The sequence below is a fragment of the Epinephelus lanceolatus genome, chromosome 5 (assembly GCF_041903045.1).
Source record: "Epinephelus lanceolatus isolate andai-2023 chromosome 5, ASM4190304v1, whole genome shotgun sequence".
In the NCBI taxonomy this organism is placed as follows: Eukaryota; Metazoa; Chordata; class Actinopteri; order Perciformes; family Serranidae; genus Epinephelus; species Epinephelus lanceolatus.
Window position 1 is genome coordinate 15759476 of NC_135738.1, and position 139385 is coordinate 15898860.

Below are 139385 nucleotides of genomic sequence, written 5' to 3' on the forward strand. Positions count from 1 at the left end.
CCCTGTTCTTTTTTCCTAAACCCAACTACGTGCGTTAGTAGTTGAAGGCAAAAAACGTCAAGTTACAATGTTGTGCTGACGTAGTGTGTTTATTCCAAAAGAGACTGTATGTAAACTGTACATTCATTGTGAAAACTGAAGTGTATTTTGAAAGAAGACAATGCATGTAACAGGTAGAACTTGACATGGTGTCCGTGTGCGTCAAAAACCAACACACCCAGGGCCCTTTCACGTCATATCTGGACATGGCAAGTCCATGACCATATGTGACAAGGTCGGAGTGAAAAAGTGTTGTCTTGTTTGGTCAAAATAAATCCTTAATTCAACAAGTAAGCAGCTGTCCTTCAGATGCAGCTATAGTACTTAATGTCTCAACAAAATAAAATAAGAAGCAACAAAAGAAACAGGGGAACAACAGTTATTGTAATATTTTAAAGTAATGGATGGCGAATTTAAAAACATAATGTTACTACTCTGTCGTTTCGTCATCACTGCAAAACCTTACCTCAGTAAGTTTGTGACCTGCTGCAAGTTAGTGTGTTTACAGATGTTTATACAGAAGTTAGTCCCCTAAAACCAGGCCCCCAGTACGCCAATTTTCATTGTGGCAAAACAATAGAATTACAATTCCCAAGTCCATCACTTGATGTTGCTGGGCCCTGAAAAGTCTTTTTCCCATAGACTTTCATTCAGAAAGAGATGTCTGTAAATAAGTGGATACATTTTTGAGTATCACAACCCCCACGTAATGACTTTCACTATACCTTTAGAAAGTCTAGAAAAGCTGCAATATTAAATCACGTAATCCCCAGTCAAGTTAGTGGAGTGCTTAACCAGAAGTAGCTGGTTTAGCAGACCGTAGTCTTCAGTGCGTCTGCTCTATGGGCCCAATGATGCAGAGGAAGCAGCAATAATCCGGGTAATTTTACACCCAGGCTGTTGAACATTTTTGGCTTCTTGTGCCACTGATTAACTTTTATAGGAATGGACAGGATCCCACCTCCTGTGCTGTAGCAAGGTTTCTTTATACATCCATGACTACATCGGTTGCAAAGGCAACAGTGCACATAAAATTGGCTGCTGCTCTGACCATCCTGCTATGTTGATTTGGATGGGAATGTTCATTCTACTCTTTTTATTTCTATGTTCAGGACTACATGGTCCTAGAGGCAGTAGCTCAAACCTTTCACTTGGTCAACACTGCTGAGACTTTGACATAACCTTACAGAAGGTCAGCTTTTTTCTTGTGGCTGCACAGGGAGTGTTCCTGGCTGAAAAGCGAGCCAGCAACATGATGTTTATCTGAGCCCTCATGCAACCCCTCAACTTGTGTCTGTTCTTTAGATATTATCCCGTCAAGAGCAGATGCTTATTGACAAAGCTGCAGCAGGCTCATATTTATGGGAGAAATATCATGTGGGAAAACCTCCCCTCCAATGACTTATGTTATGTGTGTACTGCGCTGTGTCCATCCAAGTTACAGCCATATAAAACTTGAAATCAATTTATTCTTAATTAAACTTGGTCAGTAAATGGCGTGTTCCACAAGAGCCAGGGACTCGTTCGGAAAGTGTCAGAATGATCTTGTTTCCTCGGCTGAGTTGCTGTTCTTGGCAGTAAACAATCCGTCATGTCCAAGCCAAAGTCTGTGCGGTCGTAATCATTTTCCCCTTCATTCTTAGCTGCCACTTTTGCCTTCGGCTTGTTTTCAACAGTTTGTCCAGCTCAGGGAGCCAAGTGAGTGTTTGACATGTTTTCTTGTTAAAAGGAGACGTAGCTTGTCTTTCTTTGCTTGTTATTGGTATTTTCCTTTTAGCCAGGTCCAAACTTTAACAGAGTTTTTGGATCTTATCCTGGTGTGTGGGAAAATTTCAGCTTTTATGAGTTATGAGTTACATTATGCACTATGTATCTCTCTCTATCTGCTTATATGATGTAATGATGTGAGTCACTGTTGCCTCTGCAAGCAGTCAGCCAGTGGAAATTGAATAAATATGGGTTAAGTTACCCCCACGATAAGGAAAGATAGGATCTGTTTCCGCTGGGTAAGGTATAGGGGAAGTATGATGGCACAGTAGCAACCAGTTCAGGGGATTTCATATGAAAGCCCCTCTTGTTGGCTTTCCTGCTGTCCGAAATCCATGCGACAGAGATCTCTGTTGGGATAGCAGCGCTGCTTCCCATCACAACAAAGCAAGCCGGGGCCTCCTGCTTAAAGGCCAATACTCCAGAAAAAACTATGCTAGCACATATCCGCTGGAAACTGAGCTGTGAATCATATCAAGATCCTGCAAGAAGGGAATGTATTTTAGCTCTCCAAACTGGGCTTCTCAATGGCCTGTGGAGGAGTGACCACATTCAGACATGGGGAGGGAATTGAAGAGTAGAGACAACACTACATATGCTTTGTGACTTTAATGTCTAGCAGAGTCCAGGCCTCGGGTAACCTGCTGCTGCCACAATGGAGACTTGTTCAGCTCATCCACAAATCACACCATCAGCGAGAGGAAACGGAACTGGCAGCGTTGTTTTGAAAGCCTGCCCTGTTCAGGGCTGTCTGTGTGGTGCTAGAATCTCAGCTCCTCGTCAGTACAGCGCATCTCTCTGGTATGAGGTCGTCTGTGTGATCCAGGGTGCCATAGGGGCAACTACCCAACTATGAGACAGACAGTCATCCATGCTCCTGGCTGTGAGATATGCAGAGGCATTTATCCCCTCTATCGCACCAGCGATCGTACAAATCACTCAGTAAATATGCATCTATAACACAAACACATGCTGAGAAACGTATAATTTTTCTCACATTTGTGGTGAGAAGTAAAGATTAAATTCCAACCATTTTACTTAAATCCAGTGAAGTAGATTTAAGTGGACAAATGCTTGTTAAGTAATTTCAAGGTTTTAAAGTAACTCTAGGTTTCAAGTAGAGGAGGTGAAATCATTTTGTGAATCATCAACCCAACTGCCAGAATATGTTTGGATTGTATGTGTCTGCAAACCACAGATAAGTTACGTTAGTACATTATTATGTCGCGGATACACTGAAAGTTTGAACAACATTGTGGTTAACATGTGGTTATGTTTAGGCACAAAAAAACCACTTGGATATGGTGAGGAAAATATCATGTTTTGGCTTAAAACACACAGGTTGGGTGCACACAATCTACCGGAAAATCAGGGATGGGTAACTCAGAAAACACCAGCTTTAGGAGGCACAAACACAGATGGAAACACTGCAATGTGCTGCTAAAAGACATCCACTTTCCATGCCAAAAATGCATGTGGAAACATTAAAACTTAAGTTTCAACAATGCTGTGGTTAACGTGTGGTTATGTTTATTGTTTAGGCACAAAACCAACTTGGATATGGTTACGTAAATATCATGTTTTGGCTTAAAACATCCAGTTTGGTGGTACAAAACCTGCTGGAAAGGCAGGCTAGCTTAAACAACAGCAGCGTTAGGTGGCACAAACACTGATGGAAACATTGCGATGTGCCACTAAAAAACACCCACTTTCCATGCTAGAAATGCAGGTGGAAATGCAGTGATGTGCTGATAAAAGAAAAGAAATTAAAAAAAAAAAGATTTGATGCCACAAATGCCACTGGAAATGCTGCAGTAGGTCGCTAAAAAATTAACCAATATTGTTCATTGGTCTCAATCAGTGGTCTGCAGTTGGGTGGTGGTCTGCAGATTGGCAACTGTCTCATCATCCACCCTCCCTTCCACCTCCCGATGACAAAACTAGCTCATACCACGTCACTTTAAAACATTTATATGATACATATGAAACATACAAATGTAATGTATCCTCATGGTTTGCAGAAACGTACAATGCCTACATTTTCCTCTACCGACTGAGCTGGAATCATTGCTAATGTAACTAATGTAGATTAGAAAATACCTGGCAATGATCTGCAAGCTCACACTAGGACTGAGGGAGATCATAGACTGTTGATGCATCCAGGAGAGTATAAGAAGAGAGTCTACACCCACGCTAGCAGCTCTGAGGCTTATTAAGCAGAGAGGCCTTTTGAGCTATGTCAGCATGCTAACTTGCTTACAATGACAATGCTAGTATACTAATGCATAGCAGATATAACATGTGATCTGATGTGTGCTACATGGAAAGTCAGGGACCACCAGAGTTGTTACAATTCACCCTGAGGGGATGAATCGGAGACCTTATACTTGAAACGACAAACTTCACACTCATGGTGGTGCTAGAGGAAAAGTCAGGGGATCACCAGACTCGGTAGGCTTCAACCTCTGGGGAACATGAATGTCTGTATAAAATTTTAGGGCAGTGCACCCAGTAGTTGGTGAAATAATTTCAGTGGTGCACCTATTGACCAACAGACTGATATTGCCGTGCTACTAGCTACAGATCAGGTTGGATGGGCAGATTTGTGGTACCCAAACTGGCAAAGAGAGTAAAGCTGAGGGCCAAAATGAGCACACACTGCCAAAGGGTAGAGGGGTTAGGGTTATCTAGCTAAACTCAAACTAAACCCAAGATGTTGCACATATTTTTGAATATTAAAAGCCACATAGAAGCAACATGACTCACAACCTGAATTTAGTCTGGATGCAATCCAGCAACATTTTGTATCTGATCTGTGCAAAGACATGTAAATGTGTGATTAACAGTAACATAAACAAAACAAGCAGATACATAACACTAATTTCCTGTGAGCAATGTTTCCTGATTAAATCCAAATTTAGAACCAGGTCTCAAAAAACCCCAAACAGAATGACAAATGTAATTGTAGATTGTTAATATATGGTGGTGCGGTTTGCTGAGGGCAGGAGGTGTTCAGCCAAGTCTGATTCCGGTAAGAGGGCTGTGAGATGACACAACACGTTCAGCTCAAACCATCTGCAGAGCTGCTGGCCAGACTCAGGATGTGCCAGAGCATGCCAACTGCTTCCTGTCTGCTGCCCAGGCCCAGAATGTCAGAGGATGTCATCAGGATCAAAGAAAAAAAGACTCATTAGCGTCAACATGGAATAACAATGTTATGCCAGGCTTGATGAAACCATGATGTGTGTGTTTATAGAGTGGTTGGTCATGTTGTGGTGGTGAGTGTTCTTGTTAGCTTTACACTGAAAGCAGACGTTTAAATCATGACCCCAGGTTGCCTATAAGGAGCAGGAAAACCTAAAACTGCTTCTTGGAAAATCTGTGTAGCTTTATTTGGGGAGGGATCAAACTGAGGGTGAGTTCCCTAATGAAAAGCTAATAAATGAATGTGTACTGGAGGAAGTCTCGTGTGTCTTCCATCTAGGCTGCGCTCTGATCAGGAATGTTAGTTCACTTCCTTACCTTCTGTATCTGACTGTAATTACAGGCCTTTATTTCCTGCTCCAGTTTACAGTGCTAACAGAGTGATAGGGCCCCTCTGTGTGAAAAAAAAATCATGTTCATGCAGCTATTTTCGGCAGCACTAATGGCCAAGATAAATGTAGATTTCTCTGATAAACAAAGGATTAGGAAATATGTGTTTAATCAAGCTTCACCTACAGTTTGTTTGCTTGTCCCGTGTGCCAAAACGGTTCAGCACAGAAGACAAAATGGTGCATATTTTTTGGGGGCTGTGCTGCATAATTGAAAAATGTTGGGTATCAAATGAAAGGCCACAATCCAGGTGTGTGTAAAAGTAAATGCTAGCACTTTTTTTTTTTTTTTTTTTTTTTTTTTTTTGCTGGAATGCGAAGACTTGAGAAAACATTTTTTTGCGCACCTAGTGAAGGTGGGGGAATGAAAACAACATGGAATGAATGCAGGGCCTCAGAGTGCCGTGTCCGGCATGTGCTGACGAGAGCCAGAGACCAGACCTAATCCACACTGCCGGCTCGGACGAACACAAGCAAAAGCATACATGCAGAAAAGTGCCTACTCATGCACAAACACCACAGAAAACTGCTAGTGTTGCTCAAAACCAGTCAGATGGAAGGGGGTCAAAATGTGACGACAGTTTTTCAAACTAATTTGCTAATTGTCAAACTAGACAGTGTCCAGTGGTGGAGTGAACTCAGTATATTTACTCAAGTACTTCAGAGAAAAATACTGTCATTTTTACTCTTACATTTATTTGACAGCTATAGTTACTAGTTATTTTTCAGTTCCAGATTTTATATCCAGAACACACCATGAGTTTAGTAATGATGCATTAGTACAGATTAAAGTACAAAACAATTTTTAACAATTCAACTTTTTTGCAATTTACTTTTGATACTTTAAGTAAATTTTGCTGGTAATACTTCTGCACTTTTATGCTAAGTAAAACTTTGAATGCAAGACTTTTACTTGTAATGGAGTATTTTTTTCCAATATGATATTTATACTTTTACTTCAAGGTTTAGTGTGAAGGATTTAGTGGTATCTAGCGTTCAAGTATCTCAAGGTCTTGTTCAGGAGTGAGGGTAGAATGGAGCGTGAGATGAACTGGCGGTTCGGTGCGGTGTCTGCAGTGATGCGGGTGCTGCACCAGACCATCGTGGTAAAGAGGGAGCTGAGCCGGAAGGCAACGCTTTCGATTTACTGGTCCATCTACATCCCAACCCTCACCTATGGTCATGAGCTTTGAGTAGTGACTGAAAGATTGAGGTTGCGGATACAAGCGGCTGAAATGAGTTTCCTCTGTGGGGTGTCTGGGCTCAGCCTTAGAGACAGAGTAAGGAGCTCAGACATCCGGAGGGAGCTTGAAAGGGGTTGAAGGTGTTCCAGGCACGTCCCACTAGTAGGAGGCCTCGGGGCAGACCCAGAACACGCTAGAGGGATTACATATCTCATCTGGCCTGGGAACGCCTCGGGGTCCCTCAGGAGGAGCTGGAAAGCGTTGCTGGGTAGAGGGACGTCTGAGGTGCTTTGCTTGGCCTGCTGCCCCCGCGACCTGGCCCTGGATAAGTGGATGAAAATGGATGTATGGATAGCGTGCTAAGCATGTTGGGGAACTACGATAACTGAGGCAAAACTGCAGGAGGTCCTATCTAGAGCCAGTGTTGGTTTGTCGATTCTAGGCTACGGTAGAAGCATGACAAACTCCGTGGAAGAGGACCAGCTCCATATGCAGTTATAAATGTCTCATTCTAAAGTAACAAAAACACAGCTATTATTTTCAGGTGATTATACACTACTGAAAACATGGTTACGAATGTCATATTTCATTTCTGCCAATATATCCCTCTAAATCTTACACACTGGACCTTTAAGGAAAACTTTTAATCTTAATACAACTTCCATGACAGACTGTATCCAGTCAGGTAAGGATTCACACCAGCGTTAAGGATTAAGGTATTAGAATTGTCTTCTGATGAACCAAAAGATGGGTTTAAACATTTCCCCAGCATGTTTAACATCTGCTGATGGTTTCGTGGTTTGGAAAGCATTCCAGCAAGGTGATGCCCGAAGGATGACACATTAGGAACTGGAATATCCTCCGTCTCTGCAGGATGAAGTCATGAAGTCACTCCCTTTCCGTATAAAATGCAGGAGAAAAACTCCCACATTTTACACCCTCTGAGGGCTATACAAGAGTACAATCCACCACAGGTTACTTTTAAATGCCCGAGACGCAAATGAAATTGATATGTGGTTTGTAACAAACTCACTCGCAAACCGACTTTTCATTTAATGAGACCGCTTGCTCTCTGCTGTTTGGAATAAACTACGGTGCTGCGGTGCATGACCGGCCAAGACCCGGCAGGACCAGAGGCCATAAAGCATCCTCTTTATTCATCACAGAAAGCTGTCCTGGGGTATGAGTGGGAGCTCTGGCTGGACTGCAAGCACACTGGCTGGCCTTAACTCACGGATCCTCCACCCTCAATCTCCACACGTGCATTTCTTGCACACATGAAAAACGATTCGGTATGCAGCTTATGATAACCTGATGAAGAGTTGTGCGTGTATGGTTCCAATTTTTCCCTGCATGAGGATAATCATGGCTCTGAAACAGACTTTCCTGTGACTTCTCACTATGCATATCATCAGATTCTGGATTAGACATGTTCGAGCAGTTCCCTGAGATTCTTTTTAGAAAAATAAACTTGGCTATGTATCGCTTGTTCCCAAACTGAAGCGGTAACAGTCGTGCCTCCATGAAAAAGTAAGCTGGTTCGCCCCATATCAATCACTGAGCAGTTCATTAAAAACCCTCCCTCACATGGATACACAGGGAATTCCTCTCCTCTGAGTTCTGTTGTGACCTAAATAGAAGACCACACCTACAAAAATGGAAACAGGAGCTTTTCAGAGAGCATGTAGGAAAGTATATTCCTCAAAGTGAAACCATATGACTCAATCCCTCGCTATGTTTCTGGCTGCAACATCGCCAGTCAGGAGAAAAGGTGTCGGGGAACACAGAACTATTCTCAGCATGCAGCCGGCTGAAAGTTTATTATGGTCTTCGCACATTTTAGGCAAGCGGAGTGTGCTGCTTTGCTTCTTTGCAGTTATTAATACAGTATCCCCAGATCCCAGTGTGAGGAGAGATTGGATTCAGACTACATTTTGCCTATTCACAGCCACAGGTTGCTGTGTTTACATAGTTTACAAAGACGTTGAAAGATTACTGTCAAACGCTATAGAGGGGCAAAGCCACCATGTAAGTTTAGCAGTTGCATGACCAGAGGGCGCCTGTACTACATGGTCCTGTGCAAATTCAGAATATCCATAGCTACTATAGCCATAGACGGAAGGCATGTGCATATCCAGTTGTTTGGGAAAAGGCAATGCTGGTAGGAGTAAAAATGTTGAAGGAATAGTTTGACATTTTGGAGAATATGCTCTTTCACTTCCTGATCGAGGGTTAAATGAAAGGATTGATTAACGCTCTCATATCTGTAGCTTAGCTGTTTAATGCTGAGCTGGTTGTGTACAGTGGGATTTTAGAGCTTTTTCCCTAAGTTTCCTGCTGAGGCTGAAAATGACACTATGACAGCACTGAGATAATCAAAACGGTAAAGGTGTGGGCCGGACAGCTAAACAATGAGCTGATGCTCACTGTGAAGCTTTATAAAGCCGAGACAAGCTGCAGATTTCGGTGATAAATCTCTGTAGGTTCATCACTATGAGCGAGCTGTCTTACACTGAAACAGTTTTCATGTTGTCACTTGAAAAATATTAGTTACAGCCACATACACAGTCCGTAACCTAATTGAAGCACATCTCCATCTACAGTTTCGCTTTTTAGTTTTAAAGTTTGTCCAAAAATAAAAAGTCAAAACATATTTGCTACTCTGTGTCAGACACTAACGCACAGAGGCTGTATGAGACGCACCAGGGGGAGGCATGCTTTGACGATCTGGGCAACTACCACAGTATAAAGAGTGGAAAGGTCTGCGGATGGGTCAAACAAACTGCGGACTTTCACCTGGAAGCCTGCTGTCCATGTCCCATGTGAAACCAAAGGTCAGTTGAGTTATTTTAATGACAGCGTAGTGAATGGTAAAATGGTCTGCACTTGTAGAGCACTTTTCTAGTCTTCTGACCACTATGTCACATTCATCCATTTACACACACATTCATACACTGGTGGCCGAGGCTACCATACATGGTGCCACCTTCTACTCAGTTTCTTTGGGGTTCAGTATCTTGCTTAAGGATACTTCGACATGTATCCATCGAACTGCCAATTTTATGATTAGTGGACGAACCACTCTACCTCCTGAGCCACAGCCGTAGTGTGCTAGTTTGTGTAGCACACAATGCTAGTGACATATGTCACAAGGCATTATATTACATTAGTAACAAACATACTTATTTACAGCCGAATCATGATGTTTTTTTCTAAATCTAACCACGTAACCAAAACCTAAGGAAGTCACTGTTCACTGATACTGTGAAACAGACTGTAAGCATTCATCAAGCAGAAACTGCACACTTTCTATAAAAAGTGAAGTTTATCTTGAAAAGACACAATACATGGGGCGTCGGTGGCTTAGTGGTAGAGCAGGCGCCCCATGTACAAGGCTGTTGCCGCAGCGGCCCGGGTTCGACTCCAGCCTGTGGCCCTTTGCTGCATGTCACTCCCTCTCTCTCTCCCCCTTTCACACTTGTCTGTCCTATCAAATAAAGTTAAAAATGCCCCAAAAAGTATCTTAAAAAAGAAAAGACACAATACATGCAATAATCATAAAATGACTCACCATCCCCAAACATCCAAAACTTACACAGGAGGGGTTCCAGCGTCACTGACGAGTTGGGAGTGAAACCTGCAGCATCAAAATTGCAATCCCATTTTTCAAATAAGTAACCTGCAAAGTAGAAATGTTAATCAGTATTTCAGGTACACCCCTTCTCCATTATTGTGCACATGCGCTAATGCATTTGGGAACAATTGAGTCTGCGGTTCCCTGTGACAGTCTCTGTTTTACAAGTCTCTTGCCATTACTCATCGGTGGCATTCAATTTGTCAACGTAGTACTCGTCGTCATCTATTAATGTCTGGCTGCAGATGCTGCACAGCTCCCTGAGCTGGGTCTGCCTGTTCTCCCTGCTCAAAGTAGACATGGTCCCTTATCACAGCTCGCTGAGCTCACATCTATTAAGATACACCATCTGCACTGCAACATCGCTCTTATTTCATCCAGGTTTTTCTTCCAGTCTCTCCCCTGGCTCCTTTTCTGAGGGAGGATCAGCGTGATGTGGAACGAAACTTTTGACGAGCTAGCTTGTCCGCTGAGGATGGTTTGTATTAATGCTCCGCTTTTACTGCTCAGCATGCATAGCTTATTTAACTTAGTAAAGATGCCCAACGAGGGACCATACCCAGAGTTGCATGAATCCTTTTTTCTTTTTTTCTGCTAATTTAGACACTTTTGTTGGTTAGTTGTCAATGCTCCAGTATTTTCGTATAATTATTGTGAGTACTGTGATGTCATTTTCATGCATTTTAGAGAGTTGAAGATTGACTCTTCACCACGAAACCTTGCTGTAAAATCTCAGTTCTACCGCAGCTGAAAGTGTGAAATGCACAATCCCTGCACACCAGTGCACCACAGCACTATGAGGTGTTAACAACAGCAAATATATAAGTGTTTGATTGGCTAGGGATCACTACTGAATCACAGTGCTACATGAACTGACAGAGAGAAAAACAGACATTTCTATAAATGAAAAAAACATCACAGATAATGACTTTAAAGCAGCAAGCCTACACCAAATCTGTCTACCTTCCGCTGCCTGTATGAGCAGCTGAGCTGTCAGGGCGAGGATGGATGAGCCCGGGGCCTCCACATGTCAAAAGCAGAAGTTACTGTAGCGTGGCGAGAGAGAGAGGGAGAGCTTTTGGTACACCCTCAGATGACCCACGCCCTCGCCTCCCTCCCACCACCACCAGTCAGGCTCCCAGACGCAGGCAGAGGGTGTGGGTTGTTTGGACACAGCTGGTGGACAGGCCGTGGGTTCTGACAAAGATCAGATTGAATCAAAGACCACTGGTCCAGCCGCTGGATCCCTCCCTCCATCAAACAAAGCATATAAAACCCCCTCCTTCACTTGTGCCTTGATAGAAGAGTAATTTATTCTGCTTGATTATTATCACATCCTGCAAAGATGACACCATCTTAGCATGTTTTTTCTCTACTCCTTCATACCGTTATAGCACATAAAAAGAGAATGTTCCATATAATTCATGCTACTCACTTGAAGTGGCACTGACTGCTTGAGGGTTTGGACCCATTTGGGTTATTTCAGCTGTGGTTTGTGCTCAGGCAAAAGGGTGTAAATCCTTGGAGCGCGAACCCAACATAAATCTGTACAGACTGTCAGGCCTTCTTGTGCTTCCAGTTTGGCTTTATGATGCTGTACACTTGATACGTGTTTTATTATCGACAACTAGAGATATCTTGGAGGGACTAGTGCAGCAGGGGGGTGATTTAAGATTAATTATAAACTAATATAATAACACTTGTATTAATGAATAGACATACTCTGACTCATCTCCAAAAGCAATCATGCAGCTGCTACTCTTTTGGGTAATTTAGGTGTTAGACTAAACATTTTTTCTTCACAGTATGGTGCTGCTGGGCTCATTTGCAACTGTTTATTTAACAGTCTGCAGTCTCGTCATTAGGAAGATTTAACAGATGACAATGAAAACATTCAGCTCAGACACAATCACCTCTTCTCTCTTTTGTTTTCCTCTCTGTTTCACACACACGCACTCGTCGACACTGCCAGCCCAGAACTATGTTGCTGACTTGGGCAAAGGAGCCAGTCATATGGCTGAGTATGAGAAAGAGCAGTGAGGAAAACAGTCTGCACAGTGACTCATGTCTCTTAAACTATGTCATTCATGACACCGCTTCAATCCTCTCATCATGGCTTGTCTCATTCGCAGTGACATCTGTCTGGCATTGTTCTGTGGTATCGCCATAATAACAGACTGGAACCAGTCTCATTTTCCTCTGATGCCTTATTGTATTGTTCACCAGAGTTTAACTGCCCTGAGGGGAAGTCATGAATAGCCGTTCACATTAGCCCAAACTTTAAGAGTCTCCTTTTATATACAGTTAAGCAGTTGTTACAACATGAGTATCACCACAAAGAGCTAGTGTCAGCAGTGTCGATCCTTTATTTAGGATCTTAGATTGTCATACGCTGAATAAATACTAACCATTCTGTACCAGTCATTGTTTCGCTGCAGCGATTTCTCCTCGTGTCTATATGAAATTGTCTATTGAGTGGGCTAACAATGCCTTAAAGCACTGATCCATTTTTTTGGTCCATATGGAGCCAGAACTCCAAGACAGGCTGGCCTCATAGCTAGCATGTTAGAAAACAGTTGTGTTTTCACATTTAGAAAACATGAAGCAATATAAGAATTCATGTAGGCGTATTCCCGGTGATCTGACAAAGTTAACTCTTATGCTTTTCTTCGAGCTCTGTTTTGGTCTACACCATCCCTGGAGAAGAAAATCTGTCTCTTTAGCAGTTGCATGCTTTGTCTGTGTGCAATTTGCTGCTAGGTGGGTGGTGTACAGTGAATTTATCACAGCTCATTGATGAAATTTTAAGGGCTGTACCCAATTCATAATTATGTCAGTTGAATCTGGCTGTTCAATACGAATATTCAACTATTCATTTCTTTTTTTTCAAAGAGAGATTACGAGTTTGAACAGGGTTTCGACGGGATGTCCAGGGTGACAGCATCGTCATGAATTACAGTAAACAAGCCAAGTTAGCCCTCCAAGCTAATGCATAGTAAATATGCTAACGATGAATCGGAAATGTTCAACTTTTTTGCAGACACTAGTTATCAAATGAAGCCCAGAGACTGTATCATATCAAACTGCTGTGAGCTGAAGGCAGAAAACAACATTATCTTTTCGCCTTACTGGGCAAAGCCTCTCTTCCTTCATGCAGCTGCTTCCGTCTCACTCCGACTCACCCTGGGTCTGGGTCTGCAGCTCTGGGTCTGCAGCTGCCTGCACAGGAGAGCAGCGTGAAAGAGAGGAGCGCACACCCTGCAGCTACATCTGGGGACCAAAACATCCCCAGATGTACACTGCACACTGAATGACAAAAAGATTTTTTTTTAAAAAGTGACTGCTCAACTTGCAGAATATCCGTCGACTGAGGGGTCTCCGAATGATGATTCAAATCTTTGACTTTCAGGGGGCAGGGCCTGGAAATCAAGATCACACAAATCACTTTTATCTATAAAGTAATACTGGGCAAACTTCCAGCTTACCTCTGCACCCTTCTGTGTGTCAGCTCCACCAGTTACCAGCTCACTCCTTCAGGTGGTTGCTCTTTAATGTACCCAGGTTTTAACAGATGTGTGGAAAACTACATCTTCCTACTGTGCACCTTGGACATGGAACAACCTTCAAAAACATCTAAAATTAGAAAAACTTATTATTATTATTATTATTATTATTATTATTATTATTACATATTATTATATCCACTGATGAATTTAAGACATCATAAAGAACGTAGAGACGTGCTTGTTTTTCTTGACAGGCCACTATGTTTGAATAGTTGTTGTTGTTTTATTGTGGATTTTTGTATTATATATTGTATTTGTTGCATTTTAATGTGTTTTGATTGGCTGCTACCTCGGCCAGGTCCCTCTGGTAAAAGAGCTTTCCAACCTCAATGGGACTTCCTGGTTAAATAAAGGTTAAACAAAAAATAAGGTAAATAGGAGCAGTAAGAGTGAACCACAACGATAAAGTTGTGGGCAATAAAACCAAAACAGTGAGCTGAAAGACACTAAAATGCTCTGTAAACTCAAAGAACTGCAGAGTTATAATTTGTCATTTGTCCCATCATTATGAAATTATTGATTACTGCAGCTTTAAAGCTTCCTCCCCCACAGTTTGAGATAGTTCAGTTAGAGCAGAGCTCTGCTTTCCTTTGTAGGACTTCAAAAAGGACCAAATAAGTAAGTTTATTTCGGACTGAGTCTAAAAATACTCCACTTTCAAGCAAGTGAAAAAAATGGGTGATGTTTAAAAGAATAAGAGCTTTTTCAAAGATGGATATTTTTTGCAGCGTGATCCTCTCTTGGCCCACGCTCCCTCTCTGGAATAAACAGTTGCCTAATATAACCCAGAACAATATGTGTGCCCTGACAATGAATTATGCTCCTAGTTCACCCTGTATTTATATCTCCATACTGGCCTGATCGGCCCCATTGTCCAACTCAATTGCTGTTCCAGTGCTGGCTGAAAGAGGATAATTTGTCTTCATCAAAAAGTGCCCGCAGAAACTACAAACACTTAAACAATCCTCCTCTGTCCAGAGCTCTTATTTGTCTCTCTTGCAGGCATATTTTTCAAATCCCATCCCATTATGATGGTGACAGACTATATCCGCAGTGATGGACACAGCTCCGACACTCTAACCGTCACCTTTCTGACCTGAAAGTGTGTAGCTGTAGTTTTGCCTGTGCTGTGTGTCTGTGTGACTGTGTACATGATCCATAGCAGAGTGTCTCAAATGCCTCATGCCTGAAGCAGGAAAAGGAGGGTGATGACACTCTCCGTTGCTCGCGGCTGTTGGTCGCCTGGGCGCTCGGATCACTCCACACCATGCTGATTATGCAGGAGACAGTGAAGGAGTGTTGGGTTAAACTGATGGATGAGCACTTGAACAGGAGAAAGAGAGCAGTTGACAGGGGTGTATACACAGACGTTATGCTACACCATCTGAGTGGCAACACCTTTTGTTCACATGACAGCTCCTCAGACATTTCTTTAACTGATCTCCAAGTGGCTGCTGCCTCTATTGTATGATGAGCTTACAGCAACTCAGGGTCAGTGATTCCTGATGGTGGATTCTACAGTTACGCAGTCTGTAATGTGGTGATGTAGAGCAAAGATTTAGAAAGCATGTATTTCTGTTAACTGTTGGAGGACACATGAGGTCTTGTAGCCTGTCAAATCACAGTCAAATCAGGGTGTTATTGTATGTATGAATGTACCATTCAGGGAAATTATAGTAAGACAGACCTCTCCACACCCTGCTATGCAGATGAGGCCCAATACAGAGTGCATACAATTAAACTGAACAGGCTGCGATATGCACATTTGAGGATACTGAGGACAGAGGATTTTAAGGGTGCTTCTTTTGTTCTTCTCTACACAGCTGGCCATGTGGTTAATAACTCAACTGGCAAGAAGCTCTATAAACAGTCATTTTAACATTAACATTAATCTCTTTTTAAAAGTGATAGATACCCCTAAATGGGTACAGAATCTAAGCTGATTTTTTAAATTGAATATTAAGGTATATTTAAAGAAATATAATTATTTGTCCTGCAGTATGTACAGTCAGTTTTACATTACAATGACTTACTTAAAAACCACAGCCTTCTGCTCGAATTACCAACACAGAGACTGTAGCATATAAATAAAGTGCCCCAGGGATGACACTTTTCTGTAGGCCGACGCAGAGGTTAGCATCGCCTTGGTTCCCTCATCAAAAAGCCTACGTGATTTTTCCATTGGATTTTGGATTATTGATGAAAATAAGATCTGTGGCAAACCAACATTTATGATACTTAGATGTTTTCTTCACCAAGATAATCTTCACAAATTAACACCACTTCCACAATTATTGAAGCCTAAATACAATCGCCAGAAGTAAAAAGCTAACAATAGGCTATAAACAAACTACTCTACAGTCACATGACCTAAAGTCACCACCATAACAAGACTGTAAAGCCAAGTTCAGCGCAGCTTGGCATGATGATGCTCTGTAGTCTCAAGTGTGGTGTTTACTGACTTATTTTATGTCGGAGAACATAACGTTAAAGTCTCTGAAGCTTGTGTTGACCACAGACCTTATTACAGACATCCAAAACCAAAAACACATTAAAAAAAACCCATTGACTTTGAGACGGGGGAGCCAGGAGTGGAAAAATGCAAACTCATTTCCAGGTTTTAGGGCTCATTCCTGGCAGACTCTATGATGGACGTAGCTACTGTGACCTCACCAATTGGTTTATAGACTCCCATTTCAAAGCCTTGTATTTGGTATTTTCCCTGTCGCTATCTTGGATTTTGGAGCCAGAAGTGGCCATATTTGGATGAGAAGATGGAGTTAACCCTCACGTGAGCCACTAGCTTGGTTGGCACAGTGTATTTACAACTATAGTTAGTTGTGATAATGCTAATGTTAAATTTTACTAGTGAAAAAACAAGTTTAAAACCATTAAAGCAAAATGTGCTTACCAACAAAACTGAACATCCAACTTCCTTGAGGATCTTTTAGTACAATTAAATGCTGAAAAATACTTTTTTTTTAGCCTACCAAAATGTTAGAATGAACTTTTATGAACTGAAAACACACTGACATTGCAACAGCTACAGTTACACCTATACTGTGTAAATCTGGAGTTACACCATGGTTACTTTACCTAACCAACACTGTCGCTGAAACAGAGACTTGTCAACAGATGACACCCACCTGACACTTGAAACAGCCACGCCCTTAATTACACATTACTTTAAGCCTTATTAACATTTCAACAGGTGAGTTATAGAAAAAAGAATCACCCCCTGTACAGGTGACATGAAGGAGGAAATTAGCTATAGAGACCAAAACTGTAAACATGTTTATTTCTGCTGTTAATTTGGGCATTTTAACATGGGCGTCTATGGGGATTGACTCGCTTCTGGAGGCAGCCTCAAGTGGCCATTAGAGGAACTGCAGTTTTTGGCACTTCCATGTTGGCCTCATTTTTCAGCCTCGGAGGTTACTGCATGCACATGTGATGGTCTGAATCACAGAACAAGTCGGTGTTAGGAAACATTGTGTTTTCATATCCAAGTTAATGAGTTCAGCTGTGTTGTGCAACGTAATTTGTTTTTCTTCAAACTTTCGTGACTCAACACTTCATTTTATTGACCTTTTATTAATATGCAAATCTAATTTTACACAGTTGCCTAAGAAGAGAGCGTGCAAAAGACTCCATTTCAGCTTATTATGTAAATGCTGACACCTCTTAATTTTGAGGTTTACTGCCAAGGTTGGACCCATACGAAAAAAATTCATTCATCTGCAGTGTAAAACTTCTTTTTATGAAGTAAATTTACAGCAGCTTATCTAAAGCACAGCCTCATTTTGTTCCAGGCTGCAGTTCATGAGTACACAGCATGGAAAACTGAAACTAGCTTTTGATTGATGCATTTCACCATGTAGTCACAATCCATCACTGTTTCCTCAGTCACAATCACCCACATGTCACTTCCCTGGAAAACATTTATCTAATTCTCCCACACATGGCAGCTTTTGTAAATGAGTCATAAATATTATAATAGTGTTTGTCTCTGAACGTCACAGAAGACTGGCTGTTAATGGGCCAGCATGACCCCCAACTCTGTGTGTGAGTGTGTGTGCGTGTCAGTCTCTGCAGAAACCTGTATTACAGCAAGACCTCCCATTTACACATTTAAAAATGGAGTACGCTCACAGGGCCCTTGCCACATACGTAAACACACACACACAGATGCAGGATCAAAGGTAATGATTGTTTCCTCAGATATCCGATTCAGCTAATCCCCTGCTTGGCACAGGTGTTTGATTGTTTTCCAAATTTCAAAAGGTCAAGTGTGTGTTTTTAGAAGCTGATCTCAGGGGAAAATCCTCTTTTTGGCTAATTAGACAGATCCGTCTCTCAAAGGCCTCGAGTTGGCTTATTTCAGGCTAAAGAAGTGAAATCTCTCTGGTGACACTTTTAATGAGCGCAGTGTACAATGGAAATCACACAGTGGAAATGGTAATGATGCACTGACAATAGTCATAGCTGGGTCATTAAGAGTGGCACAGAGGCCACGCACATGGTCCAGCTTTCCTTCATTGTCCCCATCTCATTAAATTCCACATCAGTGAGAGATGCAGATCATTTTGAAAGCAATGAAACCAGATGACATTCACAGATACAGTGTATCTAATTAGGAAAGCGTCGACTGACAAGCAAACTGTCTTTGTGAGGCGACATTCCCAGTCATGCAGTTGACGAGCCATAGAGAAGAAGACTGAAAGATGGTGCAGTGAGATGTGTCACCCGTCTCTATTCTGGGCTCCTTCCTTCAAATCACGCATCTGGTCGTCAGTATGTGGCTGGCAAAAGCACATCTAGGACACTGTGTTCACACATGAGAAAGGCATTGGAGCATTATAAAAGAACCAGACAGCTTAGAAACACATTTTTATTATATTTTATGGCTCTGACATGAAGTCAAGCTGAGGAGGCAACCCTCATCAGAAAAACAACAGCACCAGTTGTTTGTTCAAATGCCAAAGACATGACCAAGTGACCTCCTGTGATGAGTCACTCAAAGGTTAATTGAAGGTCGTAAAAAGCATAACTGTCCTTTAAAGACGTATTTCACTGCTGGAAAAACGGTCTGACTGTCTGTGCACCAGAAATACTTTTGAAAGTGGTGCTACGTGACCACAGGAAACAGAGAAAAGGGGCTGTGGCGTTTGGTCAAGATGTAGAAAACCTACAAGTACCACAATGCACTGTGCTGCCACATAAACACTCCTGCTGGTGGGTGACGTGATACGAGCTTGGCTGTTTTCACATTTTTTTTTAACAAAAAAACAATATTGCTGCCTGGTGGTAACAAACAATCTACTTGTGCAGTTAAACAGTGAGCTTAAAATATGTCTCTGAAAACACTGAGGAGAGAAATAGGGCAACACAGTGACAGGATCTTGTTTTGAATTTGACCAGCATCGCTCAGTTTTACTGTTTATCTCATTTTTAAAATATAGGAAACAGTATGGCGCCAACTTCCTGTTCACAAATTCTCGTATTACAGCCATACTGTGTGTTCCAATCCCCATACTACCGTACTATATAGTATACCAGACAAAGATTCAGTATGTCCCAACTAGTCCATAGCCATTGAGTGCACAGTTGCCCACGTACAGTTTCACATGGTGTGTGTTTGGGATACAGGTCATAGGAAATTGCAGATTAAATAGTCAACTGAACCCATTAAGAAGAGCAATGTATTCAGACAGAGTTTTTGTGAATTTGATAGTACGATGCTTTATTGAAAGTACAGTAGTACCATTGCCAATAGTGGGATAGAACTGTACATTAGTAGGCTAGTTGAGGTAGCACGTAGAAAGGCAGATAGTTAAAGTCGTTGCCTTATAGAAGCTCAGTTTTAGTAAGTTTTCCAACTTTTGCCAAGAGGGAACTTTAGATATTGGTCCCTAGATTATGTTCGAGTTTCATGCAGATCAGTCAAACTTCCTAGGAAGAGATCGATTTCAAAATGGCGGAAAATCTATATAACCGGAAGTTAAGGGTTCTTGAGGCAAATTTGTTCCTCATGAGGAGAGGCATCTCTGTGCAAAGTTTCATGTGTCTACGACATACGGGGCATGAGATATGCCCATTCAAAGTTTGCAATTTCAATCGGTTGCTATAGCACCCCCCTTTGGCCAATTGATGTAATATTGCTTCATTTGCATCCTCCCATGACCCTCTACCACTGTGCTAAATTTCACATGGATTGACCAAGTCAGTGAGGAGAAAAACGTGGAACAGACACAAAGACAGAGTTTTCGTCATTATATAGTAAGATAAATATTATGCCAAATGCAGTATGCCAAAAATACCAGGATGAACTACTACATCCGATCTGATTTTGCAGTTTGCAAGCCACTTCACTGCGCAGAGAAAGATACGTCACATCCACTGTCAGAAGTTGCAATGATTGGTGACAGTGTATTCAGGTGACGGATGACCAGCTGATTAGTAATAATAGGAATATCAATTGTTTAACTGAATAAAATAATCATAAATATAACCAACAACAAAAGAGCAAAAGTATTAAATAACAATGACAGAGAAATGTAATGTTACTATCGTGAATATTAATAATATGTCAGAATCTACAATGTGTGCAGTTATTACTTCTTGCAAAGTAACAACATCAGAGCCATAGGTAGGTCTAGGTCAAAGCTAAGGGCGTACCGTTATGAGGAAGTAGTATGTCCCAGTTGTGTGCATACTGCATGCAACAGTGCGTACTTTTGTACAGGAAGATAAACGACCTGACAGCTCCCCAAAAGAGAAGCCAAAATATCTTAATCTCCCCCTGGTGGCTGGCTGGAGAAGAGCTCACAAAGCCCACCCCCCACCATGTTAGCGGATAGGACACGGGCTAAACTAAAAAATTAAAGTATGCATCAAATAAATTTTTCCCAAAGATGGTTTCTGTCATTTTAGGTACTTCTCATCTTATTTGGTGCTCTAAAATGAGGACATGATGACATCATGATTAAAAGCTGTGTGAGCCAACTGATGTGCTCATGATCAGTGGCAGTGCTCGCAATTGGTTGGACAGGTGCGTGGGCAGGAACTCGCTACTGTGCAGACTCTGGCTCTAAATTACATCCTCAGCACAAGATGGCAGCTGGCGTATCCAAGATAGTTTGGCCTCATTTTTGTAGAGTGGGAGTAATTGGAGGAGCATTGTTCATCTTGATTTACAGACTATGAAAACAGCCTAACAGCGCACTAAAATATGATTTGAAGACATTTTAGGCAAGAAAAAGGCAATACAGTAACAGAATCTCAGTTTATATTTGATCAGCTCTGCCTAGTTTTTCTGTTTGATCTGAGTTTTGTCTGAAAGAGAGGGGCAGGTCTCTCTTTTGATCCACTCTATACTCTTTGTGTCCTTGGTGGGCGGCAGTAAAAAATGGGAAAGTACAATCTGTAGTTTGCTCTAGAGCCTGCAAAAATCCACTGGATGATACATTTTGAGCTGAGAGATGAGCAGGGAGATGTGGGCATTAGTGATGGAGTGATGGATGGTTACTACAGTTCATTTACACATGCTACCAATAATGACTTATTTGAGCCTGTTCTGGTGTTCACATCATGTTAGTTAACAATTTGTGCATAGGGAAAATGAGTGAAGAGATATTAATAAACAGGGAATGATGGGAAATGGAAATCACAAGCAGTTGGCTTCACATATGGTGTCCTGTAGTTGCTGCCAACAGAGAGAGCTGAGATGGATTAACACTTTATATTCTCACTGTCCATTCCAACCCTTAGAAGCCTGGGTGGCCGTGCCTTCTGGGTAACGTAGTGTAGCTTTGGAGTCTGACGAGGCCTGGAGAGGCTGGATGGAATTGGTCCTCTCTGGAGACTCATCCAGCCAGTTTGTCCCCAGCCCAGGGGGGTGAAAGGCGACACCTCCTGCCCACAGCCTTGTGTTTTATATACTGCTAAACATACTTTCCATTCGCCATCACCATATAATCACGCCAACAAGGACAAGCGGGCAGTTTTACATGTCCTCCTCATGTTATCTATATTTAGAATCTTCCTCTTTGTAATGCCTGTTTCCATCTGTCTTTAACTCTCGCTCACTGGCACATTTTTACCCCCTCTCTGTTTCACTTTCTCTGTATTTTGCTTCCTCTCCTTTTACTTGTCCGAGGGTTGTTTTGACATTTCCGCTGTTTATATCCTCCACAGGCACAACCATCTGCGGCTGACCCTGACCACACTGCGTTGTCCCCCAGGCATGGACCCATGTTATTATCATCCCGAGCAACATTCGTAGAGTGGAAAAGGATTGTCACGACCACAAATACACCAGTTTCACATTAGGGCTGCAGAGCTGCAGAGGGAAGCACACACAAATCCCTCATACTGGCTCAGCGCTTGGTCGGTGAAATAAAACAAAGGCATACGGCGAGCCCGAGCAGGGATGGGGCTGCTGATAAAGATCTGTCAATGGCGCATTTCCACGGGACAGAGGGTTGGAAGGAGAGAGGGAGAGAGAAAGGAGAGTTTAAGCGATTGTGGAAAGGGGTGCAAAGCAGAGGCCCTGAGTTTTCCAGTGAAAAAACTCCTGCTGGATGAACGACAAACAAGCATCTCCAACTGAAACATGTTCCTCTAAAGCAGGTTGCCCAGCAAGGAATTTAGAGAATGGGGCAGATTGCTCTGAGGAGCTGCTACCCTCACTCTACCTTTCCAAGACCACCCCTACCCCTCCAAAAAAACATTCCACCATCAGCCTGTCAGTCTTGCAGAGGTGCAGAAAGAGTTGTACTGGCGCAGCCCCAGGTTGACGATCCTCAGGATCTACATGAACACGAAAAAGCCTTGCATGGAAAGACACCTTTCATCAGAGCAAATTCCACGATCACAGGGTCACAGTGAAAATGCAGAACCCTATGCCTGCTAGCGCTGATACTCAAACCAGGGTTGTAAATCTGGTTATCTGGCCTTTCTCAGCTTCTAACAAGTCTGTAAAAAGTAATGTGCGGTATGCAAAGTGTCGCCCAGAAGTGCGGCTGACCTCATTTTGTTAATGTATTTTTTTGTGGCGGAACAAAGCTGTTGATGGTATTTTACTGAAGCAATATGACCCCGCGCTGAATTCCACAGGCACACATTAAATTACAGCCTAGTGCCGCTGAAAGCTGCACAGGATTGCAGTTGAAGATGTACAGCCCCTGTTATGAGGGAAACAGACACTATCCACTGGGTCGGCCCCCTTTTTTGCAAACGGTTCCCACTGCCAAGTAAAGAGGGGATAACACTGAAAAGGGATTAGAAATTATACAAATAGCTTCCAGGCGACATCTCTCAACCACAGCCGTTCTCAAGTTTGTGTTGAGTGTACGAAGGTGTGGATTTCTTCATCAGTTTCTCCCTTGGAGATGCAATCACGCAATCACACTCTGGGTAGTATGCATGAAAAATTGCCTGGAGTGTAATGTCAGTCTTCCAAAGTTCTTTTAACAAGGGGATAACTGCTGGGGAGGAGGTGTTGCAGTCCAAGCAGAGTGTCAAAGAGCCACCAACAGTGATACCGAAACCAAACACCGGAGCCAGAGTGCTAGTTATGATTGGACAAGGTCTGAAAACTCAGACAGGGAGCGAGATGGAGCAAATACAGGAGCATGAGGAATCCTTGGTGAAGACAGGGGGTGAAGAGGAAGGAAGGAAGACATTATAGAGGCAAAGAGAAAGTAGAGGCAGAGAGTAAGCAGAGGTCCTCTTATGTCCCTTGTCTGGGTAACATAAGGAATCTTAATAGTGGTGCAGGTTGTGTGCTCTGTGCTATCTCACAGGCGACAGAAGACCGGCCTGGGGAATGCAGCATGCCTAAAGGAGCTTCAATCCACAGCTGGGGAATTAATAGCAGAAGCATTGCAGTGTCTGGGATAAGAATGAAAGGCTGAGGGAGGACACAAAGATGGAAAAAAACAGCAACGGAAACCGGCTAACATCAGGGTCTGATCCTCTGACAATTTATGTTTGAGGCATAACATTTCAAGGGGCGTGAAAAATTCAGCGAGGAAGCTCGCCCACACGAACAAAGATGCAGACCAAACTCTAAGAAAAGAGAAAATAATGCATTGAACTCAAATCTGTTTGGGCGCATGGCTCGGTCAAACCCTCTTAGTGTTTGTCTTTCACCCAGCTCCCTGGTTTTCCTGCCAGGAGGCCCACAAACCTTCCTCCGTCAGCGTGCCTTGGACTGGGAGAGCATTGTGTGTGTCAACTAGTGCAGTCACTCAGACTCTCCACCTGCATGTGCACATTCCCTGCTGAAAATACACAAACCGAAGCCTTACAAATTGGCCAGAGATCAAAGTTATGCAGATGCAGAAGCACCACCTGTATCCAGCCTTTAATAGAGTTTGGATGGTTGTAAACATCTGTAAAGGTGCCTAGCTTTGCACGCAAACTCTAATTTCTCACTATGTAATTTAATAACCATTATTTCATCATAATTAGGCCACAGCCTCATTTTAAGGTGGAAATATTGTTCGCTTAAACAATATACGCTTCAGGGAACAGGATTATTGCATATGTAAACTTCCTCAGGGATACACCTAAATCAAAGAGTGGAAACTCCATTTGAAAAAATGCCAAGGATGCAGCTCGTTCATAAATTAAAATGAAATGGGAGAACAGCAGAAGTATGATTGCAGATGGTGGATACAATATCAGGAAAATACATTAATTTTGAATAACTGCTGAAAGGAGCCTCTCCCAGCCAATGTGAACTAAAATTTCATGTGTTATTGTGTAACCTCAATAGCTGAAAGGAATAGTTTGACATTTTGGGAAAAACATTTATTCATTTTATATTCAGGAGATAGATGAGACAATTGATTCCACTCTCTATTGTAAACATGAAGCTGGAGCCAGGTGATGGTGAGCTTAGCTTAGCATGAAGAGTGGAAACAGCTAGCCTGGCCCGATATGAAGGTAACAAAATCCAACTAAAGGTCACTAATTGAAGACTAACTAAACACCAGAGTTTTGGCTGCATTGCCTCTGTTATGGGTGTATAAAGAGAACTGGATATAGTATCAGAGGCAAGGCCCCATTCATTCATATGAAAGTTGCTCAGTGGCACATGAAGCCAAAAAAGTTCTACTTCTGTGTCTAAAATTACTCTGATCCTCTGCACCGTTGGACCATAGAGAAAGCACATTAGAGACTTCTGCCATCCAGGCAGCTAACTTCAGCTTAAGCCCTCGGCTATCTTGAATGGGGACGAAATGATTAAATCCTGTGAGTCTTCTGGACTCTTAGACCAAATGGATAAAATCCTGATTGTGAAAGGCGCCCTTTTGCGAGGGGTTGTGATGATCTAAAAAAATTATTTACTAATTTACAGTTGTCTCTTTCACAGCTATGTGGAAAAAGTCTTTTTGGGCCAATGGCATCACGCAACGGACCTGGAAGTTGTAATTATACGGTTTGGCCACTACTGGCTTCAAAGCCCAGTACTGTTTCTGGGGGTTTGGCCTCTACCTTGGAAATTCAAAAAATGCCTGTAGAAGTGAAAAAAGTATAAATATGGGCAGCGTTCTTTTGAGCTCACTCCCTCTTGACTTTAGCCGTTTGTTTACTTTCCTCACTTCTGTTTTTCTTATGTGCTGAGCTGAAGTGCCAATCAGAATGATCTCTGTCACAGACGGGCCTCGCCATCTTAGACGCCAATTCAACATGCTGAATCAGCCAAAAAAAAGCCAACAAAGGCCGACAATGCGGGTTACACCACAAAAACTAGGGCAACAGTGGCTCACCGATGGCCTGACATTGACCAACAGCCGATTGTTGTCCTAATGTGTTAGCGCCCTAAGGCAGAGAATGGATGTGCACTGACAAAATGAAAGTATCTTCCAAAGGGTTGAAGGATTTCCTTGTACTTCCTCCTGCTCTGCATTTAGACCATTAACAAATAATGATAACACGAGCAAACCTTAACAGAGATACAGGGATGAAGGCCAGCAAATTATCATGACATTGCAATGAGCAGTTGGTTGCTTCCTCTTCCCTGTAACAATTCCATAATTAGCATGCTGTCAGCAAACAAGCCATCTCTTGTTTCAGTGGTTGTTTGTAGTTATTTTAGGAGAGCTTGAGCTAGAGCCAATTAGAGACTACAAAAGCTACAGTAAAGCATATCAATTATAATAGCCTGGTATTCACAGAATGCCCAATCAGCCAGTCAGACAGAGTGCCATGAGCCTATTGTTATTGTGGGACCCTTGAGTTTATTACTGCCATTCTTACAGTGGAAATCAATCAGGACCTGACTGACTCGCTGTATCTCCAGCTCATGCATTAACTTGTTTGTTTTAGTAATGTGATCCCATTTGTCAATCTGTGACAAGCTGTCCAACAACAAATCGAGTCAACAGACTGAGCAAAGCTGAGCCTTTTGGGGCTTTGGGATGACCAGTGGTCCCTAATTAGTCACCAGTGTTTGAGTATGGACAGCAGCCAGGTGACTGGTCAAGAGGTCCAGCTGCTCTGTCAACTGGTCCCGCCTTTGCCTTCAGCCATCAGCCTCTGCCCGAGTCACTTGTTTGTTTATTTTCCTGCCTTTGTTTGGACTGGAGATTTCCTGAGTAAACTCGAAGAAACAAGATCTCTTCAGAAAAAGAATCCCCTCCCAAATTGTTTGAATGCGCCTCATTGTGGATTTATTTTCTCTCTTTGTGGGAGTAATGTACCAGCAACAAGCAATTACCGCATATCTCAAATGGAATTACAGGAAAATATGTGTATGGAATATGTTTCAGGGGCAGACACAGTTCCCAGCTGTATCTCTTTACAATCCAATTGCCAGAATAAATGTTGGCATTGTACATTTCTGCAGACAGTGGATATGTTGCATTATACGTTATTATGTCGCAAATACATTGAAACTTTACATTTCTACAACACTGTGTCTAATGTCTGCTTATTGTGGTTATGTTTTGGCATAAAAACACTTGGTTAAGTACCGGAAAAGATCATGTTTTGCTTACAACACCCAATTTTGGTGCCACAATTGCCAATGGAAACACAACAATGGCTCCCTAATAAACAACCGCTGTTGTTGTTTGTTGGTCTCAAGCAGTGGTCTGCACCTCGGCATAAAGCTGTCCAACACCCCCTGCACCACCCGGGGCTCCCCCACCCCTACAAACCCCAGGGTGGGGGAGCCCTTCTGTGCAGAGTTCGAATGTTCCCCCCGTGTCAGTGTCGGTTTTCTCCAGGTACTCCGGCTTCCTCCCACAGTCCAAACACATGCAAGCTACGTTAATTGGTGGCTCTAAATTGTCCATAGGTGTGAATGTGAGCGTGAATGGTTGTCTGCTTGATGTGTCAGCCCTGCGATAGTCTGGCAGCCTGTCCAGGGTGTGCCTCTTGACTGATGTCAGCTGGTACAGACTCCAGCCCTCCAGCAACCCCTAACAGGATATGGGGTGAAGGAAAATGAATGGATGACAAATGAATGTATGAAACATACAAAATGTACAAATGTAATGTATCCGTGTTTTGCAGAAACGTGCAATGCCGACATTTGCTTCTGGTGACTTGGCTGCTCTTTATCTCTGATACTCCAATGAGCAATACCCCAGTCGGTTACATGAAGTCATAACTCATATAATAAAGAATCTAACTATCTCAGCAAAATTAGTTAAGCTTCATATTCACTCAGCCTGGGCCCAAGCAAACATGCAGCTGCACATAAAAACTAGAGCAAACATGGAAGGCAGAGCAAACCACTTGATTAAGACCACACTAGCACTTTGGCAAATATCCTCACTCGACCTGGCAACCAGTGTTATAACTACATTACTGTTGGTGGCTTGAGGTGTTAAATGGAGACTTGTGTCCCTTAGAAAGCCTAATTACTTTAATTTCAGGCCAAATACCAAACAACCCTTGTGGTATGCCACTGTTTACTACTCAGCCAGATGCATTTACACTTCCTGAGTATAGAATATAGATGCAGGGATTCACTACAGCTGAATGCAGAGTTCCCACAAGCTTGTAAAACTGTGTCTCCCAGTCAGTGATCTGACTTTGAGAAATGCTCCATTACCTGAAAGCACACAGGTTCACATTAGGGATTTTCTTTTAATAATTAATCGAAGAGAGCTTCTATTGAAGGGCAAATGTTCTGCAAGACAGAGACAAAAGAGTACAAAGAGAGACAAAGAAAAGTGTGAAGTCATCGCACCTTTACATGGATCTACATGCAAACAGTAAATAGCACTTATAAAGAAGAAAATGTCATCTGTAATTAAAGCAGATTTGCTGGTGAGCTCCTGTTTCAAGGGTTGCAGTGCCATAAGCTCCTAATCTTGTTAAAAGGATCGACAATCCGACCGACACATTCAGCGCTGCTCTGTCACACAGCACGACAAATACAAAACAGCTGTGACGGGAAAAAAACACATCGGTTTGTTGACCAATTGGGGCCCTAATGCTCAGCAATTCACTGGGATTACATTTGATACACAGCAATCAGAATCAAGTTCTATGTTATTAAAATCACGGGGGGAAAGTCGCATGCCACATTAACGAGAGATTCGCTGGAAAGTATGCCGAGCATCTTTATGGTCCAAAGTCATGTAAGTGATGCTGCTCTGGGTTTTTTTTGTTTTTTTTTCCAAGGCGGCCATAAATATCTCATTAGATAAGCTGGAGATAAGATCTGAAAAGAGGCAAGATAAGTGATCGAGAGAGGTTTTAACATTCAGGTCTAGCCGGTCGAACATTCTGGTTTAAGGCAAAATGGCTCCCCAAAATAATCAGTGGTTTGAAATGATATCTGTCTGCTTCAGTGCTGTGTTACAGAAACCTGACACACACTCCTCTTTAGAAATGCCCTCCTTTCAGATGTTGTGCTGTAACTTATGTTTCCTTGCCTCAAGATAATGCTAGCAGGGTTGACTTAATTTCAGTGTAGTTTTGAAATATAAAGCAGGGAAATATAAAATAGAGTTAGGTCAGATATCTCTCAGTAGATCTAAAACTCTTAGCTCTGATGCTAAAATGAGAAACGAGAGAAGAACAGTTCACTCACCAAAGGAAAATGTTGGCATGGCATGTTTCTGCTAACCACAGATATGTTAAAGTTGTGCATAACGTAGCTTATCAACATTTCTAAAGTGACATCGTGTATAATCTGACTTTGTCATCAGGAGGAGGAAGGGATGCTGGATAGCGTGACGAGATGCCCACCAAGCTGTGGATGACTGCAGACCACTATTCGAGACCAACGAACAACAAAACAGGTTGCTTTTTAGCAAGTCATCGCTGCATTTTCAGCAGCTCTTTAGCCACCAAACGTGGTTGTTTTTTAGCGACCTGTGGTTGTGTTTCCACTGGCATGAGAGCAGGCTTTTTTACCAAGACATAGTTTTGTTTCCTGTCGCGATAGTACCAAAAAAAGCAACTGTTTTTAATAGACATCGCTGCATTTCCTTCCAGAATAGTGCCACAAACAGCGGCTGTTTTTACTTAGACATCGCTGCATTTTCAGCAGCTTTTTATCCACCAAATGTGGTCATGTTTTTAGCGGCCCGTTGCTGTCTTTCCACTGGGGATAATGTCACGAAAAGCCATTGTTTTGTACCGAGACATTACTTTGTTTCCTGCCATGATTGTACCACTAAAAGCAGCTATTTTTACTGAGACATCGCTGCATTTTCAGCAGCTTTTTATCCACCAAATGCGGTTGTCTTTTTAGTGAGCTGTTGCTGTGTTTCCACGGGGGATAGTGTCACGAAAAGCCATTCTTTTTTACCGAGACATCACTTTGTTTCCTGTTGCAATAGTACCACAAAAAGCAGTTGTTTTTAACAGAGACATCGCTGCATTTCCTGCCAGGATAGTGCCACAAAAAGCAGCTGTTTTTTATCTTTTCTGTGCCTAAAACATACCACACATTAACCACATTAACATAAAGTTTCAATCCGCTACATTATTTGCACAAATGTAATGTATCCGTGTTTAACATAAGTGTGCAATGCCAACATTTGTTCTGGCAAATGGGTTGAAATATTTTAAGGCTATTTTCATGTAGTTCTTTGTAATTGATTACTTAGCCTACATGAGGTGAAGTAATGGGTTAAATTAGGCACCACTCATATGATACCTCATTTAGATAAGCTTGGATTCTCTTCATATCTGCAGCTCTGATAAGGCAGATACACGGTGACTGTTTGCAGGGAAGTGTGATACCGAATAGTAGCTTATATCCATCTGGTCCATATAAGATCTGGCACTGCAATGCGTTCCATTGCTTAATGCCAGGGCTGTGTAGAGAATGAGTGACAGGTTTGAGCTCGCTAAACCTGTTCTTACTTAAGATGCATTCACACACTCAGATCTACGTGACGGTCACTGGGTCGCAACCGAGGTCAGCCAGAGATGCAGGGTCTGTTCCGGCGAGAGGGAGAGCCATAAAGGCCAAAGGGCAACCAATTAAATGGATGCATTTGTCACATTTATGTTTCATGTTTCAGCTGTCGGGTTTTAGAGACGGCAGAATTCCAAAGACATCTTCAGATCCTGATTTCAAATACAACAAATGAACCAGAGTTGTTTTGGGGCACAGTGTCACTCTTGATGTCATGGAAAGGACTTATCTGGGTCACAGGAGGTCAGGGAGCTTTTAAAAGGTCCAGCAGTCAAAAATCTTATCTCAGTTGTATTTAGATTGTCAGCACATGACAACCTGACAGTGGGCTGATTCTACAAGACAAATGATTCTACAAATGACTTTGAATGCAGCAAAAAATGCACTGTTTTATGGGTGGTGGCCATTCTCTTCAAATCTGTGATCAGCATTTTAGACAGCTAGGCAATGGCCTGTTTTCAGAGTATGCATATAGACTTACCTTTCATGGTGCACTGTAAATAGGAGTAGTGTTACAAGGTCTGTGTGAGAGAACATAAAGCACATTGTGAACCTATCATATTGGTGTAAGAGGGACAAATAGGTTTGAAAAAGATCATATTGCTATGCGGATGGACTGGAGGTGCAAATAAGGACGTGTTTGCACTTCAAGTCTTTGTCATTGAATTAATGGACATTAATTGTGGAGTGATCATATTTGACACAGTGAAACATTAACTTTTAAAGTTCACAAATTATTTAATTAATTCATATTTAGCCTAGACAAAGGCAAAAGTTCATATAAAGGTAAGGGCAGCCTGTAGGTAAAGGCAACAGAGGCAGATTAAGTCACTTAGTAGTTTTCAAGCACTTAAATTACGCAAACACTCCTTAAACTCCCCGCTGCAGCAGCAGGAGTTAAACTCACAGGAGCATTTGTCCACTGTGCTCCACACTGCTCCGTCTCTCCAGGATTGGTGGGGGCTGCTTGTTTAAGCCAATAGGCAGGGAGCAACGCTAATGTCATTTCACTGTGACCGCCGAGTGGAGCACCATAGCGCACCGTGCGCCGCTGTAATGACTGAGATGTGGTGACAGCGGGTGAAGTCAGACAGACCAGACTCTCTCCCTCTCTCTCTCTGCGCTCCCCTCCAATGCAGCCAGTATCTGGAGTTTAAGGTTATCGCTTTGCACAGCTCTCGGTTCAGCTTTGCGGCACAGTGGTGCACCCTCTCTGGACTTTTCATCTTATGCCAATGAGACGCAGCGTGAATCGCTTTTCTTACTTCAGGAATATTGGTTCTGGATACTCGGTTTGCTGCGACTGAACGCTTTGGGGGTGAGTGGACCAAGTCTTTTGGTGTGGTTTTAAGAGGTGTTTGTGACTTTAAGTTCAGTAGTTTGGATAGTTTTTGAGTAATTTCACTACTTAGGATTGCAGCTGTATCTTTATCAGAGTTTTACGCAAAGAAAATGCCCAAAAATATGCTGTGGTGAAGAAAATGGGGAGATTTTGCCTTCAATTGCGTGGTTTTCATCAACAATATAAAGTTTAAGCAACCCAGAAAACCCAATTTGCACTTGTGTCAGCCACTAAAAGTCACCAAACTGGCTTTAATTCCCCATCCTCCGACGCTCCTTTGCGCTTTTACGCAGCAACATTTCCTCTCCCCGAGCAACCTCATTTCTGTGACGCTGAAAAAACTTGGGTCAGAGACGTGGGGTGGGTTGAAGTGTGGAGTCCCCCGGGCCTCCAGATGTATGGACTCAGCTGTCGCCTGTCACTTTGGTGACAACTGGTCGGCGCTTCGTGACCGCTGCTTGTCCGCCACTGCTGGGCTCCATAGCTGTCAAGAGTGCTGTTGAGTGAGGGGGAATGTGGTCACACAGCCCAGCCACATACAGTATGAGAAGTCACTCTCACTTTCTTCAGTTCCAACCATGATGGATAAGGAGGGAACGGCTTCACCAAAAAATGCACAAGTCTTTCAGTCAAAGATTTAGTCCTGAAATGTTTTATGAAAGTAAGTGGATCCATCTGGCAAGTTTTTTTTACACAAGAAGTCAACTTTTAGAGGAACTGCCTTGTTTCTATATAGAAATCAAATCTGAAAACACTAATATCCCACTTCAGTGAGCCTGATCATGAGCCTAAGACCTATTAGGGTGGACATTTTTTGCAGTGCAGTCAGCTCTTTAAACACAACTCTCCCTGTATGCTGTTTGAGTGAATTCATCCCTCCTTGTGGAGCTCGCGCAGAGCTAAACATGCCATAAAGTGTTTCCTTTGCAGAACAAAGACACACCCTCAAGTTTTAAACATTTCCATTCTCAGCTGTGATACAAAGTGCTAAACCTACAAGGCACAGGAGAGCAGTTACTGTTATATTTAACCATGCCTGTCTGAGATAATATTTTGCACTCGTTGGAGCACCAGTAAACATCACCATAAGCCATTAAGTCCCGTGCATGCCCTCTTGGGGACTGACAGAATGACAGACCCACTTGGCTCAAAAGAACGCAGAGTCAGACTGGCCTGAAATCTGTCACCATGGCCACAGCTGATAAAAACAGAGTGCTGCTGATCCCAGGACAGTTCGGCTTAAAGCCTGACAGCTAGGTGAGAGGGCAGAGCCAGGAGGTGCCTCGGCCTTTATTTGGACATGTTGGATAGACTTTGGAAGAGATTTGAGGTATGTGCAGGACAACACAAGTGGAAATGGATTTAAATGAATGGAATTACACACTGGAGCAGTGACAGTATAAAGGAGGAACTGCAGGTTCTGCGCAATGTCAGTTATTCCAATTCAAAGTGGAACGCACCAGGTCAAAAACCTGCTGTAACTGCACCAGAAAGCATTTTGAAACATGATCACTTCCATCCACAATTACAGCATTTTTAACCATCCCATCTTTTTTTTCCTTGGGACAGTGGCCAGTACAGAGAGAGCATAAAGAAACAAATATTCAGAGTGAGTGAGTGTTGTAGACAGAGATGCAGGGAGGACAGAGCACAGAACCAAGGTGGTGGTGTCACCTAGTGGCTAGAATAGAGGTTGACACCTTCACTGCCCTGGAGTTGCAGAAACTCATCAGTAGCAGTGTCTTTTCAACCTGAACTACTAAGATTAGACCACAGGTGAATTATAAGACAGTTGGCCCCTTGGCACAGATATGCAAAAGGCCCCACCACTTCTCCTTCACAGAAGCAAGACACATAGACTTTGTGGTGGTTTTGCCTTTTTTTGTTGTTGTCTTGTGTCTCTTTGTAGTCGTTGTGCATCTTTTTGTGATTATGTGTTTTTATTTTGTGTATTTTTTGGTCATTTTGTGTCTTTGCAGCTCCTTTGCATCAATTTGTGGTCTGTTTGTGTCTCTTTAGAGTCTCTTCCTGGCTGGTACGTGTTAATTTGAGTGGCATTTTGCAGGAGAAGGCCAAAGGGGGGCCCTCAATACTTTAGGCCTGCTGGGCCTGTGCCCGGTAGGCCTGTTTAATGAGGACAGCTATTTAACTCAAGCCCTTTTTTTTCATTTAAATGCTGTCATACTGAGAGATACAAAATGAGGGCATGTTGGTCTCAATCTGATACCCAAAGATGCAGAAATACAAGCTCTGTCTGCCAAATTATTTCACTGTAAATGTTTTTTTCTGCAATATTGTGTCATTTTTAGTCATTTTGTATCTCTTTTGGGTTGTTTTGCCCCATTTTGTCATTATTTTGTGTCTCTTTGGAGTAATTTTGTGGGGTTTTTTGTAATATTGTGTCATTTCTAGTCATTTTATGTCTCTTTGTAATCATTTTGTGTCTCTTTTTGGTTGTTTTGCCCCATTTTATAGGCATTTTGTGTCTATATGAGGCAATTTTGTGCCTCTTAAGTTGTTTTTGCCCCTTTTTGTCATTATTTTGTGTCTCTTTGGAGTAATTTTGTTGGTTTTCTGTAATATTGTGTCTTTTTTCGTTGTTTTCTGTCTCTTTGGAATCATTTTAAGTCTCTTTTTGGTTCTTTTGTCCCATTTTGTAGTGATTTTGTGTCTCTTTGCAGTCCTTTGCATCTCTTGTGAGTCTCTTCCCAGTCGGTGCTTGTTAATTGGAGTGACATTTTGCAGGTAAAGGCAAGGTGTTCCCTAATACTTTGGGCCTGTGGGTCTGTGCCTGGTAGGCCTGTTTAATAAGGACAGCTATTTAACTCAAGCCCTTTTCTTTCGTTTAAAATCTGTGATACTGAGAGATACAAAATAAGGGTATGTTGGCCTCCATCTGATACCCAAAGATGCATAAACACAAGTTCTGTGCTGCCAAATTATTTTACTGTAAATGTTATTTGTGGTGTCAACAAACTGTATATCTGCTAAAATCTGGGTCTCCTGCTTCACAGCTGCAGCTATTTAATGTTTAGATGATGTAGCAGGCGAGGCTCGTGTTAGGGGAAGCGTGAGCTGAGCTTTTACTTTAAATGATCTGCTGCAGGTGAGAATTCGCTGTGAATGTTCAGTTATTTATAGGCTAAATCATTTGCAAGTATGTTTTTGGAGCAGCTCCACGTGTCGCACATGGTTGTTCACGTCTCATTTCCAAAGCCTCAAAGTGAATCAAAGGTGCCATTAATAGAATCAAAAGACTTTGAAAGTGTTTTAGATTTTTGTGTGAACGCAGGAGGGAAATAAAAAGGCCGGTCTTATCGTAACTTTTCTTGGACACAGCAGAAAGAAACAGTTCTGATCCTCCTTCTGCCAGCTTGATGTTTACGAGTGCTCGCCTAATAAATGTGGAATATGTTGATGGTTGGTTTGAGTATCAAAGTGCATATAGGCTGGAGGATTTAGGACTTGGCAGCAGAAAGGCCTGTTTTTTGTATGAGCAGCTCATAATGCACCTTTCAACCGGAGAAGCTAGCTGTAACATTAGCACACTTGTGTGCCATTGCATTAGTGCACAGCAAGAGTGGTGGAGGTGGAGACAAATCGCAGACATGAAGCCAGTCTCAGACATAAACAGTGGGGCATTGCGTGGTGTGTGTGTGTGTGTGTGTGTGTGTGTGTGTGTGTGTCTGAGAGAAGCAGATAGACAGAGACAAAGTGGTCACCTATATGTGTGTACGACACACGCATACAGTCTCCGACACCTACAGACAGACACCCAGCTGAGTGTGAATGAGCAGAATGTAAAGTCCCAGTGCCCGTGTGTATACGTTTCCCACTGTTGATTTAAAAGCCCAGTACCAGTGAAATGTACACAGAGGCCTGTTTGTGCAAAGCTAGAATGAATCACCCTCGCGTCCGTGTAAATCGCCTGCAAGCCAAACACTCTGGCAGCCTTTTATCCCCAGACGTGGTCCAGCTCACCGCAGCGGGGCTAAAAGCAGAGCGGGACAGGGCCGTGTGTTGTGAGGAGCTGTCAGAGGAGGCCAGTCTTTCATGGCTCTGGATGGGGAGATGTGGCACGGAGTCGGGTTGCCATAGACAAACTCCAGAGAGCAGAGCGCATTGACTGTAAACTGTTTGTGGTAGGTTGGCAGGAGGCTGGATGAAATATGGCTTGTTTAAACGCCGGTGGTCCCTGAATCTGCGGTCACCGGGGCCAGGCTGAATGGACGGTGGCCTGGATGGTCAAATTTAGGGCACTGTTACACTGCGGTTGCATAGATTGGGATGTAACCATTGTGGATGCTGCTGCCCGTGCCATGCCGTAAAGTTCTCCCTCCTGTAACTTTTAAACAGCATCATGTATGAGTGAGCGCCTGCAGCAGTGGCACACATTGGATCCACATGCTAAGCATTATTCTAAAGTGATTAAAGGTAGCTAGTGATTTAGCGCTTCCAGGCACAACTGTGTTTATTAGGAGCTGCAGGATGATGTTAGAGGAAAACGGGTTTGGCTCTCACACTGGAGTTTAATGCCCCAGCAGATCTCTGGTAACCACACGGCATAATTGCGGCACTAACCATCAGACCACCACGATGATGAAAGTCATACTTGACACACATGTTTCATTATCACCACCATGTATAGGCATGATGCTCAACTCTGGACGCATAATAACCATGGCGCAGCGCTGCAAAACTGGTTATTATCAGCATGTCTGTGTTTGATAAAAGTGGAATAACAGACGCCGAGATGCCAAATGTCAGATGGAGTTTTCGGAAAGTTCATCCAACCCAGGCTGACACAGACATGGCCGCCTGCAGGAGAGCATGTTTTCCCCTCTGTCCTCCACATCTATAGGGATCCATCCAAGCAATCACAGCATCAAGGGCTAGAAGCAAAAGAAAACATATTACCCTGAGATAGTCATTAAAAAGCCCAGCTCATTTCCCCGGCACACAACAGGGGATTCAGTTAAAGCTTTCCGGACCCACGGCTGGAAATATGCAAAACACACACCACCCCCCTCCCCTTCCTGTGGCTCTTGTTCCTCCTTCCCTGTTGGCATTGTCACAGGGGTGGAGTCAGTGAGCGTGGATGATATGGAAAAAGGTCAACAGGGTTTAAAAGTGGACTCTGCAGGGCAAGGGATTTTTTGGACTGACAACAAAGGTATTTCCTGAGTTTTTTTTCCTGAGAGGTTACATTTACAGACGGTGGGGACAGTCGCTGGATGTCTGCCAGAATATTCCTCTCAGAACATTTCCTCATTAAAACTTCCATCCCGTCATTTTTTACTACGCTGTTAATTAGGTTTGGAAACAAATGTATGCACACAAGAGTTTGGCCACATTCCCAAATCATACAGTGCTGGATTTTTCACATAATAACTCATTTAAAATATCTCCTAAAATACATCATAAGGAGATTAAAGGGAACACAAAGCCATAAATCAATACCTTATCCCCCTCCCGGCCCTCTCGGGAGAAGATTTAAACTGCTGCTTCTTTCTTTTCAATGGGAGACTTTTTTCATGTGGGCTAATTCAGAGATAATTCCTTAACGGGATCTTATATCCAAGAATAGCGAGTGCTCTTTATGCCAGCAGAAATGTACCACAGCTCATGCTTTACATTCATAATGAAACACTAGACCCGTTTCCCATCTCATATGAAGCATTAAATTAGTTTTGCTCCAGGAGTGTTGCACACTGACAGGGGTGGATTTCGAGAACAGGTTCTGAAGGGAAGCTGCCTCAAAATTTAGAACAAATGGCAGGTGTGTTTCGACAAAGAGTCTACCCACAGCAAAAGTAATTTCATGTAAAGACAGAGAGGCCATCTCACATGATGATGTGGTTCTTGATGTCCCCAGTTGTGGCCATATCGCCCTAAAATCAGCTATATTAGCATTTATAACTCAAATAAAAACAAAGGTGAGACAGCAAACATTCAAGTAGCTCCACGCCATTGATACAGTTTTACATTGCAGCCAATGAACAGAAGAACATCTGTCATTGCTTATGTCAAACAACTGTTTACTGCCACTTAAAACAGCTCAAAATAAAGCGTTTTTACCTCCAGCATATTTTCTTAGTCAAAAATATATAGCCCAGATCATTACCAGGGTTCAGCTAGAGCTAGATAAGTGATTAGTTGTCAACAATTAAATTTATTGCCAACTAATTTGATAATAGTTTCATCGATTTGAGTAATTTTTCATATTCTCTGATTCCAGCCTCTTGAATGTGATTATTAATTGGTGTCCTTACTCCTATGTCAGTAAACTAAATATCTTGGGGTTGTGGACAAAGCAAGACATTTGAGAATGTCATCTTGGGCTTTGGGAAACACTGATGGACATTTTTTAGACCAGACAACCAGTCGATTATTGAAAACAATCGACAGATTAATCACCAATGAACATAATCATTATGCAGCCCTACAATAAAACTGAAATAATACTGGGGCGACCTCTCACTCACCTGGTAGAGTGTGTGCCCCATATAGGCTAGGTCCTCTGCAGTGGCCCGTGTTCGGCTCCAACCTGTGGCCCATTGCCTGCGTGTCCCCCCTCTTTCTCCCATCTTTTCTGTCTATGTTAGCTGTCCTATCAATAAAGGCAAAAAAAATATTTAAAAAAAAAAAGACATGATATCCGCTCCTAACCAAGGTGATGTACCTAGTTTTGCACATGAAGAGACAGAGGTACATGCAGTAGGTACATTGAAATAATGTGTACGCTATCACAAACAGTTCAGTCTAAATATGCTCTGATTGTCTGTCTCTCTCAGATTAATTCAGAAAGTCTAATTTTAAATGACTTCTTGTCAGGTGCTTACTAGCAGCATTACTTTTGTAATTCATTGTATTCAAGTGCCATATTAGACTGCATTTACTACTTAAATTGGTTTGTGACATTGAAAGTATATGTTGTGCTGTATTATTGTATGGAATTACTCCATGCTCAGTAGTCCTACACTTACTGTTTTAACTCTAAAGGTCTAACCAGGGACAGGGGTTGCAAATTAGCCGTGTCTAGAAAGCTGTACGTGTTGCATCTGCTTTGTATTTTACATATGAAGCAATGTCATATGCATTTGTCCTTCTCAAATAAACAAGTAAATAAAAAGTCCAGGGACTGTAAAATGCACTTCCACCTCCACTCCTGCTGAACTCTCAAATTTTGACAGCTATGATATCATGTGTTATCGCAGGAGTTACATTTAGCAGTTGCTGCTTTATGACCTCACATATAATTAATCCGTTCACACAGAGTGAATGTATTATATCAGTTGGAAATGCATCACAGAGCAGGTCAATGTTGCAGGATGACATACAGATGGGTCAATATTGACAAAGGCCAGCTGAGGACATGTCTTGCAGAGCAGCAGCCTGAGGCCCACAATGAGCCCAGTGAACTGACACAGAAACAGTTCGTTTGGCCACAACAACCTGACGGCAGCTCCCAGTGAGCGGCCGGTTCAAAGAGCCGGCCTTTTGTTTGCTATGCTCGCACTGTCTTCCTGTTAGGGGCTGGGCTCTCAAAGAAAACAAGAGCAGTGGCTCACCAGATGTGTACATCTGTGTGTGTGTGTGTGTGTGTGTGTGTGTGCGTCCTGTCCAAACACACACACTTGACCATCCAGGGAGATGTTTTATGATGTTGGAAAGGAATAAGAAAAAAAACTTAAAGGAAAAGGCATCTCAGATTTTATGGAAAGGCATGTTATTTTTTGAAACACAGTGTGTGTGCCCACTCTGTCACATGTTCCTTTATGCTGGCCCATGATGCTGAAAATGGTTTGGTGTCATTAGTGACCTCAGTATTAGCAGCTCCAAAAATAACACCCCAATGCTGACAGAAACAGGCGTATTACATGTGAGGTTTCTAAGAATACGCTCTGCCCTGGAGGACTGCTATCCTTAATTGGGGGGTGATAAGGCAGCCAGTTGTCCTTTTTTTCCACTGCACACATACAGTACATTGTGCCAACACACACACACACACACACACACACACACACACACACACACACACACACACACACACACTCACACACACTCACACACACACACACACACTCACACATAGATCCCCGGCACTAATGACCCCATGTCTGGCCTGTGTATCTGCTAAACTGAGTGAGGCCTCCCGAGGGCGTCAGATTGGATCTCACTGGAGCTGGATGCACACACATACAGTACATGACATGCACACTCAGCTCACACACCTATTAACACTACCACAGGATAGCTTTCTATGCTCTTTCCTAACTTACATCTCAAAATTCACCTTAATAAATCTTGAACTTGAAATCATGAAGAGAGTGAGGTGAAGAATCCTAGTTACCACATCTTCATCCTCACGCTGAATCCGCCCTGTAACCTTACATTAAAAAATTAAAAGATAAATGAATAAAAGAATTCCACACAGTAAAGTGTGCATAATTTAAATTTGAGAATTTGGATCAGTTTTTGGTGTCAGCAGATACACTGAATTGAGGTGTTGGAATTGGTATCTGGATTGTTTCTGAAAGTTGGACAAGTGCATCCCTACTTTAAAGTAACTCTAAAATAAAGTTTTATGGTTACTATTATGATCCCTAGCGAGAGTCAAATCAGAGACGTTGTGATTACATGGTCAGCACCATAAACACTTAAGCCACCAGGATGCCCTACAGTGCATACTTTCTTATCATACCTTACCTTACCTTAACTTACTTAATATAACATGTGCCAAAGGGTAACAAGACATAGGTTTCAGTCATCAGACCATTCTCTGTCTTACAATAGTCAATGTGAAAATCAAGTTTTTTACCTAGTTAACATGTCTATATGATGTCTTTCAACGTGCGACAAGACGTATCATGAGTCAACGCTGTGGTTGAGCATTTCTTCCTTGGAAATGCAGTTTACGAATGACAGTCGCAAAAACACAGATTCAGACTTCCAGGGTTTGTTACATCACAGACCTAAGGAACCAATCCCATCAACTTACAAAACAAAAGGTGTCAGAGAAGAAGCAGGTGTAGCTATGTAACATATTTTGCAAGTTAAGTTTCACTTTCTCTTTAACTTGTCAGAGCTGGCCATTGAGAACAAGGTTTATCAAAGGCTAGCATCACATAGCCGTTTGATAATGTAGTCAAGGCAAAGGCTCATGTCTGTGTGTTTGATGAGCAGAGTCGAAGGTGAGCAGCTGACGGGTGGGACTACTTTGCATGTGTAGAGATCCGTGCATACTGAATGAGGCAAAGGTGAAGAGCAGTGATTTTGCATTGTGCAACGCCCTACATTGATGAAACACCCTTGAATACAGTGGTGCTGCTCAAAACTGGTGGAAACACTGCTGGTTCATCAGATAGCACCAAGGTTTCATGAATCATGGATGGAACCAGTTCAAGAACCAGAGTGGTGGTGGAAAACCAGGTGGAAAAGGGTTATGATTAGGGCTTGATTATCAAAAAAAAGTCCCAAACTGAGGCTTAGGCCAAACCTGGCCCTCCTGTCATTTTGCACAAAAGAAAGTTGACTATCCCTGGCGCTGAGTAACAGCTAAGCCATTTTAAAGTAGGATGGGATTTTTTTCACTGAAAAAAAAAACCAAAAAAAAAAAAACCATCTAAATACAGAATTGTGTTGAACAGTGATGAGTTTTCACAAGTTTAATCAATGCCCGGTGAGGAACTTTAAATAGTGGAAGAAGTCAAGTTGTTATCAGGTATTACCACTTAACATACATGCTACCATTCTGGTATCCCACCTCATCACTTATTTACGAATGCAAAAAGATCGTGTCCCAACAATAATCCATAGACAATATATCACAAGTGTCAAAAAATATACATCCAAACCACAAAGAAAACAATGAAAGGCATCTCAATGTGGCAAACAGATGCACACATCATCATATATGAGTTTACCTCCCAAGATGTAGGACCTCCAAACATGTATAACCTTTGTCCTCTTCAGAAATGTGAATATATTAGACACACATATATCGATATATTCTCAGTTGAACAAGACTAAATCTCCAGTCGGACATCACATAATGAGAGCAGGTCTAGATTTTGAATGTGAGTCACGTGAGGAGGTTAAAGGGTCAACGACATCAGAGCAACAGGGAGCCTTACAGCGGAGATCATTGGGCCTCTCCTCTGCTCTTTCTGCTGTTTTTACTACCACCTTAATGACTTAAATTGTGTCCAATTAAGCAGAGCTGGAAAGAAGCATCCCCGCTCTCAGTCGTCAGAGTTCCCTCTGTGCTGTGGCACTGGAGCATGTGTTTAATTAGAACGCTCTAAAAAGACTGTAACGGAGTGTTTCTCCAGGAATGTTAATCATTAGTGGGATCCTGACTGAGCAGCTCTTAACTGTTTCAGAGTATTGTTGGATTCCTTGGTTTGCCTTTTGAAGCCGTGCGGCTCAGGAAAATGCTTCCACGTGTGGGAATTGCCAACTTTCTCTTCCTTAAAAAAAAAAAAAACAAAAAAACCCTGCAGCCTCTCCTGCTACAACCACTTGCTCGTCATGCCCGAGTATTGGCTGTTTTGTTATGGCGGTCTCATTCATGTGTCCGTTTGAGCCCGGGGGCTGGAAACACACAGGAAATAGCTTTCTTGCCATGAATATACTGTTGAACTTCGAGGAAAGGTGAGGAGGAACGCCCAGATGTGTGAAGCTGAGGTGGTGTGTGAGCTTTAAAGTATGAAGTCATAAGCTAAAAATTTGGTGAAGTCTTGGAGGTGAACCTGGACACTGATGGGGCTCTGTTTCAACACGAGTGATCAAACCTTTTCAGAAATAAAAAGTGCTGGTGAAAACATCTTGGTTGAACTCTTTGGTTTAAGGCGCTTATAGGGCTGTTTTGTAATTGTATGTCTATGTTCTCAGTTTGTCCACGGAGACCACACATGACAGGCTTTGCTGATCCAGTGCCTTTGTCAGTGCAAGAGAGTAGTGTAAGAGCAGCCCATTCATCCTCAGCCCACTCTGTGTGTAGACAGCCACAGGCTTTTGTTGAGTTATAGTGTCCTCAAATAAAGGGGCTTCCTCCCTTTAACAGCCCCAGGAGCTCTGTCGCTCCACTTCCAATTGTTCCCAATGAGGTCCAGCTTTTACAACTAGGTGAGAGGGTGTCAAATTGAGGGTGAAATATGAGCTGTCCCAAACGTACATCTCCGCAGTGTTTGGCCAAATCAGTTAAGACAGCGGTGTAGCTTCTGATAAGGTGAAGACACAAGCGGTGCGCTGGCTGACACCGGGCTTTGTTCAGCATAGGTGTGTTACGTGTTACAGGTTGCTCCATGGAAACCGGACAGCATTACATCATGCATGACACAACGGGGTTACAGCAAATTCAATAAAGCAGAATTAAATGGGCAGATAAGTAATATCGTTCATAGATTGCTTCCATGAAATCGGGGCCAAATTGACATCATCTACTTAACAAGTATTATGTTGTTGGTTTTATACAACGGCATTACATACTGTAATTTAATAATCATGCACAGACAGCTCAGGATTTAAACACTGTGACCTCTTTTGTTGCTGTTTGGGAAGTTGGAAAATTAGATTTTCAGTCAGAGTTGAAAAGTTCAGGAGTAATTTAGTCCAATAAATCTTTAAACCTCTCATTTTTTCATTTTGATTTTTCCCACTCAGAAGAAACACACATGATCTTTAGCAAGGTCAAGTGTCAAATGAGTAGATATTTCTCTTTTACTTTTTTTTTTTTTTTTACAAGTGTCTCTTGTCAGAAACTAAGCTTAGATCTAAGCTTTGCCCTCAGCTGCCTCCGACGTGTCAGAGTGAAACAGTAAAAAGGGGTTATGTGAGGGTTATAGGGCTAACAAGCCCACAGTCTGACCTGAGTTTGTAAGCGCCAATCTAGCTAAGTCAATATCAATGCGCTGACTGCTCCACCAGTTGACCTTTTCCTCCCTCTTTCAAGGCGTAAAAAAGGATTGTTGTTACAGTAGAGTGATAGGCTTTTATTGGCCTTTATAACTGAGGCTTTTGTTGGGCCTGTGTCCTGCTAATAACCGTTGGCAAGTCGTTTAAACCTTGAGAATGCCCACTTTTTATACGGTAGCTCACACACCAGTGAGAGCTGCTCCCAACAGCGGTCATCAGTGACGGTGAGTTAGAGACTGACCTTCCCTTTGCCCCCTTTTGCACCCCAATTTATGGCATTTCTCAGGACTCAAATTTGTCTTGTTTAAACTGGTTGCTTTAGTATTTAGGTCACGCTCATATCCATCTCTGTGCTAAGTCTGTAAGATACTGTGTTTAGCTTTGACTGGATGCTTTGTTTTATGGGTCCCCTTCTTCAAGAACGTGTTTGGACCAGAGAAGAATGCAGCTTTATCGTGGGGCGTTGGTTCTGATGACGATCATCTCTGTCCTGTCATTGTCAGGGCATGCTGGTCATGGACTACCACGCCACCAGCACAGGGCGTTTTTTTTTGGTTTGTTTTGTTTTTTACAGCGGGGAGAAGGTGCAGACCAGGTGTGAGGTGCTGTTCAGGTCGTTGTGGCTATGACAGGGCTATGACAAGGGAATGGGTCATAAAGCCCCGGGGCCATAGATTTATGGGTCATCTGGTGCTCTGAGGTCAAAGGTCAGGGATGCATGACTTGTCGAACTTTATATTATTCAACCATCTGAGGTGAACCTTGAACTGTGCAGCCGGCTACCTCTAACTATAGAGTTGTGTGATCTCATAATAAGACTAAACAGTCGTCCTCACCTTGGTTCATTGTCAGAACCACTGATTCTCATTTACAATTTCACTGAAGATGTCCCCACATTTGAACTTCAAAGATATCTGTGATCACTGCTTTGAACTTTTAAACTTGTTTCTCAACTTTGTTCAAAGTCGGCAACTTTGAAATGCACAGAAACAGTTTAACAAAGGACAAGTGTTTCCCCTCTAAATTCATATTGGTGTTGCAGAATAGACTATGCAACTTTTATCCACATTATTTTGTTTGTCTGCAAAACTCCCAGACACTGTCTAACTTGCAAAAAAAAAATAATTTATTGTGCTGTTGCAATGCTAGAGCTTCATCCTTGAAGGAGTTCAAGGGGGTCATTGTTTATTTTTACTATATAATTCATTTTAGAAGTGAGCCCACTGTGAATGAGAGTCATAAGAGTGACTGTTCTGATCAAGGATCAGGATCCTTAACTGTAGCTGACAGCTATAACACACTGGTCTTAGTCATATCCAACACCCAAAAATCTTTTTTAGATGGAGGTCCCTCAGGTGAAATCTATCAAATGAGGGTTTGTTACCTAATGTGTGACAATTTAGGGGTCCTTGACACAAAAATGTTTGGAAACACTAGCCAACGCTATCTCTAGTAACAAAAAGTTGCATTTTATTTCACAAGTTAGACAATGTGGAGTTTGTCTGCAAATTATGTCCAAGTTAGTTAACTATCTTAGCTTTGCATTTCATGAATGTCCCCTCAAAAGGCAGGATGCTGTGTTGTTCCTCCCCTCAAAGAATTGGTAATGGAGCAGGGTGCAGAGTCATTTGGACCAGCACAAAGGCCTGTGGTTTGCTGTGAAAGGCTGCCTCTCTGCTCCCTGGCCTTGGCTGCTACAATGGCTTTGTCTACACAGCCACACACTCACACCTACAGCAGGAACCCAAATATTAGTCTGTAAACTCTCAGAATGTATGTCATCTGTCGTGTTTTAGATAACAGTTTACTTGCTTTCTTTTTACTAAAAGAAGCATTGATGTGTCTGAGTTGCATTAATTTTCATTTAAATGACAGGGAAATGACGGTCACCAGTCACCTCCCACACTGTGATATTTTAGCACATGATGGTGTGAATGTGAGGAGTGTGGGTGAGCAGAGTTTCATGCTGTCAGCCATGCAAAGGTGTGTGAAACATGGAATAAGTGTCAGTCTTCTTTCCTCTCTTTTATGGGTGATATTTTAATTAAACATGACATGCTAACTTTCTCACCAGTTAGCATGTAGACAATGATGTTCTGCCACATTTAGTAAAACGTATCAGCCGTGATCTTTGATCTGATGAAAGGATATTGTGGACTTTGTGGCAAACTAGCTTTGATTATTTTGTGAATGTGGCCTAAATGATCATTGGCAGAATTGTGCATGCAAATCAAATATTATGTGGTGATTGTCATTTCTATGCTATGTTAAGATACACTGCTTCCGCTTTTTAGCAGCACTGAACTTTGTGAACCCTGTTATATAAGCCCCACTTAAAAACCCCACGGTGTAAATTCTTCACGCATGTGTTCGAGTTCACCGAATTACATCCTGACGTCAGCTCCACAAAATTAAACAGCTTCTAAATGTTAATAAAGAAAGCAGTCGTAGCTGTTTAATGGATTCCTTGCTTCCCAGTAAAATGTTCTATTGCTTTGTTTTACAGTCTTAAAGTATGTTAACCCTCTGCTGCAAAACTCTGCGTTGAAAAGGAAGAGCTTTTTAGTTTCCTGTACTCACAATTCTGTTCTCCATAAAACATGTCTGTTTGGGAGAAAGTAACGCTTTGACATTACAACCAAGCAACCGTGAAATGATGCAAAAGGTGCAACTGTCCGCAGTTTGACCTGAACTGGTCACTTTTGTTTTCTGAGGCAACAGGAAGAGAAGCACGCTCTAACATTCCTGCAGAGGTGAAGGAGAGGCGGAGGTCAACTGCGTCCCGGGGAGTTTCACTAGATGGGCGGATATGTACATTTGGCTTTATAGAACACGTTTATAATTTTAGTTCCTGTCCTAGCAGCACATGATGAAGCAAACAGGAGGCTTGGAGGTTAGCCAGCTCTGTAAGAGACATGCAGCGTTGATCACTTTTGGTGTGTTTTCTAAGGTTTGCTTCAATAGACATGTAAAATTGAATTAGCGATATCTGCCTTAAAAATCAGTAAAATGATTAACTGATTATTAGAATTTAGAAGATTTGTGGGGCGTTGGTGGCTTAGTGGGTAGAGCAGGCGCCCCATGTACAAGGCTGTTGCCACAGCGGCCCAGGTTCGAGTCCAGCCTGTGGCCCTTTGCTGCATGTCATCCCCTTTCTCTCTCCCCCCTTCACACTTGGCTTTCCTGTCCATTAAAGGCAAAATGCCCAAAAAATATCTTTACAAAAAAAAAAAAAAAAGAATTTAGAAGATTTGTTTTCTGTCAATCGGCTAATGAAGTAATGGATCAGTTGAACTGGTAAAGCTTTGAACTATTGTATAGTTTCTGTACCAGCCAGGCAGTAATTACAATAAAAATACAAAGTAAAAACAAATTGCAATGCTACAACTCCAACCACACATAGTCGGCTGAAATAATCATTAGCAAATGTAATCTTAATCATCAATAAACTTAACAATTTGCCTTTATTATTGCCACCAGTTCTGCTTTTACGTGTACATTGCCTATATTACTGTCAAAGTGTTTGTAAAATTCTAATTTCACGAATGGTTGCCTTCTTACCATGTTATGCTCAATTGCTGTCACAACGTTAGCTTGCTAGCATACATTCCGTAGCATGGTACCCACGACCCCCCCCAAAATTTGGGCCCAATCCCATTTCATATTTTTAATCCTATCCCTCACTTTAGAGTGCCACCTTGCCAGTTGGAACAAAGTTACAAGGGTCAGTGCTTGAAAACCTTCTCTATAATATCAGACAACCTTTCAAGACCCTGATACCTCATCGGTATGCTGGTGTTCATGTAAACAGATACAGTGAGGGTTGCTAGACATAGCGTATGCCATATTCTTGAAGTGCGTGGACTACAGGGAAGCTTTGCGGTTGTCAGGATGCTTGACAACTTAAGTTTCACGCTATTAATCAATTAAACAAGTCATCAAATAGAAAAAGAATGCTGCTTCATCACAAGGCCACTAGTAGTGCTCTGTAGGCTAATATTAGCATACCATGCTTCTACCCTGCCAGTCTGCACTGATATTAGAGGAGCAGTAACAAGTGCAGCAACTTCGCTGCTGGACTTAAGCTAATTTTCAGGCATCATATGTCATCAAACAGAGGAAAATGTGACATGGAGATATTTCAAAATGCCGGACTGTCATACACAAATCAGCAATAACAATGTAACATTAGCAAGCTTGCTAGCTACCAAGATATCGACGTACTAGCAATTTCTTTTGTTATTCTTCTTATAAAGAAATGGACCTATACTTTGAAATATCATTTAACTAAGATAATACAATGGTTAGCACACTTCTTAAATCTTGATTAACCTCTGTTTGGAGGAGCATGTCACCCTAACACTTAAATTCTTTGCCCAAGAATTGGGACACCCTACCTCTAGAAGTGAATGCGGAAAGGGGTGTATTGAGATTGGGCCTTGGTCCCCTCTAGTGTCGGCTCCATTGCTACGGCCTTGTTTCTGTAGCATTTTGGTAAACTCAACCTCAACTTCAACCTTATATTATAGTATGACAACATTACTATTCCCACAATACAGTTACATTGTGCATTTTGCATGACTTTGCAAAGCTGAGCTGAACAATGTTGGACATTTTCAAACCTCACTCAGACAATTTTAAACATAAAACAGCTTTGTGGTTGAAGTCATTTCTTTGTTAAGACTGCCTGTGAATCACATATTAAAGGCCTGATTGCTGAGCTCATTCAGACTTGCTGACATCATGTTCGGTCAGAGGGACGGGTGATGTGAGGCTGGGCCAGGATGTTGTAGATGCTAGGAAGCAATATTTCATCGCGGGATAAATAAAGCATCTTTTGTTCACCCGACACGACAATCGCTCTGTAATCATAAAGCCGTAGTTAGCAAACAGCTCTCTGTAACTTAGTGACATTTTAGTGCGCAAGAGAGGAGAGACAAACCACCAGATAAACCAAAGGCTGACTCTAATGTTCACCACCTTCCCCACATCTTTGAGCCGTTGATAGGGAAGGAGGATGAAGAATGTCATGTGAAAGCTGTTGTGGAGATGGGGCGGTCAGTGTGGTAAAACGAGCTCTGCCATCACTGATGTGCTACTTGAAAGCGCAGTTCCTGTGTGCTGGAGCTCTACCGGTGGTTCTCATTCGGAGGCATATGTTTGAAGTACAAGGGGAGGGTCAGCGGAGGAGAGACGCCTCAGTCTTCCATACCCTGCCATGACTGGCTGCTCTGAGGTTAAGGGGCCGGGCTGAGGTTGGGAGGGTTGGGTTGGGGGAGTGAGGGAGGGAGGAGGAGGAGGAGGAGGAGGAGGAGGAGGAGGAGGAGGAGTGGTGGTGGGTGAGAGAGACAAGGGTGGGATGACCATCTGGTTGAGCTCCTCCATGTACACGCACACGCACACACCCCTCTCAAACACTCTCTCCCACACACTCACAGACATCTCCCTGACTTTTTACAGTCTGAGCTTTGATATGGGCTGTTACTGTGCTGACAGCTCTGGTACAGAAGGCTGACTGCTTCTGTCCTGGAATCAGAGCTCTGAGGATTTTTTGCATAAAGATATGGAGCCCAGAGGCTGAGGAAGAAACTAGGACTGGATATAGTTGTGATTAGATCCTTTTTCCTGCTCGTCTCAGGAGAGTTGGCCTAAACTGAGGTAAGACCGGCGGGGAAATGACTGAAGATGTAATGTTCTTTTTTAGAGGTATGTGCTTTGTTTGTAGTGAGGCTGTAAGAGAAACTACTTGAATGAGTGGATATTTAGGTATTGCAGCATGTAGAAGCTTTTTGAGTCTGATGCAGATTTGTAAATTTAAGACATGTACATGAAATCTCTTGGATTATTTAGTTTAATGGATGTGTGGTTTAATTATTAATCAGTGTTTTGCATGATTCACAAGACATGCAGCACATCACATGAAGGTGAAGTTCTGTGCATCTTCTCTTCAAGACTTTTCTCCACTGAGATGCTGTGAAAGAGTTGATTTTAGGTCCCCTCTACTGCAAGCTGAATTTACTGGGATATAAATGTGTTTGATGTCTGCTATGTGACAGCAGCACGTGTGTGTGTTGAGTTAAGTCTGGCTAGCGCACGCAGGTGGTCTCCGAAGTGTAGATCTCTGTGGGGATCTCACTCCCATCCATTTGGTCTTGGAAAAACACTCCCTGAAAGGAGGCCTCAATGAGCTGACCAAGCCATGTAGCACCTCAAAGCTGCACACGGAGCTCCTCTTTAGGTCTCTTGTTAGCCAGGCTCAGGCTTTAAGCAACTGATTGGATTCAAATCTTCTGCAGACTGAAATGCCATTAATGAGCATCCTTGATTTAATGATGGTTAGTTGGTTTATTGGATCATTCAATTGCAAGTTTAACCTTAAAAGCTGATTTACTTAGCTACATGTGAGGCTGCTGGTTCACCTAAAGATCAAATTGTTTAACTAATCTGATCTGGCCTGCAGTTTGACGATGTTAGTTTGTTGGATCACTTTTTTTTCCAACAAGGGATACAACAACAGTGCCAACAGTTGACAGGCTGTCATTTGAAGATATTTGTGTATACAGGGATATGCAGCGAGTTCAGACGTATCTCTTCTGACATAAAAAACAGATTTGTTTGAGTTAAAGCTCAAGTAAGCAGAGACTTTGAACAGAAAATCTTGTTTTTCTCTTCAAGTAGAGCCTGTCCTGCATTGCTGAGCTCGCAGGAGCCAAGTTAAACATGTCGGGCCGGTCCAAACTGACAGAGAGCACTGTGTTGGGTTGTGTGCTTGTCCATCATCCACTTCCTAGAGGAATATAGACAGTAATTCAGACCAGAAGCTGCTTATTTTCCCTGTGCACTCTCTCAAGGGTTGTTAATGCAACGCTCCAGTGTCTGGATTTTTGGGGGGACTCTGGTTTAAGTGTTGTTGAATGCTCTTTAAAAATGTCACTGATTTGCTGTATTTATTGGTCAGTCACAGTATGAGGTCCCGTGAGAGGTTTGTTTCCCACAAAGTGATAAATAACATTACACTGTAGGTTTTTAAGCGTGAATACAGTTTTGTTCCGTAATGAATCAAGTTTGTACACACATGTTCTTTGAGCTGCTGTTATACAGAGCTTGTTGGAATGTAAAAATTCAACAAGACTATCAGAGTCATTGTGCCCTTTCTTTCTAGAACACAGGCACCTTCATTCACTCTAAATATCTTGTGGGATGTGTCAAACTTTTCATTCACCAAAAACCATTCAAAGTGTTCCAGCTTGCCTCTTTCACCTGCCATGACTTACATTTCATCTCTTTTGTGGAACAAGACACATTAACATTTTCATACATGTCAGTCACCCTGTTTCAGCCTCAGTCTCAGCACCCCCGCAACCCTCTGGCCCCTCTGTGGGCAGATCAGTCAGATATGCAGGCCTGCAGCTCCCAAAGCCATGTTAACAAGCACCTTTACAAAAGAGCGAGAGGCTGTTAAACATTCAGGACTGCAGGGGTCTGGCAAGTGTGGGAGGAGGGCAGGGAAGGGGAAGTGGAGCAGTGAGGAGGGGGAGATGAAGAAGTGAGCTCACAAACCATACAGCCCTTGTTGGGAGAGAAACTTAAAAAGCCAGCACAAGTGATGAGTCAGTGAGTTAACAACATGAAACATGAATGAAAGGACTACCGGGCACAGGCCCAGGGGCTGATGTGTCAGAGGCCCTCCTGACCCTCACCTGCAAAATGTCACTCAAATTAAAACGTACTGACCAGGAAGAGACTCAAAAAGACCACAAAGAGATGTAAAGGACCTGCAAAGAGACACAAAACAACACAAAATGGGGCAAAACAACCACAAAAAGACAGAAAATGATTACAAAGACACATAAAACAACTAAAAAAGACACAATGTAACAAAAAAAAAACACAAAATGACCTCAAGGAGACACAAAATATCTACAAAATGGAGCAAAACAACCAACATGACACACAAAGTGATTACGAAGACACGGTATTACAAAAAAAACACAAGAATTATGTCAAAGAGACAAAAAATAACTATAAAAAGGCATCAAACAACCAAAAAACGACACAAAATGACCTCAAAGAGACACAAAATAGCTACAAATAGGGCAAACAACCACAGAGAGACACAAAATGATGGCAAAGAGACATAAAATAACTATTAAAACGGGTCAAACAACCACAAAGAGACACAAAATGACCTCAAAGAGACCCAAAGCGGCTACAAAGAGACATAAAATAACTATTAAAAGGAGTCAAACAACCACAAAGAGACACAAAATGACCTCAAAGAGACACAAAATAACTAAAATGGGGCAAAACAACCACAAAGAGACATAAAATGATTACAAAGAGTCATAAAACAGCCAAAAAAGACACAATATTAAAAATAAAAACACAAAATGACCTCAAAGAGACAGGGAAGGCTACAAAGAGACAGAAAATGAACATAAAAAGGGTTAAGAAACCCAACAAAGCACAAAATGAGCTCAAAGAGACACAAAATAACTACAAAATGGGGCAAAACAACCACAATGAGACACAACATGACTGTGCCCAGTGGCTCATGGTCTCATAATCCACCCATGGTTGGTAAGTCAGTATGGTTAAGTTAGTTGGCTCAGTGCTTCTGTCCTTTAAAAAGTTAAGGAAGTGTTCTGGGCAGGGTCGGAGGAAATGAAGTGCATGACACTCAAAATTAGTATGCAGGCAGATGTGGTTATATGAGAAAGGCGCTCACATCGAGCTGTGTACATCCTTTATTCCTCTTTGCGGGCCTGGCTTAAGTTCAACCCTGACATTCCTGTGAGTCAGGTTTGGCTGTGTGAGACATCCTTGTGGAGACTTGGCCAACGTGTGAAAGCAAACATCTTTCTAACAAATGTAGCGCATGAGTGAGTCTGTGCCTGATAAAATGCGAGGCTGTGAAGTCGGAGTCTCTCCGGGCTCCTGACTGAACCTGCCTATAGTTAGCCATCTCCCATGTGAAACCCAAGCTGCTCTCAAACAAGGCCACATTTTTGCAGGTTATTTTGGTCTCATTTGCAAGTCAATAGATGCGAACAGAACAAGAGAGTGTCTTCTTGCTGCCCCCCCCCCCCCCCCCCCCCCCCCTCTCATCTGAAGACAGGTTATCTGGGTTTGAGGGCTTTAACTGTCATGTATAAGGAGATAACACACCACATCTTCAGGAGGAAAAAAAAGACTTGCATCGAGATAAACAGGCTCTTGATGGAACAAGTTTTCAGTGGATTCCTCCACAAAGACACCATTGTTCAGGACATCAGAGGCGTTTTAATGGGACGTGTCATAAGCCAATCCGCCTGACTTGACACTTTGTGGTATAATGCAGGCACAAATTCCAAAAAAAGCCCATGAATCTACTGCCGCCACAATCCATCACACTTAACCCTGATAGCCTTTGGGCAGGCTCGAGGAAGGCGTGCCAGTCGTTGGCAGCGGCGAGGCCACAGGGATGACTTGTCCTTGAGGAAGATGAGTTGATATGAATAGCCAGTAGTCGCCTGGCTTGGCGTGCGGGGTGTGCGGCAGTTAATCATCCTCAGGGGAGTCTGGTGTGCCACTATCTCAGAAAGAGTTGTCACTGAACGAGAAGCAGGGTACATGAGCATACAGCTGACTCTGACAGGGTGTTTATGCTGCTGTGAGTGTGTGTGTGGACCAGTTTAGCCTATAGTAGCCTGTGTCTATATATCTGCACGCCATCGTCAGTGTTAGCTCCAGTATAAATGTGTGCATTCCCTCTTCATGTATGCATAGGAGCCGCGCACTCCCAGGGGCAGCCAGGCATATATATCATTCCAGGAGAGAGCGCAGATTTTCAGGCCCCTTTACTGTCACATTGGCGTTCAAAGGCCGCACTCGAGTGTGTCTGGTTTTCTCAGCTGTCTCTCCGCGGCCCTCGGTGCCCTTGCCGGCCATAGGGGGTAGAGGCTTTTGGGGGGTGGTGGTGGTGTAAGGGCCAGGCTGCTGGATGCTGGCTGGCTGGGCTCCCATTTGATCTCAGCCAGAGCCTTTGGCCTGTGAGAGATGACCACAACTGGACACACATTCATCATCTTCCTCTCTGCTTGGTCCTGCACAGGAAACAAAGTGGGCTTATAGGAGGGATTTGGTTCGTAACTAATGATCATTCAGCTCAACTCAATTTGTCAAAATGCACATTTTTAATCCCTTAAGTGAAACTATGCAACTAGTAAAAGAACAAATAATATGTTCTTCCTCATTCTTGCTCAGTTCAGTAAAGTAAGGGGTTTTGCTGCTACAGCCTTAAGTGGTCTACTATGACCAATAGCATTTTGGCTAATGTTAGCTATTGCTATTCAACAGATGTTACTGAATAAGCTGACTTGACAATAATTACATTATTTATTTGTTTTAGTTTTTCCAGCTATGCACTGCATTTTTTTTAATCTTTGTTGCCACTCAGGGTTCCTGCAGCTTAAGGCAAGTCAGATTTAAGGCCTTTTAAGACTTCATGAATGCCATTCTGAATGAAATTTAAGAGTAATTTAACAATAACCAAAATATAAGACTGAAAACAGGGTGTCTACAGGTCCTTAAAAAGTCTTAAATTGTCTTAAATTCAGATTTGATGACAGACAATGGGACAGACCGAAGAATAATAAGAATAAGAATAAGAATAATGAATAGCATTTATGACAGTGATGAGATTTTGTTTTCTTTTTACATTAAACACATTAAACTTAAACTCACCCAACTGTTATCATTTTTCCTTACTGTCCATTTTGAACTGACACCAGACTACTTACTAGTGTATTTCCTATGTGTATTTCCATTGTAGATTTGGTCTCAAATTTCATATAAAGTGTTATTAAAAAGGTCTTAAAAAGTCTTGAATTTAACGTTGTTATGAACTGAATTGTAACATGGCTGAGACAAGATGTTGTTGGTGAGTTTTCTTGGCGATTTGGTGTTTCTCTGCACATGGGATTCCATTTCCTTGATTCCCATCGTGACCAGTTTGAAAAACTTCTTGCATAAAATGCACCAAACCTTGTTGCCTTGTTGCCCATAAAATTTTGTTTGAATAGTTGAGTACGTCTGTGTGTCATCAAGGGTACCAGGGTACCTAACATTTTTAAGACTTTTACAAGCTTGATTTAAGACATTTTAATACCAGTTAAGGCCTAATTATTGATATCACTGCTTTTTAAGACTTTTTAAGGATCCTTTGGAAACCCTGCTACTGTAGTACAGTCATGTCTGCGAAGGTGCGGCTGCAGAGAAAACCATTAGTGACTCTGGCCACCACCACACACATAGATCAACACTGTACCAGCCTTTGATCTCCTAGCTCTAGTCCTCTCCCTCTGTTGCACTGTCAGTGTCCAACCGAGTATCAGTCGACCCCATCCATCCAAGTGCCCCTCTGTTCATCTCTCTCTGCTCCCTCACCTGTCTGCCATTGTTGTGTCCATCTAAAAGATGAAAGGATGAAGAGACACTCACTGCAGCAGGTTGGAAAACAAACAGTCCAAAGAAAAAAGGGGAGATGAAGGGAGCGACCAGACTTGTGAACATTCCCCATATGGTGGCCCTCTCTTAAGGCCAGGCCTGTGTTTATACAGACCTCAGGCTCAACTGATCAAGCCAGCATCAGATCCCATGTGGTGGCCCCTCTCGGGACAAAGCATGACGTAGCACCTCAGTAGGCTCAATGGTGACTCATTCAGACCTAAGCACCACAGATAAGGTGAAACCTAAAGATTTAGCAGCCAGCGTCTGGTGTTGTTCCTGCTTTTGAATTGTTGGCAAACTGACTTACAGTATAGGAAAGGAATGTGAGGTCTGTGCAGCATGGGCGTACATATAAGCAACTCTGAATTCAGCGTGTATTTATGAATAGCTAGCTGCTTGTTATTGTCACTATAATGAGATCGGACGTCACCTCATGAAGCTTTGGGAATTTCCTAATGGTCTCTATATCCTCAAAACCACATGAGGAGGACACATGTTTAACTGCCACCACAAAAGCAGTGAAAGGGTATAGTTCTGTTTATGAGTGTCTTTATGAAGTAGACTCATCACCAGAAGTGAACCAAGAAAAGCTTGCTCAGATACCATAATGGGCTTTTGAGGGGGGGCTGTGAGCCTCATGAAAGAGACAGTGATGTTGTGATTCAGCCGGTGGTTAACATGCACTGACACGAGAGAAGTGGATTAGATGGCATGAGGATGGCGAGGATTGGTTGATGTAATGGCTTGTTGACCGACATTTTGTTTTGTTGTCTACTTCAATCCTTCCTCCTCTTCTTTCTGTCCCCACCCTCAATTTCTCTTTCTTCCTTCCTCCTCTCCATCCTTCCATCTTTTGCTTTGCCTGTCTAGTAAAAAGAGAGTCTGATGAGCCTGGCGAGTGCAGCAGTGTCGGCGGCTGGCTTCCAGGGCGGAGCACGCCAGCGAGACTTGATGATGGAGCACAAAGTCAGTAAGCTGACTACAGGCTTTCAGCGCAGCTCCACTTCTGATGATGACTCAGGCTGTGCGCTGGAGGAGTATGCCTGGGTACCCCCTGGCCTTAGACCTGAACAGGTGAGCAAAATACCTCTTATAGTGGACTCTTTTTTATGGTCGCCTTGAGGGTCAAAACACAAAAACATTTTAGAAAACAGAACATTTGACAAAACATGTTGAAGAAAATACGACAGCATTTCAGAAAACACATTTTACAAAACACAATAGCATGCCAGAAAACACAACATTTCAGAAAACACGACACTTTATGAAACACAACATTTCTGAAAACTTGAACAGGTGAGAAAAATATCTCTCACAATGGACTATTTTTTCTATGGTGGCCGTGAAGGTCAAAAAACAAAAACATTTTAGAAAACACAACATTAGACAAAGCACGTTTAACAAAACACTGCAACATTTTGTGAAACGCATTTTACAAAACACAACAGCATGTCAGAAAACACCACATTTCAAAAAACACATTTCACAAAACATATTTCAGAAAACAGGCAACATTTCAGAAAACATGACAACTAAAAAAAACACAACATTTCACAAAACACAGCGAAATGTTGTGGTGTTTTATAAAATGCGTTTTCTGAAAAGTCATGTCTTGAGATATTGTTTTCTGAAATGTTGTTGTGTTTTCCGAAATGCTCTGTTTTCTGAAATGTGGTTGTGTTTTCTGAAATGTGGTTGTGTTTTCTGAAATGCTGCTGTGTTTTGACCCTCAGGGTCATTTTTTATTGCTTTTGTTCATTAATTTAATTGAAGAAAATGATATTGTTCTCTTCAGTTCTGGTACCTATTTTATTGTTTCACAAATCCTTACCATGGTGAATAATTGTGAATCCTCCTGACAGAGAGTAAAAACAGCTCTGACCTGATTTCAACTCCCTTCCAGCCCATTTGCCTGGCCCAGATAAAAGCTGCTCAGCACATTACTGAATGACATACCAACTGGATGATGACACCTATGGGACAGACAACATATTTCATAAGACTTTTGCTTTGTCCCCTTTGTCTGAGGCAGACTTGTCAGGCTCTAGCAGGCAGCCACTTACAGGCAGGATGTGTGTAGTTTTATTTACAAACTGCGGTACGGCAGAAGTCTGCTTGTGATTATCAAAGATCTGTTAAGAGGAGGACTTGGTGGGTCGAGCCTACTGCTGCTGGCGGTATCGGGAATCAAGGGAGCCGTCTTTTAACGAGCCTTCTCCTCCACAAACACAAGCAGGGCTGTTAGATGTGTCCGCGGGGCAGCCAGTGTGATGTGGCACTTTTCCCAAATCAGCTGCGTTTTCCCCTCTTTCCTCTCTCCTCATTTCTCTCTGTGTTTCCCTCCTCTCCATCCCGCTTCCCTTGTTAAACAACACACATGGAAGCAATGAGGGGGAGATGGGCAAGGAGAGATGGGTTCACAGCAACAGAGAAGCTTAAGTCCCAAACATGCTGGGCCTTTTGTTTGAGAAATGCATGGGTCAACTGTAATTCCTTTACTGCGGCCATTGCCCTCAATGGGCCGTGTATTATGGGTCATCATTACAGTGAAGACACACATAGGGTCTGGGTGTTAGCTGACTGTTCCCCAGCCCCTAGGGAGCTGGATGAGGGGTAATAGCAGCATGAAAATGTGCATAATTTATGGTGGGGGGCAAACGTTAGGGTGATTGTCAGGGTAAATTGCTGTTTCCCCCCCTTTAGACGGTCAAAGCTGCAGGAAGCCCTCCCCAACACACAAGACAAGCACATCCCAACTCTTTATCTGGCCGGCTGTAATAGCCCCTCCCTCATAAAGTTTAGTTTTCAGTGGTCAGCCCCAAGGGTCAAAGTGCCACAGCGACAGGCTGCTTTGTCCTGTCCCTATAGAGACAAACATATGACTGAAAAACACAACCCTTAAACTGATTTGACCTGTTGACCTGTTCTGACTTGTTTAGCATGGATTTATGAAGAAAATGATTCCTCCAGCGCCGTCATCAAAGAGCATCCACGCTCTGTGTCTGCCTGTAGAAATAAAGCTGATTTGGGAGTTTGCAAAAACTCAAGTAAACACTTTGATTCCACAAAGTCAGTCTTCCATACATTTTACACAGAGCTGTCCCAGAATGTGTCTCATCCCAAATTAATGTGTCAGGTCTCTGGTTCCTTGGGAAAGAGTTTGTGTTCATGAATACGCTCCTCTGTCCAGGATCATAACAATAATATATTGCTGCAATTCCATGTATGAATATTGGGGTTTCAAAAACTTCTCAGGGAAACAATAAACAGCTATATATTCAGATTGATGACCAGGCATTCTTGAAAATATATCATTTGGAATTGGTTTTATTTGTCTTGTGTGGTGATTCATTGAACCACAAAAAAAGTTTTCAGCCTTATAATCAGGAATGTATTTTATTTTTTTAAAATGTTTTTCAGCAGTGTCACAAAGCCTTGAAGCTCTTGAAATTGGCTTTGAGTCAGACTGTGTTCCTGTGCCTGATGTCTTTACTCCATGCTATCATTTCTCCAGGTCCAGTTATATTTCTCCTGTCTGCCCGAGGATAAAATCCCCTACGTGAACAGTCCGGGAGAGAAGTTTAGAATCAAGCAGCTCCTCTACCAGCTTCCACCGCATGATAATGAGGTGAGAATATTTTGTGTGTGCGTAAATGCAAGTATCATAAAACCCGCTCCAGCAAGCTCTCCCATTTAAAGATTTACTCCCCATTTTGTTTGAGTAACCAAATCTGTTGTTGCCCGCTAAACCCACGGTGTTAACAGCCTCACCATCTCCATGCCATCCCGCTAATGTGAGCCCTTGGCATTCACGTTGACATCACACTGGGGGATTTTTGTTCCACAATCTTGTAGACATGCAGTGTGGGCACAATGTGACTTTTGACTTGATGATTTTATGATGTTTGCCGGGAGCCCCCACCAGCAAGATTCCTGTCATAGCAGTGGTTTTTACGAGGACTGCTCAGCAGGAGAGAGGGATGCTGGTTGAAAGAGGCTTTATGTGATGCCACCACCGCAGTGGCACCACAGTTCGACTTGGCTGTCTCTCTTCCTTTGTTGCCCGGCCTCTTGATTTCACTCTAAACACAGGCCTTGTTTGTGTAAACGTCTGCTTTCCCTCTTGTTAAGGCTTCGGGAAACATCAAAAAGGCCTGTTGTAAAAATGATGTTCTCAATCATGGCTGTGGGTGGAGATATGTAGGGGGTGTAGGAAGGGCAAGCTGGGGTCAAGAGTTGCCTTTGTTCAGCATGCTGTGGTATGCACTCTGCCCTCTCTCATACTTACCTAAGTTTATAACCTTTATTAGTGGCCAACAGTCTTGCAATGGGTTCCTTCAAGGGTGTAATATAAAAAGGTAACTTGAAACATTGCAGTTTTTTTCAATAGCAGACCTTTAAAAGCAGGAATGCCATTCACTGATGTAAACCATAGACTGTACAAAGATGGACGACACATCTCCACTTCTGCCCACTTAATTAAAATGAAGCCAAAATATACCAGATATGGCTGATGCCATCTTGTGCTGGTGACGCCATTTGGAGCCAGAGCCTGTACAGTAGTGATCTTGGTGGAGTCAAGTTCCCCCAATACACCCATCGGACCAATCTCGGACAGCACTATTTATCACAAGAACACCAATTGGCATGCATAGCTGTCAATCCTGACATCACACCCCCTTTTTATAGCACCAAATAACTATTAAAACCAAACATGTCAGACAAACGTTTGAACATACGTTAGCGCAATAAGAACTACATAAAAAAAAAAAAAAAAAGACTTTGATATTTTAGTTTGGCCCATGTCCCATTCGCTAACGTGGAGGGGGCAGGGTTGACCTATAACGCAGCCAGCCACTAGGGTCCATCCAGATGTTCTGACTTCACTTTTGTGGAGCTGTCATGTCATCCATCTTTATCATATACTCTATAATGCAAACGTGTGTGACTGTGAAATTTCTCTACTTCGTATCCATAACTTATCACTTTCCTTCCCAGGTGCGTTACTGCCAGTCCCTCAGTGAGGAGGAGAAGAAGGAGCTACTTATGTTCAGTGTTCAGAGGAAGAAGGAAGCACTGGGAAGAGGCACAGTGAAACTGCTGCCACGCAATCTCCTGAACAGCATTTGTGAGCATGTAAGTTCTCCTGTCTTGCATCAGTCATTTCCAACTGTAAACATGGACAGCACTGGGAGATTAGTGGGGGTATGATGTTTTGAAGACAAGATCCAAATCAATATTCTTTCAAAACCCCAAAAGCCTTTTTCACTATTGAAAAAGGATTTGCAGCCGGTTCTTCGTACATCTCATGTATTTGGTATTCGGCTAATCTGAATGCAGTTTTAGCTGGAACCCAAAGAGAAAGCTGAAATAAAGATCTCAGTGTCATGCTATTTAAGAGATCCCTAAACACAAGCTGGATTTGCAGCCATGCAGACCTTACTGCTGAGTGGTTGGAGTGGCTCATGACAGTGTTTCACTTAGTATTTACAGTGATCATTGAGCTGTAAGAAGGTCCCCATAAACCTTGTCAAAACAGTCCCACTGATGCAGCTCCCCACTCGATATCCATGTTTTCTCTTTTTCTTCTTGTTAACTATCCATATTATTCATAGTAGGTGTGTTTCCATGAATGCATTTTTATTAGTATTTCGAAGTATTGCATGAGAAATGGTGTAAAACGTCTTCAGTTGTGCAAAATTGTTTTTAAACTTGTTTGCGGTGGCTTCTGCCTTTGTCGAAAAAGAGCTGATACGCTAAATGGGCCATGGAAAGGCCTTTGCCAGGTTCTGATGTAGCAAACATTTAACTGCCATGACTGAGGAGCTGTTTCTGCTTTCTCAGTCTTCTTGGATGTTCCCAAAACATAACCGAATAGCAGAAACATGGCCAATACTAGCTGACATGAAAGAATATTTAAAACTTGCCCAATGCCCAAGACATCTCTCCATTTTGCTCTCGTAGATGGGTCAGATGTTTCCAATTTTTTAATGTCTCCTTCTTCTAGCTTGTTTACTGGGGATTACAACCATGCATGAAGCATAGCCTATACCGTCAACTGCTGACGAAATTACACTTTACGTATCTTAGTTTTTTGCCCCAAACCAGTTGAAAGAAATGCACCGAATTCAAATTATGCATTAGCAACATGTTAAAAGTTTGCTTAAAATTCGCTTGTAGAGCACTGTAGGTGATTTGAAAATAAGTCCTCATATGATCGTCAGGAAAGAAAAACATATTGGCCACCTGGAACTGTGTTTAGGCCAACCTGATTGACAGGCACACAAAGATTAGACACATAATTACCCCCTCATTACGATGCTTGTTTCTATGGGCTAGGCTTTGTGTTAGGGAGAGCACCTAAGGGCTTGAGGCAAAAGATATGTCCTTGCAGTTGTGTGATAGATGTAACCACCTATGTAGGGTTCAGATTGTTTTATCACAGAATATTTCAGAACTACAGCCATTACAGGATGTTATAATCAACCATGTGGTCATGTCTGCATATTACAGTGTGGTGAAAACATCAACGGCGGAGAAATGGCAGTGTTTTCCTCGAGGGCGGGCCCTGGGCTGTGCTGGCACCCCGCTTGCTTTGCCTGCTCCACATGCAGCGAACTGCTGGTGGATTTGATCTACTTCTACCATGATGGAAAGATCCACTGTGGAAGGCACCATGCTGAGCTACTCAAACCACGCTGCTCAGCCTGCGACGAGGTAAAAACCACAAAAACTGAAATACTGAGAGAAAACAGTGTAGTGAAGGAAAAACATCCAGAGTCTGAAGTTTATGGCCTTTCAGAATAACTCTGGGATAGCAGTAAAATCTAATTTATTTCTACACTGTCTTGAATAAATCCAACATGAATATACAGACTGATGACAGCCAGGAAGGCAAGAGCTGGCAGTTTTATCTTATCCAGTCTACTTCTATGTCTGCAGATTATCTTTGCTGATGAGTGCACAGAGGCAGAGGGGCGCCACTGGCACATGAAGCACTTCGCCTGCTTTGAATGTGAGACAATCCTGGGGGGCCAGCGCTACATCATGAAGGACGGCAGACCATACTGTTGTGGCTGCTTTGAGTCTCTCTATGCAGAGTACTGTGAGGCCTGTGGAGAACACATCGGTAAGAAGATTATTTTCTAGGGTTAGAATAATGCTGTTTTCCCATTTGAACTCCAGACAATGTCCAGAGAATCAGGTCTGGACATTTTCCAGAGTTTCTCTTTCACACATGTTGCACACAACAGGAGGTTGTCTATGCCAGAAGCGTTCTCACCTACTGGGAATGCTCCATTTGGCTTAGGCGTGAGGTGGCGCCTGGATAGATGCAAGAGGCAGGATATGACATGGATTATGCTGCAGTCACATAGCCAGTTCATAATTTGATCATGAAAAAGAGTCTCTTGCCATTACTTTAATTTGTCTGACGATTTTGGCTTTGACCCTTACCAACAAAAGTTCCTGAATCTCTTCGTCTCTCCAGCTCAACATTTTCATTGCCGTCTTCAAACAAATCACCCTCCTTCTTCACCCTCAGGTGTTTTTTCTGTCTGGTTTGCATGAGCTTCATGATAGATATGTCATCAACATGCCCACTTGTTTGCTGCAAATTCTCTGCTCTATTCACACATGGACTTAATCGGACATTACACAGACTTTGTACTAAGGAGCTGGAAGGAAAAATCTGTTTAATGTAGAACTGATTTGGATATTTTCCTTCTCACATACAGTTCCTCTGGGTAATGTTAAGGTAATTTCAGGTTTTCAGTGCATGTGTGAAAGGGGCTTAAAACACCTGTCATGAATCTCTAGCCTTCAGAGTAGTATCGCTAACCACCTTAACATTTCCTGTTTTCCAGGTGTTGATCATGCTCAGATGACCTATGATGGGCTCCACTGGCACGCCACTGAGAGCTGCTTCAGCTGTGCCCAGTGTAAGAGCTCTCTACTGGGCTGCCCCTTCCTGCCACACCAGGGCCGCATTTACTGTTCCAAGGCTTGCAGTGTCGGGGAAGACATGCATGCATCGGACTCCTCCGACTCTGCCTTCCAGTCAGCACGCTCACGTGAATCCCGCCGCAGTGTGCGCATGGGCAAGAGCAGTCGCTCAGCCGACCAGTGCCGACAATCGCTCCTCTTCTCACCTTCTGTCAACTACAAGTTCCCTGGCTTCAGTGGAAACGCAGACGACACCTTGACCAATAAGCTTGCCCACATGAACTTGTCTGATGAGCACTTCTGGAGGGAACGTGGTGATGAGACCGAGGCACCTGAGGACCAGGAGGAGGAGTGGGCTGAGCATGAAGACTACATGACTCAGCTGCTATTAAAGTTTGGGGAACACGGGGTCTTCCAGCAAGCCAATGACTCCAGACCCACGGATTTCTGGATCGCTGAAAAGGATGCAAAGTCAAAGCAGGAGTCATCAAAAGCTGGCAGCAGTGGTGTAGGAGGAAGGGGGAGCCTGGCCAGTAAGAAGTACCAGGCTGACATGTATTGGGCCCAGTCACAGGATGGGCTAGGGGACTCAGCCTATGGTAGCCACCCAGGTCCGGCGAGCAGCAGAAAGATCCAGGAGTTGGAGCTGGATCATGGGGCTGAAGGAGGCTTCCAGGGAGAGGAGCCACAATGGTATAATGACTCTTTGGAGTGCATTACGGACGAGTTCAAGAAGACCGATCAGAGTGTCCGAGACTCTATGGACTCTCTGGCACTCTCCAATATTACTGGTGAGTAGACATGACATGGGGATAGCATAGGGGATAGCAATGATTGTTTTATGAAACTGAGTCTTGAGTCAAATTGCAAACATTTTTATGTTTTTTTTCTTTCCTCTCCAGGGGCTTCAGTAGATGGTGATAGTAAAGATAGACCTTTGGTATATTCCCTGCAAGGCTTCCATGAGCTGGAGACAGAAGACTGTGAGAAAACCAGTAATATGGGAACCCTCAACTCCTCTATGTTACACAGAAGTGCAAATTCCCTTAAGAGCCTTGTATCTGAGCAGGAGGAGGTGGAGGAACATGTTCCAGAAGAAGAGGAGGTGCCTCTTCCAGAGGACATACCCAAACCTCATGTCCCTGCCCTCAGGAGGACACGTTCACAATCTAGGCCACAGCAAGTCAAGTTCTCTGATGACGTGGTGGACAATGGCCATTACTGCGATCTCCCAGTGCGCCAACCACCGATGAGTGAACGGACTCGCCGGAGAGTCTACCACTTTGAGGATCAGGGCCAGGAACTTCACTCTGGGCGCCACCATCACCACCACAGGAGGCACCGCAGTCGCAAGTCTCGCTCTGACAATGCTCTTAACCTTCTGCCCAAGGAGAGGGCCCAAATGTGCTACAAAATGGACCATAGAGGGCACGCCCTTGGCCCAAAGGGGCACCAAGCCTTCCATGGCCACCCCAATCCTGCTGCCATGTCAGACTACAGGCTACAGGGCCAAGCCATGGGGAGGTTCTTGGATATGTATGGGGATGATGATGACTGGTGCTCCACATGTTCCTCTTCCTCCTCTGATTCTGAGGAAGAAGGCTTTTTTCTGGGTCAGCCTATCCCTCAGCCCAGACCCCACAGACACTACTACACTGACGACTTGCCCAGCCCTGTTGCAGGCATGTCCTCTCCTCCTTACGGCCTACGGACTAAGTCCAAAAAGAAGAAAGGGCACAAGGGGAAAAACTGCATAATTTCATAGTATTTAGTTATTCTCTTATCCTCAGCTTTGGGTAATGCTTTGCCGCTCATCTCTGCCTCTCATGTCCACTGTTTAAAATGCAGTCTGCTTGCTATTAAATGCTTCACAGCACTCAGTTTACCAAGGTGTGTGTAAGACACAAGTCCTGAGTCTTCATAGGTGTACGCATAGCATTGCAAACATTGTCAGTAAAGTAACAAAGTATTTTAGAGTAATACATATTTATAAACCACCATCAAAACTGTTTATTTAACAGTGAAAATATTAATGTATATATTGTAGAATTAAGAAAAAAAAAAACAAAATGGCTATTTTTATACCCTTGAGTTCATGACGTGCTTTGTACCAAAACAGCATTAACATTTAACGATTGGCAGTTGGTACTCGGCCATTTTTCCACGAGGGTGTCAGAAACTTGACAAGTTGACTCGGACCCAAGCTCTTCAAGTGTGTTTTCTTCCAGGCTTGTGCAGCGCTAACAAAAGAGAAACACTGTGTGTATTAAAAGGCCTGGTTGAGTGGTGTATTTATGGGTCACTGTATTGTAAGCAAATCATTGTAATCTGTATAAATGTACAAACTGGAATATAAGGCTAAGATAGATGATAATTGTAATAAAATATCTATATATCGTGATCTGTGTTGTTCTTTCCTGCACAGAAGTACTTCATGGGCCATAAGAAACGAGAGGAGACGTCACTTTATTAAAGGCCTCGGCTTTATTTACAAAAGTTCAACTAAAAATCTAAAAAGATAATATTCACAAGCTGAGTACAACTCAAAAGATGGCAAAAAATGCAGAATCTACATATAGAAAATCAGTTTTTTTCTATATAAAACAGTGCTGTACTCCATATAGAGTTGGACCCCTTGATACTGTCTTAAGAATACCACTGTTACAGTTAGCGGAAGTTGCACTCAGCCTCATCTGCAAGAAATACAGACACTGGAAGCACAAAACACTTTAGAGAGACTCACTAACATTGAGTTAAAAGCTGTGATAGGAACGTTTTCATGTTATAAAATTATTTGACTCGTCCTCCTGGTTTATTTGTAGGATTCAACAGTAAGACCAAGAAATATTTTATTTCTATCCAGTTAAAATCTCATCTGTTATCAACTGACCATAATATTTGACAACATGGTTAAGGGTAAAAACATAGCTTAAGCTTTCCAGGCATCGCAGTCCATAATGCTTTTTGATTTTACCCATAATACTATAGGTGTTTTACTGTAAACAAATATCCATTTTAATTTCCACGACCTAATTCAGCAGTGAGTCTTAAAATGGTGTTTATGTTTCAGCAAGTGGAAAAGTGCCACCACCGAATATGCTGTCTTTTGACAATAATACATATGAATCTTAAAATAAAAGGTGGCACAGTAATGCGGTGGTTAGCATCGACACCTCACAAGAACCCAGTCTGCATGCTCTCCCTGTGTCAGCGTGGGTTTTCTCCGGGTACTCCAGCTTCCTCCCACAATCCAAAGACATGCAGGTTAATTAGTGACTCTAAATTGTCCGTAGGTGTGAATGTGAGTGTGAATGGTTGTCTGTCTCTATGTGTCAGCCCTGTGATAGTCTGGTGACCTGTCCAGGGTGTACCTCGCCTCTCACCCAATGTCAGCTGGGATAGGCTCCAGCCCCGCCGTGGCCCCTAACAGGATAAGCAGTTATGGAAAATGAATGAATATTAAAATAAACCACTGTCGCTATTATTTCATTAGAGAACATCATTGAAATAACACAAGTGGAGATTTGAGTGTTCTGTGAGCTGTGGCTTATGCAGAGGTTTCCGGCTGCTTTAACATGTCGTCCAGCTCCTTCACAAAGTGCCTGAGGGAATCCAGGCACCGCTCTTGGATCTCCAGCAGGTTCTTATCCAGTGGACCCTGCAGCAGATTTTCCAAACTGGGCTCCTTGGCCACCAACATCTTCACCACTGTGCGGAATGTCTCACAGTCCTGCCTGTAATGCTGCACATGAAACAATAACGTCAGGAATGTCAATATTCATAATGATACAATGAGACACAGTGTAGGAAAACAAAGTGCTGTTACAGATTGGTCAGTCCTTGAGTCACTCAGAGTGTTTACAGGTCATTTTGGCAATACAAATTTAATGGTTATTTATATATTCAATTAACTTGAAGCTGAAAAAAATAAATTGTGTTCCCCATCTGATCATGATCAAAAATTAGGGTGGGCTCCCTACTCGACTTTATATTCATCACCCTCCTTAAATCATACCATCTCTATGGGGTCTAATCGCCAAAGACTTTTCTCCTTTTTCATTCTTATGTGCACGTTAATAAATATTCTTTAAAATCTATACTATACTTTACTATAAAAACAAGTCTCTCCTGATTGAAATACTGCAGGTTCACTGGTGATGGCATTTTAAATCCGATGCCTTCGATGACCATAGGAGTATCAACTGATGTGCGTCAAATCAGGCATGTGAATTATCACTTTCAATGCATACAGGCCTTAACTGCGCATTTCTTTTAAAGGCTGAACACCAAATCTGGAAGTGTCTCTGGTGTCCTGAGTCTCTTCAAATCTTTGGAAATCTTTGGCCAAATTAAAACACCCATCACCTCGTAATAAGACTGAAGTTGTTGGTATTTTATGCACATAGAACATCAGCATACAAAAGAAACTTTAAACTGACCCCACAAAAAGGTTAGCACCTCTGTCTGACAGCTCGCTGATTTCTACACACGGGCTCTTGTATCAAAGCCCAACTGTGAACTTAATGAACCCAGTTCTGGTAAATTGGTGTGTGCCACGAAACAGGTGTGTGACTGTGTGTATGCGAGCCTATTCAAGCGCATGTCCGCCCATAACAAAAGGGACGCGAGGTGTCAGAGTGTGTTACTGGTGCTGCAGCATTCTTTCACACCACATTGTAACAAGCTCTCACATCCCTCTCAGATTTTACTGCTGACCCAAAACGGCTGTTAAGTCCTTTATTAGAGTCCCAGGTGCAAGCTCACAACATCTTTATCACCTGGAGAGAAAAGGCTAAATGTGGGGCCCCCTCGCGCCAGAGCCACCCTAGATGTTAAGGGCTACAACCAGCCTGTCAAGGAGCAGCGTGGAACATCGGGGTCCTCCAGGGTTGAGTTAATGCAGCCCAGATCACCTCTCCCCTCAAATTAGAGTCACTGAGGCAGACAGAAGGCTTCTGTGGCTTTAAAACAACCACTCTCTTGGCCACTACAAGTAAGACATCAAATCCACTTACTGGCAAAGATTAGATACATGTCTACTAACAAAAACAGGCTAATATATGTGGTAATAGAGGACATATTTAACCCTCTAGATATATTGCCTCCACACAATATCTGTTCTTACAGATAATGCTTTGTATTTAGGTAAATAGCTTCATCAGATGTAAATCTTTGCAACAATTCTGCTCAAGTGTCAGGAGATACGGCCTACTTCTTTAAAATAGTGATTTAAACGGCTGCAGCTTCCTTAGAGGAGCTGTATATCTGTGTCATGTTCAGACCGCATAACCATTTTAGGAATGTGGGCCTTGGTCGTAGCACAAAAATTAGTTGACAGTATCTCATCAAACATTAACTGTCTGTTAAATGTAATAAAACACAAGCCATCAGCTTTGTGAGCTTTGAAAAGAAAAATGCTGCCTGTCAACTTTAATCAGCGTCCAGTCCTGAGCAGAATGTGAGGTTAACCGGTTAAACGGCTGTATTCCAGGCTTCTGTCAGTTATGGGGAAATTTAAAGCCACAACTGCCGTTTCTTTGCCTAGATACACATTACATAATGCGTATCGAGGCTAACACATGATCGTGTATCCATCAATTTGTATAGTGATCACGAGAGCTTGTGTAAATTCTTTATATCACACGTGTCACATGACTTAACTAGACTTGATGAGAATTTCATGAGGGCTGTGAGCGAGAAAAGTCTCTGTTATATATGATTTATTGAAATATGTGGCGGGCAATACTGGGAGAGAAATGAAAAGAAAAACCAATATAGAGCTGTGAGTTTACACTATTTAAAAAAATCTGCCAGACTCAGTATCAAGATGATCTTTTCCATCCAAACCTGGGAGGGAGCTCGTCTGGGTGGCGCTTTGAAACATGCAGAAAAGGTCAAAGAAACAAAAATAATATTACATTCAGCCTGGAACAATAAGGATGGAAACAATGTGCCACATGGGAACAACTCGATGTGTTTTCAAGCAAGAGAACAGTCCCACAGCAAAAGGCTGAGGGCCCTGACACACCAAGCCGACAGTCGGCTGCCAGTCAGCTTTGAACCGGCAGTGAGCATCTGTTCCCCTAGTTTCTGCAGTGTGTCCCAAACCGTTGACACTAGTTGGCCCTTATCGGCCCTTATTGGCTTTTCTTTGGGCGACTGAGCAAGTTGGTGGTCCGGTTTCCCTTTCTGGCTAATAAATACAGACTACTGCCACCTGCTGCTATAGAAAGGTATTTCCTCTCATGCAGGCGTAGAAGATATGCACTAGTTCGGCATTGGCTGTTGTCTTTCAGTGTGTTCAAGTGTAAGTTTTTGGCCGAGATCTAGGCGACATGGGGCGATGCAACAGTCGGCCTTCATCTCCATTAGTTCTTTGATGTCAGTTTGGTATGTCTAGGCCTTAAGAGCCCTGACACACCATGTTGATGGTCAGCTGTCAATGTTAGGCCATCTGTGGGTCTGTCACCCCAGTTTTTGCTGTGTGTCCCACACTGTTGGCACAAGTCGGCCCTTGTTGGCTTTTCTTTGGCCAATTCAGCATGTCAAGTGCAACTTTCTGGCCAAGACCAAAGTTACTTGGGGCATGTTACTTCAGCATGTTAGTGTTCCAGTTTCTCCTTCAGGATGATGAATACAGACTACCCCTGCCTGCTGCTGTGGAGAGTTATTTCTTTTCACGGAGGCACAGAAGGTACCTGCCAGTTGGCCACTGGCTGTGGTCTTTACGGTGTGTTCAAGTGCAACTTTTTGGTCAAGACCCAGGCGACATGCCCAGAGGCGGGGCAAAGCAACATTGGGCCTTCATCAGCACTAATTCTTTGACGTCACTTTGATATGTCTCGGCCTTAAGAGCCCTGACACACCATATCGATGGTCAGCGGTCAGTGTTATGCCATCTGAGCGTCTGTCGCCCTGGTTTTGCAGCGTCCTGCAATGTCAGCCCTTTTTTCCCGGCCGATTTGGCATGTTAACTTGGTGTAGAAGACAGTGGAGCCTGTCGGTGAATGAAATCACTCTGATAAGCAGTTCAACTCAGGGCACAAGAAGAGAAACAGAAGTGAGGGAGGCAGCCAAACGACTCAAGTCTAGAGGGCATGAGATCAAAGCAAACTTTTTATACTAGGTAAGATTATGTTTTTAGCCACTGAGCTCTTTAGCCGTTTGTTTATGTTTGCGTGATTGTTCGCTGGTGCATGTTAACTATCACTTGTTCTCTAAACATCTGGTTGTGTTGTTTAAGTTCTAACTGGCCAACTAGCATCTTGTATCCGTCCTGATGATCTTCCAGTTTCCCTTTTTGAACGACAAACACAGACAACTGCAACATGCTGCTCTGGAGTGTCATTTCCTCTCAGGCAGGCGCAGAATGTACATGTGAGTTGGCCGTTGGCTGACGTCTTTGCAGTGTGTTCAAGTGCAACTTTCTGGCTGAGACACAGGCCTTGGAGGCGACACAACAGTCGGCCTCCGTCGCCATTAGCTCTGTGATGTCGGTTTGGTGTGTCTGCTGGGCCTTAAAAGAGAGGCTATTGAGCATACCTGTTGGGGAGACAAAAAATCCCAGGTGCGCAATTTATTGTGTCAGACGAGGACCCAAGTAGGCTAAATAAGGTTAGGTGAAATTATAAAATTACACATGTAAAAACTTAGTGGGAGAAAATGAATGGTCTCCATTTTCTGCTTTACATGATAATTACAACGATGTCGAAAAACTGCAATGCCTCCAGCCTCCTTTTCACTCCAGTTCTCCTTCATGGCTTTAAAAAAAAATCATCTCTCTTGCTCCCTCCCTGATAATTCCCCTCCAAAACCAGCTACAGCATGTTCAGATAGCTGGTGCACACCTATCTGTTCATTCCCGCATCTCTAACCCACATTCTGTGGTGCAACTACAACTATGTTTGCTCCAGTTACAGGGAAAATGAATTAAATGTCACGGTAGGATGAAATAACTATTATGACTATGAATATTATAGCAATGCAGGTGATTATCACTGTATCACAACAAGCACTGTACACACACAGAGGGAGGCAGGTCGAGTAAACTCCGACAGAAATATCCCAGACTGTGGGAGATGTTTGGACTCATGCTGATGATTTAATGTCTGCAGATCATGTCAAGCGAATTCGCGGCCCCACATAATGATAGTCTTCAGCCCCGACCACAAGGAAGTGAGAGACTCACAACACGTGTGGCCAGCTGAGCTCAGGGTCAACTTCACTCAACATCACAGGTTTCCTTCTGACTACATATGAGCTGTCCATTCCCAGACTACTCTGAATGTTTTTTTACATGATCTTAATTTAACAACAGACAAACATTTCCACACCACTACCTCTTAAAGCTACAGTTAGTACCTTCTATAAAAATAAGTTTTTTTCATATTTGATGAAACTTTCACTACATCCAGAAAGTAGTGCATGAGACAGATAAAAAAAAAAAATCATGTTCCTTCCCCTCGTCATAGTGTCTTCAATGGCATTTGCTAGATCCACCGCACTGCTGGTAAACAACTAATCAGAGCTGAGGAGTCTCTTAAGTTTGCTCCGGCCAGTGGGTAGTACTTTGTTTGGCTTGACTGTTTTCAGCATGGCAGCTGGGTCACAAATTCTCATATTGCAGCTAAACTGTGCACCAAAATATCTTTCTGCAAACATCTGAGGTGAGAAACAGGCAACGCAGTAACCGAATCTTGATTCATATTTGATCAGCGCTGCCTAGTTTGGCAGTTTGACTGCAGTTCAAGAGCTGTGATTGACATGATTGACATGACATGATTGACATGATTGGTTGTTTTCGTTAACATGCAGAAATCCCATCAAAAGCACCAGTATTAATTTCGTTGACGAAAACTATGACGACAATTTTTCGTCAACGTCCTTTTTGCCGTGACGAAAACAAAACGATGATGAGCTAAAAATAGATCTTGATAATAAAAACTAAGACGAAATCTATGATTTATTTTCGTAGACGAGACGAGACATGACGGTAATGTTAGTGGTGGACTATCGGACATTGAAAGCCAAGAGCGGCTGTGCTTGTAATTACCGTCAAATGCCACACAAGCGACAGAACGGCAAAATCAAGTATATAGTCTGCAGCAGGATGTTTCGCTAGCCAGCAAAAACACTCATACCAGAGGAGCGTCAGCTGTTGGTGTGATTTGTGAGCTGTAATTCAGCAGTAAATAAGGAGTCATGTATCTGACTGTGGATGGTGGAGCTATGGTTGTTAGCAGCTGAATGGCAGCGAAGCAAGTAGCCTCCGGTCGCCGGCCTTCAAATCTGTTAATTCCCATTGGACTCCACTCAGTCCAGACAGTTATCAGACAAAGTGTCTAAATGAAAAACTGTCTAAATGAAATTTTTATAGAACCTGTCACCTTGATTCTAATTTCTGATACATGAATTAGCCTCACTGGATTGTTTTAAAGATAAAAAAAAACATGTTAAAAAAAACAGATTATCTGTCTCATGTATTACTGCGTGGATATAGTGACAGTTTCAGTGAACATGACACAAATTGTTTTTTGTTTTTTTAAGGTTACCAACTGTAGCTTTTACTAAGTGAAGATTTCTCCTTTGTTAAACATTCTCACTAAGTGAGCATTATTTCGTAGAGGCACAGATTGGTTCCAGGTTTGAAGATGTGAGAGGAAACAGGGGGCTAAATAAGACACTAACATGTGGTGTGTCTCACAAACCAGTGCCCCTCTAATCACTTAGGGTTGATTATGTTTGCCATCTTTCAAAACAAAACCTTCCTAAGCTTTTCCCGAGCTGCAGCCTTTGTTGACAGTGATTACATTTTCACCTCATTATATCCCGTATACAGTTTTGCACACTTGAAAGCCTCGAGGAAAGGGGCTGGAAAACACGGCCTTATAATGAACTATGAACTCAAATTAAGAGATTTCCCTTGATGGTAATGGAGCTCAGACGACTGTGAGCTATCATGTGCTTACATGCGCGTGACTACGCATATAAATGTGTGTGAGATGAAGAGCATCACTACATATCTTTTTATAGCGCTGAACAATCGCAGAGTGGCTTCAACCAGCCGGCTATTTTTGTCAAAGCTACTCCCATGTTACTTGAACAAACAGGAAGGGTGCTTTTGACCTGAGCGTGCTCTGTGTGTTGTGAGAAAAGGTTGCAGGGAGGTTCTGCCTAAATTTCCCCTCCCCTGGAGTGGGAACCATGAGCTGATCTTTCAGCCTGATACTAAGGGGCCACACAGGACGGACTGGAGCCCCAAGAGAAACAGCAACACTAGGGGCCTTAAGGAGGAGCCTTAAAAAGTGGGCTCCTGCCCAAATCGGATGTTTGTGGAGGTCCAAATTGTGAACATACTGACACAGGAGTGTGTGCTGGGGTACCAGGTGGGGGTTGAGAAGTTGGGGGGTTTGAGTGCGATTATACATAAGGCACTCACATGGACATTTAGTGAGGCTCTGTTCAAATGAGCGCTGATGCAGGCAGGGGTCCTGCATAATAAGGGAAGTAGGGTAATGACTTGAGGGCTGGTACACATTAGGGGATATTAAAAGAGCCATTTTAATCACTCAAGCTGCAAACCGGACCTCTCGATGGAGGGGCTAATAGTTGAAATGGATATGTTTCATTTGCGCTGATTGAGATGATGAATGGACTTCTCTGGAAATCACTGCCAGGCACTTAGCTACGTTTTGACTAGATATTTCCTAAGATGTTGTTGTTGTTGTTTTGCATGCTCAGATTTGTCCTGTGGTCAGTCTCCCAAGAATGAAACAATGTTCTATTGGTCATCTGTTGCATCACAAGGTTTACAAAACAACTGCATGCTGGTGATTATGACTATAGTAACATTTCTGAAACATCTATAACAGGCAGTGTCACAAACAGGGATGTTTACTGTGTCACTGAATTTGTTTGAGGTTTCCAATTTCATTTAGAACCCTGAGACTCCCACAGAAAGAATGCATTACAGAAAGCTCTTGGCCCAAAAACAATGAGCTACGCTGGTATGACAAATCCATTTCCGAATGATCCGGTCCCATGCTAACAGAGATGTATACACAGTATTAAGACCTTGCTGGTCAGAAAAATAACCCATTTAGGAGAGACCAAAAAAAGGGATGTAGTGGTTCATTTCTGAGTATGTGACACACTTGTTTAGAGTAACTGCTGTGGATTCGAGGCGTTCCTTCAAAGCAGGAGGTCCGAGATGCAGCTCTGCACTCTACCTGCTCTGCTCAGTTTGGCAAATCCACAGCAGCGATGGATCGGTGTGTGTTTCACTGAGCCTGGGGCAGATGTTACAGTAAAGACACGGTCGAGGTTTCTGCCTCTCACCACGTCTGTAGAAGCAGTTGGAAATGGCAGGGTAAGCATGTGTGCTAATGCCAAGAGACGTACCACACTGTGGGTGGGCCGCCTGCATCCTGCAGGGCAATTCCTGCCCTGCTTTAACGGGAACAGATAAGTGGTACTGTAGTGCAGAACGACGAAGGGGAGGGAAAAAAGTGCAACTCCAAATAGCACGCCACAAAAGGCATCACAACCTGAGGTGCTAAGGACTTTTTTTGCTGACTTATCCTCCTTCTCTCTCCGCCGAAAAGGTTCCTAAATTTCTTAAATATTACGTGTTGCAAGCCGAGGCACATTTATACACCTTTGACGTCAACGCCTTGAGTCTCAGCCAAATCGTAAAGTCAGTGTGAAAGGGTTGTCTGGATACACGGCCCACCTTCAGATCAGGGCCCTCACACAACGTGGGCAACCACACGGTGAGGTGAGCCCATAAGGAGCCTTAGTTTTGGGACTATGATGCCCCAGCTGCAGTGAACAGATTTCTTCATATAAACCAAATAAACATGTGCTTTTGCATGTGTGTGTGTGTTATTCAAAGGAACAGTTCCAATCTTTGGAAGTGGGGTTGTATGAGGTACTAATTTGAAGAAGCAGGCAGGACTACAGACACTGAAGCTAAGCAATGTAAGTGTGTTATATTAAGAATATTTTCACTGCTGTACTTTGCCATCAGACAACCCTTATCCTTTCCCTCTCTCAAAAGCCAGACTCCATCAAGAAAAACTGTAATTTAAGCTCACTGAACACAGGAGCTTCTGGTCTACTGCTGCCTCAATCAGTCAGTTTGTTTGTGTTACTGTGTGACTTTGGTGTTTAAAAGGGTTAGTTCAGATGCACCAAAGTCACACAAACAAACAAACCAATCAAGGCAGCGGTAGACCAGCAGCATCTGTGTTCAGCAAGCTAAAATTACTGTTTTTGTCAGTGGGGTCTGGTGGCAACTACGAGAGCAAAGATGGGGAGCTGAAGCCAGCTGAGCTGTTTGATGGAAGGTAAAGCATTAAAAATGTTCTTAATATAGCATACACTTAAATTGATATAGATTTTTTAAGTAGCTTTGCGGCCGCCCCCGTCCAAAGCAGTGCATTGCTTAGCTTCCACCTCGCTACTCCTGCCTGGTTTCCCAAACTCGGGGCGCACTGACCCTCATCTACTGTATGTAATAAACTGACTATGGATAAGTACCTCATACAGCCCCACCTCAAAAGATCCGAACTATCCCTTTGATAGTGTAGGGAACCATTTTTCTCTCAACAACTGCCCACTGAAACACTCCCTGTCCTGTGCTCACAAGTCCGCAATCTAACAATCTCACCTCACTGTCTGATTTTTCCACTTGTTTTAAGAAAATAAGATTTTGTAACTCAGTAATATCTAATGCCTGGTTGAGATGGACTTATTGCAGTATATTAGAGACCCCGTGATACAAATGGAGAACGGTTCCGATCTAACAAAGACAGTGGAGACATGTTATACTATGGAGAGTCAAGAGATTTCACAGAAGTCAGGTCGTTTCATGGAGACAATCTTACTACCTTCTCAATTTCCAGAGCCTTTGCGTTAATGGCCTCCGACCGGCGAGCCTTGAAGTCGTCCTCTGGTGTCGGCTTTGGCGCCACGCTGGCAGCCGCCACCTCCTCCTCCTCCGTCTCCGCTACAGATGCTGGAGTTTTTTCCTGCCGGGCCAAAGGTTAAGGGTTAGAAGTGAGGTCAGCAAGTTTAGGAGCTGGTTCTGATTTCAAAGAGTTTTCAAATAGAGACGCAACGCTGCTCTCTTAAGAGTGTTGAGTTCTTGTTTTGGTGCATGTCTCATTATGCATGCCGTGTGTCAACAGTGAACAGTGCAGAGGTACCACATACAGTGCATCTGTCTGATTAAAGGATCCTTACAGTCACAGATCAAAGTAAAGGCCCATTGACACAAATAGATCAGTTATACTTAAAGGAAACTTAACCTAAATGTGCACAGATTAAAGGACGTGTTCTTTTTTTATGTTATTTCAGTCTTTACAGTACCATACTGGTGGTTTTGCCTGTTTTTGTACTGTATTGTATGTGCTGTATATTTGACCTTTGTATTGCAGCACATGCATTAAAGAACAATGTTTAAACTCTTCTTTATTGATGAATTTTAGAACACTCTAAGACCTTAGAGTCTGCTTCAGAAAAAACAATTACTGTCCTTGTTTTATTTCATTTTATAACAGCATTTATAATTTATAGTATTAATTATTATCCTATTCTAAATGATGTGTTCTTGACCAGGTCGGACATGTTTCATCTTCAATATCCTCCTGAGACCCGAGCTTTTGTTTGGTGTGCATTTTTAATTTCTCTGAACTATTTAGGATCAGTAGGATCTGGATTATTTTTAATTGCCACAAATGTGTAATAAAGTATAAAACTGTTTATTTAAATGTCCAAAAACTGTTATGCAAATACAAAATGACAAACAATCCAACACTCTATGGGTTAGAGGTCCCTGTTCAAGTCTAAAACCATTCATAACTGTTCATTTCAATGCCTGAACATGGCTGTGCAAAAACTACTCCAAGCTAGGAATGTCCTTTTTGTCTGTAGGAACAGTCTGTAACACCGAATTGGCCTGTATGAAATGCTGCAACAATCAAGTCCCAATATCCACAGAGGAGATGATAATAAAGTCCTCAAACAAATACTTCCTAATTAACAGTATCTTTGTTAGTGTTGCTAAAATTGGTCACATTTTTATGCAATATCAAACTATAAACATTATAAAAGATAAATGAACAAGTTTCAACCATAACATGTAATCAGGTTTTAACCCTTGTCTGCTTTTGTGTTGGGACTGGCTGCAGACTGACTTGGCAGAGATGGCTGCCATCTTGTTCTTATGTGTATTAGCATATTGTGCTCTTACTGCCACTGGCACAAAAGTGTCCACAGACAAAGACAACAGGTCTAAGTTAACAAGAATGAGCAAAGCCAAATGCCAACAGGGTCTCAGGAGGATATTCAAATATATAAAGAATCTTTTCTTGCTCTATGTCCACATTAAAACACAAAAAGGGGAGAATATAAGACCACAAAGAACTATGCAGCAGACTCAGTCTGTCTTGCTGGGAAGTAAATTCGTTCTGACAAAGATCTGGCTATGTTTAGGAAATGTAAAGATAATTTTGATGATCATTTTGTGTAGTTGCAGTATGTTAGTGCAAATAATATCTAATAATCTAGGGCTGGCATGATTTCAAACACCATTATTGTGGCCAAAAGAGCTCACAATAACAATATTCTCGCAATAATCTATTGAAAAATAAATACTGCTATCAGGCAAATTCATCTTTAGCTTTGTTTATTGTGCCTTTGTCTTTTCTTTGCAAATGAATAACTCTCAAAATACGAGTGTAGAGAGGTGGAGAGAGTCTGTAACCATGACAAAGTGTACAAAAGGAGCAATTACACTTAACCGATGGTGAAAACGCAAGCAGATGACATTGGCTGATTTTTAACACAATATAATATGGATATTATGAACATGATATAAATATCTCATTTTTAAATATCACGTTCATCGTCAGCACTGAAATACTGTGACAACCACACTGCAACATGTTTCTTGAGATCGCCCTCAAATGCTGTTTCTTTTTTTACCTTTGAAGATCCCAAGCTGTGAGGAGCCTCCTCCACAGAGCTGCTGGGAGTGTGGCTCGTCAGCATGCTGGGCTTATCTGTGGAGGAAGCATCATGACAGATGGAGAGGAAAAGTACAGTGAGAGAACATCAGATAATTATGGTAAATAAAGAGTTTTGACTAGAGGAGACAACTATAAAAGTAAGTAGATCTAAAGAATACACGAGGGTCACCACAGCATTATTTATCTAATGTTGCTCTGTATTAAAATAAATCCAGGGGGAGCATCCTGGAGGGTCATTGGTCTGGGATGTAAGCCATGTTAACTGCAGCATCTCTGCTTCAAATCTGGACGGGGACCACACACCCCGTAGCACTCTCCACTGTGCTGTCTAATAACTGCAAAATAATATATATATCTATATTTTAAAAATACCCTGGGGGTCAATTACTTTCTACTGTGAGACATCAAATAATCAGTTGTCATGCTGAACAATTGTGGGGCTGAGGCATTATGAGGCAGCTGAAAAGTATAAATCACTGCTTTCTTTAATACTCCCTTGTTGGATCCTCCCACACAATAGTGGTCGAGGAGTTCAGCTGCGCCTAAATTGAAATATTGTTCTCTGCTGGCTCCAATGTGTCTAGAGAAAAAAACAAATATGAGCAAGTAGTTTGTTTTTACTGAAGGAATGTCCCACAGTGATTAGAGGGAGCCAAGGTACAGCCTCCATCTTAATTTGTGTCCACTCAGCGGATCGTACAGACAGACAACAGTGTTACAGGCAGGGTGTGCTTAAACAAACTAGTTAATTTGACTATTTTGTCTTTAAGTCTGAAGGGGAAAAGTGTTCATAGCTGTTCAGTGTCTCCTCATAGGCAGGAGAGCGCGGAGCAGCTCTCACCTCTGGACACCTGGCCTATATAACGTAGGCGTGTTTTTCAGATTGTCGGTTTTGGAGAGTTACAAAACTTGTTGGACGCAGCCACCTTAATTATGATGTGGGAAAAGTGGGGGATGAGGAGGTGGCTGTGGACACTGTTTGATGATCTGACAAGGACCTCATCTGGAGCATACTGACCACTTTTTTCTCTGCGACATGCGCTACCACAGATCTCACTCCCTTATTCTCTGGGGTAAACTGCAACACAGCAGAGCTAAACTGGGGTCTCAGGAGTATCCCCCACCTGCCTGGCACCTCACATCCTCAGTGCGCTCCAGTAAGCAGAACGAGAAACCTGGTTTGGATAATTGGGGTGGGGGGGTTAGAGAAGCTTAATCTCCCCTGCTAGATTTCTCTGCCATGTATACAGGTATCCAGGTTTCTAATTGGCTTTTCTGTATGTTTATGTATGTGCATAGCAAACGACCGCAGACAGTGAATACGAGGGGATTATATGGAGCGATGCATCCTTGTAGTTAAAATAACTCTATCCAAAGCTTAACTGAAACTGAAACCAACACAAAGTCGCCTTGAGAAGTCGAAAACAAGTTTCCACTGTCGATGCATGTAAATACATTGTCTGATTACTAGGGGTGTAATGAATCTGATACCCAGACCGAAGTTCGCAAATGTCCATGATCTCGTGTCACGAGGCGTAGCTCTCAGGATGGTGTTCATTTCAGTTACAGCAGCATCACCAGGGTGTATTCATTAGCGGAACGAGACAAAAACAGATTGGGAGGCGAGTCCTTCTCCCCGCAGCGCTTAGGCAGCCTCCCAATGCAGATTCGGACTGTGAATGTATAGCGCTTTTCTAGTCTTCTGACCACTCAAAGCGCTTTTACACTACATATCATAGTCACCCATTCACACACACTCACAAACCGGTGACCAAGGCTACCATACATGGTGCAACCTGCTCGTAACCATTCACACGCACCCACACACCGATGGAGCAGCCATCAGGAGCAATTTGGGGTTTAGTATCTTGGCCGAGGATACTTTGACATGCGCCAATAATGGAGCATTTATCACTGCCGATATGTGACCGGATACCAAATTAAAGCATAAGGTCAAAGAATTATAGAATAAATTTTATGTTAGAAACTGTGCAGTTTGTTTACCGTTACAGGCCTTGTGATTACCCACATAACCTGGTTTTTCTGAGTTACCTAGTGCATGTAAACCAAGCGGCAACCTCCAGGGATGACGGGTAAAGCCAATGCGGAAGTGCCAAAAACTGCAGTTCATTGAATGGCCACTTGAGGCAGACTCCAAAAGCGAGTCAATCCCCATAGACCCCCATGTTAAAATGCTCAACTTTACAGCAGAAACATGTTTCCAGCCTGGTACAAAAAATGGTTTTGGTCTCTATAGCTAATTTCCCCTTTCATGACAACTGTATGGGGGGTGAATTTTTTTATAATTCATCAGTTTAAATTTTATTAAGGCTTAAAGTTGTGCATAATTAAGGGTGTGGTCACTTTGAGTGACAGGTGGCGCCATCACGGGTGGCTAACTAGCCGTCATCTCAGCTACTTCGCAAGTCATTGAACCTGACCTCTCAGCCGTGTTTGTGCCCTTTGGATATTTTGTTTCGTGAGGGAGCTGGCACCAAGTGGGAGCGCCCAACACCACAGGGCTAGCTAAAGTAGCATAGCTTGTCAGCCTAGCTTGTTAGCCTTAGCTAATTTAGCAGCTTACAGCGAGGTGGGCGTGTTTAAGCAACCAGGCTTCATTTGGCCCGCCTCTTTGCCCATTTTTGATTGGCCGGGAGTTGGGCGGAGTCAGGCACTGCCAAGATGGCGACGGCCAGAGCCGCCTACTTTGAGCTCCAAACCCGCTCCTCAGAAACCAGTGGGTGACGTCACGGTGACTATGACCATATGTTTATACAGTCTGTGATGTAAACACACTGCCTGGGCAACTAGAGAAAACATGCGAGTCCAGCCTGTATCCATGTGTTGGGTCTCCCGAGGCCAGGCTATGTTCAGTTTGAAACTCTCTCCAGATGACACTCCACATCATAATAGCCATTGAGAGCCTTCAATTGGGGTGTCCAGTGGCTTAGTGGGTAGAGCAGGCGTCCCATATAAAAAGGCAATATCCTCACCACAGCGGCCACAGATTTGGTTCCAGCCTGCGGCCCCTTGCTGCATGTCATCCCTCTCTCTCTTCCCTTTCACACTTAGACTGTCCTAACTCACAAAAAAAGCCCAGAAATAATCTTTAAAACAGAAAAAGAGCCTTCAACTGTTCCACTACAGCCACTTCACAAAAACCTTACAGGTGGTGGGCCCACATGGCAGCAGCCCCTGTGTTACTCACCTTTTAAGAAGACACTGCTCACAGATTCTCTGTGTATGACAGAGCCTACATACCCTCACACCAAAACCCTATTTTTGGTTGCTTTGCTGTGCTGGCCTAATTAGCATCCCAGATGGGAGTGGAGTTGGGAGGTACAACTGTTTTCTCACAGTTTTATTGCATCTTCAAAGGGTGGTGCAACACGGAGCTTAGCTTTCACCACATTAATATGTTTATGTGTCTTCGAAATCAAAGCCCTGAAGACATGACTGCCCACACCTCTTCGCCTCAGACTAATAATATTGCTCATGTCAGATCACTTTATACGAGATTTTGTGAAACATGAATCCATAAATTTCATTAGCTCAGCATTGTTAATTAAAGATCTAAAGCCTGTGAAAGTCACAAAAGAAAGCGTGTAAAATGACGGACGCGGAGTGATTTTGAAGACATCGTTAAGCCCGCGAAAAGGGAAAAGGTCAGGTTCTGAATCTGAAGCCAAACCACCCCAATAAACCGAGAGTATCCTTTTTCCCAGCCTTGAAAAAAGTGTGTGTGGTGTTAGTGTAATTAACATCTTAACGTGTTGCAGCGCACCCTGACCCTTCACTTTACACAGCACCTCTGAAAACAGATGCTTCACCTGGAATGGCTTAATACTTTTAGGCATTGTAATTATACGTATGCGTCTGTGAAATGGGAAAATGACCTCTTCTGTTGTCACTACAGAGGGTATGACAGCTGTGAGGACAAACACTACTACATATGAGTAAACTGACAACTCCGCTGTATTCCATTATCTAAGCTGCTTCAGGTTGTGCACGCTGTGGCCAATCACAGTGTCAGGTAGTTCAGAGTGAGCTGCGTTACTGGAAGTCATACAATCCACTCAGGCAGCAGGTCAGACAGCTACGACCATTACTGCTGGTACCCTGCAAATGATTTAGGAGCAAAGACAGAGCAGGAGAGTGCATAACCAATTTGGAAATGGAGTTTTCTTTCTTTTTATCTGGTTACACTGATGACTGCAACTGAGGCTTTTCAGAATGTGTAAACTTGAGCTGTTCAAGATCCACAGAAGACTTTGTACTTACGTCTTGGCTGGCTCTGCTGGTAGCTGTGTCCTTTCTCCCTGTCGGGTGAGCAGCTCCTGGTGCTGCTGCTCGATCCAGAGCGGATGGGTGCAGGCGGCTGGACTTCCCTTCTCGCAGGAGAGCGGTCCCATTTGATTACTATAGTTGGAGAGCTCCTGTAGTCATCATGGTCTTCTCTATTAAAATAAACAAGAAGTTCAAGAGTCTTGAGTGCTTTAGATCAATTTTGTCTATAAATGTAATTCTTCATTTGTATCTGGACATGACAGCTTGAGGAAGGAACAGGCTCGGCAGGTTAAGTTTCCTGCCCTCTGCCCTTTGAAACCTAAGCAAATTGACAAATGAAAAAGGCAACAAGCAACTAAAGAAGACACTACCCCAAAAATCTTGGGGCTTAAAAATTATAACAACTCTGTCAAATAATTTTAAAATCTAATAATAATTGTCATAAATATAGTTTTTCGCTAGCTTTTTTCTTACCTTTTTTTTGCAATTTTGGGACCTTTTTTTACCAAGTTGCTCAGTGCCTTTTTCCTATGTTCCTATTTTTAAAATACAGTGAAGAAAGAAAAAAGCTAGGGAAAACTATATTTCTGATTATTATTATTATTATTAGATTTTAAAATTATGTTACAGAATTGTTATTATTTTTAAGCACTCTTTCCAGGCTATTGTTTGTTTCTTTTTGACTTTTTTCTTTTTAACTTTATCTATTACTGATTTCTTGCTGATTTTTTTTGAGTAATTTCTTCTTCAGTTCCTTCTTGTCTTCTTCCCATGTTTTCAAAAGAATCACACCAATTAGCTCAGGGTTCAAAAGTTCAAATACTTGCAAAAGGCGTCTGAACGCAGCACAAGAAAAGTGATGTCGCTCCAGGTTTCAAAGGGTTGAAATACGGGATATAATATCAGCAATGGGAATTTACACTTCTTTCTTAAAATCTTGAAATGTAATCATCTGCAGACGTCTTTGGCATTAATTCTTCTGAGGAAGCTTCATCTAGAAAAAAGCCTTAGCTTTCAAAGACTTTCCTAATGAGTGAGGTTTTCAAGAGGAAAAAAAGGACCTTTTGCAATATGACAGGTTTTTGATAAATATAATTTCCTATTGTTTAAAAAAAGCACATTGAGTGGGATATAATTTGTTTGAATGTCAATTATTACAATACCTTCTGTTGTCATTATTAGATTTTATTTCAAACAAGCAAAAAAAAAAAAAAATAAAGCTGAAAAATATACATTTACATAAGAAAACAAAACAAGAATACCCAGAAAAAAGGTTTTCATGTCCAAAAAGTGGACAGTAAGAAGTGAATACTCATCAAGTCCACCCCCTTTTGAATAGTTTATCAATAAACTTAAGGTTAAACTTGAATATTTCAACTTTTTGCCCAAGTGCCCAGTTTTATCAGTTGCGCTTGGACGCCTACGTCTTAAATCAAAAACTAGACACCTAATTTCAAGTCATGGCTGCTGACAAAGTTGTCAGTTTGTTTAATGTGTACTAGAAAACCATATGGAAGTCAGAGCACTGAGGGCACTGAGGGCACTGAGGGCAGGGAGTTGGCTTCTCTGGCACTGACCTTACAGGAGGGCCGGACCCTCGACCTCTGCTGCGGTAATGGGGACCACCTCTTCCACTGTTCCTAAAGAACATTAAAAAAATACAGACAAATCAATAACTGGCAAAGCTGCTCTGCAACCTGGCAACAACTGTTCGGAAAAGAAAGGTCCATGGATATGATAAATAAATCAAGAGTGTTTTAAGTGTGAATTCAAAAAGAGCAATTTTCATCTTTACTGTTTTTTTTTTTTTTTTTTTAGAAAAAAAAAAGTGGTCAGTGGTCGTGAGTGAACGCCCTCAGATGGGTAATGGAAACAATAAACAGAAGACAAAAACCACAAAGACCTAAATTCAGTCTCAGTGGGGCGCTGATCAATTTGTGGAATTGAGGCAATCTTCCACTTTGGCACATGCAACACTTGGCAGACAGTCGCACCAATTTTGGTCGTCTTTCACTACTTCACTCTTCAATTGTCGGCAGAACCATGATTACGCCTAAATATGGAGCTGATGTCACAAGGCACTGTCACCACACTTGTTTTTCAACCATGCAGCGTAATAATGCGTTCATCTTACCAGGCCGAGCATGAGTACTAAAACTTCATCGTGCCTCATTTTTATGATTTTCCAGACTCAAAGCTTGTGCCTGAAAAACAACCTTTAGGTTCAGAGGTATAAATGACCCAAAGGCACCTGGTTGTCGTGACCTCTGCATGAACTCAGGCCGCATCTCAAACAAAGAGCAGGTCTAACAAGACCTCAAACTTTTACGACTCATGGTCTGTTTGAAGTAGCCAGGACTCAGCCTGCCATTTGCCAAACGCTGAACTGCAATCCATGCAGCACACCACTGACATCAAAAGGCTACGCAGAGAAAAAGAAGCTGTGTACTTTATTTTGGAAAAACTAAAGACTCTACAGAGAGTAAATCAAGCACTTATCAGACACAAATTCACCCAGAAATGACTGACACTTAAAGGTTATAGGAGATAGACTGTATGAAGTACACTCTTGCTGCTGACAGTCACTGCACTAAAATATTACCAGAATAATGTGATATTTTGATGAGTCATGAAGCCTTAAAATAACTGTGGGTCCCAGGAGACACAGCAGACTAATAATACCACTGATAATATTTGCATCTTTGTTCCCTTTCCTTTCTTTACACACAGTAAAAACACCAAACCTGGCTTCTTTGAATGTTTGAAGGTAAAAATACCTCAATGGAGTGGATGGATTTAAAATGGCAGTTTACAAAAACAAGACAAAGCTTCATTTAGCATGGGTAGCTTTTGATTGTTCATTCATTTGGAGCTGCATATCAGGCAGTTAACTCATAATCTGTGGTTAAAACCTCAGATTAGGGAGGATGAAAAGGAATTCAAGTGTGTCACCAAGACACCACTGCAGCACTTTATGACATTGATGCACTGTTCATCCTTATCCCACACCCCTTGGGTTTGATTTTATAGTTGTGCAGCAAGAGCTTCCAGTGTAGTTACGAAGTCTACTTGTGTATCCTCTGAGGGTACACCGTTTTCCCCATGAGTGTGAGTCTTGCATGGGCTTACAGAACCTGGAGTGCCTGGAATTCTGTTGCTAGGATTGAGAGAGCTTTTATTTTGAAGGGCTGTCTTCTGCCATAGAGTGAGTGACCAACAGACAGCTACTTGACAGAGACAGCAAACTAGCTTAACAACATGGCCAAACACAAGTGTGACGCTGCATGTATTAAACTGTGGGACCTTGAACTAATGACTAAGGAGAAATCTGAACCCTGAGGCTGGACCAGTTGGGAACCACTGCTCTATACGACCAGCATGGCCACTGTAAGAACCTTATGCACGACAGACATTTCAGGTCACTAAAATATCTCTTCTTAATGTGCTTCCAATGTAAGTGACGTGGACTCAAATTATATTGAATAGTCGATTTTAAGGTAATTTCTAACTGACTCAAATTTTTGCAGAAAGACACTCGCTGCCGACAGTGTCTGAGAAGTGTGTGGGTGTTTGACTGAAGAGGGAGTGGTCCAGCTGTTTTTCCTCTGTGGGGTAACGGGTGGGGGTGGGGTTGTTTGGCTGAGTGAGTAGACACTAGCGCCCTTTGTCCCCCTCTCTAGCCCGGTATGACTCCTGGAAAGGGGAGCCTGGGCCCGTAAACTGTTGGTATGTTAAAGTGGCCGGGGCGAGAGGAGTGTGTGTTGATGTAGGAGTTATAAATGCTGGTATTAGCTGCTGTGAGCGTGGTTAAGCTCTTCAGCTCACCTCAAGAGGAGCGTGGTCGCAGATAATTGACGTAAGCTTCCTAAATGTATTTTCCAAAGCTATATGTTTCTGTCAAGGCATTTGTTAAAGCAACAATTTGTAATGATAGATGTTATCGTCTTTATAATTGGATGGAATGTAGGACTACAAATTCAACAAATAAATCTAAAGAGATATTACACTTATGAGCTTGATTACCCCTTTTTTTTCTCAATGATATTTCATACACAGTCACACACCATGTCCTATCAAGCTGATAACGTTCACCCTTCAATAGACTGAGCTCTGGCTCCACCCTGTGGACAAACTGATGCATTACACAAACAATTCAACTGACAATCTGACATCACTACAATGAGACAAACACAAGTTTATCAACAAATAGAAGAATCAATATTTACTACCTTAACTGATGCCTCAGATCATCTCGGCCATAAGACTGTTGGGAGTATGGGCCCTCCTGGGGGAAAAAAAAAAAAATCACAATTATAGTATCATTAAAGGCTCCCTGTGGAGTTTTTGAAAGCTAGTAGACTATGGAGGTGTTTTCTACAAGTTTATCTTGTGCATTCATGTGTTTAAGGACATACATGCATGTTTTGTGGCTGTGTGCTTAATCTGGAACGTGCAGGCTTTAAGGACTGGAGAGGCGTACAGATGGTGTCAGTGGGCCAGACTGCAGCTTGAGGGCTGCTAACCTTTTCTTGTGGTGAACCACATTTGGTAATTTCACACGTGTGTGAAGAGTGTGTTTATTAGTGCTGTGTGGTGCTATATCCTCTGTTTAAAACACAACCCTGCAGCAGGTAACATAGAGGTGATCAACAAGTGGACGTTGATGTGCAAAGATGTGCTGCAATGCACCAGCATCGACAGCGAAGAAGAAGTTTGGTCATAAACATGGGTGTAAACAATGCAGCATTTTAAAAAAAAACTGCTTTGCCACTGATTAATCAGGAAGGAAACTCAACTGACATGTTTGTTAGTCCAAAAGGCTACACACAATGAGCTAGGGCTAGGCGATATATCAACTATGTATGCTATATCGATATATTTTCAAGCAAGATATAAATTTAGACAACACGCTGGAAACAGTGCCTGGATGCAGGTGATAGATCTGTTTGAAAAATGCAGCGACAGCACAGACGTTTCACATACAAGACGTATATAATGAGGACAAAGTGTCTCTGGCTCCTTCCCTCCCTCAGTTTCTCTGTTGATGCTTTGTGTATAAATATGATTGACAGCCTAAATAGATAAAAATATTTTAATCATTTCTCAGCACTAGATTCATTTGAAAGCCCATGAAAAAAACTTCTGAACTCCCCCACAAAGATTTGTAATTAACTACAGTAGCTTCAGACCTACTTGATACTTTTATACTCATGTTATAGTTTTGTGTCCTGCAACCTTTAAACCTCTGCAGCTTCAGTGCTGTGTGCCAAATCTTTAATGTACAGCCCTGCTATATATTTTATATCATTTTTCATTTACATGTTGTGAAGTTGAATATTTTAAAACGGGGAAAAAATCCCTGTCTTTGCATTTTATTTTGATCACAGTCTGTTTTTATAAAAGTGGTTGTGGCATCTGAAATGTGGCTTTGACTCGCAACTGAAAACATGTTGCCCGTTTCTTAGAAAAATACCGAGATACATATATCATGTATCACCAGTCAGATATGAATTTTTGTCCATATCGCTCAGCCTTACAATAAGCTTTGGTGGCTAATACTCAATGAAAACATAACTTTGATTGTTTTACATTTTAGTTACAAAGCATGCGTGCCAAGCTCATCTCACATTTCGTGGGGGTGAGGAATTCCTTCGAAAATTGCCACCAAAGTTGTCGTCATGGTATCGGCGATCACTGGGTCGGTAGCTGCCTTCGCTGTGAGATTCTCCCGCATCCTGGTAACGATGACCACCATACCACTGGTCATCGTTAAAACCTCTGTCATACTCCAGTAGGGGGCGGGGCATTTGGCTCCTCTTGTCAACAATACTGACTAATCGATGGGCTGTCACCTGGAATGACACAATGTTATATTTTACATGAAATATAGCTGTTCTTTACACAAGATTTAATATGTAGGCACAATGTTTGGTACCTATTTCTGTGGTGACAACTGACAATGCATCGTCCAAAATGAAATTATAATGTGACGAGTAATTTCTCTGTAAGACCTTGATCCTTTAATGCTGCCCTCCTCTGATAAACATGTCCTAAGATACTGTCTCTGTGCTCTAAATGCTCAATGAACAGCTTGGTTCATGAAGTCATGGAATTGTATTTGAACATAATTAAGATAAAGATTACAAAAACACCCGAAAACAGCTTCCACAGCTTTATGATAAGTATTGAGATAAAAAGTGTCATGCAAATTGTATTCAACCTTGATATCCCCATAAAGAGTGGCTTACAACAGAAGATAAAGTGAATGAATACTTAATACTTTCATAAATACCTACCATGGTCATACAACACTAAAGACACATGATATCAAAGACTGTTGACCCAGCAGTTTTCCCACTAATTACATAGTAACTGTGATAGTTGGGCTTTGTTGAACTAATATATTTCGGCCATGCAAATCAGTATCTTCCCTTACCTCTCTTGAATCCACGAAGCGCTCTTCGTATGCCTCTCTGATGGATTTTGGACCACGTCTGTAAGCCACTAAAGAAAAAAGGAGTGTGTTTGTGTATTGGTCAGACCATGAGTTTAAAGTACAGCTATGATATAAGCTTCACTTTCTATTTCTTGAATAAACATGCAGTGAAAAAAGGTTTTGCCTTCACAGTTTTGGCTGGGCGACTTTTGACTTTACATGCAGGCCTGTCACAATAGCTACTTTGGTTCAGCATTATATTGACCCAGATATCACTGTAATAAGCAACATTATTATCATTTTAACACTATTCCATGCCACTGATGAAATGATGATCACTTAATAATGCAAGAACACCTGTTCAAAGTACATGCCTTTACAGTTTTGCCTTCACAGAATCTATAAGCATTAAATAAATATTCATATTTAGTATGCAAATTCAGGTCTTTTTAAAGATATTTTGGGTTTTTTTTGCCTTTCTCTGATATGACAGATAAACTGTGAAAAAGGGAGAGAGAGTTGGGATGACATGCAGCAGAGGGCCATGGGTTGGAATTGAACCCGCAGCTGCTAGGTTCAAAGCATGTATCCTTTGTACACGGGGCGCCTGCTCTACCAGGTGAGCTTGTGGGCAACCCAGCCTTGTCATCAGCAAAAGTCAGCATTATACTAATCGGTGAAGCTTCCAGCTGCCCAGCTCAAGATATTTTCACTGGGTGTTTTCTAGACTAAAAGCGTGATGTGAAATCTCTCAGGAGATTCGGGCAAGCTGATGGTTGTCATCACTGGGAAAAACCGTTATATTGACAGGCTCATATTGACAGCGGAGCATATGCATAGGCCTGTCACAATAATTACATTATCGACTTATCGAAGTCAGCAAAAATGATCCAAGGTTATGTAAGAATGTCACCAACGTTTCAGCCAACATGGTGCTAGAATAAACAGCAGGGTGTTCCCGACTGATAAAAGACTCTGATGAAGCGCCTAGGCATTTTCTCAAAGTGTCTATGCCAGGGGTGTAAAACATACAGCCCAGGGTCCAATCCGGCCACACTGGATGACTCTGGACACCTAATAGTGATGCACTTGTGAAGGCTAAGAGGTGCCAGCTTAAAGGAGCAGGTTTAACAGCGAGTAGCTTTCTTCATGTAAAATGCTGCTTCAGAGGCTTTTCTATCCCGACCATAATACAGTTTTTTTTTTTCCTTTAGTTTGGTGTGGTGATGTCAGGATTGCTTCAGTTCAATGCACTTTGAACAGGTGTTCTTGCATTATTAAGTGATCAGCATTACATCAGTGGTGTGAAATAGTGTTAAAATGATAATAATATTGCTTATCAGAGTCATTTCTGTGGCAATATGTCGTCGAACAAAAGTAGTTACTGTGTGTAGTCAAAGTTTCAGCATGCTGAAAAAAGCCACCCCGCCAAAACGGTCCAGTCAGAGGATGAAGTCTGTGTGGACGATGACTCATTACATTGTCATGCTTGCAATGCATGGTCTTATTTTCACTTACTGTTGAAGGAATGATTTTGGTGCCCGGCCTCGTACGCTCGGTGTGTTTCAGCAGAGACTGATGAACCTAGAAGAGGGAAAACAGACATCTGACTCTCAGTATAAGCATAGTCACCCCAGACCACTCTGAGCATACCTTAACACACACAAAAATAGAGCTGTGTAACACACACTCACACACATGCACATGTTGGCATCAGTTCAATGACATCTACACCTTCCCCACCCATAACTAATAATAATAACAATGCGTTTTTTTTTATAAGCACCTATTAAGACACTCAAGGTCACCACAAGTTTACAGTGACAGAGGTCTGTGTGAATGATTGATGTGCCTGAAGAGGCTATTTTAGGATATGAGTATTAAGGCGGGATTTGATGGGAGTGGGGTGATTTTACGGAGTTCCGGTGGAGCGGAGGCTGACGGCTGTAAATCCCACTCTGCTCAGGGGGCTGGAGTAAAGAGGGACAGTCAGTGGGACAGAGGAGGAAGACCTAAGAGTGCAGGAGGGGGTGTGGATGTGCAAGAGCTCGGAGAGGCACAGAGGAGCTCGGCTGTGGATTACCTTAAAGGTGAGGAGTCAGGTCTTAAGGGTGAAGGTGCTGAAGGACAGGAGGGATGTGACTGATGGAGGATGACAGACAGAAACTCTGCCACAACTTCTTGCCATTCACATAGTCCTGTTTTTTTGACATGCAAAACCACCCAACTGTTTATCTACGCCACTATTTTAAATATCGGATTGATTCAACAGTGATGATAGTTATATATCTCCCACCACAGGCATGCTTGTCCATCGCTTTTCCGAAACGGTGGCTTCTGCAGAAGAAACTCTTTAAATCACTTCTCATTTAAACTGACAATATCCGATGTACATAAAGACCGTCTGGGAGTGTTAAATGTCCGTATGAGAGATTGCAGTGTGATTTCACATTGAATAGACACGACTGTAAATGTCCAAAAGTGAGTTTTTACTGAAATGTTTCATGCTTTTATGGCTATGCTGTTGTTAGCAACCTTAGCTAATTAGCATCACAGCACAAGCGGAAGTCGTAAGAAACTCACTCACCAAATAATGATTTTAACACTCCTGGCCTCACAGCGCGTTTTACATACTCCTCCTATCGCAACGGGACTCTTAAACTTAAATCAAAACTACACATCAGCCCAGATGTTCCTCTCCATGTGCTGTCCCTGTGCAACCATAACAGTCCTGGCTATGGATGCTCTTCCTCCGCTGAACAACGTACTTCCGGTTGGACATGCGCTACCGCCCTCTGGTGGCCAATGATGGGAACTTCTACTTTCTGTTGTTGGCCAGCCGGGGAAGAGCTTATTCTTCAATAAAAGTCGCAATACTGTAATGTAAAAATACTTAATCAAAGGTGAAGATATTTAAATCGAAATAACAAAAATAAAAGTACACATTTAACAGCAAATGGCCCTTTTCAGTGCCATAGTTTATATTATAATTGTATCATAATTCATGTTTTATTGTAGGAAGCATTTTAATATTGTAGGTTGTCAGTGTAGAGCTAATCTATATACTGTTGGGGAATGTAATCATTAGTATTAATCAATGTATTATAGTTTCTAAACTCATCATAGGTTGATGCCTATGTACAAATCTTCATCTGATTTAACTGTGGCTGTCAAATAAATGAGGTAAAAGTACAATATTTGCCTCTATGATGTAGAGGAGAGATATACACCAAATACCGCTCACACAAATAATTTTTGCTTGTAATTATTTATTGCAACTTCATTATTTAGTCACTTTTTTTTGCAGTATTTGTGTTTCAGTCAGTGAGCAACCTCCAGAGCTAAAAAGTGAAGCCATTTCTTAGAACAGCCACTTGAGGGTGACTCCAGATGCCAGTCAAACCAACACACCAAATGAGCAAAAGAGATATCAAAGAGACACAAAACCACAAAAAGATGCATTATGGCTACTAGGAGATGCAAAACAACGACCCACAAAGAGGCTAAACAACTTTAAAGTGTGTGTAGCCTTTTTTATACTGAGATCACACTATAGGGCCGCTGCTAAGTCCCACCTTTATGCCTCATTTGCAGGTTTACACAGTGTGTATTTAGTGTGTGATTATAAACAGCATTGCGGCTTTGCGAAATCAAAAGAGGCATGACGTAACGTCAGCATCAACCTCTAGTGTGACATACATTTCAGCAGCACTTTCTAAACAACAACAATGGCAACTACATGTCAATAGCAATCATTTACTGTCCCTGTTATATGGCAGCTGATCTGTTCCTCTACTCGGAGGGTAAGGAGCTCCCAGACTTAATAGTTTTCCCAATTTCTGGACATTTACTGTCGCTGTCTTTCTTTGAGTCATCCACTAATTGCTAAGAGCTACTTTTTGAATCGCCCGTAGTAGGTTGAGCACATAACACATTGTCAAAACGTCACCATCCTGCAGACTGTCCTGTTTATACAGACACTGTTATGGCGATGTTACTACCTCCCATGGCAATTAGATTCCACAATCGTATTTTAGGGCAGCAGTAGGGACTTGGATTGGAAACCAGAAGGCTGCTGATTCAAGTCCCTGTCTGGACCAAGTATGGAGCATCAAGGTTCCAGTTCACTTCCTGGGCCCTGCCAAGGTGCCCCTGAGCATGGCACCAAAGCCCCAACTGCTCGGGACGCCTGTCTAGGGCAGCCCCCTTTCTCTGAGCTCATCATTTAATGCACATTTAGGTCCTGTTTGTGCATGTGTGTCTATTTGGGGCCTGTGTATATATATATATATATATATATATATATATATATATATATATATATATATATACATGTATATATATATGTATATATATATATATATATATGACAACAGAGTGAAAATAATGAATTGCCCCTTGGGGATTAATAAAGTATATAAAATTAAAAATTATAAACAGCACGGTGAGGCAGCATAACAGTGCCTTGAACCAGCTGTGTAGAAGGGGCTTGTGTCTTGCTCCTATGAAGGAGAGGTGAGGGGGCCCTTTACATATCTTTGCCCAGGGGCCCATTGAATGTTAATCCACCCCTGTTACTACCACAAAATCATTGTTCAAACAAACAAAAACACAGCCCACTTATTCCTATTAATGAGTCAGTTTATTGCACATTTGCAGCTCAGATTTGTAATCAGCATTTGTGTAGGCTCCATTTTACTTCCCCATTCCTCCTAACCGTGGCTACGTGCGGCACCTTCCTTCTTTTACCACGCTGTTAAATTTACAAAGCGCCTTTCATCAGTGTCAGTGTTGTGTCACATTTATTGCTGCCTCTGTTGTGATTACATTAAAGGTGATTGGGTGAGCCCGCGTCACGTGACCGTCCTTCGACAGGAGTTTCCACGACAGCTGAGTAGCAGCTAAATGCGTTTTTTCACCTGTAACATAGACCCTTTTTAACTCCACTGACTCCGAGTGTGGTAGCATGGCAGACAAGAAGAGCCCCACCAGGTAAAGCTGTCGCTAGTGTCTGTGCTTGAAGACTTTATCGGGCCGTTAGAGAGCAGAAAGCTCGGTCAATGGATGGAGCTGTTACACTGAAGTGTTCATGGCGGCTGGCTGCTGCTGCCGCTGCTGCTGCTTTAACATGGGGCAACTGCCTGTGTGAAACTGAAAGCTCCCCTTCTCTCAATGACTGACTGCCGAGCTGAGAAGAACTTTACAAGTCGTGTCTTTCCCGTTGGGGCCATCGTTACATGACAGGGTTTCTTTGAAATCACTGCGCTCATTGGAAATGTGTCGTTATCTCAGTGTTTATGTTTTGTTTTTGTCTGAAGGCCAAAGCGGCAATCGAAGCCCTCCGCCGACGACGGGTACTGGGACTGTAGCGTGTGCACGTTCAAGAACACCGCTGAGGCGTTTAAGTGCATGATGTGTGATGTCAGGAAGGGAACCTCCACTCGGTAAGAATGACTGTTAAATTTTAACCATTTAAAGCTCTACAGAACTATTTTAATAGCATGATAGTAGAAAAAAATGTTTATTAGATAGACACATTTATTACAGCAGCCCTGCAATGCATCTTATCTTCATGAGGCATTCAATGTCCATGTTGAAAAGATTTTAGATAGTTGTTGATTCAACTTTATGGACATTTTTTAGAGTGTAGCTTGTGGTCAGGTCCATATGTACAGTGTCTCTGGGGTCATGTCCTCAGGATTTTTCTGTCAACTTAGCAAATTTTACAACTTGTATTATTATTCAGTTATTTTTATTGGTTTTAAACACAACCAAGACATTAAAACAACCATGGAATATATACCCCCAACACCCAACCTCACCCTGTCCCTCCCCGAGGCTGGCCAGCACAGACAGACAAATGGACACTATTAATTACACATAATACGCATAAATATAGATTAGATTCAACTTTATTGTCATTGCACATGCCACAAGTACAGAGCAACGAAATGCAGATTGCATCTAAGCAGAAGTGCATAAGCAGTAATTAAATAACATATGTACAGGTTAATATACAGGGTGGAGGGTATGAATGATATATAAATACGCCTATTTCTACAGGTACGTACATGCTATGAGCAGGCTATGTCTATAAATTGTAGTACAGTATGAAAACTATACAGTGTGTACAGTTGTGCTAATGGTATATATAAATATACATGATTCAAACAGTTATGTACAGTAGTACAAGAGAATGGAATACAGATGAATGAATGAATACAGACCTAAGATAAAAATTTGACAACTTGCAAACAAAAATGAAGGACTTCAACACGAGTTTAATTCCAGATAATGATTAGAAGTCTTTAAAAATGTACAACTTTATGTGTGGGGAAATGCAGAAAATACAAATCAACCTTTTACAGAATAGTCACATATTAATTGTGGGATGTGTGGGGGTCCTTGCCCAGGAAATTTTGAGCGTGAAACGCTTTGTTTCCTTCATACTGATGAATTTTCATGCACTAACTTGTGCTTTTTTTGCATCAATTTATGGTGGAAATTATTAATGTGAAGGAAAACGTAAAAGTCAGGCGCCAGGTGAATTTGAAATATTATGTATTGCTTCTGTAGTGCTTTCAAAAATGTGCTCTCCTGCAGATCAACAATTCTCATACAGTGCCATCCCTGCAACATATATATATTTGTATATATAGAGAGGGGGAGAGAACAGAATAGATCAAATCTGAGAAGAAAACAAAACTTTTTACTTTTTACTTTGACTCATGACTTAAGTGTTTCTCTATGTCTGTTGCTGTTAAATTATAATATTTTAATACTGAAATGTTTTAAAGATCATATTCACCCCATTTATATTACTGAGAGTATTCTTTAATTCATTCATTTTTTGTAACCGCTTATCCTGTTGGGTGTCGCAGAGGGCTGGAGCCTATCCCACTGACATTGAGCGAGAGGCAGGGTACACCCTGGACAGGTCGCCTGACTATCTCAGGGCTGACACATAGAGACAGACAACCAATTTAGAGTCACCAGTTAACCTGCATGTCTTTGGACTGTGGGAGGAAGCTGGAGTACCTGGAGAAAACTCACCTGACACAGAGAGAACATGCAAACTCCACACAGAAGGACTCTGAGAGTAAAGTAGAAACACCTTGGTATAATACAATATAGTCTACAGCCTCCAAATGACCACAGGGTTGAATCACCAGGAGAGCCTCCATAAAAGTGGGATCTATTGCAGAGCTGTGTAATAGAGCAGATTAGTTTTAGATGGGTGGACATAATGAACTGGCAACTGAGTGTGTGTTTGGGTGCTTAAGCCAAAGATGTAACTGAGAGCAAACCCATCTATGTATATATTTATTAAAAAGCCATAGGGTAGGATAATGAAACATTTGTTTATGACTACATCAGTGATTCTATCTACAGCTAATGGCCATGGGAATGCTGGACACACAGGGTAGGTTAGATAAAGAAGAAGAAGAATGTATCTCACAGCCAGCAGGTGGGAAAGTCTTAGGTCTTTGAAGGCATCTCCTGGGAAGAATACTATATACTATATACTAATTCCTGGGCAGTTTTAACCACACAGAAACAGGTTTGTTTGCTATAATAATTTCTCCTGTCCATAGTGTTACTTTTAGTGAGAAATTCCATCTTTGTAATACTGTACTTTGGCTGCAACACATCAAGTAAACAGCTTGGAGAAACGGAAAGAGGGCATTTAACACTGCACCTTGGAACACTTGACTACTACAAACTCAGACTGCTGATGCATCATATTAACTTCATTAAATTTGACTTTTTACCAAAGATTTGTTAACATTAGAGACTCAAGATTCAGCCAAGAGTTTCTGTTGTAGATATCTGTTGTAAGCCCCATGCTCCTCCTCGTCATATTGAATTAGGGCGTCTAGAGGTCCTTCAAAAGTCTTAAAATGTTTATAAATGTTAGGTCTTAAAAGTCACTAAATAGTCTTAAATTTGAGATGGTGAGGTCTTAATTGGCACAAACATTTTGCCTAATTTCATGTTTCCATCATATACTTTCTTTTTGTCAAAATGAGTCAGTTCTGCGTATAAAGTCCACAAATGTTACTTAACTGTAAAAATATTTTATTTTGACTGCCTGACTCCCATTTGGAGGTGTTTATGTGGGGCGATTTACCAGTAGCCTGACTTGATTGCTGTTTTTGTATGAATTGTTTTCAACATTATATTATCCAGTGTATATATTTATGTAGTTATTTGGTCATATTTGGTGGTGGGAGGTGCCTTCTATTGGGCAAATGCACAGAGGCTGTGGGACTGATTTAATTTTCTCTGTTCTTTTACTTAAATTGATGAAGGTCTTATGACTGAAACGTTCTAATAAAGTTTATTGCAAGTAACAGGACCGTGTGCAGGATTCCCTTTTCTCCGCCTATGGATATTTTCCTGCTACGCACCTGTCTATAAGTTTTTGAAGGTGTGCATGAGCCTCTATATGCTGCTTTTTACTCACCTGCAGTGTTTGAATAAGATGATTCATCCAAAATGTATGAATGGAGTGTGCGATAGCTGTAGGCACCCTGTGAATAGTCACGCAATTCAGCAGTGAAAACCACATGCTCACCTAACTTAGAGGGTCAGTGATATAAATGTAACAGCAAAGCCAATAACTTTTTTTTTGGCTCTTTCAGAAAACCACGGCCTGTTTCCCAGCTGGTTGCACAGCAAGCCAATCAGCAGTTTGCACCACCTACACTTCCTAAAAAGGAGAAGAAAGAAAAATCGGAGAAAGACAAGAGTGATAAAGAACCAATGCTGAAAAAGAAAAGCCATAAAAAGATGAGGTAATGAAGTCATGTTTTCAAAGGAAATAGCAGAATAGTGTTCGGTGGTCTGTGATGACTGAAATATTTAGTGTCCTCCAAGCAGTTTTCAGATCTGTTTGTTTCTTTTTGTCTGTCTCCTCACCAGGCCCAGGTTAAAAAACATAGACCGGAGCAGCGCCCAGCACCTAGAGGTCACAGTTGGAGACCTGACAGTAATAATTACAGACTTTAAGGAAAAAGCCAAACCCACGTCCACTTCAACGAGCGCTGCGTCAGCAGACCAACACAGTCAAAGTGGCTCAAGCTCTGATAACACTGAACGAGGGGTCTCCAGATGCTCCTCGCCCCACAGGGAAGGCTCGCCGGTCAATGGAGAGACTCACTAACCTTCACACTCCCAGTCAGCACAAACCATTCTTCTGCACTCTCAACAGCCTCAGCCAGAGATTAAACTTCAACATGCACGTTTTTTTAAATAATACTATAAATGCCAGTATGATAGCATTCACTTCCTTTGGGGCTGTATTTTTTCACTGCCTCCCCATGATAATAAACAGTTCAGGAGTCAGGACGTGTGCTGTGCGCTCAGTTCAAAGAGGTGTCGCAGCAGAATCTGTCACGATGAACTGAAAAAAGGAACCGTAGCATTAAAACCAGGATGTCAGTGGAACTGTGCCATGTGTTGTGGTGACTTGTGTTTTAACACCTCAGTGTTACATCAGCATCACACTGAGCTGGTCGTTGCTGCACACAATAAATGATGCATTATGAAAGAAAATATGAAGAAGTCATCTCAGAATTGTAGTTCATCCTTGAATTTTGTTATCGTTATTTGCACTTAATGGCATCCTACATTCATGATAACATTTGTTTAGCATTATTTCCACTGTCATTATCAGTACATCATAACACTGTTGGTTACTGGCCTTATCCAGCTCTCATTTTTATGCCATTGGATGCAATTTTGTTTTGTTTTTTACTGTCTAACATTTGAGTAAAAATATTGAATAATTATTCTAAGTATGCTTTTCCTTCACTTGGTAGAGTTAAGCATGATTTAATCTATAGAATGGTTTATATTGTAAAATAATGCAAAATAAAATAAGTTGTAGATACTTGGATATGGTTTTCTTTTTCTTTTTATTGTAACGTTTGGAAGATGCATGGATTTCTTAACAGTTGCTTCACTGGAACAAAACTTTGTTCTTCATTGTTAAAGTTTAAGGAGATACGTTGGCAGAAATAGAAGACAATGTAAGTATGTTTTTTTGTGTTTAATCACCTGAAAATAATATTTGCTGCATTTTTGTTGCCTCAGTATGAGACGTTAATATCTACATAGGAAGCAGGTCCTTATCTTTAAAGATCGCCATGTTGCATTGTCATGCTTCTACAGTAGCCCTGATCAGACAAGCCAACCACTGGCTGTAGATAGGGTAGGGGTCAGCAGCCTTTACTATCAAAAGAGCCATTTTTGCCCCCAAAAAGCTCTCACAAAATCTGCCTGAGCCTGCAAAACATATTTGAGCCTTATAATGAAGGTAAGCGTCAGTCTAAATTCACCCATTAACGTAATAATAGACTAAATGAGCTTTTCTTGACATGTTTTACCGCAAAATGGCTTCTCTGCAGTGAGCTATTTATGATCTTTTGGTGCTTATTTGCAGGGTTGGTGGTAAAAGCAAATGAATATGTCCAGGCACTGTTAAATTCTCTATTTCTTCAAGACTTCAAAGATGTGGAATCCATAGCTAGCTTAGCTGGGGAGATCCAAGACACACCATCGCTATTGAGGTTCAGCAAAATTTAAAGTAAAAGGTGATGGGCTGTATGACGCACATTTAGTTGATGAAATGTAAAAACATTTCTTTTTATTCTGTGAATAGGCTGCACATTTTGCAATGGAGAATGTTCGAATTACTCAAGGCTTATGACAATGACAATTAAAATTAAAATGTTAAAAAACAGTCATTAATTTCTAGAGACCTCTGCCTATAATTCAGCTCATGCTAAAAACCTCCTGAACAATAACCATCGAAGGAATTCTGACTGGGAGAAGTTCTGGCTGGTTGCAATCTGCCATCCTCACAGCTAGACGCCACTAAATCCCACTAAATTTCACACACTGGACCTTTAATGAGTTGTTCTTTTAGCATTTTATTCCACATTATAAGTGATATATTCCATAAAGGCATGGAAAGGCAACAGACTTGGTATTCAACTTATGGTGCCAGTTCAGGTCAATAAGTGAGTTGCAAATGCTTCACCATACTGTATGTGTTTGTTACTATTACCCTTCATGTTCTTTACACTTGTAGTTGTGTCTTGGAAGAAGGGCACTAAAGTAACATATTACATGTACTCATATACTGTAGGTACAACCTTGAGGTACTTGTGTATCTCCACCAGCTACTTTATACTTCTACCTCAGCATGTCAGAGAGAAATTTTATACTTGGCAGTTATCTTGCTGATACTAGTATATAAATGTACATTTATGCAACAAGGGTTTAGCTGCTGTATTCAATATTCGCACCACTTTCACATGTAACGGGCCGACCTGTATCATTCAGTGTCACACTGACTTGCCTTCACACTCCCTGTTAAACTTATACAGTCAGGTCCATAATTATTTGGACAATGATACAGTTGTCGTCATTTTGGCTCTGTACACCACCACAATGGGTTTTAAATGAAACAATGAATACCTGCTTAAAGTGCAGACTCTCAGCTTTCATTTAAGGCTTTTTTCAAAAATGTAGTATGAACCGTGTAGGAATGACAACCATTTCTTCACACAGTCCCCCGACTTTAAGGGCTCATAAGTATTTGGACAAACTAACATAATCATCAATTAAACAGTCAGTTTTAATACTTGGTTGCAAATCCTTTACAGTCAATGACTGCCTGAAGTGTTGGACATATAGGCATCATCAGATGCTGGGTTTCTTTCCTGGTGATGCTCTGCCAGCCCTTTACTGCAGCCGTCTGCACTTCCTGCTTGTGTTTTGGGTGTTTTGCCCTCAGTTTTGGCTTCAGCAAGAGAAACGCATGCTCAGTTGGATTCAGGTCAGATGATATGACTTGGCCATTGCAGAACATTCCACTTCTTTGCCTTAAAAATGTCTTTGGTTGCTTTTGCAATATGCTTCAGGTCAATGTCCATCTGCACTGTGAAGCATCGTCCAACGAGTTTTGAAACATTTAATTGAATCTGAGCAGATAATGGTGCCCCAAACACTTCAGCTTTCATCCTGCTGCTCTTGTAAGCAAGACAAGACTTCACTAGAATAAATACAGAGGGTTTATCACAAGATGCAAACCATTGGTTACCCTTAAAAATGGAAGGCCAGATTAGAGTTTGTCAAAAACCATCTAAAAAGCCTGTACAGTTGTGGAACAGCATACTATGGACAGATAAAACAAAGATCAACTACCAGAATGATGGGAAGACAAGAGAAGGAAGAAGGGAAGGAACTGCTCATGATCCAAAGCACACCACCTCATCAGTGAAGCATGGTGGAGGTACTGTTATGTCATGGCCATGTATGGCTGCCAGTGGAACTGGTTCTCTTGTATTTATTGATGATGTGACTGCTGACAAGAGCAGCAGGATGAAAGCTGAAGTGTTTGGGGCACCATTATCTGCTCAGATTCAATTAAATGTTTCAAAACTCATTGGACGATGCTTCACAGTGCAGATGGACATTGACCTGAAGCATATTGCAAAAGCAACCAAAGACATTTTTAAGGCAAAGAAGTGGAATGTTCTGCAATGGCCAAGTCATATCATCTGACCTGAATCCAACTGAGCATGCGTTTCTCTTGCTGAAGCCAAAACTGAGGGCAAAACACCCAAAACACAAACAGGAAGTGCAGACGGCTGCAGTAAAGGGCTGGCAGAGCATCACCAGGGAAGAAACCCAGCGTCTGATGATGTCTATGTGTCCAACACTTCAGGCAGTCATTGACTGTAAAGGATTTGCAACCAAGTATTAAAACTGACTGTTTAATTGATGATTATGTTAGTTTGTCCAAATACTTATGAACCCTTAAAGTCAGGGGACTGTGTGAAGAAATGGTTGTAATTCCTACATGGTTCATACTACATTTTTGAAAAAAGCCTTAAATGAAAGCTGAGAGTCTGCACTTTAAGCAGGTATTCATTGTTTCATTTAAAACCCATTGTGGTGGTGTACAGAGCCAAAATGACGACAACTGTATCATTGTCCAAATAATTATGGACCTGACTGTATATGACTGACACAATGGGGAGTTGTTTTGTGTGAATGTCTGGGGTGGAGAGACTTCACAGTAGCTCTAAGTTTGGGTCTGACTGAAGGCAGGTGTGTGCCTCCTCACACTGAGTTTGTTAAAGCATGTGCTGCAAACACTGCTGTCTCTTGTCCTGGTTGTGCTCTCTCTGCACAGGCAAGGGTACACTCCTGAAGGCTGAGGTGTGACCGACCTTGTCCATCCATGGTGTGGCTCAAAGAGGACTGCACCAAGTGAGTTAATTTGTGGATGGACTGAAAAAGCAAGAGACCTGCAGCACTGCAACCCTTGGCCTTGGACTCCCTCTTCCTCCCCTGCTAACTACACACTGACATTGACTCTTAATAGTAGAGACAGGAGGACCTCATGAGTACAGATGTTTCCCCCTTTAGTTGTAAGATATTTATCCAATGAAATAAGCTGTTAACATTTCATGTGGTGTGGTCTTTTGCCCTTTTTACTTGGTTGTCAAATCAGAACCTGTAGGCCCACTGCAGTGGGTGTGTTATACACAATCCTTATTTATAACATACTAAGAAGAGAGGATTTGGGTTGGGTCTCTTTATTAACCATCAACTAGTATGTCTGACCCTGTGCTGCCATCCTGTGTGACATGTTATATATGATTTATGAAACTTGCGCACAGAGCTCTGAGTCCTGGGTGCTACCTGGCTGTCTGCTGTACACACACTGCTCCTGACAGATGGTTGATCAAACGCGACACACGTGCAACAGACGTGGGTGGGGCGGAAACAGTAAACACCAACTGTGCTCTTCGGCTTAGCTCTTGACTTGATTTATCAGATAGATTAGTTGGCTGACAGCGCGTCAGATGGTAGCTAAGATCAACCAAAATGTTCCGTTAGCGCACAAAATTAGAAACGCAAAATGCGATGCTACCTTCAAGCACTTCTCCTGTGCTTGGTCTTCACCTTCTTCTCACTGTTGTACGTGTTCAACCAGCTAGCCTCCACCTTGGAGGACGGAGACGACTGGGGCTTGAAGGAGCAGGGGATATCCGACAGGCGCAGTCATGACTCCGGGCACCTTTTCAGGAAAAGGCCCGGGCTGGCAGGCCTTCGAGACCGCGAAGACGGGTTTGACAGGTAGCTAAGCTAGCTAGCTAACGTTTTAACGTCATTTCATTACTGGGCACATTGATAGTTAGCTGGTGCTAAGTAGCTTTAGTTACACTTTGAGTTGCTATAAATTTAGCGCCTGTAAAATTGGACCAAAATATTATGTAATGTTGCCGTTGAAACGTCAGATGACTTGCTGAGGTTAATGTTAACCGCAATAATATTTTAACCTTAGCTGGATAAACTGAAAATACAGTCAGTATGTTAATTGTGCTGTTAGCTAGCGAGTGGTAGCTGTTAGCTAGATAGCTAACGTTAGATAATTGCTTAACCATTAACGTTACTGCCAGCTAACGTTAACTAATTCCATGCCTCATTAGCTTTTGGCTGGATTTAAAGGACGGCCACCTGTTATACAACTAACTGTAGGAGGCACTTCAGGCTAAATCTAATCCCAAAACATGTCTGATGTCCAAGAGATTAATTCAATGCTGAGGAGTCCAAAAAAGATCATGTTTTTATATTATTCTGTCAGGTGTAAATCACTGTCAGTTTCTTACTGGAATCCATATTGGAGACTGCCTGCTGGTGTTTGTGGAGTGAACTGCTTATTGGGATCATCTCTTAGGTATGAATGATTTTGTGCATCTCTGTCATTAGACACCAGTGTTCTTTAGAATGAGCAGACTTCAACTTCAAACTTTCAGCTACTACTGTAGATCCACAGTTCAGAGTAACTGCAGAATAAATGCTGCTCTCACAGTGCACCTTGAAACTACTCTTGACATCTAATGTTGACAACTTGGACAGTGACAGTGAGAGTTGTTGGTGTATAGCCAATTTGGTGTAAAAATACATTCTTCTACATGACATTTTAGCCTACAATCTGTCACAGATTGACATTTATACACTCACCAGTCACCTTATTAGGTACACCTTGCTAGTATCAGGTTGGACCCCCTTATTTTTCATGGCATAGATTTAACAAGGTGCAGCAATTTTGGTCCATATTGACATCAGAGCATCACGCAGTTGCTGCAGATTTGTTGGCTGCACATCCATGATGTGAATAATCTGCCTCACCACATCTCAAAGGTGCTCTATTGGATTGAGATCTGGTGACTGTGGAGGCCATTGGAGTACAGTGAACTCGCTGTCATGTTTAAGAAACCAGTTTGAGATGATTTGAGCTTTGTGACATCACATGTTGTGCTGGAAATAGCCATCAGAAGATGGGTACACTGTGGTCATAAAGGGATGGACACGGTCAGCAACAATACTTAGGTAGGCTGTGGTGTTTAAACCATGCTCAGTTGGTACTAAGGGGCCCAAAGTGTGCCAAGAAAATCTCCCCCACACCATTACACCACCACCACCAGCCTGAACTGTTGATACAAGGCAGGATGGATCCATGCTTTCATGTTGTTTACACCAAATTCTGACCCTACTATCTGAATGTCACAGCAGAAATCCAGACTCATCAGACCAGACAACGTTTTTCCAATCTTGTATTGTCTAGTTTTGGTGAGCCTGTGTGAATTGCAGCCTCAGTTTCCTGTTGTTAGCTGACAGGAGTGGCACCTGGTGTGGTCTTCTGCTGCTGTAGCCTCTCTGGTTATTTGAGTTACTGTTGCTTTTTTGTATCATCTTGAACCAGTCTGGCCATTCTCCTCTGACCTCTGGCATCAACAAGGCATTTTCTCCCAGAGAACTGCCGCCCACTGGTTATTTTCTCTTTGTCAGACCTTCCTCTGTAAACCCTAGAGATGGTTGTGTGTGAAAATCCAGTGGATCAGCAGTTTCTGAAATACTCAGGCCAGCCTGTCTGGCACCAACAACCATGCCACGTTCAAAGTCACTAAAATCACCTTTCTTCTCTGATGCTTGGTTTAAACTTCAGCAGGTCGTCTTGACCATGTCTGCATGCCTAAATGCATTGAGTTGCTGCCACGTGATTGGCTGATTAGCTATTTGCGTTAATATACAGTTGAACAGGTGTACCTAATAAAGTGGCTGGTGAGTGTATATACACCATTAAACATATCAGACTCTTGTTTTTTATCACTCTGCTTCTACACACAGTAATGCAGTCATAGGTGGAGTAGTAGCTTTACTTTTTTGTGATTCAAAGTCTAAGTGTAGGCAGATTAACTAGAGTCTTGTACAAATGAATAGAATTTAGTCATTTATAATTGTGTCTGTAGGCTCACCACACTATGACATGCATACAAAGATATGATTGAAAGCTGGCAAAGTGGTCTTTGAAATGTGTGACAAATTACATTCATAATTTGTGAGCTTCAGAGTAGTTTACGAGGAGCGCTTGGAGGCAGCACAGAGCATGAGAGAGAGAGTCCTGTCCTACATCCTTTCATTAAACCTTATGACAGTTCCAACCCTCCAGGGCTGAACACCCGTCAGCTGAGCCATCTGATATCTTCATTACTTTGTACACTCCTGCACTTGTCAGCGTATCCGTGCTGGTGTACACATAGAAGTCAGGGTTGATTACTAACTCATTTTACTTTGTTTTGGCTCCTAGAGAGAGGTCAGCTTCTGCAGTAAAGGAGCAGCGTGATGAGAGAAGTCACCTGGCTGTGGTGGCCTGTGGCTCCAGGCTAGAGGAGACTCTTACCATGTTGAAGTCTGCCGTTCTCCTCAGCAGGAAGCCTCTGCACTTTTACATCTTTGCTGAGGATGATCTACATGAGCGCTTCAGAAATGCTGTAAGTGTCTTCCCCCAACAACCCCAGGACTTTCATGTACTTGTGTATTTATTTTCTGGTTATAAAGTAATAGCTCAGTTATGACTAAATCTGTCTCTCTGATGTCATACGTCATTGTCACTGGTGTATACAGAATCACATTTAAAAGGCATTATTGAAACCACTGCACACATTGTGCAAGCAAGGTCAAGGCAAGTTAGAGAAACTGCCAGTCTGCATGCAGGAATGTTTTTATACCAAAGTCTTAATTTTACAAGGTTGTTTTCACTTTTTGGCCCAAAGGCTGAGATAAATCACGTTTATAATGAACAAGTTAAGCTACAAGCGCACATGTGGATATTGTTGAGGTACATTTTTGTGGTTATCTTTTCTTAAAGCTGGACTCCTGGCCAAGAACAGTTCAGACCAAGTTTAACTTCACCATCTACCCCATCACATTTCCCAAGGAGAATGCAAATGAGTGGAAGAAGCTCTTCAAACCTTGTGCCTCTCAGAGGCTCTTCCTGCCAGTAGGTCTTATTTTATCCTTTATGCATATACCTGTTGACAATTAAACATTTGCAAAAATGTGCTCATGAGTTTATTTTGGTGTGTTTTCCAGCTGATCCTGAAGGACGTGGATTCTTTGCTCTATGTGGACACAGACATCATTTTCCTGCAGCCAGTAGAGGACATCTGGGGCCTTCTTTCTCAGTTTAATTCAAGCCACTTAGCTGCCATGGCTCCGGAGCACGAGGAGCCACGCATCGGCTGGTACAATCGTTTTGCCCGCCACCCTTATTATGGCAAAACAGGCATCAACTCAGGGGTCATGCTTATGAACATGACGCGCCTCAGGGAAAAATCCTTTAAGGTAATGCATAGATACAAAAAAAAAAAAAAAATTTCATGTAGTTTTTTTGCAGCATGTAAACTGCTGTCAGCTTTGGCTTTGTGCTGTTGCCATTTTAATACACCAGTACATCATGATGTCATATAATTCTGTATTGTTAAACATAAACATTTTTTTAATTCAGTTAATCATTGATACATGTAGGGATGTGTGCAATTTAGACAGTGAAAAATAGTTGCGCATACTGCAGGAGGCTGTAATGGTAGCTGTACCACCAAGATTCACCAGCAGAGGTCACTCTTGTAATTCCTGTCTAAGCTGTCAGAATGAACACACTCGATAGGAAGACCGAACAGTTTCTTTGACTTAATGTAAAGTGTTGACAAAAAGTAGTTCTTTGCCAGAATTGCAGGTCTTTGCTTTCCTGATGCAAAATGATGTGAATGCTTTCTTGATTATTGTATTTTTCCTGCTAGAATGACATGACAACAGTTGCACTCAAGTGGGAGGAACTTCTGATGCCCCTTCTCCAGAAGTATAAACTCAATATCACCTGGGGTGACCAGGACCTCCTTAATATCATATTTCACCAAAACCCAGGTTTGTGCCTTTACATACACAGCATCATTATGAGTCATGAATGTTAAGTTAGTTCAGGACACTAACAAGGCTTCGCTAAAATATTAGGTGTTTGGGAGATTTACCATCAATTAAACAGATATTTGAGGGTTTGTACCAGATTTTCATTAAATGAACCCGGTTATTTATAATCCTTATCAACCAATCATGTCTCTTGTTGTGTTACAGAAAGCCTGTATGTGTTCCCCTGCCAATGGAACTACCGTCCAGACCACTGTATCTACGGCAGCAACTGTCAACAGGCTGATGAAGACGGTGTATTCATTCTCCATGGGAACAGGGGAGTTTACCATGATGACAAGCAGCCTGCATTTCGAGCAGTCTACGAGGCCATCCAAAAGGTAGAAACAGCCTCTTCAACTAGAAATCTGTGGTTACCCTGAGCCCCAACAGTAAATTAAAAAACTCAAGGGTTCTTATTTGTTAATAATCACCATGTATTGCAAAAGATTCCTGATTAAAAGTGAGTCTGCTTATTCTCTCAAAACTTTGGACAGAGTTCCAGACACAGCTATCTGAAAAACTTAATGTAAGGCGAAGTTATGTTTGAAAGGCCTTGTTTATTCTACCGAGGAGCGATCATTTTTATGGATTTTCTTTCTGGTGCCTCTTTTTCTTCAGAGAGCAGTTGTGTAGGTAGACCAGACTATTTGGAGAACCATTTTCTTGTCATTACAATATCAATAGGCACTCCAGGCCATTGCTTTTCTCTCATAGATGCTTCCGTCCACCAGTGCTTAATCAATAGCCTGTTAAACATTTCCGTCATCCTGTCTTGCCTCTCCCAAACCAGAGAAATCAGCCCCAACTGGCTTCGACCTCTGGAATTGCTTTAGCTGTTGTTGTTTTTTCCCCGTTAAAGGGTTTTTTTGGGGAGTTTTTCCTTATCCGCTGTCAGGGTCCAAAGGACGGAGGGATGTCGTATGGTGTAAAGCCCTGTGAGGCAAATTGTGATTTGTGATATTAGGCTTTATAAATAAAATTGATTGAACTTAAGCCCAATTTCCACCAAACACTTTCAGTATAGTAACCCTTCAGACATGCTAGACCCTAGGGTTTCCACTGCAAACAGTACTCCTAAATGTGGGCGGTGTTGTTGTCACCCACTGTATTCCTCATTACTGGTGACACAGAGGGAAGCCTGCACCTTGTTTATCGTCCATAGAACGAGGCTGCACGTCGACATTTTCCTAACAAAATAAAACAGGCTGCAGCGAGAGTCTCTCTCCATGAGATATTTGTTTGTGCATTTAGTCCTTCTAAGGCAAGCTCAGGGGTTTCGTGTTGCTGGAGCCCACCAAGCCAACCAATCAACAGACTGCAGTGTTCACAGCTCCACCTGTTAGTATCAGATCTGTGTGCTAGGTACCCCAACAGAGGGGGGACCAAAAATGGGGATGGTACAGAACGGTTCCATTGGTATCATCCACAACTTTTCACAGTGGAAATGGGGAAAAAGGCGTACTGAACAACTGAACCGTATCATATTGCTTGGTGGAAACAGGGTTTCAAAGACTAAAATTCACGTAATGAAGAAATATGTCAGCGAGCAAAACAGTGTTGCTCATTTATATGCTTTTACAAGTTTTTGGACAACAATAGAGGTCTATGGCTCAGAGGGATAAGCTATACAGAGCTGGGACACACAGACAATACTTTTGTTAGTTGTTGTTTTTTGTCTTTTCATTGGACTTGTTGACAATAAGAAAAACAAAATCACCTCCCTCATCTTTTAATTTCCTCCTGGGTTTGTGCGTAGGCCTCATTTCACTTGGAACAGCTGGTGAGGTCTGGCTGTCTCTTTATGCGTTCTGTGTAAACTCTAAACATTTTCAAAACTGTAGCGTCCTTAAGTTGGTATGACACCCTGCAGAGCACTGCCAATGCATTGCTGGCACTTGAACATGAAGACAGAACTTGGAATAGAAAAGTATGACATCTGTCAGATTTACCATGCGTTATTTATGCGATGGGTTTCAGCTCTCAGAGCTTAAAAGTCCACTTACACATCCCTCATCAGTGAGCTGGCAAGTCAGCCGCAGAGCTCTCTCCCTGCCTTCGATCTGCTCTCGTTGATTTCAGCACACCGGTCAACATGCAGGCAGCAATCGGGGGAGTAAGGGAAGCTTCATTAGCTGGTCTCCATCCATTACCGCCACAGGGCTCAGCCTGGCCACTATCAGTGCGGGCAATGTTCTCAGCCATTAAGTAAACGAGCGGGCTTCATTATGGGGCACTCGGCCCTCATGCCTCCATCAGTCTCCCCGACAGCACAAACACGCATACAGCATCCAAGGCGGCACATACCAGACTCCACCTGATTTTAGGAGGTGGAGAAGAGCTGATGGTTGTCATTAGTAATCATAATATGTGTGATAAATGTAAGATACAGGGCTTTGTAGTACAATTAGCTTGTTAGAAAAGAGCCCGGTCTAACTGAGGAGCGTTTCATCCTTTGTTGTATATTTTGTTGAAGCTTTTATCAGCGCTTCCTGTTGCTCCAGCTCCTCAGGCCGCCTCCCACTTTGTTCCCACTCAGTCCTTTGAGGACAGCATCCTAAAGCCTGGAGCAGGCAATTCTGGAGGAAACTCTCATTTCCATCCCACCAAGAGCTCCTTAGTCAGCCCGGCTCCCAAGGCAGGCTCTCCCAGCAAGCAGAGGAGCTTGCAATAAAGGGCAGTACCATTACGCAGCCAAGCCCACAGAAGAGTTGTAAAATTTTTAGTGCTGATGCTAGTTTGAGACATCATGATGGCTGTGTGGACAACACACCAGCAGCATCCACATAAAAATCGATAGGAGGCTGTTAATGGTGCTTTATTGCCTGCCGCAGTATATGAAAGATAATAAAGAAAGTGTGCTTTGACTTACCTAATGCTTGACCAAACCAGAGTCAAACGAGATGCTGTAAAAGAGTGATTTCTTCTTATTTACTGGAGCAGTGAAAGAATGGCGTGCCCGGAAACAAAAACAAAAGCGTCCTTATTTACATACGCTACGTGACAAAAGCCTCCGCTGCTTATATTAGCCAGCTGAAGAGCTGGAAGTTTTATCTTTGCTGTTCACTTGGTGACACAAAAGCATCCAATAATGAAGCATATCTGGAATGCTGCAGCTGTAGCTTTCACCAGCGCTGTTACGCCCTACTGAGCCCATTCTTGTATAGTTTTGGTAACAGATATTCATCATCCAAACACAGTCTGAAATTGACAGTTTTGAATCAAATGCAGAATGTTATTGTCCTGAAGTGACAGTGATAAATGTGGCACTTAATTTGTGTGATTTGAATGCAGTTCTCGTCCTCCCGTCAGGGCCGCCACAGCAGGCAACAGGTGCACAAACGTACTTAGGCTTGATTTTCTTTCATTTAAAGCACGTTTTGAGTCTTTAAGTTATGCAGGAGAATGACTTAAATTGAAGATACTTCATAAAGCTGTAATATAATCTGATTTTTTTTTCACATTGTAGTACCCGTTTGGTGACAACATGGAGACCTCATTACTTCAGCCGCTGGAAGCGACACTACAGACCACCACAAACACGTACTGCGGAAGAACCAGTCACCTGTTTACGAGGAAGTTAAAACAGAGCATCATGTCTGTTCAACAAGACGTCACACGGAGAAGATGATCAGAAACAGCACTCCGATATCATTGATGTCATGATTAGTGTCTCTAATTTCTCTCTGGAGGTAGAGATGTGGATTTAAGACACTCCTGTGGAGACAATGAGCTGAATGACAGACTCAAGTCAACACCGAATCATCAGCTGTTACAAACTGCATATCAAGACTATGGAAATGGGTAATCTGTGGAACAGGTTATATTTTTTATTCTTCAGTGAAGCCAATCCTGGTTCTTATCTGTCCAGTGAACACATGATCTGGTCAGAAATGCTTTCTCACAGTGGTGGAAAATGCACTGAAACCACTTTGCCCTGCAGAGATTTTGGACGTCATTGCCGATAAGGACACTCGCTGGATTCTAGACAATCAGGTTGTGTTACTATTTGTTTTGAGAGAGATCCTACAATCATGTTATACAGTTTTTCAGAGGTCTTTGGGGGATAAAACACAGCAGGGTATCTGAATGTGTACTCACATTGGGTTATTATTATAAGAGTTGTTTTTGCATACAGGTTTTAACAGGTGTCACTGCAGGATATCAAGCCTGTTCCTGTTTCCCAGGGGGTCAAATACCAACACCTTGTCATGCCCCTCGGCGTGTGATATCGACACTGAAGGCCCCATTTGGCGTCTTCATGAGACAGTATCTCCAATGTAAACCCATCCATGGCAAGTAACATATATATATATATATATATATATATATATATTTTTTTTTATATATATATATATACACATATATATAAAAATGAATGGGTCAAACAAAAATGGACTTTTATCCAGGAGACCACAGTTTGTGTCCAGCGTGAAACCAAAAGCCAGTGTTTTTTTTAACTCAATATTACATCACCTAAGTTGCTCCTTCCCGTGTGAAACCAAAGTCAATGTTGTTTTTATGTAATGTTACTTCATTTATGTACCGTTGTCGCTCACTGACGTCACTCATGCCGTATTCATGTCACAATATTGGGGCTGCCCCCGACTAAGAATTTTCCTACTGGACCAATAGTCATCATTTAGGGCCATCAGTCGACTAGTCGCCCACATGTTTACGATGTTAATTTAATTATTAAATGATATATTTTGGGCGGGGCAACACAATGGTTTGAGTTGAAGGTGTGAGAAAGAATAGTGTCAGTAACATTGTTAACACTGTGCTACATTACAGAGAAATACAAAACCGTACTAATGAACCTTCATTAATATAGGCCTATATTTTATCTACAAGTGCACGTCACACACTGAGCCAGCCGCCTGTTAATGACGCTGTCGGCAAAGCAGTAATGATTGTGCTAAATGGCTAATGGGCATGTAGCTACTTCAAGAGCCCAACCCTGACCGTTTTGCACATGGAAGAAGTTTTCCTTGTGGGCTTTTTCTCAGAAAGCCTTTTCTGACAGAAAACCAATCATTTTAACCCAAACCACAACTTTTTTCCTGCCTTAACCAAGAAATCCCTTTCTGACAGGAAGCCCTCCAGGAAAACTTCTCCCAACTGCATCCATTTCACATTAAACACGTTACACTGTTTCAGCTGTGTGGCTTGTGCGTCGCTATGAGAATCTGAGGGGCGTGACAGTGGAAAGTATTCGACAACCTGGGATGAGAATGGATTGCGATATCACGGAAAAGGGTTGTTGTTATTTTCAGGTACTTGTTAGTTCACCAGGAATTCTCTTCCTTTTTTATTGAACAAAACATGCTAATTAAGATTACTATAAACGTATGGAATATATCAGTATTTATTGTTGTTATCTTCGACAGGAAGCACTTTTGATGCCTACCTTAAAACTTTAACATGAGGCTGTCATTTCATACACTCTGGTGTGGGAGTTTGTCAAAGCATTGTTTACTGTTTACTGTATTGGCGTTAAAGTAATGTCAGTATCTTTACCAATATGAACATGTGATTCCTATAACTGGAACATTGCCACGGAGAGCAGTTAGTGTTTAATCAAGCCAGCTAGCATCATGAAATCTGCTCCCAGGTTTAGCAAACAATTTGCACTTTTGATTTGAGAATGGAGATTGTAACAACACAAAGATGATATCTGTGATGTAAATGTCTTACTCAAAAACCAGCATAGACATTCAAGGTTATATCAAATGAATGGGGAATAAATATTTTTATTAAAAAGCATTTTCAGTGTTGACTGTGATGTATCTCAGAAGGGCTGAGTTGAAAAAGTCGTAGCATTTTAAATTTGACAGCCAAGTATGTGATAATGCTTGGAATTTCATTTTCATGCTTTGAGACTACAGAGTGTTTTGGTCTGCAAATACTTTAAATTAAAAGAATCCTAAGAGTATTGTGTTTGTAATAACGCAAATTAATTCTGGTGTAATTAAATAATGACAGAAATTCCTTAAGGTTTAATCTGCAATGCTCTGTTCTCACTTTCTTACATTTTATTTCCTTTATTTCTTCATATTAAATCTTTTGCACCAGCCATCATAACCACTTTGCATAAACTGTACTTGTTGCCCACTCGCGCCACGCAAAGCCCGAGCATGAGCCGTGTTGTGGAAGGCAGCAGCGAGCTAAGAATAAATTCATGTGCAAGTGTGAAGATTTCAGGAAGTGTTGTCAGGTGGTCGAAAAGGAGCTGATGTGTCTGGATCAGTCACCTTTGGCTCTTCATTTCACAGGCAGATTGACGGACGTGCCTGGAATAAGCGATAGAGCTGCGTGAAGAATTTAAAATGGTCTCTATACTAAGCAGCTGTTAAGATAAGTCCATTTTTCTTCCTGAGAAATTAGAGTGGGGCGAAATTATGTATTTTAAGAAAGAATTACCCCTCCACAAGTTTTCCGAGTTACATCTACAGCTCCATCTTACATGTGAAGCCAGGTGAAACCAAGCAGTGGTTGTAAAGATTTGCATATTAGGCAATTAATGGTTGTATTGTACTGTGAGCTAATGAGCAATAACGATTGTATAGCTAGAAGGAGAGGCTCATAAGTTGGCTCTGGTTCATATTTTTAAAAGCGAAGCTTGTAGTAGCCCTCCACAAAAAACACCAGAGATCAATTTATTTCTTCCATCCATCCATCCATCCTTCATTATACATCTGCAGAGAAAATGCTCAATGATATTGAATACATTCAAGGACAACCCCCTTTAGTGAGATGGATGTTTACAACTTCAATATGCCAAAGCATATTCTGTTTTTAGGGGGGAAAGCTGATGCTACTACTGCCTGGTTTCACTCCCCTCTGAGCATAATGGTGATTGAGGTCTCATTCGCTTTCGGTCTAACAGGAACTGCCAATGGATTATTCATGTTATTGCTTGCACCACTTGGCCTCCGTAATGTTCAATAAGGATTTAATGCCCAGGCATAAATTAAAACAGTCGGAGGCAAATGGCCCAACACCGAGTAAAAAGGGTCACAAAGTAAGGATTATGCAATATTAGGCAGTGCAAAGTCATCAACACCGTCTTTACGTGAGCAGAGTGTGGAGCTGACATTGTCAACAGTTATGTGGAAGGGGCATTTAGAGTTTTTAGGATGACAGGATGTTTTTCACATTGCAGAGTCCTTAATATCTGGGACCAGGTGTAAAATGATGTGCCCTCACAAAAGCTATGCAAACACATGAGCTATAATTTGGTAGAATGTTCACTGAGAATGTGTATGCAGATCATGCAGACATGCAGTTATCTTACCTGACATGTAATAAATTGTTCTTTTCTACCACTTGAGGGCAGCAGAAACAAGAAGTGAACACAACATTAATGTTAGGTTATGCTACATTATTAATTTGGGGTCATATTTCTGGCTACCTTTCAAATGTAAATCCAGTATTTACTCTTCTTTTAGCACTGTTTGTCTTCCAGAGTAAAACAACTTGGACTCAAGTCAGACTGGAGTCACAAGTTTGATCACTCCACAAATCCAAAAAGACTTGCAACTCTTAGAATCTTAAACTTCACTTGGACTTGAGCCTTTTGACTTGAAAATACTTGATACCCGTCCCCAAGCCCAAAAATTAAAAGGTGTGCCACAAATCAATTGATATCCCTTCATTGCTTGAATCAACTGACATAAACACTATTAATTACTAGCAAGTCGACACAGCACCAGTTGGAAAAATGAATACCAAATACAACATTGCTCGCTTTCAAAAACTACGCAGTGCAGAACCAAAAACTGAAACGTGCAAATCAGAGATTACAGGTGTAGAGGCATCAACTTCCAACAAGCTTGTTTTAATAAATAAGTCTAGATTTTAAAAAGTGTGATTTTTGTCAGTCCAATTTTGCCTTTATTTCAAGCCACCTCGACTACTGTAACACACCTTTGACTGGCCTCCCAAAAAACACCACTGAGACTTCAGCTCATTCAAAACTCTGCAGCTCGGCTATTCACCAGAACCAAGAGGAGAGAGCACATCAGGCCAGTCTGACTTCCTGTTACATTTAGAATTGATTTTAAGCTCCTCCTTCTTGTATACAAACCCCTAAATGGGCTGGGACCGAGCTACATCGCTAACTCCCTTGCTAGCTATTTACCTCCAAGAACACTGCGATCATCTGCTGCTGGTTTATTGGAGGTTCCTAGCAACAGCCGGAAGATGAAGCCTTTGTCAGTTACACCCCAAAGCTATGGAACACACTACGTATAGATGTCAGGGAAGCTAGCTCGCTTATTAGTTTTAAAAGAAACCTAAAAACGTATCTGTTCACTTTAGCTTTTAACTAGTTCTGACTTTCCTCATACAGGTCTGAAACTCTTTAGTTTTACACTTCATGCTGCTGCAAATCTTTTGAAATCTTACCTGATCTTATGATATGACTCAGCGCTTATAATGCCTTTATTGTGAAGCACTTTTAACTGTTAATATGGCATTATATTTGGTGAAGAGCACATTATGACATATGACTCTAAACTCAAAATTTAGCATGTGGGACTTGCCTGTCTTGATCTGAGATTTAACTTGGGACTTGAGTGCAAAGACTTGAGACGTATCTGTGACTTTCAAGACAATGACTTAGTCCCACCGCTGGTCTCTACCAGCTCCTGAAAGAAATACCTGGTCTGATAAGGTGAGTTTGGCAGTGTGGCAGAGTGACAGAGAGGATTAGAGTGGGAAGAAAAAGTAGAAATGTACTCAGAGTAATAAAGTGGAAACATGAAAGAACTGAACTTAAGCCAAAACTTCAGTAACCATACATGCTGTAAGACAGAAATAATGAAGAGAGACTTAAAAGCCTCATAGAGCTGTTGAGTTGGGTAAAGTTTAACAAAGGCTTCATACACACAGTGCAGCTTTATATAAGACAACTAAAACTAAATAAAAGGGTTGTTAAGGCTTTGATGAACTCAATACGTGACATGACAACACAGAAGTTCTCCCCTTCAAGGATACTTCTGAACAACGCCTGATCCTCAATCTGCTCATTTTGCAAGACAGCACATCTGAGTGAGGATGAGACTCCAGTTAGTCGAGACATGCACCTGACAGTGACTCGTGTATCTTGTCAGTTTGATAAACTGAACAAAGTGACAAACCAGAGCGGGGATGAGAGGAAAGTAAGAAGTTTATCACAGTTGAATGGACCAGGTAGCAAATCTGTTTTCCCATCATGCATCTGTCTCTCTGCTCATTCCTTTTTCCTGCTGCAGAAGGATATCATTTAACAAGTGAACATTTTGATCAATACTACATTTTCCAGCACTGCTGAGACAGGTATTTGGTGCTGATATGCCAAACAATTAATGTAATTTACCTGTGAGCATTAGTTATGCATGGATCCTTCAGGATCACGCTGAGAGGTGAATCTGCCACAGTAAGCAGAGCAAGATGAGAATTATTCATATGGAAATAAAATGAAATCGCTAGTTCGGAGCCGATAGTGAGATAGTATGGATATCATCTTGTCACTTCACACATATTGATAGACTTTACTGTAAAATTGGATTCTTCCTAATTTCAGTTAAACTTTGTTGGAACAAGAACAAGAGTATGCAGCTACACTAAGCAATGCGTCTTTATCATAACGTCAAGCATTAACAGTACACATAACACTTCACTCATGTAAGCTAACTGACGACATTTTCCACAGTCCATGCAACTTCTTCCAGTGTGCTTGCAGAGGTTACGAGAGGAGTGTTTACAAGTGGAGATCTCAGCGTTTGTCAGGAGGCACAGCAAATACCATGTAACTGTTGTCTTTTTTTAGACGCTTGTATAAAAAGTGTGGCCAGATGTGGCCGGGGATTGTTGCTGGAAGCTGCCTCTTGTTCTTGGTTTTGCTCCGTCATCACTGCATCACGAGCAAGAACAGTTGGTGCTTCTTGTTCTTCCAGCCAGCTGGCAACTTGGCATCTGCAGCAGAGGTGCTCCTCTTCCGCTCTTCCCACTACACTCAATTTGCAAATTTAGAGAAGAGCATAATGAAGATATAAATGGCAAATGTAGTTTAGTAAAAAGTGGATTACTGGCTCGAAAATGTGCTCGAGCAAGGGCGTAGGTTTTGTCTCAACACTGGGTTGGGGGCACACATGAAACTGGGAGTTTGTGGGGCCTCCGCCAGAACATTTTGAGCGCTTAATTTTCTGCTTTCTGGAAGATTTCTAGGCACAAATGTGTGCTTTTTTTTCAAATTGAATGTAAATGTCTTAAATTTACTTACTTACTTACTTACTTACTAACTTATGCTTTACACCCCTTTTGGGGTATAGGCCGTCGACAAGGGACCTCCAGAGCACCCGATCGCTGGCTCTCTCCCTTCGCCAGGTGTTTCTTGGCCAACCTCTCTTTCTCTTCCCCTGAGGATTCCACGTCAGAGCCTGTCTGGTTTGTCTGATGTTTGACGTTGGTTTTCGAGGAGTGTGCCCTCTCCATTTCCATTTCCATCTTCTTGGTCCAATTTCATTTTTAGCTAGTATTTGCTGTGTCTTCATCCAAAGATCTTCGTTGGTGATCTTGTCTGGCCAATAGATTTTCAAGATTCTTCTCAGGTACCTGTTAATGAAGCTTCGCACTTAAATTTAGTTTGAAAGATGGTAACCATGAATGTCTACAGATGTTAACGGCAATCCATCCAATGCTTTCAAGTGGTGGACTCTCTGACTGTCAGACTGACATTGGCCTCATTAGAGCCACACAGCTAGCTAGCCACAAAACGTTATTCCTGGATCTACTTCTCTAAACTTGCAATTCAAATCCCATTCTAGCAAATTATTTGGATCTCTTCCTCAAAGAACAAAAGCTAAGCCAGATTAATGACACACTGCCTTACAGCTACACTGCTTGGATCAATGTTTCAACAAATAATCCATACCCTGCTACCCACGGGTGGTGGCTCCTCTCCTCTCACTCAACAGCCATAAACAACAGCTCAAAGAGCCTCCACATTGACCCCAAGGGCTCTCGCCTCCGCCGCCATCACGCACAAGATAGCGTGGCATGTTTTATAGATGCATAACATTCAAACACACAAAAATAAGGATGTTATTACTCAGTCTCACTCTTATATTGGCTTTTTATGGCCCAGTTGGAGCAAATGTCATTGAGATTGAGCATTCAAAATGCACAAGTAATACCATCTGTATTACCACTCATAAAAGAGGGGATCAATCACTTGGGCTGACCTTTTTTTCCCCGCCCCTGATAAAGTGTCTCATCAATGAGCCACATCCCAGTGCCTGTGGGCTAAAGGACTATTGGTTGAAATCAATGCAATGCCAAGTATTGTTAGTGAACAATATGCCCCATGATTCAATACTCTGCACTTTCTTGATTGCATTGTAGACACCACTGACAGGTAGCATTAATGGGCCGAGCATGTGATTCATGGTAACTGATTGACTGCACGGACTATTACGGGCATCCACTTTCATGCACCAGCATAACAGCAGCATCAGTGGCCATAAATCGTCTGTGACTTGGCCAAATGCCAAGAATGTGTGTGTTGTCTGTTTGCATGCAAATGAATGTATGGTTATGTCTTTGTGTGGGATTGTTGACTTTTGGGAGGCGTGCCAATGTACTGAAGACACATTTTGTTTACTGAAGCTCTCCTGGACCTCCTGTAGCTTACATGACTTTGTCTCACCACAGTGACTTCAGTTTTACTATCTAACATTTCCTGTTTTGACCCATGTTGTTTTAATCGCCAAATAATTACAATGAACTGGGCAAACTTTGGTTTGTGCTCTTTATTTTTATATATTGGCTGTCTTTTCCCTTCATCTTTTCAGTCCCTTGAGTCCTCAACCTCATATACTGTGGGTCATTTAATTGTCTTCCTCATGCATTCCTCCTTCTCTGGCATTTCCTAATGAATGTATCGTCCCTGAGCCCACACACAGAGCTTGCTTCATTGACTATCGGAGCAGCTCGACCCGTGCGTGGAACCTTTAATTGTTTTTCCCGCAGTCTGACAGCCGTCGACACATGATGGATTTGCCACAACATTTATCTCTGACACGGAAAAGGACAATCCTTGTATACCTTGAAAAACATTCATGGTCAAATGAGAACTTCAGCGAAATGCAGGCTAAGTCGGTGCAAACAGATTTTTTAATGGGTGGATTTTTGAGCTTGGTTTTAGAGCGGAGAAGTGCCTCTCATTTGGAGTTGAAAGTACATTCAAAGGAAATCCCCAGGGCTAAACGGGCTGTTCCACAAACTCCACAATTTACCACAAATCTCTCTCCACCTCATGAACTGTTGGCTGTGATGGAAGTGTTAAATGAGCTGGGCTTTCTGGAAAAACCTAGACATGCCCCTCATGTGAAACCTATTACAAAAACCTAATCTCAAACTAATTTAGCATTCTATTTCTTGCACTCTAAGGCATTTGTAACACTGAAATAGATTAATCAGACACATTACAGCAACAATGCAATTTAAGGTTACCAAGCTGCAAAATGCATAATGAGTTGTATGGTTTCAGCTGAGGAATATAGCACAAATTGCTCAAAGAAAGCCATTTTTCAGACCCCTTTATTATTTTCAAGGGCACTTTGACCACCAAAACCCAGAGATGGTTCCTCATCAAAGCTCCTGCAAGTCATTATCATTATTTATGCATGCTTGGAGCAATGGAGGGCCTAATTCCTCAGTGATATGACTGATAGTAGATGAGTGTGGATTACACGAAGAGGATGTGATGGAATATTTCTCAAGATAACCTCGCTCTGACTGAAGCAGATGTCATTTTGTTAAGTGAACTTCCTCGAACTGAGAGACAAATTCCGCACCTCTTCCAGGAAGACTATTAAGGATTGTGAGTTTTTACAGCAGCTGCTGTTGCGTTCAGATCCCGTAAACAAGTAGCATCATCACTTTAAAAGATGTTCTGTGGTCTTACAGAGCGGGACCTAGAGGAAAGTGTTCCCCATGGGCAGAAACAGTCAATCCCAGACCCTGTGCTGAGGACCAGTTTGTTGTACCAGTACAAGAAAGGCAACAGATTTTAAATCCTTCACAACAAAGGTCAAGCAAACCAGAGCTGTGCCCACTCTTTGCTAAATGTGCTCAAAGTTTTAAGGGGTATTAGTGTAAGTGTTTTGGTGTATTGTGGTACGCTTATAGTGGTATGTATGTATTGTGCAATATGTTGTGATGTTTGTATTGTGGTATATGTACTGTGGTTATGTGTATTGTAATGAGTGGATTGTGGTTTATGTATTTTATTGTGCCGTCTATGTTTATAGTGTACTGTGGTTGATGTTTTAAGCTGTTTATTTTCGATAACATTTTAGGTCTACATGTAAAATCCCAACTCGGGACAAGAGTTGAAAATTAGCAATAGCTATACACTCTCTGTCTCTGTCTGGGCAACACATCAGTCTCAAAAGTATTATCAGCAGAATGTGCTCATAAAAAGTAAAAATACTGGTTCCTGCATGTCATGCAAGGTATAAATGATATTATTAAATTGTTATTTACTTTTCTTTTTATGTTTTTATTCACCAATGTAGCTGGCTGAGGTGGAACTACTTTTAATTATTGTATATGCTGTTAGTAGTTTAATGGTTCCTAGCCAAGGGGTCAGGCCTCTTCCAAAGAGTCACAAGATCAATCTGAGATAATTAGCAAAAAAAACAGAGAAATTAGCTAAAGCAATTAGCAAAACAAAAAAAAAAAAAAAAAAATACAGACAGGAAATATTGGATAAATTTACCTCTGAGCAGTTATTTAAATGACACTATCTGAGAAGTTTAGAGTCTTGTTTTTTTACTCTCTCATTAAAAAAAAAGTCTGGGCACCACTGCTTCAATCTTAAGCAATTAATTGTATTTTTTTTAATTACCCAAATGAAATGGATTCATAAAGATAACTGTTTTTCTCACATGCCTCCATTCAACAAAGAATCCAAAAATGGGGAAAATTCTTGATGAACTGAGTCAAAAAGGGCATTTAACAAGAGCAAAACTATATCAAAACATCCGTTTACAAATGTTGACATAACTAGGTAGTATAATCCATGTCTCACGTTTCTCACTTGCTCAGTACTTCCCAAATGGACCGCCCTTTCTGACAGTGAACTGAACTGAAAGTGAAACGTATCTATGCTTTCTTCAAACCAGACTCCACTGACAAAAACAACAATTTTATATCGGTGAACATGGGAGCTGCTGGTCCACCACTGCCTCGACTGATAGTTTATTTGTGTTATCATGTGACTTTTGGGTTAGCTCACATTCAGCACAGTCACACAACAATACAAACTATTGATGTAGGCAGCTGTAGACCAGCAGCTCCCGTGTTCAGGAGTCTGGCTTTGAAGGGAGCATAAGTTTCACATTTAAGATTATGTATTTATGTTTCTTTGTGTAAAATCTATATTAGAAAAGTCTAACAAACAACTTTCTGTCTTTATTTTTTAACCGAATGGCACTCAAAAAAAACTCTTGCTATGCCTTTTTTTTGTTGCCGAGCAACCACCCCATCACCTCCATACCCCAACCTTCCTGTGTAATCAATCTACCGTTTATTTATTTCACAGTAATTAGTATGTAGTTCCTAAAATGTTGAGCCAGAGGGTACTTGCTGTAGCTCTGGTTGAGGGTGAGAGGCTGTCAGCAACTAGTTTGTTGGGCACAGGGAAAAGGAGATCTGTGTGGGTACATGAGACCCTAAAAAAGAGGGTGGATCATGGGGAGTACCACCAGTTGGTCCAGGAGCTTCACCTCATTGATGGCGGTTTCAAGTACTGCACTTTTATATGCTTCCTCACCTGCTGTTACCTATTGAGATTGTGGTAACTGTGGTTTGTTCAGCTCTGGGCCCCCAGCAACCACTACCACCAGTTTCTTCTCCATTGTTTACCAACTGTAAACTTGTTGTCGTGACCAACACATTTTTTCAACTCGAGGAGTTCAGAGCACTCTGTCAAAAACACCAGCTGCCTAGAGTGCAGAAGTGCAAGGTGTGTAGCAACGCAAAAACAGCGACTACTGATATTTGAATTGGATAGTCCTCCAGGGCAGCTGAGTTTACCTGGCTCTCTCAGTCTACTGCAATTTGATAATAAAACTGCTTCATGTCCATCAAACATTCTGTCAACAACAATATTAAGAGTGAAACATTCATTTCAGAGAAAAGCGGCCATAACAGAAAAGTCAGAGAAGTTTAAAAATTGAGCCGCCATCACCGTGTCAGGAGAATTAACAGGAAGAGAGGAGACACTGCCTTCATTTCAACAGTTGTCCATCATGACTGGAGAATAACCAGATTTCAATTAAAGGGGAAAATCTTTATTGTCATGGGACCCTGAGCGAGTCACTGGTATGTGCCTGAAGGATCTGACTTCACTCTATTTCATTATCTCCCTCCTGCATGCATGGATTTCCTTTTACCTTTACCCGGCAGCCATTCAGTGTTCTGTTCACTCAATATTTTACCTATAGAGGTGTTCAAGAGAAATCAATCGAAGGGCTGTGATGTGAAGTCGATTCTAAAGTGTTACACTGAGTGAGACATTTACTCTTGGTGCTCTGAGTTTTTATGAATTGATTGCTTTCGTTGCAGCAACACCATGTAAGTGTTTATTTAAATTATAATATCTGCTGTTTAACCTCAAACCCTGGATATTGCTGAGTCACTGTTTGACACAAAGTCATGATCTTGACGTATGGGTGGAAGCAATACACAGGCCATGAACAAATGTATGCTGAATCTCATTTTTAATAAAGATTGGATTTATTTTGCTGAACGGTTGCAACTTTATATAAAATCTGAACGACAATTTAATAAGAAGATTAAGTTTTAATCCTGTTTGCAGATCGCTGAGGTCTACTGAGTGACATTGGAGGGTAATCCAGGAGGCTTTCCAAATGATTATCTCTTCAGCACATGAACGCTGACATAATAATCCTTCCTGCCATTATTGTGACTGAGAATATATATGAAAGTGTTTGAATTCCAGCTCATATACTGTTGAAATAACTCATACGTAGGCTAATAGATGTTAAGCTAAACAGCCAAAGAGCCACAGCACCAAAAAGCAGCACCATTCACTTAGCAGATCATTTAAGTTTTTCACGGATGAGTGTGTAGGAATGTGGTTATTCCACCAAGCCATCATCATAGCAGACAGATGCACAAATACATATTAAAAAAACACCATCGTTTTCAGAAATGCTGAATAAAATGTTTCAGTAATTCTCTGTTGTTCATAAATAAAGTTTGAAACCCAGAACAGCATGATAAATCTGGGTGTGGAAAGTGACAGAGCAGGCCTTGACCCTCCATTATCAATGCTGCTAATGTGCTCTTGAGCTCTAGTTTACAACCTGGGGTCTGACCTTGACTAGGGGTCGCCAAAGCTTTACCTGGGGTTGCAAGCCCTTTTTGATTTTAAGGGGGGTAAGAAAGCTTTTGTGAAAAATATGCAGTTGTAGTAAATGCTATAGTGGTGCCTGGGCAGTGACTTGCAGCACCAGACACCGACGAAAGAAGCCATCCTTTAACGTCAGCATGATATGCGGCCTGTTGCCAATATAATTTACCGGTGTCCAGCGGCATCGGGGGAAATGTGACGGAACAAGAATGAAAGTTAAGGTGGCGAAGGTCAAAGTGGGGCGGGTGGAAATGCTGGTAGTAGTTGGGTCCAACAAACCATGACCTTCACCCGGGAGAGCGGTGTCCACGTCTAGTAAGACTATAAAGCCAGACCTTGTTCTGTTTTCCTTGACCTAACCACGTGTTTTTGTTGCCTAAACCCAATAACGTGCATTTGTTGTTGAAGGAAATTAAAAAAGGCAATTTGTGGTGTTGAACCGACGTAGTGCGTTATTTTGAAAGAGACTGTATGTAAACATTAAATTTCCTGTGAAAACAGAAGTGTATTTTGAAAGAAGACAATGCATGTAACAGGCAGAACTTTACACAGTGTCCCAGAACGTCAACAACCAACACACCCAGGGTACCTTGCACATTGTATCTGGATGTTGAAAGCCCATGACCAGACATCAATATGTGACAAGGTTGGAATGACAATGTGTTGGCTGTATTCACAAAATCTTCAATCGCTGTTAAACAGCCTCGTCCTGCATGAGAAGGTACGCAGTTACAGCAGTCAAACAGCTAACAGCACAATGGTCAAGGGTAAGGAAGAGGAAAATACTGAGCACAGTGTGCTCATGATTGTTAGAAAAAAGTATATAATACAGACAGAGAATTGTATAAAAAGTATATCAGGAAAACTCGTCCATGATGAAACATTCACAGGAATTCATCCATAATGTTTGTTCTACACAAACTGCATCCACTACTTGAGGTAGCCGCACAGTTTATTAGTTGTTCTGTACTGTTGTTGTTATGCATTGAATATAATATGAAATATCCATAATAGGGATGCACATTATTGGATTTTATGCTGATATATAACAACTTATTTGGCAATTAAACGATATTGATATATCCACTTTTTTCTCCACCTAATTTAAGTGATCATCAAGTCTGTTGTGTAGTGGAATTAACATCATGTTATGCATGCATACTCTTATCATGATGGCCCACCAGCAGATGGAGACATAAAATAGGATGCTTTTCAATGTATGTAATATTCATTCATTCATTCATTGTGCAAAATAAGAAATAGCATGTTGGCCGATTTTGATGGTTCATTTTAAAACCAATTTCGGCCCATACTATCGATATTATCATGCATCCCTAATCCAGTAAATATGTCACTTAGCCAGGGGTCATCAGTTTACTACATGATAGAAAAGGGGTCCCTTCAGGAAAAAGGTTGGGAGCCACTGCTCTTGAGCACAGCCCTCAACCTCCAACATCCCCAGCGGAGCAGCTCAGCGGCTGCATTAGTAAGGTTGTATACCAAGTTTCGGGCTCAGTGTCAGCCTCACCTCAGGGGAACTGAGGAAAAAAAAAACAACTTTAAAAACTTAACTTTTCAGCTGAATTAAATCTTAATAGAACTTTTGCTATTCTTCTCATAACTTCAGTGTTATCTGGTTTTGGATCTGTTTTGCAATGCGTATCCATTTCCTAATATTGTGTTGTCACGAAGAAAATAGACATCCTTTCATTAATTTCTGAAAACCTGCTTTTAGGAGAAAAGGTAAAATATGCTGCACACAGCTTTTTCATTTGTCTGCACAGTGGGAGATTTTGGAAGGTAAGTTTTTAGTGTGCTTGGCACAGCTGTTGTAGTGATACCATTGTGTGGCGGCTCATTTTTGTTAAGCTGATTAGACCGCACACAGACATTTAGCGACATTCAGTATTATGAGCGTGAGCTGCTGTTTGCATTACGATGAGGAGTAAACAAGGGATCTCCCTGGCTTGTAAATATTGTCTGAGAACCTGCAAAGGATCCTTGTTTGGCCACATCATCATAACCAACCACTAATGGATAATGATCAGGCCTTCAGGTGAAAAATAGTTTTCATTTTCTAGTTTTAATTAGAGGAAGAAGCCTGACTGGGCCTTTATAAATGAAATGCAAATTCATTGGAATTCAGATTAAAGATGTAGACATCACCTTCCAGGTGTCAGCCTGTGCGGGCTTGTCATGCATTATGAAATGATGGCACTCTCTCTCTGATTATGTATTATAATATAGCGACATTTCCTCTAATGCTTTCTGCTGCAGTCTTTCCTGCTCTGCTTTCTAATGAACAGCACTTTTGAGCAGCAGAGCAGAAAGTCATAAAAGCATCCTTTGGCTTCATGCTACCACTTCGCACAACCTTCCATGCCACTGCACTTTCCTTTAATTTCATTAGAAAATGTGTAAATGCATGGAGATGGGAAATAGAACAACTCAGCAGGACTATCTACTTAACATCCTCATGCTTTTGATCAAATTAAAATCAGCATGTGCCCCGCTCAGCGACAGATACAGGTCCAAATCATTACACATTTATCTCGAGCTATTTCTAAATTCCTAATTCAATTAACATTTCAGGGGAGATGCCTTATCCTAATCATAATTATATGGTCTGGCATTTATATGGCTTGTCCACAAAGAGCACCGTCCCATTTAATCTTCCACTGCACTTCATGATATTTCCCTCCCTCCCTTCCTATCTACTCCACACAAGTTAAGAGCAGTCATTCAGCTGATATAATATGATTGTTCTTTCCATCATCAGCCAGGCTAAAGGTGTGAAATGCATGAACACACAGCTGAGGTGAAGCCGGCGTTAGAAAGAGTTGGATGATGATCAAGAGTGGAGGCTTTATTATTATGCTAAGCCCTGTATATTTCTTTCTTTTGTTGCATTTTGATTTCTTGCGCTTAAATTATTCATGAAACCACAAATGACTAGCTTCAGAACACACTCTTACATAAAGAGAGGAGATATAATCACGAGCGTATTGAGTTTAATATAGATTTCATGGTTAAAATGAGCTGAAAATGTGAAATGAAACTCTTAGCATATAACTGTGATCTCTTGATGATATATATATACCTCCAGCTTTGCATTGTTGGGAAAGAAAAGAAAATCTGCAAATTGTAAGACCTCTATTCTGCCCATGTTGCCTTCTGGGAATTCACCAATCTTGCCACAATGACTAAAAGCTATAATCCCTTTACTTAGAATACCATTGTTTTTGGCTCTGTTGTGACAGAGCTGATTTACAGAAACCACTCCTCTCTTCTCAACTGTCAGCCAGTGTCATTATTATTCAGGTGTTGCTGTCCCGGGAGAAATCCTCCCATCTGAGGCTGCATCTCCTGCTTTTCCCACATAGTCCTCCATTATACAGTGAATACAAATAACAAACACTCTCTCTCTGTTTGCTTCTGGCCACTCTTGCAGTCTGTGACAACAACATGTACAGTGGTTGAATAGAAATCCTCCTCTATTACTGTGGAACGACAGCACCTTGGGTAGCACGGCAAATCTTTTCCAGTGCATCACTGTGGTCACAGTGCAAGTCATCAGATGGTAGGTAGGTTGTTTCCCAGCTGTGTAAAGCCATTGCCCACATTTACGTGCATATTCAAAGATGTGACTAAGGCAATAATACAGTAGGCTAATGTGTTATTGCAATAATACAGTGCGGCATGTATCGAGTACCTGCCTCATCTCAGTCTTGTTAGTATGCAGAGAAAATAGCAGTGACTGACTAATTAACACAAACTTGAATTTACCTCATATATTATAGTGATGATATAACACAGAACTGTTGCTGTTCACTGGTAAACATGATCTAATTTTCTCTTCTTTCAGCTCTACTTGAAAACTTGGAAAAGTCCACTGGAAGGGCTGTTAAAGAAACTCGAATCCATACACTCTCACTTTAACCTTTGATCATTTTTTATGTTATAAAAAGTTTGGTAATCCCCATGTCAACATGGGTTTTCTCCGGGTTCTCCGCAGGTGTGAATGTGAGTGTGAATGGTTCTCTGTCTCTATTTGTCAGCCCTGCTACAGTCTGGCGACCTGTCCAGGGTGTACCTCGCCTATCACCCAGTGTCAGCTGGGATAGGCTCCAGCCCCCCCGTGACCCCTTGCGTTTTCGTAAGCTTAGAATGAGCCCTTTATATCTACAAGCGGACTCCACCATATTGCTCTAGCAGCCCAGAATGGACAAACCAAACACTGTCTCTAGGGCCATTTGCATTTTTGCATCGGCCACCATAGCTCCCCTACAAGCTTGGCACACCGGAGAAGTTTTAGCTCTGCAACCTCAAGAGTTTTAGGAAATTTAGAGTCTGCGATCCAGCTGCCCTGCATGTGTTTGAGCTTGGAGATGGCATCCACATGAAGAGTGTAACCTACAATGAGAGGTCCAGTCAAACACTGGAGTTTTTTTTTTTTTTTATTACAGTAAGGTGACAAAACCAATTACAGTACCAGTAACAGAGAGATCTGCATGACATTTTGTAGTGAAATCTGCTATTGTTATTCGCCCTCAACTGAAATGTCCAACATTTCAACAACAGACCTTTTGCTGCACTAAAGTCCTTTCTCTTCTCCATCTCTTTAGCGCACTGTTAATCAATAGAAATGCTGCCTTGCAGGAGAGGCAAAGCTCTAAACTTCTGACTTGCTCCATAAAATGCCTTTTCTCTTCCTCTTGTAGATGCATGCAGCAAGTGCTGCAAACATTCAAAGTAGAGATTGGGAATAGTTATCTCTGTACAAATGCCTGCAAGCCAGAGAACCTTTTGTACTTCTTTTGTACTCTCAGTGTTGCTCTCTCTGAGTCATGCTCCAATGGGGATAGAAGCGTGGTGAATGAATTTTAAAAAATCTCAACAGGAGACAAAACTGACATATTAAAGACAGAAGCATTTAACGGCCGTGAGGAAAATCTGGGGAGAATGTGCATAAAACAATGAAGCCGCGAGCAAATGGCTCTCCTGAAAAAGGATACAGCATACAGAGCTTGAGTGTAATATTCAAGGTGGGACCTCTTCATACAGCAGTCTTCTCTACATCATTTAACACACAGCACTGACTTTAAATACCCTCAGCCATGAATACTGCAGCTACCTGAGCTACTAAAAATCCTACAGACTGCATTCTAAATAGAGGACAAAGAAAGCTGCTGAATGAATGATACTTTTATTACCAGACTTTAATCCGATTTAAAATTAACTTCTGAAATATTAATTTTGCTTCTTATGTGCTGGCTTATTAATGATAACCCTAAACACTTGCATTGGTAAAATATTTACCAGCAGGTGTAAAATTTTATGAGCAAAGGCTAATTAACAGAAAAGTACTTTATTAACTGACCACATTTCAAAATCAGACTGATTTTCCCAAGACTGTCTCATATTGAGACTGCTGAATAGACCAAAACACTTTTGAAATTTTATTAAACATATTGTTAATTAATGACAGTTTGGTTTGTAAAGTTTAACATCCTTTATTCCTTTAATATCCAGGCTCAGGAGCCCAAACTGTCTGGGCCTGCAAAATGTCACTTAACTTTACACATACTGGCAACGAAGAGACCCAAAATGTGCACAAGGAGACACAAAAAGACCGCAAAGAGATGCAAAGGAACAGCAAAGAAACACAAAACGCCGCAAAAGACAGAAAATTACGTTAGAGAGACACAAACGATTACAGAGAGATGCAAAACTGCCACACAATATTGCCACAGAGACACAAAACCACAAAAAGATGCATAACAAATACAAAGCAAAATAACAAAAAAATGGCAAAACGATCACAAAATTTGTGTGTCTTGCTTCCGTGTAGGACAATCGTTGGGGTCCTTTGCATATCTGCGCCCAGAGGCCCACTTTCTCATAATCCCCCCATGACTGTATAATGCACACTCACTGAGGTGGCAGTCCACCATGTACACAGGTACAATCTATTGCAATTCAATACAACAGCTCTAGAATCAATTCTACCTTTACTAGGTTTAATATAATATATTGTTTATACAATCCAGCACACCACCACTTATTATGACCTCAGAGCAAAAACATATAACTTAACTGAATTACTACCCCTATGACTGTCAAAAAACAAACAAATAAAACTAAACATTATAGGTATCATAAAAGTAGACACATACATTAGATTGTCCCAACAAGCTTGCATAGTAAAGTGACCAGTGTATATTAATATGTGATTGTACTGTGACATTACTATTTCTATAATCATACAGAAATATTTTTGCTCTATCTGTTGAAGTCATGGAAAGCACCTCCAGCTTATTTTTTTTTTATTATTATTTTTTTTATTAAAGGTTATAGCACATAGCATGACAAAGCAGTGTCAATTCAACAATAAAAATCACATAATATTAAGAATAAGAATAAGAATAATAAAACATCAGCAGTACTCTAAATCTCAATGCATTTTATGCATTTAAATATACTAATCAGGACAAAAAGGGAAACAAAAAAGAGATAGAAAGAGAAAAGGAGGAGGAGGAGGGGTCCATTATTCAAAACATATTTTTTATAAGGCAGCTTTCCCTTTTAATGCCTGATGTGTAGTTTTGTGATTTGTAACTTTTGTGTTTTATTTCTAATGATTGTTTTTCTGTCTTATCATTATGCACTTTGTGAAGCACTTTGTAACCTTGTTTGGATAAGTGCTATACAAATATTTATTATTATTGTTATTATTTAGGAGACAGGGACTGAGGAGAGTTAAATAATGTTAAAACGACTGTCACTTATTTTAAAACTTATTTGATTTACCTTTGACTGAATATTTAATCTTCTCTAGCTTTATATAAGACATGATATCACTGAGCATCATTGAGTGCTGGAGGAAGCTTCTGTAGACATAAAGTTGTTAATAAAAAATAAAAATCAATAAATAAATAATGTAAAGTAAAATAAAAAATAAAAATGAAAATAATAATAACAATTAAGAAAAAAAATAATTACAAAAATAAAGTGGGGGAAAAAATTAAAGAAAAAAAAAAAGAGTCACTGTAGTCTTCCAGTGAAGACAAGATGGCGTCTCACCTACCAGCTTCTTGATGACTTAATTGAAAACACCTGTCCTCATTAGCATTGCTAAATACAGCAGCCGCGGTAAGTTAATTGGTTGTCGCCGCCATTTTGTCCCCATTTTCAAGTTTACAAGCTAACTTCAACACACGCACGCGACCCGAGAGTTAGCTAACTGTTAGCTTGTTTTCCAGCGTTGCTAATGATACCAGCTGGGCTAATGCTAGTTAGCTAGCGGAGATGAAGATGGATGAAGAGGAGTTCTGCCGCAAAAAAACTATCGCCAAGGCAGCAACAGGTGCAGAGGGACTCAGATGACATGGATATGGACTTCATGACAACACAAGTGGGCCTCAACGTCAGATAAGGTGAGTCGGATACAGCTTGTCTGTGTAGTGTGTGGTTTTGCTGGCTTGCTTTTATGATAGCGTTAGTTACAGTGAATGTGTCTCTGCCTGTCTGTGTGCTGTCCTCACTGCTGTCTGGTTCATGTTACCGAAGTCATGTTGTATGGGGTGTTTGCTAGTGAACCTGTTGTTTTGTGGCACACTGTCTGCAGTACACAGACACAGTTGCAGGGACAGAGCCTGCTCTCAATTGTCTGGGATCTGTTCAGTCACCTGATGACTGTGGTATTGCGAATGAGTCTGTGCAGAGGGCCTGCTGGATGCTTGTGAGAAGGTCCCAGATTGTGTGTGTTGTACAGTAGGGATGCACATATCCACTTTTCCCAGCCTGATTTTAATGCTGATAAAGTCTCTTCTGTAGTGGAGTTAACATCATAATATGCATGCATACTCTTATAGTCATGGCCCACCAGGAGAAGGAGACATAAAAAAACGTTTCAGTGTATGTAATATTCCTTCATTGAATTAAGAAAAAGCATGTTGGCTGATTCTGAGGGTTCATTTTCAAACCAATATCAGCAAATCCGATATTATTGTGCATCCCAACTGGATAGTGAGTTATTGGCTTGACCAACTACATCAATGTAAGTGTCATAGCTTATTTTTTATACCAAGTATATAGATAGGAGTGTTAAAGTCATGTATTTGATCTACATGCATTGATAATTTTTGATGTTGTGACTTTGATGTTCATACTCGTAGATCTGTGAATGTTGTTAGTGTTGAGTCTTTTCAGTATTCAGTACTGATCTGTATCTTCATCAGGGCAGAAGCTTTATGGTCTATGATATGTGACCTCTCTGACATGGCTTGTAAACCAGTCCAATGAGCCCTTCCTCTGGTCGTGGGCCACAGCTGCCACAGGACTCAAATGCTCACTTTTATTTTAATTTTCAATTTATGAAAGAAAAAGAAAAGTGTACTCAATATATTTATGAAGTTTTGGTCCTCAGACCTGAGGCCTGTACTACGAAGCAGGATTTAGAATTAACAAGGTAACTTCAGGGTAAACTCTGGGTTTTTAGTTTACAAAGCTGGTTTTCTTTTTACTGGGATAAATCATCATGGTAAATTATGCTGAACAGCTAACCTGTTCTGGAGCAGGTTATGTTCAGAGTATTGGAACACAGCCTGTCAACACCCCGACCTCTGACTAATCACATCACTGAAGAAAATAGTATCCATGGACGAAAGTCATAGATCAATAGAATAATTTAATTGTTCCAAGGCTCTGTTTCCACTGGTTTTAAAACTCAGCTTTTAACAAACACAAAGATTGTTTACAGCACTATACATGTTTTTAGCAGCATTTTAACTTATGCAAAGTTTATTTTAGTCTGCAGTGATAGTGTTACTATTTTTATGCTCTGATTCTATCACTACAGCTCAAAATAACACAAGACACCTGTGTCGTGAGAACTAGGATAAAAGATGATATTTTATTAGAAAAATAATCCACATACTGTTAATTGCCTCCCGTTACTATAAATGCGACATTTGGGTCAGATAGACCTCATTAGTCATTAACTAGGCTTCTTTTCCACCCTTTACTTCAGTAGCAGAAACAGTGTGTATGCAATGTTTTTATGACGTTTCGATCCTCAGATGTGGTCTGATGCACCTGCTATAAGTCTTGCTGGGTGTAAGACTTACGAGACAATGGGCCCCTGGGCACAGCTATGCAATAGATACAGCCCTACCACCTCAAGACACACAGACTTTGTGGTGGGTTTTGTGTCTCGTTATGTGTCTCTAACATTAGTTACAGTGAATATCTCTCTGCCTGTCTGTGTGCTGTCCTCACTGCTCTCTAGTTCATGTTACTGAAGTCAAGTTGTATGGGGTGTTTGTCACTTAACCTGTTGTTTTGTGGCACACTGTCTGCAGTACACAGACACGGTTGCAGGGACAGAGCCTGCTCTCAATTGTCTGGGATCTGTTCAGTCACCTGTTAACTGTGGTATTGTGAATGAGTCTGTCAATATAGCCCAGTGATACCTTCAAATAATTTAGGTCTTGGCTGATGGTGAATTTTTTGATAGCACTTTCAGTATTTCTACATTTTCCTTTATAAGATTACGGAGTATCATTTACATCCCATCCCACTGACATTTTACTGTCTCGGAGCTTCAAACACTTTCAGTACCATTTCATCTCATATCACATGAAGTAGCCCACTTCATTCATTGTTCTGGTGATGTCACTCGTAATTAACGCCCCCGCCTTTTTCACATGAACGTGCTCATGGCTGGATAGGAAAACCCAGAGTTGACTGAACTAGTTGATGACCAGCTTTGTGGTACCTGTTATCCAGACAGCCAATGTGACGGGTTAGTCAAGCCAAATAACGAGAAGATATCCTGGGTAAGTTGAACTGGCCTCGTAGTACAGGCCTCTGCTCTGATGCTCTGCTATGATTCATTCTGGGTACATGCATGGGTGAAGATAAGATTGCCCCCACCATAAGAGCAAGACAAACAGACTTTGTGGAGCTTCTGCATCTCTTTGCAGTCAGTAAACATCTTTTGAGGTTTTGTGTCTCTTTGTGGTTGTTTTGCCTGTTTGTAGTTATGTTGTGTGTATTTGCAGTTCCTTTGCATCTTTTCGAGGTCATGTCTCTTCCTGGTCTGTACAAGTTAATTTCGCAGGTGAAGGCTGGAGGGTGGCTGACACTTCGGGCCCCTGGACCTGTGCCCGGTAGGCCCGTTAAATAATACATCCATATGTGCATGAACTTTGTGGAAGTAACCCGCTGAGTTTGTCCAATTTTTATTTGACTTTTTCCCTCACCTTTTGTGAGTTCTTTGGCAGCTCCTCAACATTTTTTTTCTACACAAGGTCTGTGTACTCTGTCAGTGCACTGATACCCTTTTTTAATTTTCTGACATTATACCTTCCTGTTAACACAGTTGACACTTAAGTCTTTACCACAGTAATACACTTACTAATATACATGTGTGCATGATGTCAGAATACATATTCTGAGGGGAGCTGGGAAAGAGGAATTAATCAGCGAAACAATAACCAAGCTTTCTAAACTCAGTCAGAGAGCTGAATTGAGATGCTGTCAAACTGATGTTTTGATAAGCATGTGTAAGTCATGTATTTGATACATGACTCAAATATTTGCTTAATTCCAGTCTTTTTAATTTATGAAAGGACAAAAAAGTGTGTACGCAATTTATTTAGGATATCTTTAGATCTGGTCTGATGCACCTGCTCTAAGTCTCGCTGGGTGCAAGACTATGAGACAGTGGGCCCCTGGGCAAACATACAGCCCTACCACCTTAAGACACACAGACTTTGTGGTAGATTTGTGTTTCGTTTTGTGTCTCTATGTGGTTGTTTTGCCTGTTTGTAGTGATTTTGTGTGTCTTAGCAGTTATTTTGCATCTTTTCATGGTCATTTAGAGTCTCTTCCTAGTTGGTACATGTTAATTTCAGTGACATTTGGCAGTTGAAGGCCAGGTGGGCCCCGGGGCCTGTGCCCAGTAGGCCTGTTTAATAACCCATCCATGTGTGCATGTAATTGGTAGCACCTATCTGCTTAGATATTAAGTTTCTATTTGACTTTTCTCACCTTTGGTTAGGTCTTTGGCAGCTCTTTGGCATTTTTTTCTACACAAATTCTGTTGACTTTTTCAGCATGCACCAATACTGTTTAAGTTTTAACATTAGTCCTTCCTTTTAATAGAATCAACACTTCAGACTTTACCACCATAATTCACTTCCTAATATACATTTCTACATTAAGTCAGAATACGTATTCTGGTGGGATTTGGGAAAGAGGAATTAATCAGAGTACCAATCATCAAGCTTTCTAAATTTAGAGAACTTGAATTGAGATGCTGTTGAACTGATGCTTTGAACACCTGATCCACCTCTCTAAAAGTTAATTTCATTCGATCAGTGGAGATTAACTGCGATTGATATTAATGTATCTTTGGGTTTTATTCATCCTAGAAAACTGGGAAAATTCAGAGGAAAGGGAAACAGAAATTTTGATCAGGGTGCTTCCAGTATTTTGTTGAAGATTAACTGACAATGTTTAGATTTAAGTATGAAGACTGTGAAGATGGTTGAGGTATTTGCGTCATTTTGTTAGTTTCTGTGAGAAATGAAAGCATTTTATTCAGAGGCACGTTAATACATTTCCTTTGAGCAGATAAACTACAGTTGTTGAATATTTAGCCTTTTGCCTGTGCTGTGGATTAATTAGACAGAACACTTCAGTGGTAGAGGAAATCAATTTTCTCCATATTGAGAACAGTAATTACCCTCTTCCTTAGATAAGTTTATATTCCCCAGAGTTTAACATAAATGGAATCACAACAACATGGAGGTCACTAAAGGTTAAAGCCTCATATTGATTGGAAAGGTAATTAACTTGAGTGAGTCATGACAACTACTCTCACCAACAACAGACACACTCAGATGAGACAGGAAACTCATTTTATGGAGCCATTTTACTCGAAAATGAAAGGAAACTGTGGATAATGGACAGATGAGCAAACATGAATATACAGTAATCACATACAGGTTTTGAGTGTTTCCCTTTGACAGTAAGTTCTTTTGAACAAATGAGCATCTCAAGCTCAAAGTCCCACTCCAACCTCTTCACATAGCAATTCATCTCAGCAGTAAGTCATCTATGTCTTTCATCCAGGTGTAACAGTTATCCAGTATTTTCTGTCCTCAGCAACTCCCCAAAGCAGCTTTTCCAAGTCCCCTGAATAGCTACAAATTTGGAGTGAAGCACTTGCAGAAAGAGACCACTCTTTCATCTCGCCAGGCGGTAAAATTAACTGCCCTATACTGTAGCACAGCCAAATTCTCCTCATAACAATTTTTTCTCACTTGATCGCATTGCCACTCATCCTTGTGTCCTCTGGTCACAAAAGACTTGTTGCTGATTCTGGATTCTTTGCTGGTGTGTGGTGACACCTCAGGCATTACTGATTCCAGTTGTTTAAGTTCACATCTAAATAAAACTAATGCAGCCTTATACAACAGTCCTGCAATAAATCCTATCTTCATGAAGGCCATAATACGGTTTTAATGGCACTGTTTTAAAGAGGTCTTGTGTATGGTCATTTTGGAGGGTGTTGTTTGTGATGAGTTATATTACGTTATGCTAGGTGTTTCTGTTATTTTCTCCACTCCATTTATATCGATGAGGGTTGGCGACATATCTGAAACACCTCTGTGTAAAGCACTTCAACAGCACCACAAACTACATCCTCCAAAATGACCATAAATTTGAATCAGAACTGTTATATCAGAGTGCAATAGTCTTAGCTAGGTGTACCTAATAAACTGGCAACTGATTTCTGCTGAGTGACATTCTTCAAAAGTGTCATGCGCTCATCCATAAATCAGGTTTCAGTGAGAAAATGATCATACATTTTTTGAATTATATTTATTTTTTCTGTTTATTTAACATTTATTTAACCACCATTGCATGTTCTTAAAGGGACAGTTCACCCCAGAATCAAAAATACAAATGTTTTCTCTTACCTGTAGTGCTGTTTATCAATCTATATGGTTTTGGTTGAGTTGCTGAATGTTAGAGATATCAGCCGTAGAGATGTCTCCCTTCTCTTGAATATAATAGAACTAGATGGCACTCAGCTTGTGGTGCTTAACACGCCAAAGACATACATTTAAATAACTCAGCAGCAATGTCTCTTTCCAGAAATCATGACTCGGTTAACTCAAGATAATCCACAGAGCTTGGTGTGAGCAGTTTAATGTAGGAACTATTTTCTCTCTACCAAACTACACCTGCCAAGCGTATCACTGCGCAAAAGTAACTGTGCTACTGCTAGCTCACCTAGCGCCATTGTGCTATCTAACATTAGAGCTCAACCGAGAAGGATGCCATTAATGTTTATATATGCACTGTCAGGAGCATGAGTCTCTTGTCCATGAGTTGATGCTCACTTCCTTCTGTGCGGTGATACTGCTGGCAGGTGTAGTTCGGTAGAGAGAAAATAGTCCCTGCGTGAAACTACTTACAACAAGGTCTGTGGATTATCTTGAGTAGCCAGGTCATTATTTCTGGAAAGACACATTGCTGTCGAGCTTTTCAAATGTTTGGCACCACAATTCAAGTGCCATCTTGCTCTGTTATATTCGAGGAAAGGCAGGCATCCCTACGGCTGATATCTCCAACACTCAGCAGACAATCTAGATTAATATAATGGAAAAAAAACTGTCCTTTAAACAAAAATGTGATTTCTGATTTCACCCTAATGTGGCACCTGAATTCAAAAACAAGACGGACAAGTATCACTTTTTTTTTTTTTTTTTTTCAGTAGTTCATATTTCCACTGAATGCAGGACTAATGATGTGAAGTTTACCTCTCAGTCACCACCATTATTCCCAGTTATTATGTCTGGTAACTGAATTCCAATTTGGTCAGGAGAAATTGCTGTGGTTGTTTTCAGACAGCTTGACAATTGTGTCAGTATTTACCGTAATGAGGGCCTGTTTATCCTTATGGGCAGAGCATGGCATCAGTACAGCCGGAGAGAAGGATTTGTGTCCATCTGAGGCCAGTCCCACTACGATTATATGTCCTGACAATATGTGGCATATATCCCAAATATAACAATGTCTGCTAAATGGCGAACAGTAACAAGGTTGTCCATAGTGTGTGCATGTAATGGCTTTTGTCATGGTGAAAAACTCCTGTCATATTTTGCCCAAAAAGACGGGCTAAGGATTAAATCAGCAAGCATTGTGTAAAATATGGTCATTTTTGTATGCCTGCTGCTTGGTGCATCACAGCAGCTGTGCTTGCCTAGTATTGTTGGATCACACCAATGATCACTTAGATGTAAAAAGGGGTTCATGATTGTTTAGATGCTTGCTTCTGACTTACCAGAACAACAGGGAGGACACCAATTACTCCTCTTGGCAATAAAACAACCTTTAACCCATTAAGTTCACCTCATAATGCCCAAGGACAGAGGTACAACAAAATCAGCTAGCAATTTGCATTTAGATTGTGCTTCCATACTAAAATAAGTGAATGAGCTTTCCATGGAATGAGCTAATCCAGCCTCTATGTTTTAGCCTAAGTAAGATCTCTGTAGAAGGCCACGGAAACAGGCGTCTCAGCTGGCAGAGCCTCCAGTTGTAAACACTCAAGCAAATGTTCAGCAGATCCAAAGCCTGAATGACTCCACTGAAATATTTTGCCCGTAGGGTAGGATAATAGACACATAGTTTAAATTAAATCAATCCAATTAATTTTTATGAAGGTCTGCTACTGGATATGAATTAAAAAACAATTTATACATAATTGCCATATTTTTACTGCAGTTGGGAGATTAGATGTGTTGTGAGGCAGGAAATTTCAGTGAAATGTTCAAACTTTGTGACTCAACCCACTCTTTAATTCATATTGAGCGGCTTTACTAGAGTCCTGTATGACTCATCACGCTCCTCTGGTGTAGATAAACTGCTTCGCCGTGTCTGAAAACAGAAGTAGTTTATAGTGCTGCAGATCAGATAAAAACTCTTTCATTGTTTCTATATCACGGGTCCACTCTGTCCCACTTGGAGGTGTGACTCCTTCATTGGATGTATTGATGAAAGCAGCTCTGGCAATCAAGTCGCCTGGACCTGGCCATTCATTTTCATTAGCTGCTCGTATTTCTGTAGGCTTCACAGGGATGGTGAGTAGCAGACCATTTGCGAGGCTCACAGTGGAATCATCAGTGCAACCTTTCGAAGGATTACCACTCAGTTTATAGGCCAGCGCTCTGCTCGTTTCATCTGATGCATGGCTCCTCCAATACGCTCTGATATCAAAGCAGAGAGAGATTGTTGTTTTGCAGGTCTCAGATTATCAGATCCTTCATATTACCATATTTACTTAAGCGCACCTACCTGGATGTCAGATGTGACTTGGTTATTGTCTGAGCTTTATTGCATTGCCTATCTGTCTCATTACATTCTGATATCAGGGTCATTTGACAGGGAATGCATTTGGAAAAGATTTGCTTCTTACAGACAAAGGCGCTCCTGCATATTCTGCTTCATACACATGTTCCCTGCTCTCCTCGCCTCCTGGGTCCTCTGAATATGAATAGACAGGTTGAATGAAATGATGATATCTTTGAATAGTGCCTCTGTCTGAGGGCCACGGCTGACAACAAATGGTAGCGTATCCCACCATCAAAAGGCTTATTATCCCAGACAGTTTCACTACATTCATTATTTGCTGCATTTCTTCATTCCCTTGCTTATTCTTTGTGTAAGAGGTATTGCTCGGCTGTCTTGCAGTCAGTTAAAATAGTGGCAGACCTATTCATGAGGAGCTTAATATTTCTCTTTCATCCATAGTCAACAAACCCAGTTCAGAGGCTTCTAATGGGATGATGTTGTTGTAAGAGGCCTACCCACACAGCGGTTTCTTGGTATCATTTCTACAGAGACTGACATGAGGAATAATGAGAACTTCATTATCAGTGCTCCATGCAAGGTTTATTTATCTGTTAAAACCTAA

General features: G+C 41.7%; 4 protein-coding genes across 7 annotated transcripts; 3 read left to right on the top strand and 1 right to left on the bottom strand.

The window, feature by feature from the left end:
- The first annotated feature begins 31154 nt into the window (after positions 1-31154).
- On the top strand, positions 31155-65278 carry prickle1a (prickle homolog 1a). Of its 2 annotated transcripts, none has more exons than XM_033635596.2 (8): positions 31155-31500; positions 55804-56007; positions 58448-58561; positions 59932-60069; positions 61447-61650; positions 61876-62062; positions 62799-63668; positions 63780-65278. In XM_033635596.2, exons 2-8 carry the CDS (start codon positions 55819-55821, stop codon positions 64640-64642), a joined length of 2565 nt encoding a protein of 854 aa, XP_033491487.2. In that variant the 5' UTR covers positions 31155-31500; positions 55804-55818; the 3' UTR covers positions 64643-65278. The 2 variants fall into 2 exon arrangements, with proteins under 2 accessions (XP_033491487.2, XP_033491488.2); XM_033635597.2 differs by lacking the exon at positions 31155-31500 and adding an exon at positions 48962-49101.
- A 68-nt stretch (positions 65279-65346) lies between these two features.
- LOC117261608 (uncharacterized) lies at positions 65347-91402 on the bottom strand. 2 transcript variants are annotated; one of them, XM_078167753.1, is made up of 11 exons: positions 91220-91402; positions 90716-90774; positions 90151-90216; positions 88633-88700; positions 87824-88048; positions 86426-86481; positions 83774-83836; positions 82191-82366; positions 77866-77942; positions 75768-75908; positions 65347-66619 (listed from the first exon to the last, which is right to left on the bottom strand). In XM_078167753.1, coding segments are annotated over exons 3-11 (1002 nt in total). In that variant the 5' UTR covers positions 90152-90216; positions 90716-90774; positions 91220-91402; the 3' UTR covers positions 65347-66424. The 2 variants fall into 2 exon arrangements, with proteins under 2 accessions (XP_078023879.1, XP_033489881.2); XM_033633990.2 differs by lacking the exon at positions 90716-90774.
- A 2064-nt stretch (positions 91403-93466) lies between these two features.
- On the top strand, positions 93467-98533 carry LOC117261825 (YY1-associated factor 2-like). The gene is made up of 4 exons (XM_033634350.2): positions 93467-93624; positions 93951-94076; positions 97278-97430; positions 97558-98533. Exons 1-4 carry the CDS (start codon positions 93599-93601, stop codon positions 97796-97798), a joined length of 546 nt encoding a protein of 181 aa, XP_033490241.1. The 5' UTR covers positions 93467-93598; the 3' UTR covers positions 97799-98533.
- Positions 98534-102393: 3860 nt separating this feature from the next.
- gxylt1a (glucoside xylosyltransferase 1a) lies at positions 102394-112965 on the top strand. Of its 2 annotated transcripts, XM_033634417.2 has the most exons (8): positions 102394-102792; positions 103301-103393; positions 105308-105491; positions 105869-106000; positions 106093-106344; positions 106800-106923; positions 107131-107303; positions 110432-112965. In XM_033634417.2, the coding sequence occupies exons 1-8, from the start codon at positions 102575-102577 to the stop codon at positions 110591-110593; spliced, it is 1338 nt and encodes a 445-aa protein (XP_033490308.1). In that variant the 5' UTR covers positions 102394-102574; the 3' UTR covers positions 110594-112965. The 2 variants fall into 2 exon arrangements, with proteins under 2 accessions (XP_033490308.1, XP_033490309.1); XM_033634418.2 differs by lacking the exon at positions 103301-103393 and having other exon boundaries at positions 102400-102792.
- Positions 112966-139385: the final 26420 nt, after the last annotated feature.

Coding starts and splice junctions, on each gene's coding strand:
- prickle1a (XM_033635596.2), top strand. CDS start 55,819: ATGAGCCTGGCGAGTGCAGCAGTGTCGGCGGCTGGCTTCCAGGGCGGA. Junction 56,008..58,447: donor CTGGCCTTAGACCTGAACAG/GTGAGCAAAATA, acceptor TCATTTCTCCAG/GTCCAGTTATATTTCTCCTG. Junction 61,651..61,875: donor GCTGCTCAGCCTGCGACGAG/GTAAAAACCACA, acceptor CTATGTCTGCAG/ATTATCTTTGCTGATGAGTG.
- gxylt1a (XM_033634417.2), top strand. CDS start 102,575: ATGCGATGCTACCTTCAAGCACTTCTCCTGTGCTTGGTCTTCACCTTC. Junction 102,793..103,300: donor CGCGAAGACGGGTTTGACAG/GTAGCTAAGCTA, acceptor TTATTCTGTCAG/GTGTAAATCACTGTCAGTTT. Junction 105,492..105,868: donor ATGAGCGCTTCAGAAATGCT/GTAAGTGTCTTC, acceptor CTTTTCTTAAAG/CTGGACTCCTGGCCAAGAAC.
- LOC117261825 (XM_033634350.2), top strand. CDS start 93,599: ATGGCAGACAAGAAGAGCCCCACCAG. Junction 93,625..93,950: donor GACAAGAAGAGCCCCACCAG/GTAAAGCTGTCG, acceptor TTTTGTCTGAAG/GCCAAAGCGGCAATCGAAGC. Junction 97,431..97,557: donor AAAAGCCATAAAAAGATGAG/GTAATGAAGTCA, acceptor TCTCCTCACCAG/GCCCAGGTTAAAAAACATAG.
- LOC117261608 (XM_033633990.2), bottom strand. Junction 83,837..86,425: donor GATCTGAGGCATCAGTTAAG/GTAGTAAATATT, acceptor AATGTTCTTTAG/GAACAGTGGAAGAGGTGGTC. Junction 77,943..82,190: donor CCAGCAGAGCCAGCCAAGAC/GTAAGTACAAAG, acceptor CTTCCTCCACAG/ATAAGCCCAGCATGCTGACG.